This window comes from Marmota monax, unplaced genomic scaffold (genome assembly GCF_021218885.2).
Source record: "Marmota monax isolate L192 unplaced genomic scaffold, Marmota_monax_Labrador192_F-V1.1 WCK01_AAM20220418_F8-fsc00024, whole genome shotgun sequence".
Lineage (NCBI taxonomy): Eukaryota > Metazoa > Chordata > Mammalia > Rodentia > Sciuridae > Marmota > Marmota monax.
In genome coordinates this window covers 18,933,719-19,075,025 of record NW_026695224.1, presented here as the reverse complement: position 1 = coordinate 19,075,025, position 141,307 = coordinate 18,933,719, and the positions used below count along the sequence as shown (strand labels likewise).

The following is a 141,307-nucleotide window of genomic DNA, read 5'->3' as shown; positions in this document are numbered from 1 at the left end:
CTTCAGGGCCTGGCCCACAGCAGGCTGGAGGTCCAGTTGCAGGTACTGTTGGTCCTGGTTGAACAGTGGCCAGTGGGGTAGGCCCTCTCCGTTGGGGTTCCTGTGCACATGCCCTCCCAGCAGGGAAGGGTAAGGGTCAGTCTGAGCTCTGTTGAACTAAAATCTGACCTTCTACCCTAATTATGCAGCCAGGCGGGCAGGGGTGTTGAGAATGGGGAGAGGTATCCTGATGTAGGAAAGCAATGACCTCTCACTTGTGTCATTCCACACAGGGCAGAGCAACCTGGCCTGTTTTGCCCTTTCCTGTGAGAGGCTGGCTCTCATGGTAGCCCAGCACTATGGCTCACCCTCTGGACCACTGTACCCACAGAGACCAGTGACCTGTATCCAAAAAGTACCCTCTTTTAGTGTGGATCTACCAGTTGAGGAGGGAGCTAGGATGTGATTAAGGACACACATTGGGGCTAGGATGTGATTAAGGACACACATTTGCTAATGGGGTCACCTCAGATAAGGGGAGCAGTGGAGGGCCTGTGTCCCCTGGGAGGCTGAGATGTGCAGGTGTCCTCACCCATTTCGAGCAAAGTTGGCCCAGTACTTCATCATCCTCCTGTTCAGCAGCTCCTCCTCCTCAGTGAGCTCCACTGTGGGAGAAGGAAGGCAAGGGTCCAGGTCCTGGCCAATCCCATCCAGCTGTCCACTCCTGTGCCACACTCACCACCCCAGCCCCCCAGGCTTGTGTCCCTTCCCTATCACAACAGTCCCAGGGCCAGGCCCTCTGCTTGCCCAACCTGCCTTTACTCCTCCCAGCCTTTAACTGAATCAACACTGGGCTCCTCCTTGGCCTAGAAGTTTCCTTCTTTTGGACACTGTGAAGTCATTTAAGAAATGATTATGCCTTTAACCACCCCTTCTTCTCCTATGCTAGACACCATAGTTGGGTTGGGAACAGGTTGAAGGAGCATAGATTTGAGTGGGAAAGGTCTAACCCTGGAATAACCTGTTTTGTTGTAAATGGTAGACTCTGAATTCCATGCTCTCTCTTAGCCCCAGTTGCTCATTGTACCATGAGAGTGATTGCCACCATGTATGCAGGAGAATGCTCCTGTGGAACAAGGAGAATTCACCTCTGATGCCGTTGATGTAGGATCCAAACACAAACATGATTTCATCACCATGGTCAGCCTTCACATGTTGTGGCTTGATGTTCTTGAAGACGCTGGGACGATGCTGGAACTCATAGAAGTAGACAGGAGCATGGGAACCTGGAGGGTGGACAGGATGTGTCACTCTTGGTAGCAAGATTGCTAGGTCCAAAGCTGGCTTGAATGTTCACAGTGGCTTGGAAGCCCAGAATGGATCAGGGGCAGTAGGAAGATTTTTGTTAATTCATATCTTGGACTTTCTGTCTGTGTGGTCATGGGCAAGTCTTTGATTGCCACTACCTTAGTCCCCTCCTCTGTAAAATGAGTGTGATGTCTATGTCTTACTGTAGCCATAAGTATGTATGGAGATGAGGTCCTTCAGGTGCCTGGGACCAGAGTCTGGATAAAGACATGTGTTTGACACCAGACCTCACCTGGGACCCATAGCTCTGAGCTGTCTCTTAGGAAGCCAGAATTCAGCTATAGATACACTCACTCTGATCATGTGCTACTTGGAGTGCAGGCACCACAAAAAAGAAGTCTGCCATCATCTCCTGGAACTGGAGTCGGAGGGTGTGGGAGTCCTCGTTGTCTCCCATGTACTCCTCCATTAATAGGTCAGCACATTCGGCAGGCAACTTCATCTAATCCAGGTGATGAGGGAGAGTCATGTTAAGCAGTCTCTGGGGCAGGGAGATAGCTACTTGATTTGTGGATGGGGTCTGAGATGTGTCAGGGAATAGGGCAAAGCTGTCAAGCTGTGGGGTGACCCCACTCACAAATGCACATAGATCAATCTTTGTTCCTAGGGATTATTGAAAAGGAAGAGTGTCTGGCTGCACTCTTGCTTGGCAGAACCCCAGGGGCCTCACCATTTGTGCTGATGTTCTCTGTAGAACAGCTCGCATGGTCTCTCTGTCTATGTCTTTGTGGATTTCAGGGGGGCTCACAACCTGCGTGGTGAAGGGATAGTCTACAGTTGGGGGTGGGATAACCAGGAGCTATGACGTCTAAAGCCACTCCCACCTGACACTATCGTGGGGTTTTGAGAGGGGACTCACCATGGTAATGACCCAACCATACTCATCATTGTTGACACCAATGATGCTCGGAACAGGGTGAAAATCAGCAGAGGCCAGAAGTTCCTGGGGGTGCCTGGGTAGGAAGGCCCCATCCACCACAGCAGGAATGACACTGAAAGTCTAAGTGGGCATTCAAGGTACATGATGACAGGAAGGAAAGTCTCTGTTCTAATGACACTGAGTTACCTCCAACCCATCCCAACTCAACTAATGATGCTCCCACCAACATTCAGGGATTCTACACCTGGTGTAGCATATTTTCATCTCAATTTCCCATCCAGGGCTATGAGGATACAAGAAGACCAAGCCTTGGAAATGAGATCCTTGTTCCACAGTAGAAATCACTGTATTTTCCTTCCACCATAACCCCTGTCTCCTCACTAAAGTCCATTCAGCCTACCTTGGTAATAGCCAGCATTTCCTGTTCACTCTTGCCCCGCAGGCAGCTCACCAGGGCCTCTGACTCTACTTGCCCACAGGAAGAAAGACTGGCTACCATCTGTAAAGGCATGAAAAAAGAGTGGATCATTTCTCAAGGCAGGGAGGGAGGTGTTGCCTAAGGTCTCAGTGGTGTTTAAGTTACCCATAATTCTCAAAGTGTACCCTGTGTCTATTGCTGCAGGTGTGAAATTCTTCCACATTTCCTGAAGCTCATGTGTCAGCCAAAGGAGCCATCACACCTGCTTACATGGGTCTTCTGAAGATGAGGCCCCCAGGGTGCAGCTTTGCAGAACATAGAGCAAAATCAACCATTTGAGTCAGAGGTGTGTGGATTCTGACCTTTGAGTTCCTCAGAATCCCTGGGGTGTGGCCAGTTCCAGAGACACCTGCATGGTTTTTGTTCCCATAAAACAGACAGAGTGACAGAGGCTCTAAACTTGAAGGGCGAGGCACCAGATTTGGCTGTGGGTAGTAAAGAATACTCACTTTGGAGACATCTTTAGATGAGCTGGTGATAAGGCCAGGCAGTAGGGCCACCCCACTCTCCATAATGGCACCATGGAAGAGTCCTTGGGACATTGGAGACACCACATGTGAGGACACACTAGTGCCACCTGCAGACTCGCCAAAAATGGTGACTCGATCAGGGTTGCCTCCAAAGTGGGCGATATTCTGCTGGACCCAGTGTAGGGCAGCCACTTGGTCCAGGTAGCCCCAGTTGCCAGTGGCATGCTGGTCTCCAGTGCTGAGAAATGCAAGGATGATGATCATGGATGGTCCTCTGTCTACTCAGCCCCCATTGACCATCCCTGTCCCAGGCTCACCTGAAAAAGCCCAGAACTCCCAGGCGGTACTGGACAGTGACCACCAGGACATTTTCAATGGCTGTCAGAATAGAACCATCATACATGGAAGCTGAGCCCACCACCAAGGCACCACCATGGATCCAGACCATCACCTGGGAAATCAGGAGATATACCATGTGGTAGCTACCTTCCCCAAACACCTCCTGGCTGACCCCTACTCTGAAACCACTTTGGCCTGTGTAGCTACCCACACAGTACTCTAGTAGGACCTCATGAACTGGGACACTGGTAAGGGACACAAGTTTAATTTGGAAGATAAAGTCTCCCATACTTTGGGTCTACCCATGAATCAAAACCTGGATCTATTATTCTCAGAACTACTCTAAAGAGAAAAGTGATGTTTCTGTGATTATCCTACCCGAACATTAATTTAAATTGTCATCTAATCTCTGGTCCAAAAAATAATCCATGGTCATTGAATTCAATGATCTCAAAGTGCAGCTTTGAGCACCTGAATGGATCTCCTGGGTACAAGCTGTGAATGGATCAGTGAATCCCAACATTTGGCCTCTGAGAGCATCCAGGGCTCTTTTAGTCCATGCCTAGGTCAGCTACCTGCTGGCATAAGAGGCCTTCTTGAGGCTGATAGTGAGAAACTTTTCATGTTGGTTTACACCACACTGGTAGCCAGCTAACCTATGTCTTCCAGTATTGTTGTTGATATTATGTAGCACTTGGAGTCAATCCCAGGGCCTCACAACACTGTGCAAGCTATCTTTGAATCATGTCACAAGCTTCCTTCTAATTATCTTTCAAAACAAATGTTCTCCCACCCTTCAACTGACCATGGCTTAACACTCACAGGCAGGTTAGAGCCCTCACGGGCATGTGCAGGCGCGTAGATGCTGAGGTACAGGCAGTCCTCTGACATGGGGATGAGAGACAAGTTTTTATTCCCTAGGTTCAGAGCCTCTGTATTCATTGCATCTGCATTTTGCAGACACCTGGTGACAATGGAATACAGTTACTCCAGGGGCTGAGCAGTGGTCAATTCAGACCTCAGGTCCTGACTCTATCTAGACAACCTCACTCCCTGCCTTAACTGATGCCTTGCCTCACATGATCCTTCTTTCAAGTCATTCCCCCTGACTGTTCCGAGCCACAGTCTCAGGGTATGCTGGGATGGAGCCCAGACCTCCAGGGAGGCCTCAAGGTTGTTGAGCACTTGCGTCCTACTCCTCATGGCCTCACATGATCCTTCTTTCAAGTCATTTCCCACTGAGTTCCAGGCCACAGGCTCTGGGGAAGCAGGGATGGATTCCAGACCCCCAGGGAGGCCTCAAGATTGTGGAGCACTTGATTCCACCTCCTTCTGAGGCTGGGCAATCCTGACTCTAGGGCCCTTTCTGGGAAACACTGGCTGTCTGTGTTGTCACCACTTATCTCTGTCCACATTCAGGCCTGGAAAAGCATAAGTGTCTCCACATAGCTGGTGCCTGAGTAGATGGAGGTTAGTTCTCATAGAAGGGTAATGGGGCATCCCATAACCTAACTTGAGACTCTCAGAAAACCTTCGCCTGCAGAGAGTCTCGAGCTGTAAGCACATGCACCTTCCCTTGGCCCTGTGGGTTGGGTCCCCAAGGAGCCATCACTGTTCCCTCCTCAGGAATCTTCAGCATCAACTGCTGGAGTCAAGGTCTTTTATAGGTTTAGAGAGCCAAGCCGACCTTCTCCCAGACTCATCTCCCCTGGTGGGAGAGAACACCTGGAGTAAGCCAAATCTAGGGACATGTGTTTCTGCTCTTGTGTTCAACAACTGGAGCTAATGACTTTGGATTTCTAAACCCTGAGTCAGGGGCCTGGCAGTTACTCTTGCATTGGAAAAACAAGTGTGAGAATTGCCCCAATGCCGAGGGATGTATTTTTATATATTTGTTCATTTAGGGCCTGGGTTTCAAAGACGGTGCATTAGATGATTGCTAAAAACACATTAGTACTGGTCTACAGCCCCAGGCCTTGTAGTGCAGTTTAGATGAAGGAGCCACTGCAGCTTGGCCCAGGGCTCAGATTACCCACCCTCACCCCATCCCTGAGGTTTCCCAGACCCCAGGAGAACTTACATGGCCGGGTGGGAGGTCCCATCCCTCACACCACTCCAAGGTTCAGGGGGTTCAGGGGCTGCAAAGCGCAGTGGTCCTACAGGTGGCTTGGCAAAGGGAATTCCCAGGAAGGTGTGGACCCCCACATCGGTGCCCTTCACATGGAGAAGGCTGCCCCGCACCTGCCCGGTGTGAGTTGTCCGGATGGGGCTGACTGAGTCCTGGCCTGTGTGCAGAGAGATGCACTTCAGGCTCAGGTCTGCCCAATAAGCTGCTGACCTACAGCACTGTAGCCTGGTTGGCCCTCCTCAGCTCCACCTTGTGGAGGAACCCTGATCTGTCAACATTCGCTTCTGAAACTTCTGCCCAACCCTAGTCCCTATCCCCAACACCACTATCAATGGACCGGGTCACAGCCTATCCCTCCAGGCTCACCAGGCTCCTGTGACTTGCCACCATCCTTCAGCCCTATCAACTGCCAGCAGAATGTCTCTTGGGCTGATGGATCAAGAGTGTCCATTGCACTCACTGTGCCAGGTCATGTCACGCACTAGGAGGACTGTGGGAATTGATCTAAGTTTCTCATCCTCAAGGATCTCATGCTTGAGAAGACAAGAAATGACATAAAGAAGCATCATTCATATAATGAGAGATGGACTTGGGAGGAGAGTTATGAGTTCAAACATAAAACTCCTGTCCTGCCTGGGGTTGGGGATCAGGGCAAGAAAGCAATGCAAAGTCAAGCTAGATATACCTGGCTTGTCCTTGTCATGATATTTGTTAAATGTTGATGTTGTGCACTTTGGGTTTAACTCTTCTCTCTACCCCAGAATGGGCCCACTCTTGGGTGCTGTCCCAGTCCTCTCTGTGCTTCAGGGTGCAGAGAGTTGGGCAGTCAGGTCAACAGTTCTCCTGCTATTGTTGTCATCACCACAGCTCCCACATCACTGGGTCCTTCTCTCCCCCAGGCTCAAGATCTCACTCTAGAATGTGGTAGATCTGAGCTGGTTTCCATAAGAAAAATTAAAAACTCCAAACCTCCTCCTCTCTCTCACCAGGTCCTCTAGGATCTGCCTGTTTGCTGTGACCTGGTACAGGTCAGGCCAGGGTAGCAGCCACTCACAGGACCAGAGAAGGAAATTGGCCAGCATCCCTCCAAGTCCAAAGACACACTCCTGTCCCTACCAACATGCTGTCTACACACAGTGCCTTGCCAGATGGGATCTTGGTCCAAGTAACTCACATGGCCACTGGACACTAATGCCTGATATTTGTCACTACAAAGGACAAAGCCTGCTAAATATTCCTGCTCGCAGTCTGGTGACATTACGTAGCTGCTTCCTTGAGGAGAAGCCCTGCATGAAATAGCAGGAGGAATCTCACCCATGTATATATGTAGGGGTGTGAAGTGTCCTCGTGTCCAGATGTGGAAAATGTCACACCAGCAAAGATGGGTTTGTGACCATTTAGGTGAGAGACAAAGATGAGTAGTGTGTAAGACCTGGACCCTATTTAAGACCTAGATGGGCCTGTGGAGGAGCCAGGACTGGGTGGGTAGAAGACTGTGGGACACAAATATATACCCTTTCATGACTCAGTTTTTTTTTTTTTTATCCTTTGGATGTGAGTTCAAGAAAAAAGACTGTTGAAAATAGAATCTTTCAGTGAATCAATAAAAATCTTCCTGCTGAGAAAGTTCTGGTTCCCTAAGACCCCAGGTAAGGGAGGAAGCCTGTCAGTGTTGGTCTAAGGGGGACAGGTTAGCATGGATTTCTCTGTGCAGATTAGATTGGGAAAGCTGTGTCTATGTCCAACACCCACACTTGGAGCCTTTGGGGTGGGAGGGATCCAGGGCTGCTGACACTCCGTGGGCATGGTTCTCTCCCACCAACACCTTCTGTTAAGGGCCTAGAGACTTCTAGAAAGTATAGAGCACTTCACCTTTGCTCTAGAACACAATCCAAGGCATGTCAGCTCAGGTTCGCCATTGACAGGAACCCAGCAGTCATTCAGATCAGCGTTGAGAAGTGGTACCACGGGCTACTGTAACCCCCCAAGGCCAGTAATCTTGTCTGTGGACCCGACGGAAGGTGCCAGCACTTCTCTGGCCAAGGGGTCAACACACTCAGAGTCAAATATAACCAGCAAGCTCTTCTTATTGTTCTTGTTATTATCCAAGTGTGAGAAGTAGCTATAGCCACAGACTCACATAGGAGGAAACAGTCCCTCCTTTGCCAGGAGGCTTCTCCCTTGCCCATACTGTGCTCCTCAGAATCCCCTCACACTAGCTCACTCCTCCATGAGGGTGTCCTCAGGCAGCTCTGACCCTCTCTGGCTCGCCCTCCTGCCCCTGATCCCCTTCATCTGTCTCCTCTACCAACTCCCCCGCCCTGGTGCCTTCCCTCCAGGCTCAGGCTCTGTCTCTGTGCACTTTGGCAGATCCAACCTGGTCTCTACCACCCTCCCCATGGCAGCCTCACCCTGGCCCTGGATGAGGAGCATCAGGAGCCCATAGGCCACGATGAGGAGCCAGGCAGGAAGTCGATGCAGGCACATGGTCGGCTCCCAGGGATGCTTCTGTATTCCTGGGCTTCACCTGGAAATGCAGAGCAGCATTCTGCCAGGTGGAGTTTGGACCTGACAGTGAGGAGGCTGGGAAATGGGTGGTGCCCTGCAAGATGTGTGCTGCAGGAGAGTCACTCTGAACTCTCAGAGGTCACGGAGCCAGTGTGCAGCTGGCAGGGCCCTACCCCTCTTCTTCCCTTGGGCACCTCCCAAGGTGTTGCACAGCCTCTGCAGCCCCTCTGAGATCCCAGGACCCCTCTCCTCACACCTGGAGTCACTAATTCCCTGTCCTTGCTGTTACAGGCCCATGAGGGTGTCGGGAAGGAGAGGAGGGAGCAGAGAGCTCGAAGTAACTGGAGGAACCTGGGGGGCTTCTCTGGGGGGTGCAGAATGAAGATTTCCAGAGATGGAGAAATACATATGACCTTGCTGGAGTGAGGGGAACTGCTTGCACTGTGGCAGGGACATGTGACTGTGCTTGCTGTTCCAGGGAACTCCCAGAGCTTAGGTGCTTCTGGGAGATTCTGAAAGATCCTTAGCCCTGCATGGGCCAGGAATGGAAGCCAGTCTGGATTAAGAGTATCTGCTCAACCTGAATTTCCTGATGAAGGAGTGTGGGACTCAAGTTCCTGAGCCCTGCATTGGTGAATGGAAGCCAGTGTGGGTTAGGAGGACCTGCTCAACCTGACTTCCCTGATGAAGGGGTGTGGGGCTCAACTTCAGGCAGCCTACAGGTTCCCCTGCAAACTTTCCTACTCCCACGCCCCCCATAAGCTCTCACAGCCCAGTGTTATGTCCTTCTCAGTCCCTTTGGGGAGCAATCAGGTTTATTCAGATGTGAGTAGCCAGCATTCTGAGAGCACTGCTTCTCTTTGACCCCCACCCAATCAATAAGGCTGCTGTGGGTTCAATTCTTCTTGCAGTGCACTCTACTTCAAGCCATCACCCCAGCCCCTCCTGGTCAGATGCTTACTCTGCCCTGAGTCTCCTGATCTAATTCATAGATGGTCTTGGGCCTCCTCCCAGCTCAGTCCTATTATAAGCTCCTTTGTGACGACTGGACAACAAGTGCTTCTTCCTAATCTGGAGTCTGCTAGGGTGAAGGTCCCCATGGGCTCTGCCATTTATGGCACCATCTTACACAGGCCTTGGCTTTGACAATGACCAAGATAATAGTAATAATGTGAAATGAAGAAGAGTTTCATGAGTGTATCTGTGTATGTGTTTGTATGTATCATACCTTATACATATATAGAGATGAGAGAGAGAGAGAGAGAGAGAGAGAGAGAGAGAGAGAGAGAGAGAGAGAGAGAGAGAGAATGGAAGATGGAAGCAGAGTTTAAAAGTCAAAACAAATATATGCAATGAGATTTCCCAACACGTCCTTTAAATATAATTTAATCTAAGACCATCAGACCAAGAGTTGAAGAGGATATGGAGCAACTGATACCCTCATAAATGGCTGGTAGGGATGCAAAGTGACAGAGTCATTTTGGAGAATAGTTTTTTTATTTCCCTTAAATGTTCCACACACACTTGCCATATGACTCAGCAATTCTCTTCTCAGGTCTTTCCTCAAGAGAAATGACAGCATGGGTCCATATAAATAATTTCTGAAAATGTCTCTAAGAGCTTCATTAGAATTAGTCAAAAATGGAAGACACTCAGGTGTATATCAACTGGTCAATGGATAAAGCATTCTACAAGGAATGCCACTCCTCAGGAAAAGGAATCTGAGATCTGCTTGCATCTCAAAAATAGGATGTGAAGTGACAGAGCCATTCCTAAAAGTGTCCATTTGCATCATATTTGGGGCAAGGCCAACTAGAGGAACAAGCAATTAGGTGACTGCTTTAGAGCAGGATTCAGGGCAAGAAAGGACTACAAAGGGTATGAGGAAGTTTAGGAAGTGAAAGAAACTGGTAAAACTTGTGGTGGTGGTGTTTGCTTATCTTACATATTACCTCAGAGTGAGTAAATTGTATACTCAAGAGATTAATTTAATTGCATATAAGTTATTCCACACTGGGCTGTGAATTGTATGTAGCTCAGTGGTATAGTGCTTGCCTAGCAGGCCAAGGAGGTAGGTGTGGTCCCTAGCACTGTACACACACACACACACACACACGCACACACGCACACACTCCACACTAAAGCAATTTAAAAAGCTATTAAAATATACAAAATATAATGGAGCCCCTTTGGATAATACAGTGTGCTTCTGCGGAACTGAAACATAGAGGCATGCTTGCTGGAACACAGTAAATGCTATAAGGATGCACACATCAGTCTTCACCAAAAGGAAAGTCTTTCGTGTGCTGGGTCCTTGCAGGCTTAATGTTAACCTTGTCTGTCCCCTGGTGGCTCAAATGTCAAAATGGAATTGTCATCTTTTGCCCAAAATTCATAAAGGTCTTTTTTTGGGCTTAAATGTAGTCAATGGAAACAAGGGGGTCATCTCCCCTGGGAAAACTGGTGCCCCAGGAGGGCATGTCAGTCAGAGGTTGGGGAGTGAGGGACTCCCAAGGTCTTTGGGATGAGAAATCCAGCCTCTGAATGTCTGAGAGAAAAAGATTTGAGGGAACCCAGAGACACATTGAGCATTATTTGCTACCTTTGTACAATGAGAAAAGATGAGAGGGTTTTTATAGGAGGGGCCAGAGAAGCTTAGGGAGAGCAATGAGGGGAGAAGGAAAATCAATGATGTGGATGCCATAGTGAGTGGGGGATGGTCAGGAGGCTTCAGGGGGAATTCTGCAAGGCAGTGGGACACCTTACTAGATAGAGAGGTTCTCAGGGAACCAGGGACAAGAATCTCTTCTCTGGACCTCCTGAGTCTCCAAGGCCTCTTCCAGGACACACCATACAGAGAAACATCTTCTCAGATGTGTTATAATCTTGTCAGTGTGGGGCTCACAGTGTCTGCAGATTCACAGAGAATAAGAGCCAACTTCAGGAGACAGGACCCTGAGGACATACCTCAAGCTCTCCTGGACATACTCAGTTGGTCAAGGCTTTAGGGTCAATGGAAAAACCCAGTCCTGCTTCCCACAAGTGTGGGGATGGAAAAAGATGGGTGAGTGGGTTGTTTTAAATTGGAAGAGAAATTTTTCAATAGTTTGCATTCTTGGTGGTCGAGATCTTGGGCTATAGGTACTACAGTCTGAGAACTTGTGTCCACCCAATTCACACATTGAAACCTAATCTCCAATATGATGGTATTAAGATTTAGGGTCCTAGCTGGGCACGGTGGTGCATGCCTGTAATCCCAGTGGCTCTGGAGGCTCAGACAGGAGGATAGAGGAGGGGGAATTCAAAGCCAGCAATGTTGAGATGCTAAGCAACTCAGAGAGACTCTGTCTCTAAAAAATACAAAATAGGACTGGGGATGTAGCTCAGTGGTCGAGTGCCCCTGAGTTCAATCCCAGGTACCCAAAGAATTAGGGTCCTTAGGGAATGAATAGGAAACCACCGGTTATTGTGGTGGTTCTTCTTCCTCCAGTGTTTAAGTCTGAACATTAGAGAAGTGCCAAGGCAAGCTTATAAAGGAGGTTTTATTCAAAAAGTAGTAATATAGACTTCTCCTGGGAGAAAGAAGGGGGCCATAGCTGGTGGTATCCTGGTATCCCAAGAAGTGAGAGCATCCTGCACCTTTTAGACATTTTAGACTTTCTTTGTTTTCCTGCTCTCTTCCCCCTTATATCTTCCTTCCTGATGAGGTCCAGGAGATGCTGGTGGAATGACCAAAAGGTGAGATGGGCTGGGAGGGCCAAGGTGGAGTGATGGGGCAGGAAGGGAGCTGCATCCCAGGGGACCTTAATTAGCAGCTCCCTGTCTGTTCAGGGGTGCTTCATGAACCACCTTCTAGGAGGGGCAGTAAAGGCAGGGAATCCTGGTAGACAAAGTGCTCAGGAGGCATTACCATTCCAGTCTCCCAGGGGTGGTCTCCAACTTCCTGGACTCCAACTGGCCTCCATTTTCTCCATCAACCCTATTACCTATCTACATTGACTGCCTGTCCTTAATTCTTGCTTCAAAAGGGTCATGGGAGGCATTTTTTGTCCCTTATACCATGTAATGACTCAGTGAGAAGGTGCCGTCCATGAGTGAAAAAGCCAAAAGCAAGCTCTCCACAGACTCCCAATCTGCTGGCATCTTACTTTCTTTCTTTTTCTTTCCATACTGAGGATTGAACCCAGGGAAACTTTATTACTGAACTGCATCCCTGGTCCTATTCATTTTTAATTTCGAGACAGGATCTTGCTAAGTTGGTGATGTTGGTATCCTACTTGTGATCCTCCTTCCTCAGTCTCCTGAGTTGCTGAGTTTACAGGTGTGTGCCACCATGCTTGGCTGGCATTTGACCTTGGAAAAAACCTCACAAACTCTGAATAATTTTCTGTTGTTTTTAAGCTACCCACTTTGTGATGATATTTGTTACAGCAGTCTGAATGTACCAAGATTAGGGGTTTAGGTAAACAGATTTTCTGGTCTAGTCTGTCTAGTGGTCAATGTCAGAGATGAGAATACATGAGACTTGCTGAGAAGTAGATGTGGGATTTTGACACTCAGGTGTGGGCAACATTTTGAAAGCATAGCCCTCCTTTGAAGAGTGTCTAGGTGCTTGGAGGAGAGGAGACAGAAAGTACTGAAGGGGGAGGGGAAAAGGGAGGAATATACTTAGGCCTAGTGGGGAGTACATTCAGGCCCATTGGAGGAAGGTAGGCATCCATAGCTTCCTGGGGGGATTTACTGAGTGTATCTAACAAGAGAGAACCCACTGAACATCATGAGGTGAGTTCTTTATCAGTGTTAGCTGAATGGATAGATAAAGAGTGTATGAATGGCTCTGTGAATGAGAGGGTCAACCCTGGCTTCTGGAGGGCAAGAGAGGACAACACAGGCAGACCCCACTTGCACGCAGCCCATCCATCTCTTCCTGACAAGGGAGCGAGAGTTCTGTGTGCTTATCCTCAGCCCCTGTAGCTCCTGGATTTTCTTAGGCAGATTTTGGTCCAGAACTGCAGCCTGTGTGCCTTCAGGGCCTTGCCCACAGCAGGCTGGATGTCCAGATGCGGGTACTGCTGGTCCTGGTGGAACAATAGCCAGTGGGTTAGGCCCTCTCCTTTGGGGTTCTATCTAAGCTCCTGGTGAATGAGGAAGACTTACCTTCACTGTCCTTTAGGGATCAAAAGACAAAGATGATCTCATCATCACAGTCAGCCTTCATATGGGGCGGTTTGATGTCCTTGAAGATGTTGGGCCAATGCTAGAACTCGTAGATATAGACAGGGGCATGGGAACCTGGGTGAGTAGACAGGCTGTGATGTGATGGCCCCCTCACCTGGAGCTCCCCTGCTTTACCCATGTTTCAAGATATCTAGGTCCAAAGTTGGATACAATCTGGACAGTGGAAAGGGGAGCCCCAAGCTGGCCCAGGGGTAGTAGAAAAGGTTCTTGGTAAATCATAAACTTGGACTTCCTTGCTGTGTTCTCATGGGGAAATCACTAAGTGCCATTAAATCGGCCTCTTCATTTGTCAAATAGAGGTGATGTCTGTCTCTTACACTAACCATGAGGATTTTCTATATGAGGGCTACCAAGTATATTGCTTCCAGAGTTTGATAAAGACATATGTGGAAACCAGGACACCAGAGACCTCACCTGGGACCCACACTTGTGAGCTGCATTCCTTTGCATCCAAAATTCAGCAAAGATATGGCCATGCTGATAATGTGCTGCTTGGAGTGCAGGAATCACAAACATTAAGTCCACCATCACTTTGTGGAGCTAGAGTCTGAAGGTGTGGGTGTCCTCATTGTCTCCCATGTATTCCTCCATTAACAGGTCACCAAAGTTAGCAGGCAACATCTAGCACAGGGGATCATTGAAAGTCCTTTAAGCAAGCTCTGGGGAAGGAAGGCAAAGGTCTGTGGGTAGGTGGATGAACAAGGAATGGATGAAAGGACCCAGTTGTGGGGGGACCTCATATATTATTAAACACACAGGTCAGTCTTTTTTGCCAGGGTTTGTTGCATGAGCAGGATATCTGGTATGCCCTCTATTTCTTTTTTCTTTTGTCAATACTGGGAATTGAACCCAGGGGCACTCTATTACTGAGCTATATCCCCAGCCCTTTTGAGACAGGGCCTTGCTAAATTGCAGAGGACAGTGTTGAATTTGTGATCCTCTTGCCTCAGTCTGCTGAGTCACTGGGATTATAGGTATATACCACTGAGCCTGGTGTCCTCTTGATTTTTTTTCAGGACCCCAGGAACCTCACCAACTGTGCCAACATGCTTTGAAGAATAGACTGCACAATCGCTCTGTCCATTTCCTTCTGGGTGTCAGCAGTGTCTGAGCCCTGGGTGGCAGAAAGTCTTGATTTAGAGATGGAGGAACCTGGAGCAACAAATGTGTAAAAATCTCCCCAGGGCTTCCCAGACACAAGGGGTAGGAGGATGGACCTCACTGTGGCAAGAAGCCAACTCAGTTCTTCATTGTTGACACCAATGATGCTGGGGACATGTTGAAAACCAGCCAAAGCCAGAAGTTCCTCAAGCCTGGGCAGGAAGGTCCCATCTACCACATGAGAGATGATCTTGAGGGCCTGAGGCGACACTCAATGACAGGAAGCAAGGTCAAGGTTTGGAAAATTCCTGATATCCTCTGAGTGCTTTCCACCTTTACTGGCTCACTCCTAAATGTCCACCCTAAAATGTACCATGAGTAGTTCTTCAAGGCCTGTTCCACCAATTCAAAGGCAGACATTAGTATGGAAATGAGGTAACTGTCCCAAGAGTTTAAAGGGCACTTGAGCATTCTGCTCCACTTAGTCTCCATTCCATTCCTCAGTACCCATGATAATTCAGCCTGATCTTGGTAATAGCCAGCATTTCCTCTTTGCTCTTGCCCCACTAGGCAGCTCCCCACAGGCAGCTCACCAAGGCCCCTGACTCCACCTTCCCACAGGCAGATAGGTTGGCCACCATCTGTAAAGGGACCAGGCAGGGTCTGGATCATCCCTCCAGGCTGGAGGCGAGTGTTGTCTAAAGTCCCAGATGAGTGCAGGTGACACCTAATTCTCAAAGGGTGTTGTGTGTGGATTGCTGCAGATATGAAATTGTTCTATCCTCCCTGAAGCTCAGGTGTCAGCCAGAGGAGCCATCAAACCTGTTTAGATAGTTCTTCTTTGGATGAATCTCCCAGGGTGCAGCTTTCCAACCATAGAGCAAAATCAACCACTGTCAGGTAGATGTGTGTGGAAGGTGACCCTTGAACCCCTGAGCAATCTTTGGAGCAACATCAATTTTGAAGATACCCCAACTGTTGTTGTCCCCACTGAACAGACAGAGTAGAAGTGGCTATGATGGTGAGGGGCGAGGCTGTGGATCTTGGCTTTGGTGGTTGAGGACACTCACCATGGAAACCACCTCAGATGAGATGTAAGTGATTTTGGGTAAGAGTGCCACCCCACTCTCCATGATGGCACTATGGAAGAGTCCTTGGGACATTGGAGACACCCATTGAGGACACACTAGTGCCACCTGCAGACTAGCCAAAAATGGTGACCCAATCAGGTTGCCTCCAAAGTGGGCCAGAGTAGGGCAGCCACTTGGTCCAGGTAGTCCCAGTGGCATGCTGGTCTTCAGTGCTGAAAAGTGGCAGGGACAGGGATCACTGGACCATCATCTGTCTCTTCTGTCCCCATTGACTATCCCTGTCCCAGGCTCACCTGAAGAAGCCCAAAACACCCAGGCAGTACTGGATAGTGACCACCACCACATTTTCAATGGCTGTCAGAATACAATCATCGTCATATGGAAGCCATGCCCACCACCAAGACACCACCATGGATCCATACTATTATCTTGGAAATAAAGACAGACGCCACGTAGCCCTCACCCAGCTCAAATCCCCCCTGGGCTGCTCTCTAGACTATCCACCACTTTTTGATAGTCTTTGAGTAGTTACCCACATGGGCAGCACCCCAGCAGGTGACATGATATTTCTTATGGGCAAGTGACTCTGGTTCATTCAGAAATCCAAGACCACTTATGCCTTTGAGTCTTCCCATGTATCAAAGTCTGTCTGTATTATTACCAGAAGTCCTTTGAGATGGAAATAAAAGGGGTGTCTCCCTGAAAGTCTCACATAAACATTAACCAGTGTTCCCCATTTTTATTAGCTCAATAGATAATCAATGTTTAGGAATTTGGGTGACGTCAAAGTTCAGTCCTTGAGCTCCTGATTGTCTCTCCCTGGTATGAATGGGTTGTCTGTGTAGTGGATCTACCCTAGGGCCACAGCCTAAGACCTCTGAGGACATCCAGGTCTCTATAATCCCATGCCCAGGACTCAGTTACTCACCCCAAGTAAGAAGGTTTTCTTGAACCTATTAGTAAGAGTCTTTTTATCAGGGTCCACACTGCAGCGGGACTCAGGCTACTCTCATCTTTAAAAAATCTTCTTGCAAAACAGGTGTCCTCCCACTCAGCAGCTGACCAAGGTTTGACACTCACAGGCAGGTTAGAGCCCTCATGGGCATGGGCAGGTGAGTAGATGCTGAGGTACAGGCAGTCCTCTGACATGGGATGAGGGGGAGGGTCAGATTCAAGAGGTTCACAACCAGTGTATTCCTAGCCACATCCTGCAGACACCTGGTGATAATAGCACTTATTCCAGGAGCTGTGCCGTGGGCAAAACCAGACTGTGGGTCCAGAGTGAGTCTGGGTGCTCTCAGTCACCCTCAGTCCCCACTCCCCCTCAACCCTGCTCACACTTGATCCTTCTCCAGAGACTCTTCCCACCAAGTTCTAGGCCACAGGCTCCAGGGAAGCTGGAATGGAGCCCAGTCCTCAAGGAGGCCTCAAGGTTGTTGAGCACTTGCGTCCCACTCCCCCTGAGGCTGGGCAATCATGACTCTAGGGGCCTGTCTGGGAAACATTGGCTGCATGTGTTGACCAAATAATCCCTGTCATAGGTGTCACGTGAATGGGTAGAGGAGACTCTCAGGGAATCACATCCCTCCCACAGAGTCTCCAGCTATAAGCACCTGCACCTGTTCCTCTGAGGTTTCCCAGACCCCTGGAGAGCTTACATGGCCGGGTGGGAGGTCCCATCCCTCACACCACTCCAAGATTCAGGGGGCTCAGGGGCTGCAAAGCGCAGTGGTCCTAGAGGTGGCTTGGCAAAGGGAATTCCCAGGAAGTTGTGGACCCCCGCATCGAAACCCTTCACATGGACGAGGCTGCCCTGCACCTGCCCTGCCCGGTGTGGGTGGTCTGGATGGGGCTGACTGAGTCCTGGCCTGTAGGCAAAGAGATGCGCTTTAGGCTCAGGTCTGCCCATCAGCTGTTGGCCTGCAGCACTGTGGCCTGGTGGGCCCTCCTCAGCTCAGCCCTATGGAGGGACCCTGATCTGTCAACATTCACTTGAAACTTTCTGCCCATCCCACTGTGACTCTCCTCAACTGCCTCCTGATTCTATTCTGATGACACAGGCCAGAATTAGTCCATACATAGACACAGAGAGCAGACTAGAGGGTATGTATGGTGGGGTTAGGTTTACATGGAGGAAAAGAGGTGAATTTTGTGTGTAAACTAAAAAAGAAATGAGTGGAATATAATTATTTTTCAAAGTTGGTATTATGATCTAGTAATTGCAAATTATGAACCTATTTGAATCTGGATTTTTAGTAAAGACTGTATCAGTATCATTGTATAATAAATTAGAACATTTAAGTAGATATTTCATTATAGTGAAAACACAGAGTATTGCAGAAATACCTTTATCGGTCTACTTATGTGATATCCATATCAATATCTATATCAATCTTCCTCTTCTTTTTTTTTCAGTAGGAACTCATGAAAAATTTACCCATTATGTGAAAGCTGGGGTTGCTTTCGAACAATGGTGCAAAGTACAGGGTGCATTTCAGATAATCTAGGTTGCGACAGTCCTGATACTTGTTGAAAGTGGCTGATGGGCACATTGGGTTCATTACCTTTCCTCTCTGGCTCATATGAGGCTCATCCTCTGTGCTGTGCAGCTCTTGGGCAACCACATCTTGCTCTGTGCCTTAGGGTGCAGGGAGGTGTTCAGTAAGGCACTGTCTCCCTGATATTGTTGCCACCTGCAGTGGCTCCCACTTCTTGCAACTTCCCATCACAGTCTCACGTTCTGCCTCTGCAGAAATTGGTAGATCTGAGCCAGGTTCCACTATAAAAAACAAAAGACAAGGACAACCTCAGGGATCTCCTGCTGCCCTGCCCAGGGTGGATCCTAATGTATCAATATGTGTCAACTGCTGTGGTTGAGGCTAGGCGTGGCAGCCAGGTAAAGGCTCCAGAGAGGACAATCTAGTATCATCTTTCTGCCATGGTTTGGATGTGGTTTGTTCACCAGTGATTCATGTGCTGGAAGTTTAGTTCCCAGTGTGGCAGCATTGAGGAGGTGGGACTATAAAGGGGTGGGGTGTAACGGAAGGTGATTAGATCATGATTAGGGTTAGATCTCACAGGAGAGCATTAATTCTCTGGAAAGTGAGAATGGGTTGTTCTAACAGAGCAGCCTGGCCACTCTCGTCTCTTGCTTTGCTTCTGCCATATGATCTATCTCATAAAAACTCCTGCTACATCATGTCTGTGCCATTTTATGACATAGCTTCAAGGCTCTCTCCAGAGGTAGACCAGAGCCAGGCAAAGTGATGCACTCCAGTAATACCAGAGGCTTGGGAGGTTGAGGCAGGCGTTTTGTGTGTTTGAGACCAGGCTCAGTAACTTGGCATGAGCCTGTGTCAAAGTGAAAATCAAAAGGGCTATGGATGTTGCTCAGTGGCAGATCATCCTTGGGTCCATCCCCAGTAGTGTCAACCACAACAACAGACCAAAAACAAAAACAGAGGCAGACCAGAGAGGGCCACCTGATCTTGATTTTTAGTATCTAAAACTGTGTGCAAAATAACTATATTTTATTTATAATTACCTTGTGTTGGCTATTTTGTTATAGCAACACAAAGCAGTCTGAGACAGAAAATTACTACCAAGAGTGGGGTTGTTACTAAAACAATACCTGAAACTATGGAAGTGGCTTTGGAACTAGTTAACAGCCAGAGGTTGGAGGAGTTTGGAGGAGCAGTCAAGAAAAGTTTTGTGTTGCTGGGTGCAATAATGCACAGTTGTAATATCAGCAGTTCAGGAGGCTGCGGCAGGAGAATTGCAAGTTCAAAGCCAGCTTCAGAACCAGCAACTTAGTGAAGCCCTAAACAACTAAGTGAGATGCTATGTCAAAATAAAAAATAAAAAGGGCTAGGGATATGGCTCAGTGGTTAAGTGCCCCTGGGGTTATACCCCTTGAACAAAAAAGAAGAAGGAGAAGAGGAAAAAGGAGGAAGAGGAGGAGGATGAGAAAGAGAAGTCTTATACTGCTGTAAATGGAGAATTATCTGTAATCCTGGTGAAAGTTCAGATAACGAAGAGACTAGGAAGGAGCTAGAACCTCATAGAGATTGGTTAAGTGGTCATATTCAGAATGCTGATAGCAATGTGCTTAGTAAAGGCCATCCTAAGGAGGTTTCAGAAGGAAGTGGGAGCCATCTGTGGAAATTAGAAGAAAGGATCCCTTTGATCATTGTAAACACTTGGCTACATTGTATTCATGCATAAAGTTGTTACAGAAGGGCAAATATAACATTGATGACCTAGAAGATTCAGAGAACAACATTTATGAGCAAAATATAGAAGAAGCTGTGTGGTTATTTTTGGTCATTTTAAGTGAGATTTGCAATGATAGTTGGCAAATGAAAGCATACCTTAAATTATTGGAAATTTCATATCTGCCCACCTAAAGAGCAAAATGGGAGATTGGGTGAGAATACAGAGAATGCAAAAGAGATAACTATGGGTGGGAAGGAGCCAGACTCTCTGCTTCAAAACCATGGGAGAGAAGGCCTGAGGCCTACACATAATCTTCCAGGGTGTCCTTGCATCAAGAGCCCCAAAGACAATGGAAGAAGCCCTAGCATGGTCTCAGGATTCTGCTCCTTGTGTTCTAGCAAAATGCTCTGGGTCTGTCCAACCATGGTTCACGAAAGCCCAGGCATGACTCCTGATGCTGCTCCAAAGGGAGCAAGCAACAGACCTTGGTGATTCCCAAGTGGTGCTATTTTGCAGGTGCAGAGAATCCAAGGGCTCTGCTGTCACAACAGCCTCCCTTTGGGTTTCAAAGGACAGTTCTGGAGGCTCTGCTGTTGGAGTGGAGTCACTGCAAAGATTCTTCACCAGAATGCCTAGTGAGGCCATGAGAGTGGGACCATTGCTTTTGAGACCCCAGATGTGTAGAGTCACTGGCAGTGTCAATGCCAGCCTAGGAAAGTCACAGGCCATGGCAAGCAGCCCAGGAAAGCAGCCATGTGGACTGCAACCAGCATTACCCCAGGGGCGGGGCTGCCAAGGCCCTGGGGACCAATACACTGCCCTGTGTCTAGGAGGCTGGACTTGGAGTTTGGGGATCTAGTATCTTCTTTGGTTGTTTTCAGACTTGCTGGGGGTCTGGGAGCCCTTTCTACTTGCTATTCTTCCTTTTTGGAACAGGACTATCTGCCCTGTGCCTGTTTCAAGGCTGTTTCCTGAAACCATGTAACCTGTTGGAAGACATTTGCCTTGAGTCCCAGATGGGACTTGGGACTTTGCACTTTGGAGTCATGCTGGCAAGGCTTCAGCCTTTGAGGACTATAGGCATGGAATGACTGCATTTTTATATTAAAAGAAGAATGTGAACCTTGGGGGTGGGGGCAGAATGGTATGGTTTGGATATGGTTTGACCCCCAAAGGTTCCTATCGTGGATGACTCTCCCCAGTGAGGAGGTACCTTTCAGAAGTAGGACCTAGTGTTTGGCTCAGGACTGCCCTGTGAAGGGATTAATGTTAGTCTTTCAGAGTGGATTATTAGATCTCACAAGAGTGGATTAATTCCTTTGAGGTGAGTATAAGTTTTTATAACAGAGCAAGTTGGCCTCTTCCCTGTCTTAATGCTTCCTCTCTCGCCATGTGATCTCTCTCCTACAAAGTCCTACTATGTCATGCCATTGACACGCTATGACATAGCTGAAAGTCCCTCACGAAGATCTACTAGAGAAGGTCACCTGAGCAGAGATTTTCAGGCTTTAAAGCTGTGAGCTAAATAAATCTATTTCCTTTATACATCATCCAGTGTCAGGTCAGTTATACTGTTTTAGCACCCCAAATCGAACTAAGATATGTTCCAAGTCAAAAGGCACACTCCATACGCACTGCATGTCTATAATCCCAGCGACTCAGGAGGCTGAGGCCAACCACAGAAAATTAACAAAGCCCTAAGCAACTTAGTGAGATGCTGTATCAAAATATAATGAAAAGGGCTGGGGGACATGGCTCAGTGGTAAAGCAACCCTGGGTTTCACTCAGTACCCAAAAGGGGCATGGATGGTACGTACCTCTTCCCAATAACATGCTGCCTACACAGAATTCCTTACTGGGTGAAATTTCTTTTCATGTAATGTACACAGACAGCAGTCCCAGATTCCTCAGGTTTGTGTTGAGACAGCAATGGACAGAGTCTGCTAAAATATCCCTGATCAGAGACTTGTTAAGTCAGCAGCACATCATCCTTTCCACTCGATGGTGGAGGAAGCTGCACCATGTAAGAGTGTGAGGTGACTCCTGTGTTAGGCAGTGGGAAAGCATGGTGCCCCAGAGGGTGAGTTGTGGTCATGTAGATGGAAACCAGGCATGAGAAAAAAAAAAATCTCTCTCTCTCTCTCTGTCTCTCTCTGTCTCTCTCTCTCTCTCTCTCTCACACACACACACACACACACACACATAAAGTCCTGGGCATTGTATGTAAGACCCAGAGGCCTTGATGGCCCTGTGAAGGCATCATGATTGGTGGGGACAGAAGAGGGTGGAACCCAAATCTGTGCTCTCCTGTGATTTGTTAATGAATATTTCTGAATGGGTGAAGCCAAGACACTATTTATAATGGCAGCCATCAGTGAAATTGGGCAGCTCTCCTTGTCTAGAAAGTCCTAGTGACTTTTGAGAGGAGCCTGGTCAACAGCAGGGAAGTGGGAAAGACCCTCTGTGGGTGTGTCATGGGGGAGAGGAGAGTGTGGACTCCTCCTGGCAAAGTGGGGAGGAATAGCAGGAGATAAGGGTGGCTGCACATTAGAAGGCTTTTATGGAGAAGATCAAGCCAAGGACAGCCCAGGCATCCTGCCAACCTTACCTAACATCTGATGAGGGCCTGGATGCTACCTGTAGGCTCAGAGCCCCATCACCTTTGCCCTAGTGGCCAAACCATTCCCTTTTTCTAGGTCAGGTGTGTAAGGTGAGAGGAATCCAGTGACATCCCAGATCCCCTTTAGGACACAGTGCCTGGGACCTTCTGTATTTCCCCTAAGATAAGTAACCTTGCCTTGAACCCCTTTGAGATGGGCAGGTCACCCCTCTGGCCAAAGGCATGACCTAGAGCCAAATGGCAGCAGGAAGGTGTTCCTAAGTGGCTGTTTTTCCCATTGGCAGCTGGAGCTCCAGCACAGCCAGCACTCAGTGTCCTGAATGCCCGTCCAGAGACAGGGAAGTTGGCCCTGCTCTTCTGGGTTCCTCAGTCTCCCCTCATACCCTGCCTTCTCCTTGGTGTTGGTGATAGAATTCTGACCCTGTCATCACTTCAGGGGAGTCACTCTGGGCATTAGGTGGAGCTCAGGGTGGCTGCACATTCCTCTCTGTCCTGTCCTCTATCATTTCCACCAGCCTACCTTCCTGCAGCCTCAGTCTCTTCTTCTACACCATTTGGCTGATGGGAACACAGAGTCTGACACCCCAATCCCGATGTGAGCCTTACCCTGGCCTTGGAGGAGGAGCAGCAGGAGCCCACAGGCCACGATGCCCAGCTTCCCTTGAACTCTGTGCAGCCACACGGTCATTTCCCAGGGATGTTTCTGTGCTGCTGTGGTTGCTGTGCTTCAGAGGCCAGCACAGAGAAGGTCCTGGGCCCAGGTGGAGTTCGGACACTGCAGGGAGGAGGCAGAGCAATGAGTGGTGTCCTGCAAGCTGGGCACTGTGGGAGAGCCACTCTGAACTCGCAGAGGTTACAGAGGCATTGGGTACCAGGAAGGACAGGGCTGCACTCCTTTGTCCGCTCTCAAGGTGCTGCATGGCCACTATAACTGCTTTGAGATCCCAGGAACCTACTCCTCACCCCTGGAGTTACTAATTTATTGTCCTAGCAGCCTCTGGCTCTTTTAGTCTACTTTATTTTTCTTCTGTGCCCAAAAGACCTGACAAGAATAACATAGAGAAGGAAAAATTCATTTGAGGCTCATGGTTTCAAAGTTCTCAGTCCATAGAGAGCTGGATCCATTGCTTAGGTCTTAAGGAGAAGCTGAATTTCATGGAGGAAGGGTGTAGTGGAGGAGAGTTGCTCAAGACATCATACCAGGAAGCAGAGAGAGAGCAAGCTTCACTCAAAAAAGACAAAATACATACCCCCCAGGCCTGCCCCACCTCCTCCAGCTCCACCCTCCATGGCTACAGTTACCATCCAGTGAACCCTCATCAGGGGATTAATCAATGATTGGGTTAAGGCTCTCATAACCCAATCATGTCACCCCTAAACTTTCTGGTATTGTCTCACACATGAGCTTTGGGGGACACCCTCTCTCTAAACCGTAACACTGGCCCATGAGGGTGTTGGGGTGGAGAGGAGGGAGCAGTGGGCTGTAATTGAAGGAGCCAGGAGGGCTTCTCTGAGGGGACACAAAATGAAGATCCCCCACAGGTGAGAATGATGACCTTGGGGGAAGACGGGGACTGCCTGAGCAAACTGGGCAGTGTGACTGTGCCCGTGGTACTGGGAAGTCCTTCTTCCTCTCAGCATTCATAGTTTCCTGAGTTCCCTCCAAGGTCCTTGTAGTCCTGGTCTGAGGGTCTGTGTAAACCTGTCCCTATTCGGTCCTGCTTGCTCTGTTGAAATACACTGGTGACTGCAACTGTGACACTTCTTAAGAACCCACCCCCCTCCACTGTCCCTCCTCCTACCCTGTGGCTTCCCCTGAGGACAGCTCCCTCTGAGGTTGAGTTTACTGTTATTTATGCACCTGACAAACATTCTGAGTTCTTTCTGGTTCTAGCACTGTGGACCTGGAAGGGCTCTCTTGGGTGTCTGGTGCTGCTGGGGAGACAGGCCCATAACCTATCTCCCAAAACTTCTAGAATCCTGCAAGTACATAGCGAATATAGCAGGAGACACGAGTGCCTGTTCTGCCTGTGGGGCTCCACCTCAGATGACCTTCAGTACCTTCTCATAACAGGCCTTGGCTTCTTAATGCTAGCCTGGGTTCATTCCTACACACCAGGATAGCAAGTGTCCTTTACTGGTGTCTTTCTAGGAGTGCTAATGTTCCTAGGTGGCTGTGTCCTGGGCTTCTCCTTGACTTCTATCTAAAGAGCAAGGTCTGTTGTTAATTCAAACTTTTCCGTCCACTGCACTGTGGTCCAAGCCACTGTCCCAGCTCCTGTCCAGGCAGATGCTCTCTCTGTATTCTCCTGACCTAGTTCATAGCTGGGGTTGTGTAGGCTGAGATATTCTAGCTCCTCCCGGTTCATAGTCATAGTATAAGCTCCTTTATGTCAACTGAAAAACACAGTGCTCCTTCTTAACCTGGAAGTTGCTGTCTACCTCTTGGCGAAGGTCCCCAAACTAACAGTAAACTATGGAATGAAGAACAGTCTTCAGAGCATTAGGGCATGTGCGGGGTGAGGTGGGGTGAAAAACTTACGTATATGTAATGATCTAGAGAAAGTCTGAGAGAAGAGAAGAGAAGAGAAGAGGAGAGAGAGAGAGAGAGAGAGAGAGAGAGAGAGACAGGAGAGAGAGAGAGAGAGAGAGAGAGAGAGAGAGAGAGAGAGAGAGAGAGAGAGAGAGAGAGAAACAGAGAAGATTGAAGCAAAAGCTAAAAATCCAGGAAAAATATCTGCAATGATAAATCGCTGCTACAGGCCCATCTCATCTCAACAGGTTTAAGACCCCCTAAAAGCAAGTGTTGGTGAGAATATGGAGCATTTGTCACACTCAGATTTGGTTGATGAGATAAAAAATGATATTGTGATTTTGGGAGATAGCTAGACATTGTCCTTAAAAGTTAACCAGAGCTGGGAGCAGTGGCACATGCTTATAATCTCAGCAACTTGCGGTGCAGACACCAGAGGATTTTGAGTTAAAGGTGAGCTTTAGAAACTTAGTTAGTCCCTCAGCATCTTAGGGAGACCCAGTCTCAAAATAAAAAATAAATAAATAGAAAATGGATTTGGGCTGTAATCAGTAGTGAAGCACCCCTGAGTTAAATCCCCAGTACCCTCTCCACCAAAAAATAAAAAGGAAGAAAGAAAGAAAAAAAAACCAACTTTCACTCAATCTCAGTGTTTACCCAGAGGATTCTAATCTCAGGGCTTTTCCCAAAAACAAAACAAACAAGCAAACAAACAAACAAAAATGCAGAGCACATGTTCACAAAGTGATTTCTGAAAATGTCCACCACAAGTTTTATGTATAATAGCCTAAGCCAGGTGTGATGGTACACTAATTGCAATTCAGGTACTCAGGGGGTCAAAAGACGAGGATTGGAAGTTGGAGGCCAGCCTGGCCAAGTTAATGACACCCAACTCAAACTAAAATAAACAGGGATGGATATGTAGATCAGTTTTAGAGTGCCCATGGGTTAAGTCTCCACTAATAAGTGGGGAAAAAAGAAGAAGAAGGAGGAGGAGGAGGAAGAGGAGGAGGAGGAGTAGGAGGAGGAGAAAGAGGAGGAGGAGAAAGAGGAGGACAAATGGAAGTCATTCAGATGTGCATCAACTGGTAACTGGATAAAGTGTGGCAGATGTGTACATGCAAGGCCACTCCCCAAAAGAAGAAGAAATTGCAAGTTCAAAGCCAGCCTCAGCAATTTAGCAAAGCAAAAAACAACTCAGAGCTAGTTACCTTTCCTGTGGAACCTAAAGAAGGTGCCAGCACTTCTCTGTCCAAGGAGTCAAAACACTCAGAGCCAAATGTAACCATCAAGCTCTTATATTGCTGTTGTTATTATCCAAGGGTGAGTAGTAGCTACAGCCACAGCCACACACAGGAGGAGAAGGTCCTCTATCCCTGTTCCTTTGCAAGGAGGCTTCTGATTTGCCCATACTGTGCTCCTCAGAATCCCTTCACACTAGCTCACTCCTCCATGGGGGTGTCCTCAGGCAGCTCTGACCCTCTCTGGCTCACCCTGCTGCCCCTCATCCCCTTCATCTATCTCCTCTACCAACTCCCCCGCCCTGGTGCCTTCCCTCCAGGCTCAGGCTCTGTCTCTGTGCACTTTGGCAGATCCAACCTGGTCTCTACCACCCTCCCTATGGCAGCCTCACCCTGGCCCTGGATGAGGAGCATCAGGAGCCCATAGGCCACGATGAGGAGCCAGGCAGGAAGTCGATGCAGGCACATGGTCGGCTCCCAGGGCTGCTTCTGTATTCTCTGGGCTTCGCCTGGAAATGCAGAGCAGCATTCTGCCCAGATGGAATTTGGACCTGACAGTGAAAAGGCTGGGAAATGGGTGGTGTCCTGCAAGGTGTGTGCTGCAGGAGAGTCACTCTGAAATCTCAGAGGTCATGGAGCCAGTGTGCAGCGGGCAGGGCCCTACCCCTCTTCTTCCCTTGGCCACCACCCAAGGTGCCACACAGCCTCTGCAGTTCTTCTGAAATCCCAGGACCCCTCTCCTCACACCTGGAGTCACTAATTCCCTGTCTTTGCTGTTACAGGCCCATGAGGGTGTTGGGGAGGAGAGAAGGGAGCAGACAGCTGGATGTAACTGGAGGAACCTGGAGGGCTTCTCTGAGGCGGGGCAGAATGAAGATTTCCACAGATGGAGAAATACAGATGACCTTGCTGGAGTGAGGGGAACTGCTTGCACAGTGGCAGGGAGGTGTGACTGTGACCTTCATAGCTGACTGGGTGCCCTTCAATAGTTCCTAATTTCTTATAGACCATGTTCTGAGAGCCTCTGAGGGCCCCTCCCTTATCAATCTGATTCTTCTTTGTGAAGGCATTTCTGTAGATACCTCTTAAATATGACGTAGGTCCAGTTTACAGTCACTTATCCACTAGAAAGATGTGAAATGAGTGTCTGTTGGTCCAGGGAACTCCCAGGGATTAGGTGTCTCTAGAAGATTCTGAAACATCCTGAGCCCTGCATGGGTGAATGGAAGCCAGTGTGGGTTAGGAGGACCTGCTCAATCTGACATCCCTGATGAAGGTGTGTGGAGCTCAACTTCAGGCAGCCTAGAGGTTCCCCTCAAACCATCCTTTGCTAGCTTCCCCCTAGCCCCCATAGGCTCTCACAGCCCAGTGTTGTGTCCTTCTCAACCACTTTGGGGAGCAATCAGCTTTATCCATATATGAGTAGCCAGCATGCTGAGAGCACTACTTCTCCTTGACCTCCACCTAATCAGCAAGGCTGTTGTGGATTCAGTTCTCCTTCTAGGGCACTGTGCCATTGCCCTAGCTCCTGCCTGGGCAGCTGCTTACTCTGCCTTGAGTTTCCTGATCTAATTCATAGATGGGCTTGGACCTCCTCCCAGCTCAGTCCTATTATATTGGATATCTTCATAACAATGTGTCTTGGCGTTGGTCTACTGTGATTTTGTGTGCTCGGTGTCCTGTATGCATCTACAATTTGTATATCCGTTTCCTTTTTTATTTCTGGAAAGTTTTCTGTAATTATTTCTTTCAGCAGGTTACTCATTCCCTTGGTTTGAATCTCTGTACCTTCTTCTATCCCGATGACTCGTAGGTTTGGTTTCTTTATGTTATCCCATATCTCTTGGATGTTTTTCTCGTGGTTTTTAACCAGCCTTTCTGAGTTGGCTAGGCTCTTTTCAAGATGATATATTTTGTCTTCATTATCTGATGTTCTGGCTTCTACTTGCTCCACTCTGTTAGTGATACTCTCAATTGAGTTTTTAATTTGGTTTATCGTTTCCTTCATTTCTAGAATTATTGTTTGGTTTTTTTTTATAATCTCAATCTCCTGATAAAGATGCTTAACTTCTTCTTTTATCTGTCTATGTAATTCATTTTCAAAGTGTTCTTTCACTGTTTGGATTTGCTGTCTCGTATCTTTAAGGTTCCATTCCATCTGTCTAAGGTATTCCTTGAGTTCTTTATATGACCATTTTTCTGCTGACTCTAGGTCCTCCTGAATATTTAGGCTGTCCTTCATTGTTTGTACTCCTTTTCTTCCTTGCTTTTTTATGCTGCTCATGTTACTTCTTGTTCTGTTTGACTGCTGAGTTACTGTTTACTCTTATAGATTTATTTGATGCTTGAGAGGAAAGATATTAGAAGGGAAGGGAAGAAGTCACTAAAGAGAATGAGAGTAGGCAGGTAGAATTCAAGGAAGGGGGAATAAGAAAATTGAAAAGAAATGAAAAGACAAAAGAAACAAGAATAACAAAGATTAGATAATAAAGAAAGAAAGAAAAGACGAAAAAAAATTTTAACAAAAATAATAGTGATAATAAAAAATGAAAATTAAAATTAAAAAAATAATAATAATAATAAAATAAAAAAAATTAAAAAAAATAGAAACATTGAAAAAAAATTAAAGAACAACAACAAATAAAAATTGAAAATGAAAGAAAAAGAAGAAAAAAAAGGAAAAAAAAATGATAATAATAATAATAATAAATGCAGTCCTAGAGTTCTATTAACTTCTCTTCCAGTAGGTGGAGCTGTGCCCACTGGGCCAAGCTTCTCCTCTCAATAGGTGGGAACCATTCACTGTGCAGCAGCTCTTTCTCCTAGACTGGGCGGGTCTCCAATCCTGAGTGTCTAGGGCCTTGTCTTGTGTTTCCTCAAGCCAGGCCATGCTCACCTGTGGCGCTCACCACAATACTGGCTACACTCCAGGTCTGCTGCTCCTGGGAGCCCTGTTTTCATGAACACCTGGGCTTACTCTCCCTGTTTGCCTCCCTCAGACCCTAAGTTTGTAGAGCTTGGGGCTGAGATCCCCCAGCGAATTTGCTTGCCCTCCTGTAGCCACGCCCCCGGTAGCTGGTGCAAGAGACCTCAGTTGTCAGCACTGGTGGGAGCGGTAGCCGGGAGTTCCGCGCCGCGAGTCCCGCGCCACTCCTGATTCCCTCGGTCTGGTTATTGCGTTCACAGGAGAGCTGGGAGTGGCCCTTAAGGTTTCCCCGCTGTGTGGAGAGAGATGGCTAGGGGATTACACACCTGTCGCGCTGGTTTCAATGCAGTTATCTCCTCCTCCCATGACGCCATTTCTCTGCCATGGTGATATCCCATGCAAATGGTGACCGTTTGTTCCCTTTGCCGGGTGACCAGTGCAACGGATGGGTCCTGACTGTCTCTCCCAATCCCCGTTTCAGTCCTGTGGCCACTGCCTATGAAGGCTCGGTTGGCTTTTACCTCTGTAAGTTCCTAAGGGCCGGCCAATTATTTCAGCGGGATCGTTAGTGCTGAGTCACACGAAGCAGGCGAACCGGAGCTTAATTGCCTCCGATTCGGGCTCTGTGTGTGTGTTCTGAGGGGCCCAGCCTGTACACCCCAGATCCACGTCAGCTCAGCATTGCCTAGTGATCCTGAGCAAACAGCATTTAGACAGTTTACGGCTCCCTATGCCCGCGCAGTTGAAGATGTCAGAGACTTGATCTCTCTGCGCCTGCCACCATGTTACATCTCCTCAGTGATATTCATGTTGCCCTTACAGCTTCCTGGTATAAGCAAGTTCTTGGGATTATACAAACTGCTGCTTCTGTTTCCAGTCCAGATTTCTAGAAATGAAACCCTGCCGCCATCGCCTCTGTCTCTGGGCTGCGCTGACGAGCGTCGCGCTTGTCTGCGACCATAGCAGAGCCGCCCTGGCCTCCGCAGCTCTTCAGCCCGGTGCCAGGCCCCAGGGGCCCAAGCGGCTGCCGCTGCGGCTCTCCGTCCCCCTCCTCCGGAGCACGGGTCCCCTGGCAGGGGGGTGCAGAACGACCCCAGAGCAGGCTCTGCCTGAAGGTGCAGCGGCGAACAGGCCACAGAGACTCTCGAGGCTGCAGTCCAGCCTTCGGAGGACAGGGCTCGGCACGCAGCCCAGCTCCAACCTCTAGGTGCAGCTTTATCTGGTTGCACGGGCACCAACCGGCAGTGAAGTGAGTTGATATTCTTTCTGAAAATCACTAAGGACCATGCACGACCAGGAAACCTGCCTCCCTGAGCACAGCAAGCAGTGATGCTGACACCTTGGGAGAGGCTGGGGAACCTGTCAGTCAGTCCTATTATAAACTGCTTTTTGTCGACTGGACAACATAGTGCTTCTTCCTGATCTGGAGTCTGCTAGGGTGGAGGTCCCCAGGGGCTCTGCCATTTATGGCACCATCTTACAGAGGCCTTGGCTTTGACAATGACCAAGATAATAGTAATAATGTGAAATGTAGAAGAGTCTCAGCAGCCTATCTGTGTATGTGTTTGTATGTATTATACCTTATACATATATAAAGATGAGAGAGAGAGAGAGAGAGAGAGAGAGAGAGAGAGAGAGAGAGAGATTGAATGAAAGATGGAGGCAGAGTCTAAAAGTCAAAACAACATCTGCAATGAGATCCCCAACATGTCCTTTAAATATAATTTAATCTAAGATCCATAAGACCAGTGTTGAAGAGGATATGGAGCAACTGATACCCTCATAAATAGCTAGTAGGGATGCAGAGTGACAGAGTCATTTTGGAGAAGAGTTTGGTATTTCCCTTAAAAGTTCCACACACACTTGCTATGTGACTGAACAATTCTACTCTCAGGTCTTTCCTCAACAGAAATAACAGCATGGGTCCATATAAATAATTTCTGAAAATGTCTCTAAGAGCTTCATTAGAATTGGTCAAAAAATGGAAGACACTCAGATGTATATCAACTGGTCAATGAATAAAGTGTGGTGTGTGCCTACCAGGAATGCCACTCCCCAGGAAAAGGAATCTGAGATCTGCTTGCATCTCAAAAGTAGTATGTGAAGTGACAGAGCCATTCCTAAAAGTGTCCATTTGCATTATATTTGGAGCAAGGCAAGTAGAGGAACCCAAGCAATTAGGTGACTGCCTTAGAGCAGGATTCAGGGCAAGGAAGGACCACAAAGGGGCATGAGGAAGTTTAGGAAGTGAAAGAAACTGGTAAAACTTGTGGTGGTGGTGTTTGCTTATTTTACATGTTACCTCAGAGTGAGTAAATTGTACACTCAAGGGATTAATCCTTCAGGGTAGAGTAAGGAATTCCAATGCCTAACCGAAACACAAGATCTCACTGTCCATGATCCTATCTAACTGTCTCCTACCCTAGGAAGGCAGGGGAGTCTAGGAGCAGCATTAGGGAACAGCAGTTTTACCAGGCTCCTTCCAACCTAAGTCAGGCCTTACACTGAAATGTAAGTGGAAGAAGCTGCAGTAGGAGAATGATCTGAGGCCCTAGGAAGAAAAAAAAGTAAAAATTGTCTTTTACCTGAACTCATACTATACTATGGTACTTTATTAATACTATGGTACTTTATTAATTACAAGCTGGTCATTTTTTCTAGGACTCTGTTTTTTTTTCTCTTAAATTCCATATTTTTTTAGTTCATGTTTTGATCCTACACACACAGGTTAATGTTTCTCTGCTCAGTCCTATTTTTATTCAACTTTTCAAACATCTGTAACATTGCAATGAAGATTTGCCTACAAAAAGCTACAAGGCCTTTGTTATTGTGTTATGTGTGCACGTTTGTGTTATGTGTTGTATGTGTATATGTGTGTATATCTATATATCATGTACATGATATCCAAATTGGCATATATATAATGAGTGCTCATAAATTAATAGAAATGGATCCTTTAATTCACTTGAGTTAAGAAGGTTCAATCTACATTGATAAATAGATGAAAATAAAGATGTTTTTAGAATTATTTACCTCACACGTCTCTCCAGGTGGTCAAAGAACTCATAAAATATTGATGTCCATAAAATATCTAATATCCATTGTTTCTAGGACTTTTCTTCAACAAGGGAGAAATGGCTAATACTGTTCAATATGCTTGTCTGATATCTTGGTAAAATAAGTAAGTTAGATTTGACATGGGATTACTAATAAATGTGTTTATTAGACATCTGATTTATTTACAAGGTTAAAATGTTAACTATTAAATATAACATAAAGTACTCTTAAGTCCTTAAATTTCATTATGTCACCTTATTGTTGTTTTCATAAACTGATAAATTAAAAAAGGGTTTAAAATTGCTTTGTTACCTCTGAAAACAAGGTTATTAAAAATTTAAAGTCCCAACAGACATAATTCTATATACTTGAACACTGTATTTTCATGAAATGGTAAACAAATGTGATTCTCTATTCAAAGAGGTCCAAATATTTTAACTGTGTTTCAATTAAAGTACTTTAAATAACATAGTATTTCTTCTCATTAAAATGGAATAATTTGTCTAAATTCAGAAATTTAGAAAGGTTGTTTCAAAAAGTGAATATAACAGGGGTTAACAGATGGGAAAGAGAAATTGGAAGGTTCTAGGCATGGAACCATATTTAATAGAAGGAAAAGAAAATGTTTATGGATAAGAAAGTCTTTATGTGATGAAGAAAATAAGAGGGTTTAAATAAGAGAGAGAGAGAGAGAGAGAGAGAGAGAGAGAGAGAGAGAGAGAGAGAGAGAGAGAATATCAGTCAAAGCTAATGAAGGTTTTTTTCCTAAGGCCAAATATTAATGTACTGATATAAACCAAAGTTTAATCTATGTGTTAAAATGACAAGGATTTCTTAAAACATTAATTTACCTATAACATTGTGTTTATCATGTTTTACTCTTTAGAACAAATAATCTTGAAGGAATTTAGGTTAATACAACTGTTAAACAACAACTGTTACAAAGTCGAAGTTTTCTTTAAAAGCTAAACTTGATTCATATAAAAACATCAATGGAATTATGATGCTATTCCTTTTCTTTGTATATGAAATGTGTTCATATCTTCCAGGTATGCAAGTTTTTAAGGCAGAAGGTTTAAAAGAATATTATATCAAGCTGGTGTTCACCAAACTAAATTTTTATGGTAATTTTAGAATTATAAGGATAACAAATTTTATTGGGGATTTACTTATATCATTTAATGTTCTACAACTGATCCTGTTATCAATAAGATATATAAGTTTTATGTTACTTTTTACAGTGGGATACAATTTAAATATATTTTTAAATTAATGAGAGACTAATCTATTTAAAGGTTAATATTGTAAAACACAAAAGCATTTTGCTACTTTTCCATGAAAAAGTTAAAATCTCTTAGCCTTTTTTTAAATCCATGTTTTAATTGTAATGCTATACTGTGTTAGCTAACATTCATATGTGTTAGGTCTGATACCTCTCTCAGACTTACGATCTTACCTGGCATGACTTCTATGTCATTGTCTCCTCTACCCTTACCCCAGATGAGTGAGCCCGCATCCAGCAGGCTGCACAAGATCATGCTGATCAGATTCGTCTAACAGATATGACTGTCTCCACAGGTAAAGCAGCTGCTGCCCTAACTGAAACCAACTGGTACTATCAAGATGGCCAACAAGGTCGCACTCACTGCACTCCCATGGCCCAATATCTTATAGCAGGCATGCAGGTGGTTTCTAATAAGGTGGATAACTTTGAAAAGTTGAGAGAAATCGCCCAGGATCCAGATGACAATCCAGCCTTATTTCTCAACCACCTTACAGAAGTCCTCACCAAATATACTAAGCTGGATCCTGAGTCTCCCTCCGGGGCTACAGTGTTAGCAACCCATTTCATTACTCAATCAGCCCATGATACTAGAAAAGAGCTCAAAGGAGCTGAGGAGGGCCCTCAGACTTCTATCTGAGATCTGGTGAAAATGGCCTCTGAAATCTGTAATGCCCAGGAAGAGGTGGCTGAAGTAGCCAGGCAGGCTCAAATGCAGAAAAGGTAACAATCCAAACCCAGACCTTGGTGGTGGCCCTGAGGCCTATGGCTCCAGTGAGAGCTTCACAGGGGAACCAGGATTCCTCTCCACCAGAGCCTTGCTTCAAATGTGGATTAATGGTCCCTGGGCTTGCCAATGCCCAAACCCACGTTGCCCTACTCCAGACCTGGCCCCCCCAGTAAGCAGACAGGACACTGGAAGAGCAACTGCCCCATGGCTGGCACTTCTTTGGCGACTCCACGCATGGGTATGACCAGCCAGGCTGCCCCTTTTCTTGAACTATTGGTGTTCGCAGAAGACTGAAGAAACCCAGACTCGAGGACCCCCATCACCCTCCCTGAGCCCAGGGTAACACTGCAGATAGTGGTTAAGTCCATAACCTTCATTGTGGACACGGGAACTCCCTATTCTGTCTTGCCTGCCCACACTGTTTCCTTCCCAGGTCTCAGTTATGGGGATTGACGACATACCCTAATTCCCAAATAGAACTGCTAAGCTGATCTGTGCCCTGGAGGGACACCCTTTCACACACTCTTCTCTGGTCACTCCAGCCTGTCCAGGTTCTCTCCTAGACAGAGATGTTCTCCAACTTCTAGGAGCCACCCTCCAACTACACTCCTAGAGTACTACCACCCATCTTCTTCTGCCTTTAATCCTTACTCTAATAACCCAACATTACCTACTGTGCCATTTCCCACTGACCTAGTGGATCCCCAGGTCTGGGTCACCTCCATGCCAGTCATAGCCTCCCACCACAAACCAGTCCATATCTAGCTGAAACCCCAAACTAAATTTCCTTTGTGTCCCCAAATTCCCATCTCCAAAACCCACAGGAAACCCATTATAGACTTGCCCAGGGACTCCTCATCCCTTCTGACTCCCCCTGCAACACTCCCATATTGCCAGTAAGCAGATCCTCAGGAGCCTATCACTTAGTCCAGGACCTCTGCCTGGACTAATTAATGAGGCAGTTATTCCCATTCACCTGGTGGTTCCCAACCCTCACACTCTTCTTTCACATATTCCCTCTTCGACCACTCACTATATTGTCCTGGATCTTAAAGATGCCTTCTTTACAGTGCCTCTCCATCCTAACTCATATTACCTCTTTGACTTCATATGGGAAAACCCAACATCCTTTAGGTCTCAATAGCTGACATGGACAATCCTACCTCAAGGCTTCAGGGACAGTCCTCACTTCTTTGTGAAAGGCATGGCACAGGATCTAACTGCTTGTGACTTGGGGGATAGCACTCTCTTACAGTTGGATAGAAGCCTTCCCTACCTCCAGGGAAACTGCTGACACCATCTCCTCCATCCTCATTGAGCAGATCAATCCCAGGTTCAGACTTCCCGCCTCCATCCAGTCAGACAACAGTCCAGCCTTCACTTCTCAGGTGGTTCAACTAGTCTCCAAAGGCCTCAACATCACTTGGAGGCTCCACATCTCTTATGGACCCCAATCCTTGGGTAAGGTTGAGAGGGCTAAAGGCATTCTCAAAGATCATCTTACTAAACTTGCTATTGAACTCAGGCTGTTTTGGCCCAATCTCCTGCCATTGGCCCTCACCCAAATTCAGGTAGCCCTAGAGCCCCCTCAGGTCTGAGCCCCTTTGAGCTACACTGTGGGTGCCCTTTCTTAATCAACCAAAGCTTTCCACTCATTCCTTCTCCCCTTGTGTCCTTCCTGCCCTATTTCATACTTCTACACAAACTCCTAAGGGAACACACAGACTGTTGCCTTCCTGGGCCATCCATTGCCTCAATCCCAGTACAGCCACAAACTGAATCAAACCCTCTTCTACAGGATGACACACAGTCTTACTTTGGTAACTGCGTCCTCAATCATTGGAACTTCACTGGACGGGACCCCATACAGTCATACTCACTACCCCAGTGGTTGCCAAGGTTTTGAGTCACTCCCCCTGGTACCACGTCTCCTGCCTTAAAAAAAGTGCCTGTTCCAATTGTTCACTCCTGGACTTCTAGCACGTTGGGGCCCACCAAACTCAAGATTTCTTGCCAACCCTCTTTTTCTTTTAGTAATCATTACTCCTCTCAAGCTGCTATAACCCAACCCACAGATGGTTCTTCTACATCCAAGAGACATGGCACCAGGATGGCACCACCTGCTCTCAGTTTATGGGTCAAGGTGATTATCCTTCCATTGGCTGTAATAGGGCAGTCACCCTTAACATTACTGAATATAACTGAGCCCCCTTGTCCCACCTATGTGCAGCAATGCTATGCTTTATATCAGACCAAACTGAGGAATCTGGTAAGTGTTGACCTAACACATATGGCGGGTGTCTTTATAATTCATGCAAGAAACATTTCCTAGATCAGCCTTGCTATGAGAAACAAGCATACATCAAATTAACTCTTTGGGAACCATGGGACCCAAATTGGGCTTCTAGTGTTGATGGTAAATTTTATTCTTGGGGTTTTCCAAACACCCCTCAGCCTCTATTAGAATATGCAGAACTTATATACAAGTGTTTCTTCACATTCACAAAAACATCCAGGAGCAAGAGAAGGAACTCCAGCACCAGCTGGATCAGTTGCCCATCCTAAAGCTGACCCTTTCTCAGGGATGGCCCTAATATGTCAGGGCCTTCAGCTTCTCAATTTATCCAAAGTTAATAACATTTCAGACTGCTTCCTCTGCACAGGTTTGCATCGTATTCCATTAATTGTGATCCCCATTCATCTTCCTCTCAATACCTCAACCATACCCCAAGGGCCCCCTCTTCAGCCTTTGAGGAAGTCCCTCTTTTTCATAACTCATCAGGGAATTTCCCCAACTGCTACACTGCCTCTGGTTCAGCACCCTGTGACCAGATCATTCGAATCTCTTTTTCAATATTTGCTCTGATGGGATTCTTTTTCTGGTGCAATGATACCCTAACAAAAAAATCTAATCTTCAACATGCCCTTTGCTTTTTAATGTTGGTTCCATCTTGGTCCCTCAATTAACTCTGTACAGTGAGGCTGAATTAATAAGACTTGTTACTATCTCCCTTTCCAGGACAAGATGGGCTGTCTTTCTAACAGTAATTGTTGGACTCTCTCTGGCCTCCTCACTCACTGCCTCCAGACTGGGGGCAGGAGGACTTGATTATGCAGTAACCACTACTCAGAAGCTTAAACAACAACTTTGGGAGGTAGTAGAGGTATCGTTCGCCTCACTTGCTTCCCTACAAAGGCAAATCATATCTATTGCTCAAGTTTCATTACAGAATCTTCGAGCCCTAGATCTCCTGATGGCAGACAAAGGAGAAACCTGTCTATTCCTCAAAGCAGAATGCTCGTATGATATTAGTGAAACTGGATTGATCAAAAAGAATGTCGACACCCTCCTTTTGTTTGGGTGAAAGGCTTAGCAGCAACAATCAAACGACCCTTGTCCAGGCTGGCTAAACTCAACCCTCATTATGTGGCTGACTCCTATTCTCACTCCTATATTAGTAATAGGACTTATATTAATGATTGCTCCCTTCCTCCTCAGGTTTGCCCCAAAGCACATGGGTGAAATTGCCAGAGTAACCTACAACCTGATGCCCCTATACCGCTATAGTAGCCTCTTTACTGAACCAACACCTGAACCACCCCCTTCCCCCCAGTGACCCTAATCAGCAGTAAGTAGCTAGTTGGATGTTGACGCCCTATATTATCAAAAAGGCTAGGATGTTAGGTCAGTTTGAGGTGATTAAGCAACCCTCATGCACCAAAGAACCACCAATCAGGCACTGACAGAACCACCTGTCAATAAGCAGGGTTTCCAGACCAATCCTGGATCTTTGCAAGCTTCCTCAGCCAACCCCAGCATGACAAGAGCTTCTAAAAAACCCCCTTTTCTGTCCCAAGTCCTCCCTTCCTGCCCTAAGCCCAATAAAAATTTCAGTCTGGTCCAGCCCCGCTCACTTCTCCTTGGACCTGTGCAGTTGATCTGAGGGTCTTGCCCAGGAGCAAAATCTCAAAAAAATCCTCCTTCAGCAGCCTTTTAAATTTACCTCCTATTGGTCGCTGCTGTCTGACCTTACAAAATGGACTTTAAAAAGAGACAATATATGCTGACTTTGTAAAATGATATTTAAGAAAGAGGCAGAGATCAGCTTAAGAGCTAGAACACTTCACCTAAGATATACACATCTGTTAGCCCCCAAGAACTTATAAGACTGCAGGCTGAAAAAGAGAGATGATTAGCAAGAATGCCCAATAAAAATCTAGAGAAACTTCCAAAGCCCGAAGTTTTTAGTTTTAAAGCCTACAGATATTCCTAATCTAATTATGTAGGCTTGAAATTCACTAGTATGATTATCCAGCCCTAAGTAACAAAAATAGATATTTTACAGAATCAGATGACATTAAATAGCTTAACTACATCTTGAGAGGATGGACATCTGTAATATTAAAGTTAAATGTTGGGTTGGGGCTGGGGCTCAGTGGTAGAGAGCTTGCCTAGCATGTGCGATGATCTGAGTTCGATTCTCAGCATCACATATAAAAATGAATAAAATAAAGGTATTGTGTCTAATTACAACTAAAAAAAGTTTTTTTAAAAACTTAAATGTTGTGTTTACATTTCTGATAACTCTGGCTATGTTAAAGATTTATATTCCCAAATAAAAGCCTTTTCCTCTCCAACCTTGTTATGGGGACAACTTCTCAGCCCTCACACTTCCTGGAGAGAGATTTTTGGCTTCTCTCATTTAATATCAGGTCTTCTAGGCCCAAAGAGCTCCTTGGTAAGTCTATACTCGTATGAGCCCTTGACATAAATGGGCTATTCCATTTGTTTCCCTACAAGCCAGCCTGGGGTTATAGCAGGCCTAGCCACAGGAAGGGCAGGAATAACCACATCCATTTCCCACTTTCATCAGCTCTCCAATCAGCTGATAAGGGATATTCAAAAGGTAGCTGAGTCTATAGTAACTCTTCAGAATCAACTGGACTCCTTAGCCTCTGTGGTTTTACAAAACCGCTGTGGACTAGACATATTAAGTGCAGAGAAAGGAGGCCTCTGCCTATACCTACAGGAGCAGTGCTGTTTTATGTCCATCAGTCACGGGTAGGAAGAACAAGAGAAAAACTACTACAAGAGCAGCTAGAAAAGAGGAAACAGCAAGTAGGCCAACAGTCCCCTTGGGGAATGTGCAGTCTAGTGTGGCCTTGGCTTCTCTACCCCGAAGGACCACTATTAGTCCCCTTTATGTTCCTTTCTGACCATGTCTGTTAAGTTGCCTACAGAAGTTCCTGCAAGATCAGATCCACAAATTCACCAATAGTTGGTCAATCAACATCTTCTCCTTCAAGACTACCAGCCCCTGACTCCCAAGACAGGGCCCTATGACTCATGGTCAATTGCTCCAACTACAGAGACTCTGGTCGCACCTAAAACCCTCCCTGACCCCCTTCATAGGAATGATATTCTGTGCCCTTAACCAGCAGGAAGAAACTACAGAAGAAACCCCATTGTGTCCCCCCACAACCCCACATCTATGAAAATAACAATGGAAGAATATTGGCATGATATATTGACACCAAATCTGCCATTTTAGATCAGGAGTCATTTTAAATAGTCATTTTATTTAAAATCCCAAGTTTTGATTTAGGAGCCATTTTATCTAAGTACTCCCAGGCTTTGATTCTGAATGTGCCTGCTCAAAGCTAACCCCACCCCAGCCCAGACACAACCCCTAAGCATGCTTGCTGCTGCTATCCCAGGAAGGACAGCCTTGTCAGTTTGCTCCATACTATGACAATAAATCTCTCATGTGGGATTCCGATGTGTGGTGTTGTCCTTAGATGTTGCAAGTGTCCTTTCAGAGAGGGTCTCACTTCGTTGCTGAAGCTGTCCTTGTACTCCTGATCCTTCTGCCTCGACTCCTGAGTTGCTGGGATTGCAAATGTGTACCACCATGCCAGGCTGGGCATCTTAAGTTGGAAATAACTTTGCAAACTCTGAATAATTTTCTGTGGTTTATAAGCTACCCACTTTGTGATGTTATTTGTTACAGCAATCTGAATGTACGAAGATACTAGGGCTTTAGGTAAACAGATTTTCTAGTCTAGTCTGTCTAGTGGTCAATGTCAGAGATGAGAATACCTGAGACTTGCTGAGAAGTAGATGTGGGATTTTGACACTCAGGTGTGGGTAACATTCTCAAAGCATAGCCCTCCTTTGAAGAGTGTCTAGGTGATTGGAGGAGAGGAGACAGAAAGTACTGGGGAGGTGAGGTGAGGTGAGGAAGGGAAGAGTATACTCAGGCCCAGTTGGGAGTACATTCAGGCCCAGTGGAGGAAGGTGGGCATCCACTGGGCTTACTCATCCACAGCTTTCTGGGGGGATTGACTGAGTGAGTCTAATGAGAGAGGACCCATGGCAGCCTGGGCAATGAACATCATGAGGTGAGTTCTTCATCATTGTTGGCAGAATGGACAAATGTAGATTAATGGCTCTGGGAACGAGAGGGCCAACCCTGGCTCCTGGGTGAGCAACAGAGGACAACACAGGCAGACCCCACCTGCACGTAGCCCATCCATTCCTACCTGAATAGGGAGCTAGAGCTCTGTGTGCTTGTCCTCATCCTCCTTTAGCTCCTGGATCTTCTGTGGCAGGGTCTTCGTCCAGAACTGCAATCTCTAGGCCTTCAGGGCCAGGCCCACAGCAGTCTGGATGGCCAGCTGCAGATACAGCTGGACAGTGGCCAGTGGGGCAGGCCTTCACCATTGAGGTTCCTATGCACACACCTTTTTAGCAGTGTGTGACGAGGGTCACTCTGAACCCTGCTATGTTCAGACTTACCATCACCCTTACCCTAACCTACCCATTTGGTTAGGCCAGGTGGCCAGGCTGGCAGAAGCATTGAGCATCAGTAAAATTTCCTGATTAGGAAAGCAATGTGTGACTCTACCTTGTATATAACCAGAGATAGGAAATATTGTGCTCTATATGTGTCATATGAATTGCAATGCATTCTGTGGTCATACATAACAAACATATTATTTTTAGAAAAAGTATAAATAAATAAAAAAATAAAATAAACATTAAAAGGATTGGGGATATGGCTCAATGTTTCAGTTCCCTGGGGTTAAATCCTCTGTACAACAACAACAAAAGAATTTGGAGAATGAAAAAGAAGGAAAAGTCTTGTTCTGCTGTACATGGAGAATTGTCAGAAATCCTGGTGAGAGTTCAAACGACAAAGAGACTAGGAAGGAGCCAGAACCTCCTAGGGACTGGTTAAGTGGTCATATTCAGAACGCTCATAGCAATGTGCTTAGTAAAGGCCATCCTAAGGAGGCTTCAGAAGGAAGTGAGAGCCATCTGTGGAAATTAGAAGAAAGGCTGCCTTTGATCATTGTAAACTCTTGGCTACACTGTATTCATGCCTAAAGATGTCAGGGAAGGCCAAATATAAGATTGACGACCTAGAGGATTCAGAGAACATTTCTAAGCAAAATATGAAAGGAGTTGTGTGGTTATTTTTAGTCATTTTCAGTGAGATTTACAATGATACTTGACAAAGGAAAGCATACCCTAAAACACTGGGAATGCACAGTCTGCCCACCTAAAGAGCAAAATGGGAGATTGGGTGAGAATATAGGGGATGGGAAAGAGATTACTATGGGTGGGAAGGAGCCAGGCTCTCTGCTTCAAAACCATGGGAGAGAAGGCCTGAGGCCTACATATAATCTTCCAGGGTGCCCTTCCATCAGGAGCCCCGAAGGCCATGGAAAGGGCCTCAGCATTGTCTCAGGATTCTGCTCCTTGTGTTCTAGCAAAATGCTCTGGGTATGTCCAGGCATGGTTCACGAAAGCCCAGCCATGACTCCTGATGCTGCTCCAAAGGGAGAAAGCCACAGACCTTGGTGATGGCCAAGTGGAGCTATTTTGCAGGTGCAGAGAATCCAAGGGCTCTGCTGTCACAACAGCTTCTCCTGGAGTTTCAAAGGAAAGTTCTGGAGGCCCTGCTGTTGGAGTGGAGTATCTGCAAAGATTCTTCACCAGAATGCCTAGTGAGGCCATGAGAGTGGGACCACTGCTCCTGAGACCCCAGAAGTACAGAAGCACTGGTATTGTCAATGCCAGCCTAGGAAAGCCACAGGCCATGGCATGCAGCCCAAGAGAGAAGCCATGTGGGCTGCAACCAGCATCACCACAGGGGCAGGGCTGCCCAAGGCCATGGGGAGTACTCTGCCCTGTGTCTAAGAGGCTGGACTTGGAGTTTGGAGATCTAGTGTCTTCTTTGGTTGTTTTCAGACTTGCTGGGGGGTCTGGGAGCCCTTTCTACTTGCTATTCCTTCTTTTTGGAACAGGAATATTTGCCCTGTGCCTGTTTCAAGGCTGTATCCTGAAACCATATAACTTGTTGGAAGTCATTTGCCTTAAGTTTCAGATGGGACTTGGGACTTTGCACTTTGGAGTCATGCTTGCAAGGTTTCAGACTTTGAGGACTACAGGCATGGAATGACTGCATTTTGCATTGAAAGAAGGTCCTGATCCTTGTGAGGTGGGCCAGAAAGGTACGTTTTGGGTATGATTTGCCCTCCAATGGTTCCTATCATGAAATACTGGTCCCTAGTGAGGTGGTACCTTTCAGAAGTAGGATCTAGTGATTGGCTCAGGACTGCCCTATGAAGAGATAATGCTAATCTTTCGAGTGGATTAATTCCTTTGAGGTGAGTGTGTATTTTCTAAAAGAGCAAGTCTGGGGCTGGGGTTGTGGCTCAGTGGTAGAGTGCTTGCCTAGTGTGTTTGAGGCATTGGGTTTGATTCTCAGCAACACATATAAACAAACAAACAAATAAGAGTCCATCAATAACTAATATATTTTTTTAAAAAACAAGTCTTCCTCTTCACTTTCTATTTCTTCCTCTCTCATCATGAGAACTATCTTCCACAAAGTCCCATGATGTCATGCCATTACCAAGTTATGACAGAGCCAAAAGTCATTAACTAAGACCGAACCAGAGAGGGTCACCTGGGCAGAGGTAAATAAATCTATTTTCTTTATACATCAGCCAGTGTCAGGTCAGTTCTATTGTTTTAGCACCCCAAATTGAACTGATATGTTCCAAGTCAAAAGGCACACACACACACACACAGACAGACAGACAGACACAGACACACACATACTCCACACTAAAGCAATTTTAAAAGCTATTAAAAATCTGCAACATATTGTGGGAGCCCCTTTGGATAATACAGTGTGCTTCTGCAGAAATGAAACATAGAGGCATGTTCGCTGGAACTCAGTAAATGCTATAAGGATACACCCATCAGTCTTCACCAAAAGGAAAGTCTTTCATGTGCTGGGTCCTTGCAGGCTTAATGTTAACCTTGTCTGTGCCCTGGTGATCCAAATGTCAAAATGGAATTGTCATCTTTTGCCCAAAATTCATAAAGGTCTTTGTTTGGGCTTAAATGTAGTCAATGGAAACAAGGGGGTCATCTCCCCTGGGAAAACTGGTGCCCCAGGAGGGCATGTCAGTCAGAGGTTGGGGAGTGGGGGGCTCCCAAGGTCTTTGGGATGAGAAATCCAGCCTCTGAATGTCTGAGAGAAAAAGATTTGAGGGAACCCAGAGACACATTGAGTATTATTTGCTACCTTTGTACAATGAGAAAAGATGAGAGGGGTTTTATAGGAGGGGCCAGAGAAGCTTAGGGAGAGCAATGAGGGGAGAAGGAAAATCAATGATGTGGTTGCCATAGTGGGTGGGGGATGGTCAGGAGGTTGCAGGGGGAATTCTGCAAGGCAGAGGGTCACCTTAATGGATGGAGAGGTTCTCAGGGAACCAGGGACTAGGATCTCTTCTCTGGACCTCCTGAGTCTCCAAGGCCTCTTCCAGGACACACCATACAGAGAAGCATCTTCTCAGATGTGTTATAATCTTGTCAGTGTGGGGCTCACAGTGTCTGCATATTCACAGAGAATAAGAGCCAACTTCAGGAGACAGGACCCTGAGGACATACCTCAAGCTCTCCTGGACATACTCAGTTGGTCAAGGCTTTAGGGTCAATGGAAAAACCCAGTCATGCTTCCCACAAGTGGGGGATGGAAATAGATGTGTGAGTGGGTTGTTTTAAATTGGCAGAGAAATTTTCCAGTAGTTTGCATTCTTGGTGGCCGAGATCTTGGGCTGTAGGTACTACAGTCTGAGAACTTGTGTCCACCCAATTCACACATTGAAACCTAATCTCCAATATGATGGTATTAAGATTTAGGGTCCTAGCTGGGCATGGTGGTGCATGCCTGTAATCCCAGTGGCTCTGGAGGCTCAGACAGGAGGATAGAGGAGGGGGAATTCAAAGCCAGCAATGTTGAGATGCTAAGCAACTCAGAGAGACTCTGTCTCTAAAAAATACAAAATAGGTCTGGGGATGTAGCTCAGTGGTCGAGTGCCCCTGAGTTCAATCCCAGGTACCAGAAGAGTTAGGGTCCTTAGGGAATGAATAGGAAACCACCGGTTATTGTGATACGTTCTTCTTCTACCAATGTTTAAGTCTGAACACTAGAGAAGTGCCAAGGCAAGCCTATAATGGAGGTTTTATTCAAAAAGTAGTAATATAGACTTCTCCTGGGAGGAAGAAGGGGGCCATAGCTGGTGGTATCCTGGTATCCCAAGAAGTGAGAGCATCCTGCACCTTTTAGACATTTTAGACTTTCTTTGTTTTCCTGCTCTCTTCCCCCTTATCTCTTCCTTCCTGACTAGGCACAGGAAATACTGGTGGAATGGTCAAAAGGTGAGAAGCAGGAGGGCTGGAAGGGCCAAGGTGGAGTGATGGGGAAAGAAGGGAGCTGCATCCCAGGAGACCTTAATTAGCAGCTCCCTGTCTGTTCAGGGGGTGCTTCATGAACCACCTTCTAGGAGGGGCAGTATAGGCAAGGAATCCTGGTATTCAAAGTGCTCAGGAGGCATTACCATTCCAGTCTCCTAGGGTGGTCTCCAACTTCATGAACTTCACCTGGCCTCCATTTTCTCCATGGACCATATTACTATCTACATTGACTGCCTGTCTTTAATTCTTGCTTCAAAAGGGTCATGGGAGGTATTATTTGTCCCTTATACCATGTAATGACTCAGTGAGAAGGTGCCGTCCATGAGTGAAAAAGCCAAAAGCAAGCTCTTGACAGACTCCCAATCTGCTGGCATCCTACTTTCTTTCTTTTTCTTTCAGTACTGAGTGAGGATTGAACCCTGGGAAACTTTGTGACTGAACTACATCCCTGGTCCTATTCATTTTTAATTTTGAGACAGGATCTTGCTAAGTTGGTGATGTTGGTATCCTGCTTGTGATCCTCCTTCCTCAGTCTCCTGAGTTGCTGAGATTACAGGTGTGTGCCACCATGCCAGGCTGGCATTTGACCTTGGAAAAAACCTCACAAACTCTGAATAATTTTCTGTTGATTATAAGCTACCCACTTTGTGATGATATTTGTTACAGCAGTCTGAATGTACCAAGATTAGGGGTTTAGGTAAACAGATTTTCTGGTCTAGTCTGTCTAGTGGTCAATGTCAGAGATGAGAATACATGAGACTTGCTGAGAAGTAGATGTGGGATTTTGACACTCAGGTGTGGGCAACATTTTGAAAGCATAGCCCTCCTTTGAAGAGTGTCTAGGTGCTTGGAGGAGAGGAGACAGAAAGTACTGAAGGGGGAGGGGAAAAGGGAGGAATATACTTAGGCCTAGTGGGGAGTATATTCAGGCCCATTGGAGGAAGGTGGGCATCCACAGCTTCCTGGGGGGATTTACTGAGTGTATCTAACAAGAGAGAACCCACTGAACATCATGAGGTGAGTTCTTTATCAGTGTTAGCTGAATGGATAGATAAAGAGTGTATGAATGGCTCTGTGAATGAGAGGGTCAACCCTGGCTTCTGGAGAGCAAGAGAGGACAACACAGGCAGACCCCACTTGCCCGCAGCCCATCCATCTCTTCCTGACAAGGGAGCGAGATTTCTGTGTGCTTATCCTCAGCCCCTGTAGCTCCTGGATCTTCTGAGGCAGGATCTTGGTCCAGAACTGCAGCCTGTGTGCCTTCAGGGCCTGGCCCACAGCAGGCTGGATGTCCAGATGCGGGTACTGCTGGTCCTGGTGGAACAATAGCCAGTAGGTTAGGCCCTCTCCTTTGGGGTTCCTGTGTATATGCCCTCCCAGGAGGGCAGGGTGAGCTTCAATCTGAACTCTGCTAAGCTCAGACTTACCCTTACCCTTACCAACCCATTTTGGCGGGCCAGGTGGTCAGGCTGGCAGGAGCATTGAGAATGGTAAAAGTTTCCTGATATAGGAGAGCAATGACCTCTCACTAGTGTCATTCCCCACAGGGCATGGAAGCCTGGCCTGTGTCGCCCTTCCTTGTGAGATGCTGGCTCTCATGGTAGCCCAGCACTATGGCTCAACCTCTAGACCACTGTGAGAAGAGACCAGTGACCTGCTCCCACAAAGCACCCTCTTGCAGTGTGTGTCTTCAAGTTGGGGAGGGTGCTAGGATGTGATTAAGGACACATATGTTCTGATGAGGTCACCTCAGACAAGGGGAGCAATGAAAGGCCCATGCCCCCGGGAGGCTGAGTTGTGCAGGTGTCCTCACCCATTTCGAGCAAAGTTGGCCCAGTATTTTATCATCCTCCAGCTCAGCACTCTCCTCCTCAGTGAGCCCAACTGTAGGGGAGGAGGACAAGGGTCCAGGTCCTGGCCAACCTCTTCCAGCTGTCCACTCCTGTGCCACACTCACCACCCCAGCTGTAGCCTGTCCCTGGGTCCCAAGGCTGAGTCCCTTTCCTACACTAACCATCCTGGGTCTGGGCCCTGTGCTTACCTAACCTTCCCTTACTCATCCCAGTCTCTAGTTGAAGCCACTCTTGGCTCACCCCTGGCCCAGTAGGTCCTTTGTACCTTTGGACCTTGGGGTGTCATTTTACAAATGATTATGCCTCTAACCAACCTTGTCTCCTCCTATGCTAGATACCATGATTAAGGTGGGGACAGGTAGATGGATCCCAGATTGGAGTGGAAAGGACTTACATTCTAATCCTAAAGCAGCTTTATGAACTGTAATATGGTGGATCCCTCATCCTATTCTCTCTCTGAGCTACAGTTTCCTCATCTTTACAGCGACATCCCTTGGGGACCCAGCTAGGGCTCCATCTAAGCTCCTGGTGAATGAGGAAGACTTACCTTCACTGTCCTTTAGGGATCAAAAGACAAAAGTGATCTCATCATCACAGTCAGCCTTCACATGGGGCATTTTGATGTCCTTGAAGATGTTGGGCCAATGCTAGAACTCGTAGATGTAGACAGGGGCATGGGAACCTGGGTGCATAAACAGGCTGTGATGTGATGGCCCCCTCACCTGGAGCTCCCCTGCTTTACCCATGTTTCAAGACATCTAGGTCCAAAGTTGGATACAATCTGGACAGTGGAAAGGGGAGCCCCAAGCTGGCCCAGGGGTAGTAGAAAAGGTTCTTGGTAAATCATAAACTTGGACTTCCTTGCTGTGTTCTCATGGGGAAATCACTAAGTGCCATTAAATCGGCCTCTTCATTTGTCAAATAGAGGTGATGTCTGTCTCTTACACTAACCATGAGGATTTTCTATATGAGGGCTACCAAGTATATTGCTTCCAGAGTTTGATAAAGACACATGTGGAAACCAGGACACCAGAGACCTCACCTGGGACCCACACTTGTGAGCTGCATTCCTATGCATCCAGAATTCAGCAAAGATATGGCCACGCTGATAAGGGCTGCTTGGAGTGCAGGAATCAGAAACATTAAGTCCACCATCACTTTGTGAGGTAGAGTCTGAAGGTGTGGGGGTCCTCATTGTCTCCCATGTACTCCTCCATTAACAGGTCACCAAAGTTAGCAGGCAACATCTAGCACAGGGGATCATTGAAAGTCCTTTAAGCAAGCTCTGGGGAAGGAAGGCAAAGGCCTGTGGGTAGGCGGATGAACAGGGAATGGATGAAAGGACCAAGTTGTGGGGGGACCTCATATATTATCAAACACACAGGTCAGTCTTTTTTGCTGGGGTTTGTTGAGTGAACAGGATATCTAGTGTGCCCTGTATTTTTTTTCATTTTTTCAGTACTGGGAATTAAACCAAGAGGCACTCTCTATCTAGCATATCCCCAGCCCTTTTGAGATAGGGCCTTGCTAAATTGCAGAGGACAGCGTTGAACTTGTGATCCTCTTGCCCCAGTCTGCTGAGTCACTGGGATTACAGGTGTGTACCACTGAGCCAGGTGTCCTCTAGATTTTTTTCAGGACCCCAGGAACCTCACCAACTGTGCCAACATGCTTTGAAGAATAGACTGCACAATCGCTCTGTCCATTTCCTTCTGGGTGTCAGCAGTGTCTGAGCCCTGGGTGGCAGAAAGTCTTGATTTAGAGATGGAGGAACCTGGAGCAACAAATGTGTAAAAATCTCCCCAGGGCTTCCCAGACACAAGGGGTAGGAGGATGGACCTCACTGTGGCAAGAAGCCAACTCAATTCTTCATTGTTGACACCAATGATGCTGGGGACATGTTGAAAACCAGCCAAAGCCAGAAGTTCCTCAAGCCTGGGCAGGAAGGTCCCATCTACCACATGAGAGATGGTCTTGAGGGCCTGAGGGGACACTCAATGACAGGAAGCAAGGTCAAGGTTTGGAAAATTCCTGATATCCTCTGAGTGCTTTCCACCTTTGCTGGCTCACTCCTAAATGTCCATCCTAAAATGTACCATGAGTAGTTCCTCAAGGCCTGTTCCACCAATTCAAAGGCAGACATTAGTATGGAAATGAGGTAACTGTCCCAAGAGTTTAAAGGGCACTTGAGCATTCTGCTCCACTTAGTCTCCATTCCATTCCTCAATACCCATGACCATTCAGCCTGATCTTGGTAATAGCCAGCATTTCCTCTTTGCTCTTGCCCCACTAGGCAGCTCCCCACAGGCAGCTCACCAAGGCCCCTGACTCCACCTTCCCACAGGCAGATAGGTTGGCCACCATCAGTAAAGGGACCAGGCAGGGTCTAGATCATCCCTCCAGGCTGGAGGCGAGTGTTGTCTAAAGTCCCAGATGAGTGCAGGTGACACCTAATTCTCAAAGGGTGTTGTGTGTGGATTGCTGCAGGTATGAAATTGTTCTACCCTCCCTGAAGCTCAGGTGTCAGCTAGAGGAGCCATCAAACCTGTTTAGATAGTTCTTCTTAGGATGAAGCTCCCAGGGTGCAGCTTTGCAACCATAGAGCAAAATCAACCACTGTCAGGTATATTTGTGTGGAAGGTGACCCTTGAACCCCTGAGCAATCTTTGGAGCAACATTAATTTCGAAGATACCCCAACTGTTGTTGTCCCCACTGAACAGACAGAGTAGAAGTGGCTATGATGGTGAGGGGCAAGGCTGTGGATCTTGGCTTTGGTGGTTGAGGACACTCACCATGGAAACCACCTCACATGAGATGAGGTGGCACCATGGAAGAGTTCTTGGGACATTGGAGACACCACATGTGAGGACACACTAGTGCCACCTGCAGACTCACCAAAAATGGTGACCTGATCAGGGTTGCCTCCAAAGTGGGTGATATTCTGCTGGGCCCAGAGTAGGGCGGCCACTTGGTCCAGGTAGCCCCAGTGGCATGCTGGTCTTCAGTGCTGAAAAGTGGCAGGGACAATGATCACTGGACTATCATCTGTCTCTTCTGTCCCCATTGACTATCCCTGTCCCAGGCTCACCTGAAGAAGCCCAAAACACCCAGGCAGTACTGGATAGTGACCACCACCATATTTTCAATGGCTGCCAGAATAGAACCATCATATACGGAAGCCATGCTCACCACCAAGGCACCACCATGGATCCATACTATTACCTTGGAAATCAAGACAGATGCCATGTAGCCCTCACCCAGCCCAAATCCCCCCTAGGCTTATCTCTATTCTATCCCCCACTTTTTGATAGTCTTTGAGTAGTTACCCACATGGACAGCACCCCAGCAGGTGACAAGATATTTCTTATGTGCAAGTGACTCTGGTTCATTCAGAAATCCAAAATTGCTTATGCCTTTGAGTCTTCCCATATATCAAAGTCTGTCTGTATTATTACCAGAAGTCCTTTGAGATGGAAATAAAAGGGTGTCTCCCTGAAAGTCCCACATAAACATTAACCAGTGTTCCCCATTTTATTAGCTCAATAGATAATCAGTGTTTAGGAATTTGGGTGACGTCAAAGTTCAGTCCTTGAGCTCCTGATTGTCTCTCCCTGGTATGAATGGGTTGTCTGTGTAGTGGATCTACCCTAGGGCTACAGCCTAAGACCTCTGAGGACATCCAGGTCTCTATAATCCCATGCCCAGGACTCAGTTACTCACCCCAAGTAAGAAGGTTTTCTTGAACCTATTAGTAAGAGTCTTTTTATCAGGGTCCACACTGCAGCGGGACTCAGGCTACTCTCATCTTTAAAAAATCTTCTTGCAAAACAGGTGTCCTCCCACTCAGCAGCTGACCAAGGTTTGGCACTCACAGGCAGGTTAGAGCCCTCATGGGCATGGGCAGGTGAGTAGATGCTGAGGTACAGGCAGTCCTCTGACATGGGATGAGAGGGGGAGGGTCAGATTCAAGAGGTTCACAACCAGTGTATTCCTAGCCACATCCTGCAGACACCTGGTGATAATAGCAGTTATTCCAGGAGCTGTGCCGTGGGCAAAACCAGACTTTGGGTCCAGAGTGAGTCTGGGTGCTGTCAGTCACCCCCGGTCCCCACTCCCCCTCAACCCTGCTCACACTTGATCCTTCTCCAGAGACTCTTCCCACCAAGTTCCAAGCCACAGGCTCGGGGGAAGCTGGGATGGAGCCCAGACCTCCAGGAGGTCTCAAGGTTGTTGAGCACTTGCGTCCCACTCCCCCTGAGGCTGGACAATCATGACTCTAGGGGCCTGTCTGGGAAACATTGGCTGCATGTGTTGACCAAATAATTCCTGTCATAGGTGTCCCCACACAGGTGGTACATGAATGGGTAGAGGAGACTCTCAGGGAATCACATCCCTCCCACAGAGTCTCCAGCTATAAGCACCTGCACCTGTTCCTTGGTCTCTGGCCCCTGGCCCTGTGGGCTTGCATAGTGAATGTAGAGGGGACATCCCAAAGGAGTCACTATTGCTCCCTCCTCAGGAATCTAGAGTATGTACTGCTGGGTCTTTTATAGGTTCTTTTCTTTTTAAAGGTTTATTTATTTTTTCTATCAAAGAACAGAATTATGACAGTGTAATTTAACAATCCTAATTGGCTTCATTTTTAATTTTAAAATCAGGTAACACTTCATTCCATAAAACAGAATCAGTTTTCCTATGAGCCAAGCACTCATCAAAAATAATTTGATGAGTTAACATCAGATTATTTATTTTGCTTACAGAAAATAAGGACAAGGGAACTTCAGTATTTTGCCAGTTGAGAATGGCTGTTTTCCCTCCAAACCAGATTTCTCTTGGAGGACCAGATGTGTCAGCTTGGTTTGATTGACTCCATGTTGTTGTTTTTTTTCCCCCTGGAATATTGTCTCTGTTAAAAAACTGGCTTCACAAAGAAGGTGGCAGCGGGAAAATTTCAGAATCCAAAGCTTAAAAATAAGTCTTGGGCAGTGTGGGGTTATTTTCTGTCTTTGGGAGGGATCATCCAGTGTCTGAGGCCAGGAGATAGAGGCTAAGTCCCCAGCCGCCCATCTAGGAGATGTCACTCTCAGTAGCATCTAGTGTCCTGACCTTTGCTTGCCCAGGATGACAGTGTGTAAGGAGCAGCAGGTCACATGTGCCCCCTGACCCTCTGGGAGACAGAGCTCTCCCTGGGCAGACCCCGGGGCTGAGGGTCAATGGCCAGGGGAGAATCATATCAAGCACTCCCTGCCTGTGGTCCCTGAGGTCCTGGGTCAGGGATATAGGAGGCAGCTAGTGTCATAAGACGTCCCCATCCCCAGCCAGGCTGGGCGCCTGGCTAAGCGAGGAGAAAGACGGTGGCCTGGCCCCTGCGCCTGGTCTCACTTCCTCCCCGGCACCGCCTGGAAGGGGAGGAAGTGACACCCAGGGGAAGGCAACCGTCACATTCAAGTTCAGGGTGCCACAGCTCAGTCTGCCCCCCAACAGGCCCCATACTCAGCTCCCCTTCATGGGCCACGTCCCTTCTGAGAGTCACGCCCTGCCCTTTATAGGCACAAGGACCCAGAAGTTCCAGGACACGTCCATGTTTAGGCCCTCGGAATCGGAAGTGCCTCAAGCGTCCATGTTTAGGCCCCTGGGTCCGGATCCAGAAGTTTCAAAGGTGCACGTCCATGTTTAGGTGCCCAGATCTGGAAGTTCCTTGAGCGCACATCCATGTTTAGGCCATAGCATCCAGAAGTGCCTCAGGTGCACATCCACATTTAGGCTCTAGGATCCTGAAGTTCCTCAGGTGTCCATGTTTAGGCCTCCAGATCCAGAAGTTCCTCAGGCGTTCATACTGAGGCCCACGGATCCAGAGGTTCCTCAGGTGCACATCCATGTTTAAGCCCCTGGGTCTGGAAGTTCCTCAGCATCCATGTTTAGGCTCTAGGATCCGGAAGTGCCTCCGGCGTCCATGTTTAGGCCTCAGGATCTGGAATGCCTCAGGCATCCATGTTTAGGCCCCCGGATCCAGAAGTTCCTCAGGTGCACGTCCATCTTTGGGCCCTTGGATCCGGAAGTGCCTCAGGCATCCATGTTTAGGCCACAGCATCCAGAAGTTCCTCAGGCGCACGTCCATGTTTAAGCCCCCGGGTCCGGAAGTTCCTCAGACCTTTTATAGGTTCTTAAAGCCAATCTCACACTCTCCCAGACACACATCCGCTGGCTGCAGAGAACTTCTGTCAAAACGTGAGCTGGGACAAATGTGTCTTTGCAACTAATGCTCTCTGGGTGCCAAGGCCTGAGATGGGAGCCTGCGGAAGTTAGCAGCTGCTACACTCTGATCCTCTCTCATTGGAAACATGCATATGAGAATCTTCTCAATGCAGAGGAAAACTGCCTGAGCAGTTTAGATGAAGGGACCACAGAAGTACCTTTCCCTACCCTAGCCTTAAGGTTTCCTGGACCCCAGGAGAGCTTACATGGCCGGGTGGGAGGTCCCATCCCTCACACCACTCCAAGATTCAGGGGGCTCAGGGGCTGCAAAGCGCAGTGGTCCTACAGGTGTCTTGGCAAAGGGAATTCCCAGGAAGGTGTGGACCCCCACATTGGTGCTCTTCACGTGGACAAGGCTGCCCCGCACCTGCCCGGTGTGAGTGGTCTGGATGGGGCTGACTGAGTCCTGGCCTGTGGGCAGAGAGATGCACTTCAGGCTCAGGCCTGCCCATCAGCTGCTGGCCTACAGCACTGTGGCCTGGTGGGCCCTCCTCAGCTCCGCCTGTGGAAAGACCCTGATCTGTCAACATTTGCTTCAGAAACTTTCTGCCCATCCCACTGTGACTCTCCACAACTGCCTCCTGATTGTATTCTGATGACACAGGCCAGAATTAGTCCATACATAGACACAGAGAGCAGACTGGAGGGTATGTATGGTGGGGTTAGGTTTACATGGAGGAAAAGAGGTGAATTTTGTGTGTAAACTAAAAAAGAAATGGGTGGAATATAATTATTTTTCAAAGTTGGTATTATGATCTACTATTTGCAAATTATGAACCTTATTTGAATCTGGGTTTTTTAGTAAAGACTATTATCAGTATCATTGTATAATAAATTAGAACATTTGAGTAGATATTTCATTATAATGAAAACACACAGTATTGCAGAAATACCTTTATTGATCTACTTATGTGTATATCCATAATAATATCTATATCAATCTTCCTCTTCTTTTTTTTTCAGTAGGAACTCATGAAAAATTTACCCATGATGTGATAGCTGGGGTTGCTTTCGAACAATGGTGCAAAGGACAGGGTGCATTTCAGATAATCTAGGTTGTGACAGTCCAGATACTTGTTGAAAGTGGCTGATGGGCACATTGGGTTCATTAACTTTCCTCTCTGGCTCATATGAGGCTCATCCCTTTGTGCTGTGCAGCTCTTGGGCAATTACATCTCGCTCTGTGCAGGGAGGTGTTCAGTAAGGCCACTGTCCTCCTGATGTTTTTGCCACCTGCAGTGGCTCCCACCTCTTGTACCTTCCCTTCACAGTCTCAAGTTCTGCCTCTGCAGAAATTGGCAGATCTGAGCCAGGTTCCATTAGAAAAAACAAAAGACAAGGACAACCTCAGGGATCTCCTTCTGCCCTGCCCAGGGTGGATCCTAATGTATCAATATGTGTCAACTGCTGTGGTTGAGGCTAGGCGTGGCAGCCAGGTAAAGGCTCCAGAGAGGACAATCTAGTATCATCTTTCTGCCATGGTTTGGATGTGGTTTGTTCACCAGTGATTCATGTGCTGGAAGTTTAGTTCCCAGTGTGGCAGCATTGAGGAGGTGGGACTATAAAGGGGTGGGGTGTAACGGAAGGTGATTGGACCATGACTAAGGTTTTTGGAGTGGATTGGATCTCATAGGAGTATATTAATATCCTGGAAAGCGAGAATGTTCTAACAGGGCAGCCTAGCCACTCTCCAGTCTCTTGCTTTGCTCCTGCCGTATGATCTATCTCATAAACTCCTGCTATATCATTTCTTTGCCACTTTATGACATAGCTACAAGGCCCTCTCCAGAGGTAGACCAGAGCCAGGCAAAGTGATGCACTCCAGTAATATCAGAGGCTTGGGAGGTTGAGGCAGGAGTTTTGTGCATTTGAGACCAGGCTCAGTAACTTGGCATGAGCCTATGTCAAAGTGAAAAACAAAAAGGTTTAGGGATGTTGCTCAGTGGCAGATCATCCTTGGGTCCATCCCTAGTAGTGTCAACCACAACAACAGACCAAAAACAAAAACAGAGGCAGACCAGAGAGGGCCACCTGATCTTGATTTTCAATATCTAAAACTGTGTGCAAAATAATTACTTTATTTATAGTTACCCTGTGTTGGCTATTTTGTTACAGAAACACAAAGCAAACTGAGACAGAAAATTGGTACTAAGTGTGGTGTTGTTTCTCAAACAATACCTGAAACTGTGGAAGTGGCTTTGGAACTAGTTAACAACCAGAGGTTGGAGGAGTTTGAGGGAGTAGTTAAGAAAAGTCTTGGGTTTTTGGGCTTGAAAGTGCATGTCTGTAATTCTAGTACTTCAGAATTCCAAGGCAGTAGGATTGCAAATTCAAAGCCAGCCTCAGTATCAGCAACTTAATGAAGCCCTACAAACTTTACAAGATGCTATCTCAAAAAAAAAAAATTGGGGATATGGCTCAGTGGTTAAGTCCCCTGGGGTTAAATCCCCTGAACACAACAACAAAAGAAGTTGAAGAATGAAAAAGAAAGAAAAGTATTGTACTGCTGTAAATGGAGAATTATCAGTATTCCTGGTGAGAGTTCAGACGATAAAGAGACTAGAAGGAGCTAGAACATCATAGAGATTGGTTAAGTGGTATTATTCAGAATGCTGATAGCAATGTGCTTAGTAAAGGCCATCCTAAGGAGGCTTCAGAAGGAAGTGGGAGCCATCTGTGGAAATTAGAAGAAAGGCTGCCTTTGATCACTGCAAACAGTTGACTACACTTTATTCAAGCTTAAAGACGTCATGGAAGGCCATATATAAGATTGAAGACCTACAGGATTCAGGGAACAACATTTCTAAGCAAAATGTAGAAGGAGTTGTGTGGTTATTTTTGGTCATTTTCAGTGAGATTTACAATGATACTTGGCAAAGGCAAGCACACCCTAAAACACTGGGAATGCACAGTCTGCCCACCTAAAGAGCAAAATGGGAGATTGGGTGAGAATATAGAGGATGGGAAAGAGATTACTACGGTTGGGAAGAAGCCAGGCTCTCTGCTTCAAAACCATGGGAGAGAAGGCCTGAGGCCTACACATAATCTTCCAGGTGCCCTTCCATCAAGAGCCCAGAAGACCATGGAAGGGGCCCCAGCATTGTCTCAGGATTCTGCTCCTTGTGTTCTAGCAAAATGCTCTGGGTCTGTCCAACCATGGTTCACGAAAGCCCAGGCATGACTCCTGATGCTGCTCCAAAGGGAGCAAGCAACAGACCTTGGTGATGCCCAAGTGGAGCTATTTTGTAGGTCCAAGGGCTCTGCTGTCACAACAGCTTCCCCTGGGTTTCAAAGGAAAGTTCTGGAGGCCCTGCTGTTGGAGTGCAGTCACTGCAAAGATTCTTCACCAGAATGCCTAGTGAGGCCATGAGAGTGGGACCACTGCTCTTGAGACCCCAGAATGTAGAGCCATTGGCAGTGTGCAATGCCAGCCTAGGAAAGCCACAGGCCATGGCATGCAGCCCAAGAGAGCAGCCATGTGGGCTGCAAGCAGCATCACCCCACGAGTGGGGCTGCCCAAGGCCCTGGGACCAGTACCCTGCCCTGTGTCTAGGAGGCTGGACTTGGAGTTTGGGGATCTAGTGTCTTCTTTGGTTATTTTCAGACTTGCTGGGGGTCTGGGAGTCCTTTCTACTGGTTTTTCTTCCTTTTTGAAACAGGACTATCTATCTGCCCTGTGCCTGTTTCAAGGCTGTATCCTGAAACCATGTAACTTGTTGGAAGTCATTTGCCTTGAGTTTCAGATGGTACTTGGGACTTTGCTCTTTGGAGCCATGCTGGCAAGGTTTCAGGCTTTGAGGACTATAGGCATGGAATGACTGCATTTTGCATTGAAAGAAGGATGTGAACCTTGGAGGGCAGGGGCAGAATGGTATGGTTTGGATGGGTTTGCCCCCCAATGGATCCTATCATGGATGACAGGTCCCCAGTGAGGTGGTACCTTTCATAAGTAGGACCTAGTGATTGGCTCAGGACTGCCCCGTGTGAAAGGATTAATGCTAGTCTTTCAGAGTGGATTAGCTCTCATAGGAGTGGGTTAATTCCTTTGAGGTGAGTGTGAGATTTCATAAATAGAGCAAGTCGGCCTCTTCCCTGTCTATTGCTTCCATTCTTACTAAGTGATCTCTCTCCCACAAAATCCTAGGATGTCATGCCATTATCATGTTATGACATAGTTGAAAGTCCCTCACCAAGACCAAACCAGAAACCGTCAGCTGATCAGAGATTTTCAGGCTCTAAAACTGTGAGCTAAATAAATCTATTTCCTTTACAAATCATCCAGTGTCAGGTCAGTCATACTGGTTTAGCACCCCAAATCGAACTAAGATATGTTCCAAGTCAAAAGGCACACTCCATACGCACTGCATGTCTATAATCCCAGCGACTCAGGAGGCTGAAGCTAGCCTCAGCAAATTAGCAAAGCCCTAAACAATTTAGTGATATTCTGCATCAAAATACAATGGAAAGGGCTGGGGGACATGGCTCAGTGGTAAAGCAACCCTGTTATCCAGGGTTGTACCAAAAAGTACACACTGTACCAAAAAGGGGGCATGGGTGGTACGTACCTCTTCCCAGTAACATGTTGCCTACAGAATTCTTTACTGGGTGAAATTTCTTTTCATTTAATGTACACAGACAGCAGTCCCAGATGCCTCAGGTTTGTATTGTGACAGTCATGGACAAAGTCTGCTAAAATGTCCCTGAACTTGTTAAGTCAACAGTACATCATCCTTTCCACTCCATGGTGGAGGAAGCTGCAACATGTAAGAGTATGAGGTGACTCCAGAGGGTGAGTTGTGGTCATGTAGATGGAAACCAGGAAAGAAAGAAAGAAAGCCAGTCTGAAAGTGATGAATCATTGGGAGGGGACTGTGTTTAGGAACTGCCAAAGAGGCCCAAGAGAACTTGTTTGCCCCTTCTTCCAAGTGAGGACATAGTGGGAAGGTGCCATCTAGAAACCAAAGCAAGACCTCCCCAGACAACAAATCTGCTAACCCTTGATTCTGGACTTGTTACCTCCTCCACAGAAGTCAACACGTTTGCATATTTCATCAGCTACACAGTTTATTGTGTTTATTTGTTTATATTTTGTTGGTAACACTGTGATCAAACCCAGGACATTGTGTCTGCTTGGCAAGTACTCCACCACTGAGCTACTCTCCCAGGATTTGTTGTTTTATTTTGAGCTCAGGTCTCTACAAGTGGCCAGCCTGGGATGCATATGTAATTCTTCTCCCACACCCTCTTGAGTTACTTGGATTATAGGCATGTGCCACCGTGCTTCACTAGATTATTGTGGTTGTTGTTGCTGTTGCTGTTGTTGTTACAGCAGCCTGATGGAGTAAAACCTTGGGGCTTCTGGTGTACAGCTTTTCTATAGAGGTCTCACTGGTATGAGAACATGGGGTACTTGCTGAGAGGTGGGCAAGGGGTTCAGAAAAGTACCAGCTCTGCTTCCTAAAACTTCTCTGCCAGCATGGGAGGGTGTGGCAACTAGGAGGAGGGGGAGGGGATTGTAGGGAAGGAGAGGGGAGGAAGGGAGGGAGGGACTCAGGCACAGTGGGGTGAGGAGGAAGGTGGGCATGCACTGGATTACCCATCCACAGCCTCCTTGGGAATTACTGAGTGTGTCTAACAACAGAGGACCCATGGCAAAGTGTATGGACGAAGAGCTATATGAATGAGTGGGTCAACCATGTTTCTTTGGTGGGCATGTGTGGGCACCACGGGAAGACCCTATCACACCTAGCACACCCCTGTCTTCCTGACAAGGAATCTAGAACTCTGTGTGCTTGTCCTCAGCCCTCTTTAGCTCCTGGATCTTCTGAGGCAGGGTCTTGGTCCAGAACTGCAGCCTGTGTGACTTCAGGGCCTGGCCCACAGCAGGCTGGATGTCCAGCTGCAGGTACTGCTGGTCCTGGTCGAACAGTGGCCAGTGGGGTAGGCCCTCTCCGTTGGGGTTCCTATGTACATGCCCTCCCAGCAGGGCAGGGTGAGGGTCAGTCTGAGTTCTGTTGAAGTGAGATCTGACTACCCACCCCAATTTTGGACAGGGAAGCCAGTCAGGCAGATGGGGGTGTTGAGAATGGGGAGAGGTGTCCTGATATAGGAAAACAATAACCTCTCACTAGTGTCATTCCACAAATGGTAGAGCAACCTGGCCTGTGTTGTCCTTCCCTGTGAGAGGCTGGCTCTCATGGTAGCCCAGCACTATGGCTCACCCTCTGGACCACTGTGAGAAGAGACCAGTGATCTGCACCCACAAAGCACCCTTTTTTAGTGTGGGTCTTCCCATTGGGGAGGGGGCTAGGATGTGATTAAGGACACACATTTGCTAATGGGGTCACCTCAGACAAGGGGAGCACTGGAGGGCCCGTGTGCCATGGGAGGCTGAGAGGTGCAGGTGTCCTCACCCATTTCGAGCAAAGTTGGCCCAGTACTTCATCATCCTCCTTTTCAGCAGCTCCTCCTCCTCAGTGAGCTTCACTGTGGGGGAGGAAAGCAAGGGTCCAGGTCCTGGCCAACCCCATCCAGCTGTCCACTCCTGGGCCACATCACCACCCCAGCCCCAGGCTTATGACCCTTCCCTATCACAACAGTCTTGGGGCCAGGCCCTCAGCTTGCCCAACCTGCCTTTACTACTCCCAGCCTTTAACTGAATCAACACTGGGCTCCTCCTTGGCCTACCAGTCTCCCTCTTTTGGATACTGTGAAATCATTTAAGAAATAATTTGGCTTTAAACCAACCTCGTCTTCTCCCATGCTAGACACCATGTTTAGGGTGGGAACAGGGGTAAGGAGCATAGATTGGACTGGAAAGGTTTAACCCTGGAATGACCTGTTAAGTTGTAAGATGGTAGACACTGGATCCCATGTTCTCTCTTAGCCCCAGTTTCTCATTGTACAATGAGAGCAATTGTCACCTTGTAGTCATGAGAATTCTCCTGTGGAACAAGGTGTGCTCACCTCTTATGCCATTGATGAAGGATCCAAAGACAAAGAGGATCTCGTCAGCATGGTCAGCCTTCACATGTGGTGGCCTCATGTCCTTAAACATACTGGGCGGATGCTGGAACTCATAGAAGTAGACAGGAGCATGGGAACCTGGAGGGTGGACAGGATGTGTCACTCTTGGTGACACGATTGCTGGGTCCAAGCTGGCTTGAATCTTCACAGTGGCTTGGAAGCCCAGAATGGATCAGAGGCAGTTGCAAGGCTCTTTGTTAAGTCATGTCTTGGACTTCCTGGCTGTGTGGTGACAGGCAAGTCCTTCAGTGACACTACCTTAGTTCCCTCCTCTGTAAAATGTGTGTGATGTCTATGTCTTACTCTACCTATAAAGATTTACTGAGATGAGGGCCTTCAGGTGCCTGGGACAAGGGTCTGGATAAAGACATGTGTCAGGACCTGACACCAGACCTCACCTGGGACCCACAGCTCTGAGCTGTCTCCTAGGAAGCCAGGATTCAGGTTCAGACACACTCACTCTGATAATGTGCTACTTGGAGTGCAGGCATCACAAACATGAAGTCTGCCATCATCTCCTGGAACTGTAGTCGGAGGGTGTGGGGGTCCTCGTTGTCTCCCATGTACTCCTTCATCAATAGGTCAGCACATTCGGCAGGCAACATCATCTAGTCCAGGTGACCAGGGAGAGTCATGTTAAGCAGTCTCTGGGGCAGGGAGGCAGGAGCTTGAGGGTAGGGGTTGGGGTTTGGGATGTCTCAGGGAAGAGGGCAATGCTTTCAAGCTGTGTGGTGACCCCACTCACAAATGCACATAGATCAATCTTTGCTCCTGGGGATTACTGAAAAGGAAGAGTGTCTGGCTGCACTCTTGCCTGGTGCAGGACCCAAGGAGTCTCACCGTCTGTGCTGATATTCTCTGCAGAACAGCTCGCATGGTCTCTCTGTCTAGGTCTTTCTGGATTTCAGGGGGGCCCATGAGCTGTGTGGTGAAAAGATAATCTAGAGTTGGGGGTGAGATGACCAGGACCTATGAAGTCTGAAGCTACTCCCACCTGACATTATCAAGGAGATTTGGAGATGGGATTTACCATGGGAATGATCCAGCCATACTCATCATTGTTGACACCAATGATGCTTGGAACAGGTTCAAAATCAGCAGAGGCCAGAAGCTCCTGGGGGTGCCTGGGTAGGAAGGCCCCATCCACCACAGCAGGAATGATCTTGAAGGCCTAAGGGGGCATTCAAAGTCCAGGATTACAGGAAAGAAAGTCTCTTTTCTAATGATACCTGAGTTAACTCCAACCCATCCTAACTAATCCCTTGAGTCTCAGACCAACATTCAGAGATTCTATACCTGGTTCGGCATATTGTTGTCTCAATTCCCATCCAAGGCTATGAGGATAGAAGAAAATCAGGCCTTGGAAATGAGATCATTTTTCCACAGCGGAAAGCACTGTGTTTTTCTTATACCATAGCCCCTGTCTCCTCACTAATGTCCATTCATCCTTACCTTGGTAATAGCTAGAATTTCCTGTTCACTCTTGCCCCGCAGGCAGCTCACCAGGGCCTCTGACTCTACTTGCCCACAGGCAGACAGGTTGGCCACCATCTGTAAAGAAAGGGCAGTGTTGCCAAAATCTCAGCTGTGTGCAGGTTGCCCTTAATTATCAAATTGTATCCTGTGTATAATGCTGCAAGTGTGAAATCCTTCCACATTTCCTGAAGCTCAGGTATCAGCCAGAGGAGCCATCACACCTTCTTCCATGGGTCTTCTGAGGATAAGGCCCCCAGGGTGCAACTTTGCAGATCATAGAGAAAAATCAACACTTGAGGCAGAGGTGTGTGGATTCAGACCTTTGAGCTCCTCTGAAACCCTGGGATGGTGGCCAGTTCTGGAGACACCTGGATGGTCTTTATTCCCATGGAACAGACAGAGTGGTAGAGACTCGGAAGTTGAAGTGTGAGGCAGCAGATTTGGCTGTGGGTAGTAAAGGATACTCACTGTGGAGACAACTTTAGATGAGCTGGTGATGAGGTCAGGCAGCAGGGCCACCCCACTCTCCATGATGGCACCATGGAAGAGTCCTTGGGACATTGGAGACACCACAAGTGAGGACACACTAGTGCCACCTGCAGACTCGCCAAATATGGTGACCTGATCAGGGTTGCCTCCAAAGTGTGCGATATTCTGCTGGACCCAGCGTAGGGCAGCCACTTGGTCTAGGTAGCCCCAGTTGCCAGTGGCATGTTGGTCTCCAGTGCTAAGAAATGCAAGGATGATGATCAATGGATGGTCCTCTGTCTACTCAGCCCTCATTGACCATCCCTGTCCCAGGCTTACCTGAAGAAGCCCAGAACTCCCAGGCGGTACTGGACAGTGACCACCAGTACATTTTCAATGGCTGTCAGAATAGAACCATCATACATGGAAGCTGAGCCCACCACCAAGCCACCACCATGGATCCAGACCATCACCTGGGAAATCAGGAGATATACCATGTGGTAGCCACAGTGCCCAACTCCATCCAGGCTGAACCTCTCATCTGAAAACCACTTTGGCTTGTGTAGCTACCCACACAGAATGCTAGTAGGACCTCATGACCTAGGATACTGGTGACAGAGTAAGTTCAATTTGGAAGATCAGGCCTCCCATACTTTGGAGTCAAACCCGGAAGCAGAACATGGATCTATTCCTCTCAGAACTACTCGGAAAGGAAAAGAAAACTGATGTTTCTGTGATTATCCCACTTGAACATTAATTTAAAGAGTCATCTAATCTCTGGCCCCCAAAATAATCGATGATCATGGAATTTAGTGATCTCAAAGTGCACCTTTGGGCACCTGAATGGATCTCGTACAAGCTGGTGAGTTGATCAGTGGGTCAGAATATTTGGCCTCTGAGAGCATCCAGGGCTCTTTGACTCCATGCCTAGGTCAGCTACCTGCCTGCATAAGAGGCCTTCTTGGAGTTGATAGTGAGAAACTTTTCATGGTAGTTCACACCACAGTGGTGGCCAGCTGAACCTGTGTCTTCCAGTGTCATTGGTATTGTTATGTAGTACTTGGGGTCAATCCCAGGCCTTCACAGCATTGTGCTAGCTCTCTACCTTGAACCATGTCCCAAGCCCACTTTAATGCTCTCCCCAAAAAAGTTCTCCCACCCTTCAACTGACCATGACTTAACACTCACAGGCAGGTTAGAGCCCTCACGGGCATGTGCAGGCGCGTAGATGCTGAGGTACAGGCAGTCCTCTGACATGGGGATGGGAGGCAAGTTTGTACTCCCTAGGTTCAGAGCCTCTAGATTCATTGCATCTGCATTTTGCAGACACCTGGTGACAATGGAATACAGTTACTCCAGGGGCTGAGCAGTGGTCATTCCAGACCTCAGGTCCTGACTCCATCCCAGACAACCTCACTCCTTGCCTTAACTGATGCCTTGCCTCTCATGATCCTTCTTTCAAGTCATTTCCTACTGGTTTCCAGGCCACAGGCTCGGGGAAGCAGAGATGGATTCCAGACCCCCAGGGAGGCCTCAAAATTGTTGAACACTTGATTCCAACTCCTTCTGCGGCTGGGCAATCCTGACTCTAGGGCCCTGTCTGGGAAACACTGGCTGCCTCTGTTGACAGTCACCACTTATCCCTGTCCCCATTCAGGCCTGGAAGAGCATAGGTGTCCCCACACAGCTGGTGCCTGAGTGGATGGAGGTTAGTTTCTCACAGAAGGGTAATGGGGCATCCCATAGCCCAACTCGAGATTCTCAGAAAACCTCACCCCTGCACAGAGTTTCAAGCAGGGGCACATGCCCCTTTCCCTTGGCTCTGTGGGTGGGGTCCCCAAGGAGCCACCACTTGCTCTCCTCAGGGATCTGCAGCATCGATTGCTGGAGTCAAGGTCTTTTATAGATTCAGAGAGCCTAGCCGCCCTCTCCCAGACATATCTCCCCTGCTGGGAGAGAACCCCTGGAATAAGCCAAATCCAGGGACATTATTTTCTGCTCTGTGTTCAGTACTTGGAGCTAATAATGCCTCCACTCTCTGAGGCAGGGGCCTGGCAAAGTTACTCCTGCATTGGAAAAATGAATGTGGGAATTGCCCCAATGCAGAGAGATATATTTCTCTATATTTGTTCATTTAGGGCCTGGGTTTCAAAGCCGGTGCATCAGGTTGCTAAAAACACATTACCACTGACCTACAGCCCCAGGCCTTGCAGTTCAGTTTAGTTAGATGAAGGAGCCACTGCAGCCTGGCTCAGGGATTGTAGTACCCAACCCCACCCCCTGAGGTTTCCCAGGAGAACTTACATGGCCGGGTGGGAGGTCCCATCCCTCACACCACTCCAAGGTTCAGGGGGTTCAGGGGCTGCAAAGCGCAGTGGTCCTACAGGTGGCTTGGCAAAGGGAATTCCCAGGAAGGTGTGGACCCCTGCATCGAAGCCCTTCACATGGAGAAGCCTGCCCCGCACCTGCCCGGTGTGAGTCGTCCGGATGGGGCTGACTGAGTCCTGGCCTGTGGGCAGAGAGATGCACTTCAGGCTCAGGTCTCATCAATCAGCTGCTGACCTACATCACTGTGGCCTGGTTGGCCCTCCTCAGCTCAGCCTTGTGGAGGGACCCTGATCTGTCAACATTCACTTCAGAATCTATATGCCCATCCCTGTCCCTATCCCCACCAGCACTATCACTCGACTGGGTCACAGCCTATCCCTCCAGGCTCACCAGGCCCCTGTGACTTGCCACCATCCTTCAGCCCTAGCAACTTCTAGCAGAATGTCTCTTGGGCTGATGGGTAAAGAGTGTCCGTTGCACTGACTGTGTCAGGTCATGTCAGACACTTAGAATTGTGGGAATAGAACTAAAATTTCCCATTCTCAAGGATCTCATGGTTGAGAAGACAAGAAATGACATAAAGAAGCATCATTCATGTATTCAGAAAGAGACATTAGGAGGGGAGCGATGAGTTCAGACCATACAAATCTTGTCCTGCCTGAGGTTGGGGATCACCACAAGGAGGCAGTGGAAAGTTAAGCTAGATATACCTGGTTTGTCCAAGTCATGATATTTGCTAAAAGTTGATGTTGGGCATATTGGGTTTAACTCGTCTCTCTACCCCTAGAATGGGCCTGATCAGGGTGTTATGCAGCTCTCTGGCTGTCTCAGTCCTCTCTGTGCTTCAGGGTGCAGAGAGTTGGCAGTCAGGTCCACAGTTCTCCTGCTATTGTTGACATCTCCACAGCTCCCACATCACTGGAGCCTTCCCTCCCCCAGGCTCAAGTTCTCACTCTAGAATGTGGTAGATCTGAGCTGGTTTCCATAAGAAAAATTAAAAACTCCAAACTGCCTCCTCTCTCCCACAAAGTACACTAGCATCTGATGTTTGAAGCTACCTGGTACAGGACAGGCCAGGGCAGCATGCACTCACAGGATCAGAGAAGGAAATTGGCCAGCATCTCTCCAAGTCTAAAGACACACTGTTGTCCTACCAACATGCTGTCTCCACACAATGCCTTGCCAGATGGGTTCTTGGTTCATGTAATTCACGTGGCCACTCGCCACTAATGCCTGATATTCGTTACTACAAAGGACAAAGCCTGCTAAATATTCCTACTTGGAGTCTGTTGACATTATCTCCCTTTAAGAGAAGCCCTGCAAGAAACAGCAGGAGGAATCTCTACCATGTATGTAGTTGTGTGAAGTTTCCTCGTTTCAAGATGTGGAAAAGGTCACACCAGAAAATATGTGACCATTTAGATGAGAGACAAAGAAGAGTAGTGTGTAAGACCTGGACCCTATTTAAGACCTACATGGGCCTGTGGAGGAGCCAGGACTTGGTGGTCAGAAGACTGTGGGACTCAATTCTATACCCTCTCATACTCAGTTTTTTTTTTTTTTTGTTTTTTTTTTGGACGTGATTTCAAGAAAAAAAAGACTCTTCTAAATAGAATCTTTCAGTGAAGCTAGAAAAATCTTCCTGCTGAGATAATTCTGGTTCTCCAAGACCCCGGGTAAGGGAGGAAGCCTATCAGTGGTGGTCTAAGTGGGACAAGTGAGCATGGATTCCTCTGTGCAGATTAGAGTGGGAAAATTGGGTCTATGTCCAATGCTCACACTAGAAGCCTTTGCCATGGGAGGGATCCAGAGCTGCTGACACTCCCTGGGCATGGTACTCTCCTGCCAACACTTTATGATAGGGGCCTCGAGAATTCTAGAAGGTACAGAGCACTTCACCTTTGTTCTAGAACACAATCCAAGCCATGCCAGCTTGGGTTCGCAAGGAAAGGGAACTTACCAGTCATTCTGATCAGCTTTGAGAAGTGGTACTTCTGTAACCCCCAGCGCTGATTACCTTTCCTTTGGATCCTACAGAAGGTGCCAGCACTTCTCTGGCCAAGGGGTCAAAACACTCAGAGCCAAATGTAACCAGCAAGCTCTTATATTGCTGTTGTTATTATCCAAGGGTGAGTAGTAGCTACAGCCACAACCACACACAGGAGAGGAAGGTCCTCTATCCCTGTTCCTTTGCAAGGAGGCTTCTCACTTGCCCATTCTGTGCTCCTCACAATCCCCTCACACTTGCTCACTCCTCCATGGGGGTGTCCTCAGGCAGCTGTGACCCTCTCTGGCTCACCCTCCTGCCCCTCATCCCCTTCATCTGTCTTCTCTACCAACTCCCCCGCCCTGGTGCCTTCCCTCCAGGCTCAGGCTCTGTCTCTGTGCACTTTGGCAGATCCAACCTGGTCTCTACCACCCTCCCCATGGCAGCCTCACCCTGGCCCTGGATGAGGAGCATCAAGAGCCCATAGGCCACAATGATGAGCCAGGCAGGAAGACGATGCAGGCACATGGTCGGCTCCCAGGGCTGCTTCTGTATTCCTGGGCTTCACCTGGAAATGCAGAGCAGCATTCTGCCAGGTGGAGTTTGGACCTGACAGTGAGGAGGCGGGGAAATGGGTGGTGCCCTGCAAGATGTGTGCTGCAGGAGAGTCACTCTGAACTCTCAGAGGTCATGGAGCCAGTGTGCAGCGGGCAGGGCCCTACCCCTCTTCTTCCCTTGGGCACCTCCCAAGGTGCCGCACAGCCTCTGCAGCCCCTCTGAGATCCCAGAGGGGGATCCCAGGACCCCTCTCCTCACACCTGGAGTCACTAATTCCCTGTCCTTGCTGACCCAAGCCCATGAGGGTGTTGTGGAGGAGAGGAGGGAACAGAGAGCTCGAAGTAACTGGAGGAACCTGGAGGGCTTCTCTGGGGGGTGCAGAATGAAGATTTCCAGAGATGGAGAAATATAGATGACCTTGCTGGAGTGAGGGGAATTGCTTGCACCGTGGCAGGGACATGTGACTGTGATTTTCATAGCTGACTTGGTACCCTTCAATCATTCCTAATCTCTTATAGAGGATGTTCTAAGAACCTCTGAGGGCCCCTTCCTTATCCATCTGATTCTTCTTTGTGAAGACATTTCTGTAGTTACCTCTCAACATTTGACCTAGGTCCAGTTTACAGTAACTTATCCACTGGAAAGATGTGAAATGAGTGTCTGTTGGTCCAGGGAACTCCCAGGGATTAGGTGCCTCTGGGAGATTCTGAAACATTCTGAGCCCTGCATGGGTGAATAGAAGCCAGTCTGGGTTAGGAGGATCTCCTCAACCTGACTTCCCTGATGAAGGGGTGTGGGGTCAACTTCAGGCAGCCTAGAGGTTCCCCTGCAAACTGACTTTTGCTAGCTTCCCCCTAGCCCCCATAGGCTCTCACAGCCCAGTGTTGTGTCCTTTTCATGCACTTTGGGGAGCAATCAGCTTTATCCAGATATGAGTAGCCATCATGCTGAGAGCACTGCTTCTCCTTAACCTCCACCCAATCAGCAAGGCTGTTGTGGATTCAGTTCCCCTTCCAGTGCACTCTGCTCCAAGCCATCGCCCCAGCTCCAGCCTGGGCAGATCCTTTCTCTGCCCTGAATCTCCTGATCTAATTCATAGATGGTCTTGGGCCTCCTCCCAGCTCAGTCCTATTATAAGCTCCTTTGTGATGACTGGACAACAAGTGCTTCTTCCTGATCTGGAGTCTGCTAGGGTGAAGGTCCCCATGGGCTCTGCCATTTATGGCACCATCTTACAGAGGCCTTGGTTTTGACAATGACCAAGATAATAGTAATAATGAGAAATGATGAAGAGTTTCAGGAGCGTACCTGTGTATGCGTTTGTATATATTTTACTTTATACATCTGTAGAGATGAGAGAGAGAGAGAGAGAGAATGAAAGATGGAGGCAGAGTCTAAAAGTCAAAACAAACATGAGATTTCCCAACATGTCCTTTAAATGTAATTTAATCTAAGACCCATAAGACCAAGTGTTGAAGAGGATATGGAGCAAATGATACCCTCATAAATGGCTGGTAGGGATGCAAAGTGACAGAGTCTTTTTGGAGAAGAGTTTGTTATTTCCCTTAAAAGTTCCACACACACTTGCCATGTGACTCAGCAATTCTATTCTCAGGTCTTTTCTCAACAGAAATGACAGCATGGGTCCATATAAATAATTTCTGAAAATGTCCCTAAGAGCTTCATTAGAATTGGTCAAAAAATGGAAGTCACTCAGATGTATATCAATTGGGATAAAGTGTGGTGTGTGCCTACAAGGAATTCCCCAGGAAAAGGAATCTGAGATCTGCTTTTGTCTCAAAAAATAGGATGTGAAGTGACAGAGCCATTCCTAAAAGTGTCCATTTGCATCATATTTGGGGCAAGGCCAACTAGAGGAACAAGCAATTAGGTGACTGCCTTAGAGCAGGATTCAGGGCAAGAAAGGACTACAAAGGGGCATGAGGAAGTTTAGGAAGCGAAAGAAACTGGTAAAACTTGTGGTGGTGGTGTTTGCTTATCTTACATATTACCTCAGAGTGAGTAAATTGTACACTCAAGAGATTAATTTAATTGTATATAAGTTATTCCACACTGGGCTGTGAATGGATGTAGCTCAGTGGTATAGTGCTTGCCTAGCAGGCCAAGGCTGTAGGTGTGGTCCCTAACATTGTACGCACTCATACACACACACACACACACACACACACACACACACACTTAGACTCAACACTAAGGCTGTTTAAAATCAATTAAAAATCTACAAAACATCATGGGAGCCCCTTTGGGTATTACTGTATGCATCTGTAGTGGGCTGGAGTTGTGGCTCAGTGGTAGAGTGCTCGCCTAGCACAGGTGAAACACTGGTTTTGATCCTCAGCACCACATAAAAATAATAAATAACTAAAAATAAAGTCATTAAAAAACAGTACTTCATCCTTTCCACTCGATGGTGCAGGAAGCTGTACCATGTAAGAGTGTGAGGTGACTCCTGTGTTAGGAAGTGGGAAAGCATGGTGCCCCAGAGGGTAAGCTGTGGTCATGTAGATGGAAAGCAGGAAATAAAGAAAGAAATCCAGGCTGAAAGTGATGAATCATTGGGAGGGGACTGTGTTTAGGAACTGTCAAATAGGCTTAAGAGAACTTGTTTGCCCCTTCTGCCAAGTGAGGACATGGTGGGAAGGTGCCATCTAGAAACCAAAGTAAGACCTCCCCAGACAACAAATCTGCTAACACTTGATTCTGGACTTGTCACCTCCTCTACAGAAGACAACACATTTCATTGTTTATAAGCTACCAAGTTTTTATTTGTTGATGTTTTGGTAGTAGCACTGTGATCAAACCCAGGACCTTGTGCATACTTGGCAGGTACTCCACCACTGAGCTACTCTCCCAGACTTGTTAGTTTATATTGCACTCAGGTCTCCACAAGTGGCCAGCCTGGGATGCACATATAATTCTTTTTCCCTCAGCCTCCTGAGTGGCTTAGATTATGGGCATGTGCCACCGTGCCGAGCTAGGTCATTATTGGAGTTGTTGTTTTGTTGCTGTTGCTGTTGCTGTTGTTGTCACAGCAGCCTGATGGGGTAAAACACTGGAGCTTTTCTTAAGAGGACCCACTGGTATGAGAACATGGGGTACTTGCTGACAGGTGGGCAAGTGGTTTGGAAAAGTACCAGCTCTGCTTCATAAAACTTCTCTGTCAGCATGGGAGGGTGTGGCAACTGGGAGGAGGGGATAGGAGGGGTTGTAGGGAAGGAGAGGGGAGGAAGGGAGGGAAGGACTCAGTCACAGTGGGGTGAGGAGGAAGGTGGGCATGCATTGGGAATTACTGAGTGTGTCTAACAAGAGAGGATCCATGGAGGAGTGTATGGACGAATAGCTATGTGAATGAGTGGGTCAACCCATGTTCTTGGGTGGGCATGTGTGGGCACCACAGGAAGACCCCATCACACCTAGCAAACCCCTCTCTTCCTGACAAGGAAGCTAGAGCTCTGTGTGCTTGTCCTCAGCCCCCTTTAGCTCCTGAATCTTCTGAGGCAGGGTCTTGGTCCAAAACTGCAGCCTGTGTGCCTTCAGGGCCTGGCCCACAGCAGGCTGGATGTCCAGTTGCAGGTACTGCTGGTCCTGGTCGAACAGTGGCCAGTGGGGTAGGCCCTCTCCGTTGGGGTTCCTATGCACATGCCTTCCCATCAGGGCAGGGCAAGGGTCAGTCTGAGCTCTGTTGAACTCAGACCTGACCACATACCCCAATTTTGGACAGGATAGGGATCCAGACAGACAGGGTTGTTGAGAATGGGGGGAGGTGTCCTGATGTAGGAAAGCAATGACTTCTCACTTGTGTCATTCCACACAGGGCAGGGAAACCTGGCCTGTGTTGCCCTTCCCTGTGAGAGGCTGGCTCTCATGGTAGCCCACCACTATGGCTTACCCTCTAGACCACTAAGAGAAAAGTCCAATGACCTGTACCCACAAAGCACCCTTTTTTAGTGTGGGTCTTCTGGTTGTGGAGGGGCTAGGATGTGATGAAGGACACACAATTGCTAATGGGGTCACCTCAGATAAGGGGAGCAGTGGAGGGCCAGTGTCCCCTGGGAGGCTGAGTGTTCAGGTTTTCTCACCCATTTCGAGCAAAGTTGGCCCAATACTTCATCATCCTTCTGTTCAGCAGCTCCTCCTCCTCAGTGAGCTCAACTGTGGGAGGAGGAAGGCAAGGGTCCGGGTCCTGGCCAACCCCATCCAGCTGTCCACTCCTGTGCCAAGTCACCACCCCAGCCCCAGGCTTGTGTCCCTTCCCTATCACAACAGTCCCAGGGCCAGGTCCTCTGCTTGCCCAACCTGCCTTTATTACTCCCAGCCTTTAACTGAATCAACACTGGGCTCCTCCTTGGCCTAGCAGTTTCCTTCTTTTGGATACCTTGAAGTCATTTAAAAAATGATTAGGCTTTTACCCAACCCTCTCTTCTCCTATGCAACACACCATTTTTGGGGTGGGAACACATAGAAGGTGCATAGATTAGAGTGGGAAAGGTCTAACCCTGGAATGACCCATTGAGTTGTAAGATGGTAGACACTGGATCCCATGTTCTCTCTAAGCCACAGTTTCTCATTGACAATGAGAGCAATTGCCTCCCTGTAGTCATGAGAATGCTCCTGTGGAACAAGGAGTGCTCACTTCTAATGCCATTGATGTAGGATCCAAACACAAAGATGATTTCATCACCATGGTCAGCCTTCACATGTGGTGGCTTGATATTCTTGAAGATGCTGGGCCGATGCTGGAACTCATAGAAGTAGACAGGAGCATGGGAACCTGGAGGGTGGACAGGATGTGTCACTTTTGGTGGCAAGATTGCTAGGTCCAAAGCTGGCTTGAATGTTCACAGTGGCTTGGAAGCCCAGAATGGTACAGAGGCAGTTGGAAGGCTCTTTGTTAAGTCATGTCTTAAAGTTCCTGGCGGTGTGGTCACGGGAAGTCCTTGAGTGCCACTACCTTAGTTTCCTGCTCTGTTAAATGAATGTGATGTCTATCTTTTACTCTACTCATAAGGATTTACTGAGATAACAGCCTTCAGGTGCCTGGGACCAAGGTCTGGATAAAGACATGTGTCAGGACCTGACATCAGACCTCACTGGGACCCATAGCTCTGAGCGGTCTCCTAGGAAGCCAGGATTCAGGTTCAGATACACTCACTCTGATAATGTGCTACTTGGAGTGCTGGCATCACAAACATGAAGTCTGCCATCATCTCCTGGAACTGTAGTCGGAGGGTGTGGGGGTCCTCGTTGTCTCCCATGTACTCCTTCATCAATAGGTCAGCACATTCGGCAGGCAACTTCATCTAGTCCAGGTGATTAGGGAGAGTCAGGTTAGGCAATCTCTGGGGCAGGGAGGCAGGAGCTAGAGGGTAGGTATTGGGGTTTGTAATGTCGGGGAATAGGGCAATGGTGTCAAGCTGTGCGGTAACCCCACCCACAAATGCACATAGATCAATCTTTGTTCCTGGGGATTACTGAAAAGGAAGAGTGTCTGACTGCACTCTACCTGGTGCAGGACCCCAGAAGTCTTACCATCTGTGTTGACATTTTCTGCAGAACAGCTCGCGTGGACTCTCTATCTAGATCTTTCTGGATTTCAGGGGGGCCCAAGAGCTGTGTGGTGAAGGAATAGTCTAGAATTAGGAGTGGGATGACCAGGATATACGAGGTCTAAAGCTGCTCACACTTGACACTATTGTAGGGGTTTTGAGAGGGGACTCACCATGGGAAGGAGCCAACCATACTCATCATTGTTGACACCAATGATGCTCGGAACAGGTTCAAAATCAGCAGAGGCCAGAAGCTCCTGGGGGTGCCTGGGTAGGAAGGCCCCATCCACCACAGCAGGAATGACACTGAAAGTCTAAGTGGGCATTCAAGTTACATGATGACAGGAAGGAAAGTCTCTTTTCTAATGATACCTGAGTTAACTCCAACCCATCCTAACTAATCCCTTGAGTCTCAGACCAACATTCAGAGATTGTATACCTGGTTCGGCATATTGTTGTCTCAATTCCCATCCAAGGCTATGAGGATACAAGAAAATCAGGCCTTGGAAATGAGATCATTTTTCCACAGTGGAAAGCACTGTGTTTTTCTTATACCATAGCCCCTGTCTCCTCACTAATGTCCATTCATCCTTACCTTGGTAATAGCTAGCATTTCCTGTTCACTCTTGCCCCGCAGGCAGCTCACCAGGGCCTCTGACTCTACTTGCCCACAGGCAGACAGGTGGGCCACCATCTGTAAAGAAAGGGCGGTATTGCCTATATCTCAGCTTTGTGCGTGTTGCCCTTTATTCTCAAAGTGTACCCTATTATACTGCTGCAGATGTGAAATTCTTCCATCTTCCCTGAAGCTCAGGTATCATCCAGAGGAGACATCACATCTGCTTCCATGTGTCTTCTGAGGATGAGGACCCCTGGATGCAGCTTTGCACACCATAGAGCAAAATCAACCACTTGAGGCAGGGGTGTGTGGATTCTGACCTTTGAGCTCCTCAAAACACCCAGGGGTGGTGGGCAGTTTGGGCAGTTCCAGAGAACACCTGCATAGTCTTTGTTCCCATGGAACAGACAGAGTGGCAAAGGCTCTGAAGTTGAAGGGTGAGGCACCAGATTTGGCCTTGGGCAGTAAAGGATACTCACTGTGGAGACATCTTTAGATGAGCTGGTGATGAGGCCAGGCAGTAGGGCCACCCCACTCTCCATGATGGCACCATGGAAGAGTCCTTGGGACATTGGAGACACCACATGTGAGGACACACTAGTGCCACCTGCAGACTCGCCAAAAATGGTGACCTGATCAGGGTTGCCTCCAAAGTGGGCGATATTCTGCTGGACCCAGCGTAGGGCGGCCACTTGGTCCAGGTAGCCCCAGTTGCCAGTGGCATGCTGGTCTCCAGTGCTGAGAAATGGAAGGATGATGATCATGGATGGTCCTCTGTCTACTCAGTGCCCATTGACCATCCCTGTCCCAGGCTCACCTGAAGAAGCCCAGAACTCCCAGGCGGTACTGGATAGTGACCACCAGGACATTTTCAATGGCTGCCAGAATAGAACCATCACACATGGAAGCTGAGCCCATCACCAAGGCACCACCATGGATCCAGACCATCACCTGGGAAATCAGGAGATATACCGTGTGGTGGCCACCCTGCCCAACTGCATCCTGGCTGAAACCCTAATTTGAACACCACTTTGGCTTGTGTAGCTACCCACACAGAACACTAATAGGACCTCATGACCTAGGGCACTGGTGACAGAGTAAGTTCAATTTGGAAGAAAAGGCCTCCCATACTTTGGAGTCTAACCAGGAAGCAGAATGTGGATCTATTCTTCTCAGAACTACTCTGAAAGGAAAAGAAAATTGATGTTTCTATGATTACCCCACTTGAACATTAATTTAAAGTTTCATCTAATCTCTGGCCCAAAAAAATAAACCATGGTCATGGAATTTAGTGATCTTAAGGTGCACCTTTGGGCACCTGCATGGATCTCCTGGGTACAAGCTGGTGAGTTGGTTTGTGGGTCAGAACATTTGGCCTCTGAGAGCATCCAGGGCTCTTTGACTCCATGCCTAGGTCAGCTTTCTTCCTGCATAAGAGGCATTCTTGGAGCTGATAGTGAGAAACTTTTCATGGTAGTTCACACCACAGTGGTGGCCAGCTGAACCTGTGTCTTCCAGTGTTGTTGGTATTGTTATGTAGTACTTGGTGTCAGTCCCAGGCCTTCACAACATTGTGCTAGCTCTCTACCTTGAACCATGTCCCAAGCCCACTTCTAATGTTCTCCCAAAAATGTTCTCCCACCCTTCAACTGACCATGACTTAACACTCACAGGCAGGTTAGAGCCCTCACGGGCATGTGCAGGCGCGTAGATGCTGAGGTACAGGCAGTCCTCTGACATGGGGATGGGAGGCAAGTTTGTACTCCCTAGGTTCAGAGCCTCTATATTCAATGCATCTGCATTTTGCAGACACCTGGTGACAATGGAATACAGTTACTCCAGGGGCTGAGCAGTGGTCAATTCAGACCTCAGGTCCTGACTCCATCCCAGACAACCTCACTCCCTGCCTTAACTGATGCCTGGCCTCACATGATCCTTCTTTCAAGTCATTTCCTACTGGTTTCCAGGCCACAGGCTCGGGGAAGCAGGGATGGATTCCCGACCCCCAGGGAGGCCTCAAGATTGTTGAGCACTTGATTCCAACTCCTTCTGCGGCTGGGCAATCCTGATTCTAGGGCCCTGTGTGGGAAACACTGGCTGCCTTGTTGACAATCACCACTTATCCCTGTCCCCATTCAGGCCTGGAAGAGCATAGGTGTCCCCACACAGGTGGTGCCTGAGTGGATGGAGGTTAGTTCTCACAGAAGGGTAATGGGGCATCCCACAGCCCAATTTGAGACTCTCAGAAAACCTCACCCCTCCACTGACTCTCGAGCTGTAAGCACATGCCCCTTTCCCTTGGCCCTGTGGATGGGGTCCCCAAGGAGCCACCACTGTTGCCTTCCTCAGGGATCTGCAGCATCAACTGCTGGAGTCAAGGTCTTTTATATGTTCAGAGAGCCACGCCGACCCTCTCCCAGAATCATCTCCCCTGGTGGGAGAGAACCCCTGAAATAAGCTAAATCCAGGGACATTATTTTCTGCTCTGTGTTCAGCACCTGGAGCTAATGCCTTTTGGGTTCCACACTCTGAGGCAGGGGCCTGGCAAAGTTACTTCTGCATTGGAAGAATGAGTGTGGGAATTACCCCAATGTAGAGGCATACGTTTTTGTATATTTGTTCATTTCGTACCTGGGTTTCAAAGATGGTGCATTAGTTTGCAAAAAACACATTAGCACTGACCTACAGCCCCAGGCCTTGCAGTATAGTGTAGATGAAGGAGCCACTGCAGCCTGGCCCAGGGCTCAGATTACCCACCCTCACTCCATCCCTGAGGTTTCCCAGACCCCAGGAGAACTTACATGGCCGGGTGGGAGGTCCCATCCCTCACACCACTCCAAGCTTCAGGGGGTTCAGGGGCTGCAAAGCGCAGTGGTCCTAGAGGTGGCTTGGCAAAGGGAATTCCCAGGAAGGTGTGGACCCCCACATCGGTGCCCTTCACACGGACGAGGCTGCCCCTCACCTGCCCGGTGTGTGTGGTCCGGATGGGGCTGACTGAGTCCTGGCCTGTGGGCAGAGATGCACTTCAGGCTCAGGTCTCATCAATCAGCTGCTGACCTACAGCACTGGGCCTGGTTGGCCCTCCTCAGCTCAGCCTTGTGGAGGGAGCCTGATCTGTCAACATTCACTTCTAAATTTTTCTGCCCCTACTGTGCCTATCCCCACCACCACTATCACTCGACCAGCTCACAGTATCCCTCCAGGCTCACCAAACCCCTGTGCCTTGCCACCATCCTTCAGCCCTAGCAACTGCCAGCAGAATGTCTTTTGGGCTGATGGGGCAAGAGTGTCCACTGCACTCACTGTGCCAGGTCATGTCATGCACTAGGAGGACTGTGGGAATGGAACTAAAGTTTCCCATCCTCAAGGGTCTCATGCTAGAGAAGACAAGAAATGACATAAAGAAGCATCATTCATGTAAGGAAAAACAGACGTGTGGAAACATGGACCAATGGGAGCTATGAGTTCAGACCATACAAATCTTGTCCTGCCTGGGCTTGGAGATCAAGGCAAGGAGCCATTGAAAAGTCAAGCTAGATATATCTGGCTTGTCCAAGTCATGATATTTGGTAAAGGTTGTTGTTCGGCATGCTGGGTTTAAATCTTCTCTCTATCCAAGAATGGCCTGCTCTTGGGTGCTGTGCAGCTCTCTGGCTGTCCCAGTCCTCTCTGTGCTTCAGGGTGTAGGAAGTTGGCAGTCAGGTCCACAGTTCTCCTGCTATTGTTGTCATCTCCACAGCTCCCACATCACTGGAGCCTTCCTTCCCCTAGGCTCAAGATTTCACTCCAGAATGTGGTAGATCTGAGCTGATTTCCATAAGAAAAAGTTAAAAACTCCAAACCTCCTCCTCTCTCCCACCAGATCCCCTAGGATCTGCATGTTTGATACTCCCTGGTATAGGACAGGCCAGGGCAGCAGCCACTCACAGGAACAGAGAAGGAAATTGGGCAGCATCCCTCCAAGTCCAAAGACACTCCTCTCCCTACCAACATGCTGTCTCCACACAATGCCTTGCCAGAGGGATCTTGGTCCATGTAACTCTTTGTGGTGACTGGCCACTAATGCCTGATATTTGTAATTACAAAGGGCAAAGCCTGCTAATTAATCCTGATGACATAATGTCGCAGCTTCCTTGAGAAGAAGCCCTGCATGAATCTCATCCATGTATGTATGTAGGGGTGTGAAGTTTCCTTGTGTCCTGATGAGGAAATGGTCACACCAGAAAAGATGGTTTTGTGACAATTTAGGTGAGAGACAAAGATGAGTAGTGCGTAACACCTGGACCCTATTTAAGACCTAGATGGGCCTGTGGAGGAGCCAGGACTTGGTGGGTAGAAGACTGTAGGACACAAATCTATACCCTCTCAGGACTCAGGTGTTTTTTTTTTTTTTGTATGTGAGTTCAAGAAAAAGATTGTTGAAAATAGAATATTTCAGGGGAGGGGCTGGGGTTGTGGCTCAGAGGTAGAGTGCTCGCCTGACATGCCTGAGGCAATGGGTTCTATCCTCAGAACAACATAAATATAAAATAAAGACATTGTGTATGCTTATAACTAAAAAAATAAATATTAAAAAATACAATCTTTCAGTGAAGCTAGAAAAATCTTTCTGCTGAAAAAATTCTCGTTCTCTCAGCCCCAGGTAAGAGAGGAAGCCTATCAGTGGTGATCCAAAGGGGACAAGGGACCATGGATTCCTCTGTGCAGATTAGACTGGGAAAGTTGGGACTATGTACAACACCCACAATAGGAGCCTTTTGCGTGGGAGGGATCAGGGCTGCTGACACTCCCTGGGCATGGTACTCTCTTACCAGCACCTTCTGATAAGGGCCTAGAGACTTCTAGCAGGTACAGGGCACTTCACCTTTGTTCCAGAACACAATCCAAGGCATGCCAACTTGGGTTTGCCAGTGAAGGGAACCCAGCAGGCACTCAGATCAGCATTAAGAAGTGGTACCACGGGCTACTGTAATGCCCAGGGCCAGTATCCTTGCCTGTGGAGCCTAGGGAAGGTGCCAGCACTTCTCTGGCCAAGGGATCAAAACACTCGGAGCCAAATGTAACCATCAAGCTCTTATATTGCTGTTGTTATTATCCAAGGGTGAGTAGTAGCTACAGCCACAGACACACACAGGAGGGGAAGGTCCTCTATCCCTGTTCCTTTGCCAAGAGGCTTATCACTTGCCCATACTGTGCTCCTCAGAACCCCTCACACTAGCTCACTCCTCCATGGGGGTGTCCTCAGGCAGCTCTGACCCTCTCTGGCTCACCCTCCAGCCCCTCATCCCCTTCATCTGTCTTCTCTACCAACTCCCCCGCCCTGGTGCCTTCCCTCCAGGCTCAGGCTCTGTCTCTGTGCACTTTGGCAGATCCAACCTGGTCTCTACCACCCTCCCCATGGCAGCCTCACCTTGGCCCTGGATGAGGAGCATCAGGAGCCCATAGGCCACGATGAGGAGCCAGACAGGAAGTCGATGCAGGCACATGGTCGGCTCCCAGGGATGCTTCTGTATTCCTGGGCTTCACCTGGAAATGCAGAGCAGCATTCTGCCAGGTGGAATTTGGATCTGACAGTGAGGAGGCGGGGAAATGGGTGGTGCCCTGCAAGGGGTGTGCTGCAGGAGAGTCACTCTGAACTCTCAGAGGTTATGGAGCCAGTGTGCTGTGGGCAGGGCCCTACCCCTCTTCTTCCCTTGGCCACCTCCGAAGGTACTGCACAGCCTCTGCAGCCTTCTGAGATCCCAGGACCCCTCTCCTCACACCTGGAGTCACTAATTCCCTGTCCTTGCTGACCCAGGCCTATGAGGGTGTCGGGGAGGAGAGCAGGAAGCAGAGAGCTGGATGTAACTTGAGGAACCTGGAGGGCTTCTCTGGGGGTTGCAGAATGAAGATTTCCAGAGATGGAGAAATACAGGTGACCTTGCTGGAGTGTGGGGAACTGCTTACACAGTGGCAGGGAGATGTGACTGTGACCTTCATAGTTGATTGGGTGCCCTTCAATAGTTCCTAATCTCTTATAGACCATGTTCTGAGATCCTAGGAGGGCTCCACCCTTCTTAGTCTGACCCTTCTTGTGAAGGCATTTCTGTAGATACCCCATCCACATAAAACCAAGGTCCAATTTACAGTCATTATCCACTGGAAAGGTGCGAAATAAGTGCCTGCCTGTCCAGGGAACTCCTAGGGATTAGATGCCTCTGGGAGATTCTGAAAGATCCTGAGCCCTGCATGGGTGAATGGAAGCCCGTCTGGTTAGGAGGATCTGCTCAACCTGACTTCCCTGATGAAGGGGTGTGGGGCTCAACTTCAGACAGCCTAGAGATTCCCCTGCAAACCATCCTTGGCTAGCCTACCCCCACCCCACCATAGGCTCTCACACCTCAATATTGTTTCCTTCTCAGCCACATTGGGGAATAATCAGCTTTATCCACAAGTGAGTAGCCATCATGCTGAGAGCACTGCTTCTCCTTGACCTCCACCCAATCAGCAAGGCTGCTGTGGATTCAGTTCCCCTTCCAGTGTACTCTGCTCCAAGCCATCGCCCAGCTCCAGCCTGGGCAGATGCTTTCTCTGCTCTGATTCTCCTCACTTAGCTCTCAGCTGGGCTCTGGGCTCCTCCCAGCTCAGTCCTATTATGAGCTCCTTTGTGTCAACTGGACAACAAGTGCTTCTTCCTAATCTGGAGTCTGCTAGGGTGAAGGTCCCCAGGGGCTCTGCCATTTATGGCACCATCTTACACAGGCCTTGGCTTTGACAATGACCAAGGTAATAGTAATAATGAGAAATGATGAAGAGTGTCAGGAGCGTATCTGTGTATGTGTTTGTATATATTATACCTTATACATATATAGAGATGAGAGAGAGAGAGAGAGAGAGAGAGAGAGAGAGGATGGAAGATGGAGGCAGAGTCTAAAAGTCAAAACAAACATCTGCAGTGAGATCCCCCAACACATGGTTTAAATACAATTTGATCTAAGACCATCAGACCAAGTGTTGAAGAGGATGGAGCAACTGATACCCTTGTAAATGGCTGGTAGAGATGCAAAGTGACAGAGTCTTTGTGGAGTAAATTTGTTATTTCCCTTAAACATTCCACACACACTTGCCATGTGATTCAGCAATTCTCCTCTCCCATCTTTCCTCAAGAGAAATGACAGCTTGGGTCCATATAAATAATTTATGACAATGTTCCTAAGAGCTTTATTAGAATTGGTCAAAAAATGGAAGACACTCAGATGTATATTAATTGGTCAGTGGATAAAGTGTGGTGTGTCCCTACAAGGAATGCCACTCCCCAGGAAAAGGAATCTGAGATCTGCTTGCATCTCAAAAGTAGTATGTGAAATGACAGAGCCATTCCTAAAAGTGTCCATGTGCATCATATTTGGGGCAAGGCCAACTAGAGGAACCCAAGCAATTAGGTGACTGCCTTAGAGCAGGATTCAGGGCAAAGAAGGACTACAAAGGGGCATGAGGAAGTTTAGGAAGTGAAAGAAACTGGTAAAGCTTGTGGTGGTGGTGTTTGCTTATCTTACATATTACCTCAGAGTGAGTAAATTGTACACTCAGTAGATTAATTTAATTGCATATAAGTTATTCCACACTGGGTTGTGAATGGATGTAGCTCAGTGGTATAGTGCTTGCCTAGCAGGCCAAGGAGGTAGGTGTGGTCCCTAACACTGTACACACACACACACACACACACACACATGCTCCACACTGAAGAATTTTAAAAATCTATTAAGTATCTAAAAAATATTGTGGGAAACACTTTGGGTAATACAGTGTGCTTCTGCAGAATTGAAAGATGGAAGCTTCCTTGCAGGAACTCATTAAATGCTATAAGGTTGCACCTATCATTCTTCACCAAAAGGAAAGTCCTTTATGTGCTGGGTCCCTTCTGGCTTAATGTTAACCTTGTCTGTGCACTGGTGGCCCAAATGGCCAAATGGAATTGTCATTTTTGCCCCAAATTCATGAAGTCTTTGATTGGGCTTAAATATAATGAATGGAAACGAGGGGGTCATCTCCCCTTGGGTAACTTGTACCCAAGGAGGGCATGTCAGTCAGAGGTTTGGAATTGGGGGACTCCCAAGGTCTTTGGGATGAGAAATCAGCCTCTTAATGTCTAATAGAAAAAGATTTGAGGGGACCCAGAGGCACAATGATCATTATTTGCTAACTTTGTACAATGAGAAAAGATGAGAGGGTTTTCATATGAGGGGCCAGAGAAATTTAGGGACAGCAATGAAGGGAGAAGAAAAATCACTGATGTGGATGTTATAGTGAGTGGGGGATGGTCAGGAGACTGTAGGGGGAATTCTGCAAGGCAGAAGGACACCTTACTAGATAGAGAGGTTCTCAGGGATGAGGGACAAGAATCTCTTCTCAGGACCTCCTGAGCCTCCAAGGCCTCTTCCAGGACACACCACACAGAGAAACATCTTCTCAGGTGTGTTATAATCATGTCAGTGTGGGGATCACAGTGTCTGCAGATTCACAGAGAATAAGAGCCACCTTCAGGAGACAGGATCCTGAGGACCCCACCTGGCTCTCCTGGACATACCCAGCTGGCCCAGGCTTTAGAATCAATGGAGAAAGCCAGTCCTGCTCCTCACAAGTGTGGGGATGGAAATAGATTGGTGAGTGGGTTGTTTTAAATAAGCAGAGACATTTTCTAGTAGTTTGCAGTCTTGGTGGCTGAGATTTGGGTGGTAGGTTTAGGGTCTGGGAACTTATGTCCACCGAATTCACACATTGAAACCTAGTCTCCAGTGTGATGATATTAAGGGTTAAGGTCCTAGCTGGGAGTGGTGGTGCATGCCTGTAATCCCAGGGACTCTGGGGGCTGAGACAGGAGAATGGAGAATGAGGAATTCAAAGCCATCCTTAGCAATTTTGAGGTGCTAAGCAACTCAGGTAGACACTGTATCTAAAATACATACATACATACATACAAAATGGACTGTGGATGTGGCTCAGTGGTTGAGTGTTCCTGATTTGAACTCCAGGTACCAAAAGAAAAAGAGTTATGGTCCTAAGGGTATGAATAAGATATCACTGGGTTGTCTTGATGAGTTCTTCTTCCTCACTTGTTCAACTCTGAACATTATAGAAGTTCCAAGGCAAGAATTTAAAAGAGTTTTTTTAATAAAGGCTTTTCCTGGAGAAAGAAAGGGGCCATAGCTGTGTAAAGGTTAAATTTAAGTTTTGCTCTCCTGTTAAGTTTAAGTTTTGCTTTTCTGTAAGTTTAAGTTCTGTTTTCCTGGAACCCGAAACTTATGTTAAAAACAGTTATTTATGTCAAAATGTACCCTGACCCAACACCCCCTGACAAAAGGCATGATTATTCTGTAATGGTTATTTTGTAACAATCCCACCCTCGCATCCTAACCGCCATATGAACTTCCCTGTTTAAACACTGCATTAAAAACTCTGCTTAAGCTGTGCTCAGGGCTCCAGCTTCTCTCAGGAGAACTCTGAGCCCCAGCATGCTGGTCCAATAAACCCCTTTGCTTTTGCATGAGACAGTCTCTTGGTGGTCCTTTCCTCCGACGTTTGCCCGACCCTAACATTTGGGGGCTCGTCCGGGATTCGTCAGTGGCAGACGAAAGACCCCAACAGACATTTCTCGGGGTAAGTAAGGCACCTCCTTTTTGTTTTCTTCGTTGTGATCGCTCAGGACTTTTAATTTTAGGGCTTGGCAAGGTGGCTGTTGGCGGAGAGCGTAAGTTCTCCCCGACGGTGGTGGACAGACGTGTCCAGAAGCCACAGGCTACATCCCCAGGGGACGCCTTGGTGGACTCGGGAAATCGAGGGACGGAAGTGCCCCCGATGCGAGGGACAGAAAAGCCCTCAGCTCAGGTGTATTTTGCCAATGATTCAGACTCAGTGACTCTGTTGCCAGCCCGTCAGGTTCTGCCAGCTACTCAGTTTTGGTTTCTATTTCAAACTTGTGGTGGACGTCTATTGTTTGTCTTTGTTGTCTGTGTCATTACTTTCACTGTTTGCATATCCCTCATTATGGGACAAGGTAACTCAACTCCCCTGTCTTTGACCCTTGATCATTGGCCTAAAGTCCACTCAAGGGCCCAGAATCTCTCTTTTTCAGTGAAACGCCGGACCTGGCAGACTCTCTGTACATCAGAATGGCCCACTCTTGGAGTCGGATGGCCCCCAGAAGGATCCTTCCACCTCCCTCTAATCCGAAAAGTCAGAAATATTGTTTTCCAGCTGGGGCCACATGGTCATCCAGATCAACAGCCATATATTCTCACTTGGCAGAACCTCTGTGAATCTCCCCCTTCATGGGTGAAACCTTTTCTTGTACCTGCCTCCACCTCTACCCCCACCATTCTGTCCCTCAAACCCTCCGCTCCTTCTCCTCTTCCTCCCCCTCTTCCCTCCATCCTCCCTGAATTACTAGATTCCCCTCCTCCACCCCCATATCCCTTGCCCCTCAGCTCCCAACGTCCTATAGACAATTCCCCTGAAGCAGATCCGATCCCTTCGGTAGAGGAAACTGCTCCAGATGGCTCCCTTGCTGTAAGCCCAACTCCTCCTCCATTGGAGGAAATTGGGCCAGCAGGGGGAACCCGCTGACAGCGAATAATTAAGAATCTTGATGCTCCAGTAATGCTCCCCCTCCGCCCCTACGGGCCAATGATTGATGATGGACAAGGGGGAGAAATACAAGTTTACCAATATTGGCCCTTTTCCTCTTCTGATCTATATAACTGGAAAAATATTAATCCCCCTTTTTCTAAAGATCCCACCCGACTCACAGGTTTAATAGAGTCACTGATGTTTTCACACCAGCCTACTTGGGATGATTGCCAACAGCTTCTAGGGACCCTCTTCACAACTGAGGAACGAGAGAGGATCCTCCTGGAAGCCAGGAAAAATATTCTTGGACCAGATGGACGACCAACCCAACTTCCCAATCTAATTGAAGCTGCCTTTCCCCTGAACAGACCCAACTGGGATCCCAACACCCTCGAAGGTAGGGAGCATCTGTCCACTTATCGCCAGACTCTAATAGCGGGTCTCCGAGCGGCCGCCAGATGGCCAACTAATCTGGCCAAGGTAAGAGAGATTATCCAAGGGCCTAATGAGTCACCCTCAATGTTTCTAGAGAAAATCATGGAAGCATATAGGAGATATACTCCTTTTGATCCTCAGGCAGAGGACCAAAAGGCATCTGTTGCAATGGCCTTCATCGGGCAAGCTGCCCTAGATATTAAAAAAAAAGCTACAACGTTTAGATGGACTACAAGATATGACTTTAAGAGATTTAGTCAGAGAGGCTGAGAAAGTGTATTATAAAAGGGAGACAGAGGAAGAAAAAGAACAAAGAAGGGAGAAAGAAAGGGAAAAGAAGGAAGATGAAAGGAATAAAAGACAGACTAAGATGTTGGCAAAGGTCCTGGTCACAGCAGCAGACAGACTAGAAGTTAAAAAGCAAGGAGACAGAAAAGGGTACCTGGGCCCACGCCAAAAATTGCCCTTGGCTTCAGACCAATGTGCTTACTGTAAGGAAAAGGGACACTAGACCAGAGAATGCCCTAAAAGGAAACAGTCACGCCAGCCAGCCATCCTAACCCTGGAAGATGATTAGGGGAGTCAGGGCTCGGACCCCCTCCCCGAGCTCAGGGTAACTTTTGAAGTGGAGGGGACCCCAGTAAACTTCGAACTGGACACAGGAGCAATATACTCAGCCCTTAAAACTCCATTGGGCCCCTTATCAAACAAGAGGTCACTAGTTCAAGGGGCTAATGGCAGTAAATATCGGGCTTAGACAACTAAGAGGACTATGGACTTGGGGAAGGGTAAAATTCATCACTCTTTCTTGGTAATCCCAGAATGTCCAACCCCATTGATGGGCAGAGATCTGCTCACCAAACTCCGGGCCAAAATAACCTTTAACCCTGATGGTCCCCAAGTGGAGTTTCTGAACCCTTCAGTAAAGACTCCCATAGTCACAGCTTTAACTATGTCAGTAGATGATGAACATCAACTCTTCGTGCCCTCTAAGACTGATAAAATGGGCAAGCTACCCCCAAAATGGATAATAAATTACCCCGATGCCTGGGAAGAAACTGCTGGACTAGGTTTAGCAGTCAAACAGCCTCCGATAGTAGTGAAATTAAAAACCTCTGCCTCCCCAATCAATATTAAACAATATCCTCTAAACAAAAAAGCTAAAAATGGAATAAGGCCTCATATTCAAAAATACTTGGCTCTAGGGGTCCTAAGGCCCTGCCAATTGGCCTAGAACACTCCCCTACTGCCAGTAAAGAAACCTAGAGGAGACTATCATCCTGTGCAGGACTTAAGGGAAGTCAACAACAGAGTACAGGACATTCACCCCACAGTACCTAATCCATATAATCTGCTTAGTACTCTAAATTCTGAACGAAAATGGTATACTGTCCTGGACTTAAAAGATGCCTTCTTTTGTTTGCCTTTACATAAAGATAGCCAGCTACTGTTTGCTTTCGAGTGGGTGGATCCAGAAACAGGAACATCTGGCCAACTAACCTGGACTAGACTCCCACAGGGGTTCAAAAACTCCCCCACTCTCTTTGATGAAGCCCTCCACAGGGACCTCAATAACTTCAGGACTACACACCCAGGAGTCACCCTGCTTCAATATGTGGATGACCTGCTGCTGGCAGCTGACACCAAGGAAAACTGTGAGTCTGAAACACGAGCACTATTATCCGAGCTTGCTCGGCTTGGATATAGAGCTTCTGCCAAAAAGGCTAAAATCTGCCAGCAAGAAGTTATTTTCCTGGGCTATTCCCTTAGAGATGGCAAAAGATGGCTCACAGGGCCCAGAAAACAGACTGTTGTGCAGATACCGCCCCCATCTAATAGGAGGCAACTTAGAGAGTCTCTCGGGACTGCTGGCTTTTGTAGATTATGGATTCCTGGGTTTGCATCCCTAGCCGCTCCTTTGTACCCACTGTTGAAGGCAAACACCCAATTCCAATGGACCCCCAAACATCAGCAAGCTTTTAATGATATTAAAAAGGCACTGCTATCTGCTCCAGCTCTAGCACTTCTGGATGTAGAAAAGCCCTTTACTCTTTACATTGAAAAAAAAAAAAGAAATAGCCCAAGGAGTGATCACTCAGACTTTAGGGCCCTGGAAGAGACCTGTAGCCTACCTGTCCAAAAGGCTAGATCCAGTGGCTAGCGGGTGGCCCCATTGCCTAAAAGCTATAGCAGCAGCGGCCCTTCTAATAAAAGATGCTGATAAATTAACGCTGGGACAGAAGCTAACCATTATAGCCCCTCATGCCCTGGAGAACATCATTCGTCAGCCTCCAGACAGATGGCTATCAAACTCTAGAATAACTCACTATCAGAGCCTGTTGCTTGACAAAGACAGAATAACACTAGGACCCCCAGCCCCACTTAACCCAGCCACACTCCTACCTGAAGAATCATCAGAGCCTGTCATCCATGGCTGTCAACATATACTGGCAGAAGAGACCAGTATACGACAGGATCTAAAGGATCAGCCACTGCCCCATCCTGAGGTCGTGTGGTTTACGGACGGCAGCAGCTTCCTCCAGGACGGTAAGCGGCGAGCTGGGGCAGCAGTAGTTAGCAGGACAAAAGTCATCTGGTCCTCTAGTCTCCCGGAAGGGACATCTGCACAAAAGGCAGAGATGATCGCTCTTACGAAGGCATTAGAACTAGCAGCAGGCAAAAAGGCCACCATATATACTGATAGCCGATATGCGTTTGCTACCGCCCATATACATGGGGCTATTTATCAGCAAAGGGGGCTATTAACCTCAGCCAAAAAAGAAATAAAAAACAAAGATGAGATTCTCAGCCTTCTCTCAGCAGTGCAAAACCCCAAAGAACTAGCTATAGTGCACTGCCCAGGGCACCAAAAGGGAAATGATCCAGTGGTGGTCGGAAACAGAAGGGCAGATGAGGAAGCTAAGTTGGCAGCTCTGACCAGAGTAACCATGTTAACACTTTCCTCACCAGGGGAACAACAGTCAGGAGATTTAACTGTGTTGGAGTACCCAGGCAATTTAACACCTGAGGACACTGAAACTGAACTCCTTGACTCCACCGGGCCTAGCCTGCAATTTCAAAAAGCCCTACACTATGTTAAAGATGTGCATCAACTCACTCACCTTGGTTCAAAAAAACTACAGGCATTCCTGAAGGACCAAGAGCAGAAATTTCCGCTGACCAGCACACAACGAAAAGAAATAGCCAAACGGGTAATAAGAGCCTGCTGGGTCTGTCAATTGGTTAATGCTTACCCTTCCAAGCTTCCTACAGGGAAGTGCCTACAAGGGACCAGACCAGGACAATTCTGGGAAATAGACTTTACTGAAATTAAACCAGCAAGGTATGGACTTAAGTATCTTCTAGTTTTTTGTAGATACTTTTTCAGGGTGGGTTGAAGCCTTCCCCACGAAAAAAGAAACAGCTCAAGTGGTAATCAAAAAGATCCTGGAGGACATCTTCCCGAGATTTGGCCTGCCTAAGGTAATAGGGTCCAATAATGGACCGGCGTTCGTGGCCCAGGTAAGTCAGGGATTGGCCAGGACCCTGGGGATTAATTGGAAGTTACATTGTGCTTATAGACCCCAGAGCTCAGGACAGGTAGAAAGGATGAATAGGACTATTAAAGAGACCTTAACAAAATTGAGCTTAGAGACCGGCATAAAAGATTGGACTATGCTCCTACCTTATACACTGTTTCGTGCAAGAAATACTCCCTCAGTCTCTTTATGTAATCTTACCCCCTATGAAGTTCTCTATGGTACCCCTCCTCCAATAAGAGACCTAACCCCAACTTTGAGACTTAATGATTCCTTCCATACTCCCTTGCTTGACAGACTTAAAGCTCTTGAAAAAACCCAGCAGTACCTGTGGAAACAGCTGGCTGCTTCCTGCCAACCTGGAGACGAAGGGACCCCACACCAATACCAAGTGGGAGACTTCGTCTATATAAGACGACATCAGGTGTCATCCCTGGAGCCTCACTGGAAAGGAACCTGGTGGGCATGTGACTCAGGGTTAACTCCTTGCATTTCAGCCCAGATATTTAACAACTCTGTAAATTATTGTGTAATGGTACAAATATTTCCCAGAGTGCTCTATCATGACGCAAATACATTTGAAGATCAAATAAGGGGATATACCACCCGATTCCGCCGGGAACCTGTGTCCCTCACTTTAGCCATATTATTAGAAATAGGAGTTGCTACAGGAGTGGGTACAGGAACTGCTGCCCTGGTCCATGGGTCTCAACAAATGGCCCAATTACAAGCAGCAATAAATCAGGACTTAAAAACATTAGAAACCTCCATCACAGCCTTACAAGAGTCCCTAACCTCTCTCTCTAAAGTTGTTTTACAAAATAGACGAGGGTTAGACCTCCTCTTCATGAGGGAAGGGGGACTCTGTGCTGCCCTAAGGGAGAAATGTTGCTTCTATGCTGACCATAGTGGGGTAGTCAAAGAATCAATGACTAAATTAAGAAAACGCCTTGAGGAGCGACAACGAGAGAGAGAGAGAGGCTCAAAAAGGATGGTTTGAGTCTTGGTTCACACAATCCCCCTGGCTAACTACACTCTTATCAGCCCTAGCTGGTCCTTTAATAATCCTCATGTTATTGTTAACTGTGGGACCCTGTTTACTCAACCGTGTGGTCTCCTTTCTTCAAGCTCAAATTGGACAAGTTAAACTTATGGTAATAAGACAACAGTATGTCCCTTTAGCAGACACAGAGTGTGATACCCCTCAATAATCTTGTCACTTCTAAGATTAGAAGTACTCAGAAAAAGAAGTGGGGAATGTAAAGGTTAAATTTAAGTTTTGCTCTCCTGTTAAGTTTAAGTTTTGCTTTTCTGTAAGTTTAAGTTCTGTTTTCCTGGAACCCGAAACTTATGTTAAAAACAGTTACTTATGTCAAAATGTACCCTGACCCAACACCCCCTGACAAAAGGCATGATTATTCTGTAATGGTTATTTTGTAACAATCCCACCCTCGCACCCTAACTGCCATATGAACTTCCCTGTTTAAACACTGCATAAAAACTCTGCTTAAGCTGTGCTCAGGGCTCCAGCTTCTCTCAGGAGAACTCTGAGCCCCAGCATGCTGGTCCTATAAACCCCTTTGCTTTTGCATGAGATAGTCTCTTGGTGGTCCTTTCCTCTGACGTTTGCCCGACCCTAACAGCTGGTGGTATCCTGGTATCCCAAGAAGTGAGAGCATCCTGCACCTTTTAGACATTTTAGACTTTCTTTGTTTTCCTGATCTCTTCCCCCTTATCTCTTCCTTCCTGATGAGGCCCAGGAGATGCTGGTGGAATGACCAAAAGGTGAGAAGCAGGTGGGCTGGAAAGGCCAAGGTGGAGTGTTGGGGCCGGAAGGGAGCTGCATCCCAGGAGACCTTAATTAGCAGCTCCCTGTCTGTTCAGGGGGTGCTTCATGAACCACCTTCTAGGAGGGGCAGTATATGTAGGGAATCCTGGTGGTCAAAGTGCTCAGGAGGCAATTACCATTCTAGTCTCCCAGGGGTGGTCTCCAACTTCCTGGACTCCAACTGGCCTCCATCTTCTCCATCGACCCTATTACCTATCTACATTGACTGCCTGTCTTTAATTCTGGCTTCAATATGGTCATGGGAGGCATTATTTGCCCCTTATACCATGTAATGACTCAGTGAGAAGGTGCCGTCCATGAGTGAAAAAGCCGAAAGCAAGCTCTCCTCATACTCCCAATCTGCTCGCATCTTACTTTCTTTCTTCTTCTTCTTCTTCTTTTTTTTTTTTAATTTTTTTTTCAGACTGAGATTTGAACCCAGGAGAACTTTACTAGTGAACTACATCTCTAGTTCTATTCATTTTTACTTTTGAGAAGTATTGGCATGAGATCACTATTGGCATCAGATCTGCCATTTTAGGTCGGGAGCCATTTTATTCAGGGCCTCCCAGGCTTCGATATAGGAGCCATTTTATCTAGGGACTCCAGGCTTCCATTCCGAATGTGCCTGCTAGAAGGTTCACCCCACCCCAGCCCAGGACACAACCCCTAAGCATGCTTGTTGCTGCTGTCCCAGGAAGGACAGCCTTGTCAGTTTGCTCCATGCTACTGCCAACAAATCTCTTGTGAGGGATTCAGGACCCTCCTCAAACCCCAGACTTTGACCCCCTTGATGGACCCCCTTCCCACCGTTCTCCACCTTCTGCTCTGACCCCTCTGGGACCTCCCTCACCTACTTTCTGTCCACCTGCTACTCCTTCTTGCTTGGCGCCCTCTACCCAGCCTGCACCCTTGCTTCCCTTTTGATAAGTAGCAGGGTCAGAGGGAGTTGTCCAGGTACATGTCCCTTTCTCCCTTAGTGACCTCTCCCCAGTGGAAAGGAGGCTAGGGTCCTTCCCCTCCAATCCCTCAGGGTACAGTAAGGAATTCCAATACCTAACTCAATCATAGGATCCAACTTTCCATGATTCTATCCAACTGACTTCTACCTGAGGAAGGCAGGAGAGTTTGGGAGGCGGGTTAGGAAACAGCAGTTTTACCCAGCTTCTTCCAGATTTATGTCAAGACTTACATTGAAATGTAAATGGAAGAGGCCTGCAGACTCAGTAGGAGACTGATCTGAGGCCCTAGGAAAAAGAAAACAAATGTAAAAGTGTGTTTTACCTGAATTCTTAGTATACTAAACCCAAAAGCAAATTGTAAGGCACCTTACTAATTACCAGGTAGTCATGATTTCTAGGACCCTTTGGTTTTTTTTTTTTTCCCTCAGGTTCCATATTTTGGGAGCTCATGATTTGGATCCTATACACCCAGGTTAATGTTTTTCTGATCAGTCCTATTTTTATTCAACTTTTTAAACTTCTGTAACATTGCAATGAAGATTTACCTACAGCAAGCTACAAGGCCTTTGCAATTGTGTCCTGTGTGCACACCTGTGTTATATTTTGTATGTCTATATGTGTGCACATCGATATATCATGTACATGATATCCAAATTGGCAGATATACAATGAGTGCTCATAAATTAATAGAAATGGATCCTTTAATTCACATGATTTAAGAAGGTTCAATCTCAATTGCGTAAACAGATGAAAGTAAAGATGTCTTTAGGATTATTTACCTCACAAGTCTCTCCAGGTGGTCAAAGAACTATTAACTCTTGATGTCTATAGAATGTCTAATATCCATTGTTTCTAGGACTTTTCTTCAACAAGGGAGAAATGGCTAAGACTGTTCAATACGCTTGTCTGATATCTTCATAAAAATAAGTGTATTAGATTTGACATGGGATTACTCATAAATGTGGTTATTAGACATCTGATTAATTTATAAGATTAAGATGCTAACTGTTAAATATAACATAAAGTGCTCTTAAGTCCTTAAATTCCACTAGGTAAAATTTTTGTTGTTTTCTTCCATTGATAAATAAAAAAAGGGGCTAAGATTGCTTTGTTATCACTGAAAACAAGTTTACTGAAAATGTAAAGTCCCAACAGGTATAATACTTGAACATTATAATTTCATGAAATGGTAAACAAATGTGATTCTCTATACAAAGAGTTCCAAAAGTTTTAACTGTGTTTCAATTAGAGTACTTTAAATTACGTAGAGTATTTCTTCTCATTAAAATGGAATAATCTGTCTAAATTTAGAAATTAACAAGGATTGTTTCAAACAGTGAATAAAAAAGAGAATAACAGATGGGAAAGGGAAATTAGAAGGTTTTAGGCATGGAACCATATTTAGTAGAAGGAAAAGAAAATGATTCTGGATAAAAAAGACTTTGTTTGATGAAATAAATAAGAGGATCAAAATAAGTGATAAAAAAGTCTGTATAGATTGGAGATATATATATATATATATATATATATATATATATATATATATATATATATATATATATATATATCAAAGAATCAGTGAAAGGTGTCAGATCAGGCTGGGCAGGCAGCAACCAAAGTCGGCAGATTTAAAAGGGCCACTGAACAGGCTTTACTGAGATATCACTCCCAGGCGGAACTCAATCAGACCCACAGAGGGGACAGGGGAAGGGTCTGAGGAGAAACCGAGTGGAAGCTGGACCGGACTGGACTTTTATGGGGCTTACAGCAGGAAGGGAAGGGCTTGGGACAGGAAAAGGTGTCTCTAGGATCCCTTGCCCCCTTGGAGTTGGTCAGGGGAGTTGGCTGAACTCCAGGATTGGCCAGGGGGTCCTGTTGATTGACAGGCGTTAGTCAGGAGATCTGGCTGATTGACAGGCATTTCCACTGGCATCTGATTGATGTTCAAAGCAGCGCGGGCTGCTTTGTTCTAAGTTGCCACTAAGTCGCCACCAAGTCGCTGCCACGGACCTAACATAAGGTATTGAAGGTTTTTCCTAAGGTCAAATATTAATGTAATGATATAAAAGAAAGTTTAATCTACTTGTTAAAATGACAATGATTTCTTAAATTGTTAATTTACCAATAACATTGTTTTTATTAAGTTTTACTTTTTAGAACAAATAATCGTGAGGGAATTTAGGATTATACAACTGTTAAACAACAACTGTTCCAAGGTTTAAATTTTGTTTAAAAGCTAAACTTGGTTAATATAAAAACATCAATGGAATTATGGTGCTATTTCTCTTCTTTGTATATTAAGTGTGTACATATCTTCCAGGTATACAAGTCTTTAAGATAGAGGGTATAAAAGAACATTATATCAAACTGGTGTTCTCCAAACTAAAGTTGTATGGTAATTTTAGATTCATAAGGATAAAAAACTTGAATTGGGTATTTATTTATATCATTTAATTCTTTACAACCGGACCTGTTATCAGTAAGATGTGTAAAGCATTTTGTTCCTTTTTACAGTGGGATACAATTTAAATGTATTTTTAAGTTAATGAGTGCCTAATCTATTTAGAGGTCATTATTGTAAAACACAAAAGCATTTTGCTACTTTTCTACAAAAAAAGCTAAAACCTCTCACCTTTCTTCTCATGTTTTAAATGTAATATTTTGTGTTAGCTAACTTTCATATGGGTTAGGTGGGTTTGAGGTGATTAAGAACCTGTGTGCATGTAAGAACCACCAATCAGGCACCAACAGAACCACCTGTCTGTCAGCGGGGTCTCCTCACCAATCCTGGTTCTTAGCAAGCTTCCCTGACCAACCCCAGGAGGACAATGGACCCCAAAACCCCCTTTTCCTGTCCCAAGCCTTCTTCCTGCCCTAAGCCCCATAAAAATTTCAGACAGGTCCAGCCCCACTCACTTCTCTACCCGGCCTTCGGTCTGGGGGTCTCACTTGGGAGCAAAATCTCAATAAAGCCTCCTTCAGCAGCCTTTTCAATCTGCCTCCTTTGGTCACTGCTGTCTGAACTTACATCTGGTGCCGAAATCCAGGAGGGATTTTCTGGCCTCTCCCTTAAGGGATTGAGATCCACTCTCCCTACTTCAAAGGAACCAGGAAATTCCTAAGCTGCTCCTTTCCCTCTCCCTTCATCCAGGCCTACAGGATTGGGGTAAGTTCCCATGTTTCCCCTGATCTACCAGTCCCTTTGTCTCGGGGTATGGGGGGGGGGTCTATCAGTAAGTCCTGTATGTGCCATAGACCTCCACCCATTCCATTCAAGGCCCAGGAACTGTGGAGACTTCCCAGTCCTTGCGTGACCTCTTCCGATTCTTTTGGGCCCCTGGTGGGTTGCAGGGTCACCTCAACCTTATCTGTTCCTTGGATGAGTGCAATCAGAATTTGGGACACCTTCTTCTGTTCCTACACACCCCAGGGTTTCAGAAGGTCATGGGAAACAGCGAGTCCCCCTTAGACCCCAAATCTCCTTTGGGTTGCTTTTACCAAATTTGGACTCACTCAAGACCTAAGCCGAAAACCCCTCGTCTTTACTCCACTGTGGCCTGGCCCCAGTGTGACTTAGACAGTGGGTCACAATGGCCCCCAGAAGGAACTTTTGCTTTTAAATACTCACTAAACTGGACAATTTCCATCACTGGACAGGAAAGTGGGCAGAAGCACCTTATATCTGGAGGCACATTCAGGCATTTTGAGGCTCACTCCTGTCCCCCCTTCTGCTCTGCCTGCTCTACTGCTCAAGCTTTCCTTGCTAGGGAAAATCCCAAACGCCTTTCCCATAGTTCTACATCTCCTTCCTCATTCTCAGATCCACAGGAGCTGCTCTCAGCCCCACCTTCCTGTCTTCCCCCTCCCCTCCCACACCTGCACCCCTCCACCTCCTGCTGCTACCACAGTTCCTCCTCCCCGACTCCAGGACCTCTCCCTTCGTCCCTCTTCCCCTCCTGTCCCTCCTACTCTCCTGCAGCCATGGCTCCTCCACCAAATTCTACTACTCATACAACCCTTCCTTCTCTTCCCACTCACTCCTCTCTTCTTCTGCCAGTACCAATACCTAGTCTCAACAGGCCCTCTCAACAGTAACCCAAAGCTCCTTTGCCCTCTCAGGGAAGTGGCAGGTGCAAAGGGATTGTCCGAGTACATGTCCCATTCTCACTTCAAGATCTTTCCCAGATTCAAAAGCGCCTTGGGTCCTTTTTTGCTGACTCTTCTAATTATATTAATGGACTCTGATAACTCTCTCAGACTTATGATTTTACGTGCATGACTTTATGTCACTCTTTCCTCCACCCTGGATGACCCTGGATGACTGAGCCAGCATCCAGAAGGCCAAATGAGATCATGCTGATCAAATTCATCTAAAAGATATGACCCTCCCCACAGGTAAAGCAGCCACTCCCCTAACTGAAACCAAGTGGGACTATCAAGATGACAAACGAGGTCACCGTTACTGCACTCATATGGTTCAATATCCTATACAGGCATGCATATAGTTTCAATATGTTGGTTAAATTTGATAAGCTGAGACAAATCACCCAAGATTCAGATGAGAATCCAGCCTTATTTCTCAAGTGCCTTACAGAGGCCCTCACCAAATATACTAAGCTGGATTCTGAGTCTCCCTCCAGGGCTAAAGTGTTAGCAACCCATTTCATTACTCAATCAGACAATGATACTAAAAAAAGGCTCAAAGGAGCTGAGGAGGGCCTTCAGACCCCTATCTGAGATCTGGTGAAAATGGCCTCTAAAGTCTATAATGCCCAGGAAGAGTTGGCTGAAGTAGCCAAGAAGGATCAATTGCAAAAAAAGGGAACACTCCAAACCCAGGTCTTGGTGGTGGCCCTGAGGCCTATGGCTCCAGCGAGAGCTTCACAGGGGAACCAGGATTCCTCTCCACCAGAGCCTTGCTTCAAATGTGGATGCAATGGTCCCTGGGCTTGCCAATGCCCAAACCCATGGCCCCCCACTTCAGGCTGTGTCCCACCAGTAAGCACACAGGAGATTGGAAGAGCAACTGCCCCATGGCTGGCCCTTCCTTGGTACCTCCATGTGTAAGTATGACTAGTCAGGCTGTCCCTTCTCTTGAACTATTGGGGTTCACAGAAGACTGAAGATGCCTGGACTCGAGGATCCCTATCACCCTCCCCAAGCCCAGGGTAACACTGCAGGTAGTGTGTAAGTCCACAACCTTTGTTGTGGACAAGGGAGCAACCTATTCTGTCTTGCCTGCCCACACTGGGCCTCTGTTTCCTTCCCAGGTCTTGGTGATGGGGATTGACGGCCAACCCTCCTTCCCAAACAGAACTGCTAAACTGACCTGTGCCCTGGAGGGACACCCTTTCACATACTCTTCTCTGGTCATTCCAGCCTGTCCGGTTCCTTTCCAGAAAGAGATATTCTCCAACTACTAGGAGCCACACTCCAACTACATCCCTAGAGTACTACCACCCATCTTCTTTTACCTTTAATCCTCAACCTCTCTAATAACCCAACAGTACCTACTAAACTAGTGGATCCCCAGGTCTGGGTCACCTCCAAGTCAGTCGTAGCCTCCCACCACAAGCCAGTCTGTATCTAGCTGAAACTTCAAACTAAATTTCTTTTGCATCCCCAACTTTCCATCTCCAAAACCCACAGGAAAGGACTTAAACCCATCATAGACTGATTACTTGCCCAGGGACTCCCCATCCCTTCTCACTCCCCCTCCCATACTGCCCATACGCAAACCCTCCGGAGCCTATCACTTAGTCCAGGACCTCTGCCTAATTAATGAGGCGGTTATTCCCATCCTTCCATTGGTTCCCAACCCTCACACTCTTCTTTTGCATATTCCCCCTTTGACCACTCACTATATTGTCCTGGATCTTAAAGGTGCCTTCTTTACAGTGCCTCTCCATCCTGACTCTTATTACCCCTTTGCCTTCATATGGGAAGAAGCTACATCCTTTTGGCCTCAGTAGCTGACATGAACAGTCCTACCCCAAGGCCTCAGGGACAGTCCCCACCTCTTTGGGTAAGTCTTGGCACAGGATCTAACTGCTTGTGACTTGGGGGAGAGCACTCTCTTACAGTTGGATAGAAGCCTTCCCTACCTCCAGGGAAACTGCTGACACCATCTCCTCCATCCTCATCATGCAGATCATTCCCAGGTTCAGACTTCCCGCCTCCATCTGGTCAGATAACCATCTGACCTTCATTTCTCAGGTGGTTCAACTAGTCTCCAAAGACCTCAACATAAGTTGGAGGCTCCACATCCCTTACTGACCCCAATCCTTGGGTAAGGTTGAGAGGGCTAACGGCATTCTCAAGGACCATCTCACCAGACTTGCTATTGAACTCAGGCTGTCTTGGCCCAATCTCCTGCTTTCCAATCATTCCTTGTCCCCTTGTGTCCTTCCTGTCCTATCTCATACTTCTACACAAAATTCTAAAGGAACACACAGACTGTTGCCTTCCTGGGCCATCCATTGACTCAATCCCAGTACAGCCACAAACTGAATCAGACCCCCTTCTACAGGGCGACACTTCTTACTTCAGGAATTGCATCCTCAATCATTGGAACCTCGATGGATGGGAACCCGAAAAGACATACTTACAACCCCAATGGCGGACAAGCTTTTGGGCCTCTCCCCCTGATACTGTGTCTCCTGCCTTAAAAAAAATTTCCTCTTCCAAATGTTCACTCCTGGACTTCCAGCACTCTGGGGTCCACCAAACTCAAGATTTCTTGCCGACCCTCTTTTTCTTTTAGTAATCGTTACTCCTCTCAAGCTTCTATCCCAACCCACAGATGGTTCTTCTACATCCAAGAGACATGGCACCCGGATGGCACCACCTGCTCTCAGTTTATGGGTCAGGGTGATTGTCCTTCCATTGGCTGTAATAGGGCAGTCACCCTTAACATTACTGGATTCAACTGAGCCCCCTTGTCCCACCTATGTGCAGCAATGCTATGCTTCATATCAGACCAAACTGAGGAATCTGGTAAGGGCTGACCTGACACCTATGGTGGGTGCCCTTATAATTCATGCAAGAAATGCTTCCTAGATCAGCCTTGGTATGAGAAACAAGCATATACCAAATTAATTCTTTGGAAACCATGGGACCCAAAATGGGCTTCTGGTGTTTTGGTAAATTTTATTCTTGGGGTTCTCCAAGCACCACTCAGCTTCTATCAGAATATGCAGAACTTATATACAAGTGTTCCCTCAAATTCACAAAACCATCCAGGAGCAAGAGAAGGAACTCCAACACCAGCTGGATGCAGCTGCTCATCCTAAAGCTGACCCTTTCTCAGGGATGGCCCTAATATGTCAGGGCCTTCAGCTTCTCAGTTTATCCAAAGTTAATGACATTTCAGACTGCTTCCTCTGCACAGGTTTGCATCGTACTCCGTTAACTGGGATCTCCATTGATCTTCCTCTCAATACCTCAACCATACCCTAAGAGCCCCCTCTCCAGCCTTTGAGGAAGTCACTCTTTTTGATAACTCATCAAGGAATTTCCCCTGCTGCTACATTGCCTCTGGTTCAGCACCCTGTGACCAAATCATTCAAATCACTTTCCCAACATTTGTTCTGCTGGGGTTCTTTTTCTGTGGCAATGTTACCCTCACAAAAATTCTAAGCCTAACATGCCCTTTGCTTTTTATATTCCTTCCATCTTGGGCACTCAATAAACTCTGTACAGTGAGGCTGAATTAATATGACTTGTTACTATCTCTCTTTCCAGGACAGATGGACCGTCTTTCTAACAGTAGTTGTTGGACTCTCTCTTGCCTCCTCACTCACTGCCTCTGAACTGGGGACAGGAGGACTTGGTTATGCAGTAACCACTACTCAGAAGCTTGAACAACAACTTCGGGAAGTGGTAGAGGCATTGGCCAACCCTAACTTCCCTACAAAGGCAAATCACATCTATTGTTCAAGTTTCATTACAGAATCTTCGAGCCCTGGGTCTTCTGATGGCAGACAAAGGAGAAACTTGTCTATTCCTGAAAGCAGAATGCTGCTATTATATCAGTGAAACTGGATTGATCAAAAAGAATGTCAACACCCTCCTTTCATTTGGGTGAAAGGCTTAAACAGCAACAATCAAATGACCCTTGACCCTTGTCCAGGCTGGCTAAACTCAACCCTCATTACAATGGCTGACTCCCATTCTCACTCCTATATTAGTAATAGGACTTCTATTAATGATTGCTCCCTGCCTCCTCAGGTTTGCCCAAAAGCACATGGGTGAAATTGCCAGAGTGACCTACAACCTGATGCCCCTACACCCCTACGGTCGCCTCTCTACCGAGCCAACACCTGAACCGTCCCCTTCCCCCACTGCCCCTAGCCAGCAGGAAGTATCCAGATGTATGTCACCGCCATATATCATCAAAAAGGCCAGGATGTTAGGTCGGTTTGAGGTCATTAAGAAACCCGAATGCACGAAAGAACCACCAATCAAACACTGACAGAACCACTTGCCAATAAGCGGGGTTTCCAGATCAATCCTGGATCTTAGCAAGCTCCCCCAGCCAACCCCACCAGGACAAGAGACCCCATTTTCTATCCCAAGCCCTCCCTTCCTGCCCTAAGCCCAATAAGAATTTCAGTCTGGTCCGGCCCCCCTCACTTCTCCTCGGACCTGCCCAGTTGATCTGAGGGTCTTGCCCAGGAGCAAAATCTCAATAAAGCCTCATTCAGCAGCCTTTTGAATCTGCCTCCTATTGGTCGCTGCTTTCTGACCTTACAAAATGGACTTCAAAAAGAGACAATATATTGTGACTTTGTAAAATGATATTTAAGAAAGAGGCAAAGATCAGCTTAAGAGCTAGAACACGTCACCTAAGATATACACGTCTTTTCTCCCCAAGAACACATAAGACCGCAGGCTACAAAAGAGAGATGATTAGTAAAGAATGCCCAATAATAATCTAGAAAACTACCAAAGCTAGAAGTTTTTAGTTTTAAGGCCTACAGATATTCCTAACCTAAACATGTAGGCTTGATGTTCACTAGTATGACTATCCAGCTCTAAGTAACAAAAATAGATGTTTTACAGAATCAGATGACTTTAAATAGCTTTACTACACCTTGAGAAGATGGACATCTGTGACATTAAAGTTAAATGTTGGGCTGGGGCTGGGGCTCAACTGTAGAGCACTCGCCTAGCATGTGAGATGATCTGAGTACCATCCTCAGCATCACATTAAAAAAAAAATAAATGAATAAAATAAAAGTATTGTGTCTAATTACAACTAAATTTTTTTTAAAAAAGTTAAATATTGTGTTTATATTCCTGATAACTCTGGCTATGTTAAAGATTTATATTCCCAAATAAAGGCCTTGTCCTCTCCACCCTTGTTATGGGGACAACTTCTCAGCCCTCACACATCCTGGAAAGAGATTTTTGGCTTCTCTCATTTAATAGCAGGTTTTCTAGGCCTAAAGAGCTCCTTGGTAAGTCTGTGCTCATATGAGCCCTTGACACAAATGGGCTATTCCATTGATTTCCCAGCGAGCCTGAGGTTACAGCAGGCCTAGCCACAGGAAGCACAGGAATAACTTTCATCAGCTCTCTAATCAGCTGATAGGGGACAAACCAGCAGGTAGCCAAGTCTATACTAACCCTGCAGAATCAACTGGACTCCTTAGCCTCTGTGATCCTACAAAACCACTGTGGATTGGACCTATTAACAGCAGAGAAAGGAGGCCTCTGCCTATACCTACAGGAGCAGTGCTGTTTTATGTCCACCAGTCAGGGGTAGGAAGAACAAGAAAAAAAAAAAAACTACAAGAGCAGCTAGAAAAGAGGAAGCAGCAATTGGCCACCTTGGGGAGTATGCAATCTAGTGTGACCTTGGATTCTCTTCCCAGCAGGACCCTTATTAGTCCTCTTTATGTTTCTCCTACTAGGACCATGTCTGTTAAGTTGCCTCCAGAAGTTCATGCAAGATAAGATACACAAATTCACCAACAGTTGGTCACTCAACATCTTCTCCTTCAAGACTACCAGCCCCTGACTCCCAAGACAGAGCCCTATGACTCATGGTCAATTGCTCCAACTCCAGAGATTCTGGCCCCACCTAATATCCTCCCTGACCCCCTTTATAGGAACGAGATTCTGTGCCCCTAAGCAGCAGAAAGAAACAACTGAAGAAAGACTCGTGCTCCCCCACAACCCCACATCTATGAAAATTACAATGGAGGAATATTGGCATGAGATATTGGCACCAAATCTGCCATTTTAGGTTGGGATCTATTTTTATATAGGGACTCCCAGGTTTAGATTTAAGAGCCATTTTATTCAGGGACTCCCAGGCTTCAATTCTGAATGTGCCTGATAAAAGGTTCACCCCACCCCAGCACATAACGCAACTCCTAAGCACGCGTGTAGCTGCTGTCCCAGGAAGGACAGCCTTGTCAGTTTGCTCCATGCTACTGACAATAAATATCTCAAGTGGGATTCTGGTGGACTTTGCGAGGGTCCTTTCAGAGAGGGTCTCGCTACGTTGCTGAGGCTGGCCTTGTGCTTGTGATCCCCCTTCTTTAGACTACTGAGTTGCTGGGATTACAGATGTGTGCCACCATACCAGGCTGGGCATCTTGACTTGGAAATAACTTTGCAGACTCTGAATAATTTTCTGTGGTTTATAAGGTACCCACTTTGTGATGATGTTTGTTACAGCAGTCTGAATGTACCAAGATACTAGGAGTTTAGATAAACAGATTTTCTAGTCTAGTCTGTCTAGTGGTAAATGTCAGAGATGAGAATACATGGGACTTACTGAGAAGTAGATGTGGGATTTTGACACTCAGGTGTGGGCAATATTCTCACAGCATAGCCCTCCTTTGAAGAGTGTCTAGATGGTTGGAGGAGAGGAGACAGAAAGTACTGGAGAGGGGAGGGGAGGAAGGAAGGAATATACTCAGGCCCAGTGGGGACTATAGTCAGACTCAGTGGAGGAAGGTGGCCATCCACTGGGCTTACCCACCCACAGCTTCCTGGGGGGATTGACTGAGTGAGTCTAATGAGAGAGGACCCATGGCAGCCTGGGCAATGACCATCATGATGTGAGTTCTTCATCAGTGTTGCCTGAAGGACAATTGAAGAGTGAATGAATGGCTCTGTGAATGAGAGGGCCAACCCAGGCTCCAGGGTGAGCAACAGAGGACAACACAGGCAGACTCCACCTGCATGTAGCCCTTCCCTCCCTCCCTGAACAGGGAGCTAGAGCTTTGTGGATTTGTCCTCAGCCCTTTTTAGCTCCTGGATCTTATGAGACAGGGTCTTGGTCCAGAACTGCAATCTGTAGGCCTTCAGGGTCAGGCCCACAGCAGGCTGGATGTCCAGGTGCAGATACAGCTGGACAGTGGCCAGTGGGGCAGGCCCTCACCATTGGGATACCTGTGCACATGCCCTTCCAGCAGTGTGGGGTAAGGGTCACTCTGAATTCTGCTAAGTTCAAACTTACCCTTACCCTTACCCTTACCTACCCCATTTGGGCAGGCCAGGTGGCCAGGTGGGCAGGGGCATCGAGAATGCGTAAAATTTCCTGATATAGGAAAGCAAAGTGTGACTGTACTTTGTGTAGAACCCGAGATATGAAATATTGTGCTCTATATGTGTCCTATGAATTGTAATGCCACTCTGCTGCCATATGTAACAAATTAGAAAAAAGTAAATAAATTTTTAAAAAATAAAATAAAAATAAAAAGGATTGGGGATATGGCTCAGTGGTTCAGTGCCCTGGGGTTAAATCCCCTGTACAACAAGTACAAAAGAAGTTGAAGAATGAAAAAGAAAGGAAAGTGTTGTACTGTTGTGAATGGAGAATTGTCAGTAATCCTGGTGAGAGTTTAGACAACAAAGAGACTAGGAAGGAGCTAGAACCTCCTAGGGATTGGTTAAGTGGTCATATTCAGAATGCTGATAGCAATGTGCTTAGTAAAGGCCATCCTAAGGAGGTTTCAGAAGGAAGTGGGAGTCATCTGTGGAAATAAGGAAAAGGCGGCCTTTGATGATTGCAAACACTTGGCTACATTGTATTTATGCCTAAAGACATCATGGAGGGTCAAATATAAGATCCAAGACCTAGAGGATTCAGAGAACAACATTTCTAAGCAAAATATAGAAGGAGTTGTGTGGTTATTTTTGGTCATTTTCAGTGAGATTTACAATGATACTTGACAAAGGCAAGCCTACCCTAAAACACTGGAAATGTCACAGTCTGCCCACCTAAAGAGCAAAATGGGAAATGAGTGATAATATAGGGGATGGGAAAGAGATTACTATGGGTGGGAAGGAGCCAGGCCCTCTGCTTCAAAACCATGGGAGAGAAGGCCTGAGGCCTACACATAATCTTCCAGGGTGCCCTTCCATCAGGAGCACCAAAGGCCATGGAAGGGGCCCCAGCATTGTCTCAGGATTCTGCTCCTTGTGTTCTAGCAAAATGCTCTGGGTCTGTCCAACCATGGTTCACGAAAGCCCAGGCATGACTCCTGATGCTTCAAAGGGAGCAAGCAACACACTTTGGTGATGCCCAGTTGGTTCTCTTTTGCAGGTACAGAGAACCCAAGGGCTCTGCTGTTACAACAGCTTCCCCTGGGGTTTCAAAGGACAGTTCTGGAGGCCCTGCTGTTGGAGTGCAGTCACTGCCAAAGATTCTTCACCAGAATGCCTAGTGAGGCCATGAGAGTGGGACCAGTGCTCTTGAGACCCCAGAATGTAGAGCCACTGACAGTGTCAATGCCAGCCTAGGAAAGCCACAGGCCATGGCATGCAACCCAGGAAAGCAGCCATGTGGGCTGCAAGCACCCAAGGCCCTGGGACCAGTACCCTGCCCTGTGTCTAGGAGACTGGACTTGGAGTTTGGGGATCAAGTGTCCTCTTTGGTTGTTTTCAGACTTGCTTGGAGTCTGGGAACCCTTTCTACTCTCTATTCTTCCTTTTTGGAACAGGACTATTTGCCCTGTGCCTGTTTCAAGGCTGTATCCTGAAACCATGTAACTTGTTGGAAGTCATTTGCCTTGAGTTTCAGATGAGACTTGAGACTTTGCACTTTGGAGTCATGCTGGCAAGGTTTCAGCCTTTGACGACTACAGGCATGGAATGACTGAATGTTGCATTGAAAGAAGGACGTGAACCTTGAGGGGGGCAGGATGGTATGGTTTGGATATGGCTTGCTCCCCCAAAGGTTTCTATCATGGATAATAGATCCCCAGTGAGGTGGTACCTTTCAGAAGTAGTACCTAGTGATTGGCTCAGGAATTGCCCTGTGAAGGGATTAATATTAGTCTTTTGGAGTGGATTAGATCTCACAGAAGTGGGTTAATTCCTTTGAGGGGAGTGTAAGTTTTTCAAAAAGAGCCAGTCTAGGAATGGGGTTGTAACTCAGTGGTAGAGCACTTGACCAGCATGTGTGAGGCACTGGGTTTGACTCTCAGCACCACATATGAACAAACAAATAAATAAAGTCCATCAATAACTAACAAAAGCATTTTAAACAAAACAAAACAAAACAAACAAACAAACAAACAAAAAAAACGAGTTTGCCTCTTCCCTGACTATTGCTTCCTCTCTCACCCTTTGATCTCTCTCCCAAAAAGGCCTGCAATGTTATGCCATTGCTATGTTACAACAGAGCTGAAAGTCCCTCTTCAAGACTGAACCAGAGACAATCACTTGAGCTGAGCTAAATATATCTATTTCCTTTATACCTCATCCAGTGTCAGGTCAGTTATACTGGTTTAGCACCCCAAATCAAACTAAGATATGTTCCAAGTCAAAAGGCACACTCCCCACGCACTGCATGACTGTAATCCCAGTGACTCAGGAGGCTGAGGCCAGCCTCACCAAATTAGCAAACCCTAAGCAACTTAGTGAGATGCTGTATCAAAATACAATGAAAAGGGCTGGGCAACATGGCTCAGTGGTAAAGCAACCCTGGGTTTCACTCAGTACCAAAAAGAGGACATGGGTGGTACGTACCTCTTCCCAGTAACAGGCTGCCTACACAGAATTCCATACTGGGTGAAATTTCTTTTCATGTAATGTACACAGATAGCATCCCAGATGCCTCAGGTGTGTGTTGTGACAGCAATGGACAAAGTCTGCTAAAATGTCCCTGATCAGAGACTTGCTAAGTCAACAGCACATCATCCTTTCCACTCGATGGTGGAGGAAGCTGCACCATGTAAGAGTGTGAGGTGACTCCTGTGTTAGGAAGAGGAAAGCATGGTGCCCCAGAGGGTGAGTTGTGGTCATGTAGATGAAAACCAGGCATGAGAAAGATCTCTCTCTCTTCTCTCTCTCTCTCTCTCTCTCTCTCTCTCTCTCTCTCTCTCACACACACACACACACACACACACATAACATCCTGGGCATTGTGTGTAAGACCCTGAGTCCTTGATGGTTCCTGTGAAGGAGCCAGGACTGGTGGGGGACAGAAGAGGGTGGAACCCAAATCTGTGCTCTCCTGTGACTTGTTAATGAATTTTTCTGATGGGTGAAGCCAAGACAATATTTATAATGGAAGCCATCAGTGATGTTGGGCAGCTCTCCTTATCTAGAAAGTCCTATTGACTTTTGAGAGGACCCTGGTCAACAGCAGGGAAGAGGGAAAGTCCCTCTGTGGATGGGCCATGGGGGAGAAGTGAGTGTGGACTCCTCCTGGGCACAGTGGGGAGGAGTAGCAGGAGATAAGGGGGCCCCACAGTAGAAGCCTATAAGGGAGAGGATCAAGGGCCAAGGACAGCCCAGGCATCCTGCCAACCTTGCCTAACTTCTGATTAGGGCCTGGATGCTGCCAGTAGGCTCAGAGTCCTTTCACTTTTGCCCCAATGGCCAAGCCATACCCTTCTTTAGTTCAGGTGCATAAGGTGAGAGGAACCCAGTAACATACCAGATCCCCTTTAGGACCCAGTGCCTGGGGCCTTCTGTATTTCCCCCAAAGGCAGGTAAACTTGCCTGGAGTCCCTTTGAGAAGGTCAGGTCACCCCTCTGGCCAAAGGCATGACCTAGAGCCAAATGGCAGCAGGAAGGTGTTCCTAAGTGGCTGTTTTTTCCCATTGGCAGCTGGAGCTCCAGCACAGCCAGCACTCAGTGTCCTGAATGCCCGTCCAGAGACAGGGAAGGTGGCCCTGCTCTTCTGGGTTCCTCAGTCTCCCCTCATACCCTGCCTTCTCCTTAGTGTTGGTGACATCAGGCTGACTGACCCTGTCTGCACTTAAGGGGATCCACCCTGGGAATTAGGTGGGGCCAAGTGTGGCTGCACATTCTTCTCTGTCCTCTATCATTTCCACCAACCTCCCCCCTTCCTGGTGCCTACCCTCCTGCAGCCTTGGTCTCTTCCTCTTCACCCTTTGGCTGATGGGCCTCCAGACTCGGCCCTCCCCAAACCCAAACTGGAGCCTCACCCTGGCCTTGGAGGAGGAGTAGCAGGAACCCACAGGCCATGATGTCCAGGTACCCATAAAGTCTGTGCAGCCACATGGTCAGCTCCCAGGGCTGTTTCTCTGCTGCTGTGGTTGCTGTGCTTCAGAGGTCAGCACAGAGAAGGATCTGGGCCCAGGTGGAGTTTGGACCCTGCAGGGAGGAGGCAGAGCAATAAGTGGGGTCCTGTAAGCTGGGCACTGTGGGGGAGCGACTCTGAACCCACAAAGGTCACAGAGCTAGTAGGTACTGAGCAGGACAGGACTCCGCGCCTCTTAGCTGCTCTGAGATCCCAGAAACCCACTCCTGACCCCTGGAGTCACTAATTTACTGTCTTAGCAGCCACTGGCTCTTTTATTCTATTTTTTTTTTGCTGCTGTGACCAAAAGACCTGACAAGAAAAATAAGAAATGGAAAATTTCATTTGGGGCTCATGGTTTCAGAGGGCTCAGTCCATAGACAGCAGGTCCATTGCTTAGGTCTCGAGGAGAGGCTGAATATCATGGTGGAAGGGTGTAGTGGAGGAGAGCTGCACAAGACATCATACCAGGAAGCAGAGAGAGAGCGAGCTCCACTCAACAGAGACAAAATACTTATACCAGAGGCCCGCCCCAGTGACCCACCTCCTCCAGCTCCACCCTCCATGGCTACAGTTACCATCCAGTGAACCCTCATCAGGGGATTAATCAATGATTGGGTTAAGGCTCTCATAACCCAATCATGTCACCCCTAAACTTTCTGGTATTGTCTCACACATGAGCTTTGGGGGACACCCTCTCTCTAAACCATAACACTGGCCCATGAGGGTGTTGGGGTGGAGAGGAGGGAGCAGTGGGCTGTAATTGGAGGAGCCAGGAGGGCTTCTCTGAGGGGACACAAAATGAAGATCCCCACAGGTGAGAATGATGACCTTGGGGGATGACGGGGACTGCCTGAGCAAACTGGGCAGTGTGACTGTGCCCGTGGTACTGGGAAGTCCTTCTTCCTCTCAGCATTCATAGTTTCCTGAGTTCCCTCCAAGCTCCTTGTAGTCCTGGTCTGAGGGTCTGTGTAAGCCTGTCCCTATTCTGTCCTGGCTGCTCCGTTGAAAATACACTGGTGACTTCAACTGTGACACTTCTTAAGAACCCACCCCTTCCACTTGGTCTCCCCCTACCCTGTGGCTTCCCCTGAGGACAGCTCCCTCTGAGGTTGAGTTTACTGTTATTTATGCACCTGATAAATGCTCTGAGGACTTTCTAGTTCTAGCACTGTGGACCTGGAAGGGCTCTCTTGGGCATCTCGTGCCGCTGGGGAGACAGGCCCATAACCAGGAGTTGTCAAATCTTCTCGAATCCTGCAAGGACATAGGGAGTACAGCAGGAGACAGGAGTGCCTGCTCTGCCTGACTTCCTGGAGGAAGGGGTGTGGGCTCCACCTCAGATGACCTTCAGTACCTTCTCCTAACAGGTCTTGGCTTCTTCATTCTAGCCTGGGTTCATTCCTAAATGCCAGGATAGCATGTGTCTTTATTGGTGTCTTTCTAGGAGTGACAATATTCCCAGCTGGCTGTGCCCTGGGCTTCTCCTTGACTTCTACCTAAAGAGCAAGGTCTGTTGTTAATTCAAAGTTTTCCATCCAATGTACTATGGTCCAAGCCACTGTCCCAGCTCCTGTCCAGGCAGATGCTCTCTCTGTCTGTGTTCTCTTGACAAAATTTATAGCTAGGGCTGTGGAGGTTGAGATATTCCAGTTCCTCCCAGTTCATAGCCGTGTTATAAGCTCCTTTATGTCAACTGAAAAACACAGTGCTCCTTCCTAACCTGGAAGTTGTTGTGTAACTCTTGGTGAGGGTCCCCTAACTGATAGTAAAACTGTGGAATGAAGAAGAGTCTTCAGAGAATTAGGGCATGTGGGGGGTGGGGTGAAGTGGAAGACTTACATATATGGAGAGAGAGAGAGAGAGAGAGAGAGAGAGAGAGAGAGAGAGAGAGAGAGAGAGAGAGAAACACAGAGAAGAAGATTGAAGCAGAAGCTAAAAATCCAGGAAAATATCTGCGGTGACAAATTCCTGTACAGGCCCATTCCATATCATCAGGTTTAAGACCCCCTAAAAGCAAGTTTTGGTGAGAATATGGAGCATCTGTTACCCTCATATTTGGTTGATGATATAAAAAATGATGTAGTCATTTTGGGTGATACCTAGGCATTGTCCTTAAAAGTTTCACCCAGAACTGGGAGAAGTGGCACATGCCTATAATCTCAGCAACTTGCGGGGCAGACACAGGAGGATTCTGAGTTCAAGGTAAGCTTTACAAACATAGCAAGTCCCACAGTATTTTAGGGACACCCAGTCTCAAAAGATAAATAAATACAAAATGGATTGGAGCTATAGTCAGTAGTGAAACAACCCTGGGTTAAATTCCTAGTACCCTCCTCATCAAAAAGAAAAAAAAATGAAAGAAAAAAACAAGTTTCACTCAATCTCAGTGATTTGACACAGAGGATTCTAATCTCAGGGCTTTACCTAAAAAAAAAAAAAAAGAAGAAGAAGAAGAAGAGCATATGTCAACAGTGATTTCTGAAAATATACATCTCAAGTTTTATGTAAAATAGCCTAAGTCAGGCGTGACTGTACCCTTATTGCAATTCAGGTACTCAGAAGGTCAAAGGAGGAGGATTGGAAGTTGGAGGCCAGCCTGGGCAAGTTAGTGAGACCCAACTCAAAATAAAATAAAAGGTATGGATAAGAAGATCAGTTTTACAGTGCCCATGGGTTAAGTCTCCACTAATAAGAAAAAAAAAAGAATAAGAGGGAGGAGGACAAATGGAAGTCAATCAGGTGTGCATCAAGTGGTAACTGGATAAAGTGTGGCAGATGCGTACATGCAAGGCCACTCCTGAAAAAGAGAAGAAATTGCAAGTTCAAAGCCAGCCTCAGCATTTTAACGAGGCGCTAAGAAACTCAGTGAGATCTGTCTCTAGTAAAATAAAAAAGAGGGCTAGGGGTGTGGCTCAGTGGTCGAGTGCCCCTGAGTTCAATCCCTAGTACCCCCAACCACCAAAAGAAGCTCTTCAAAAGAGCTACTGAAACTACTGAAAGTCTGAAAAATACTCTGAGGTCCCACTCTGGGAAGCATCCTGTGCATGCTCAGAACTGAAAAAAAAACATACAGGGGCATGTTTGCAGCAGGAGCACAAGGAATGTTTTCAGCACAGAGTGGAAGGATTATGCATCAGTCCCTGTACACTAAAAGGAACTAAAAGGTCTTTTCACCTCTGCAGAGATCCAGTCAGCCCAGGTTTACCGCTATCCTCGTCTGTCCCCTGGTGTCCAGGATGGGAAACACAGCAATCTTCATCTTCCACCCTAAAGGCCTTGGTGCCCTGTGGTGGGGCTTAAATGCATTGGGTGAATGAGGGGACTTTCTTTGTGGTGCCCCATGGAGGCAAGTTGGTGAGAGGGAGGGTATAAGGGGAGTCCCAGGGTCCATGGAGTAAGGGACACAGCCTTTCCATGACAGAGAGAAAATGCTTTGGAGGAACAAAAGGGAATATTGAGCTTCATTTGGCACTTTTGGTTACTGAGATAAAATATGAGAGGGTTTCTATTGGAGGGGCCAGAAAAGTTTAGGGAAAACAATGAGGTGAGAGGAAAGGTCAATCATGTGGATGCCATAGGGAGTCGGGGATGGTCAGGAGGCTGCAGAGGGAATTCTGAAAGATTCTGGATGGAGAGGTCCTCAGGGAGCCAGGGACAAGAATCTCTTCTGCTATGTGTCTGGACCTCCTGACATGTCAAGGCCTCTTCCTGGACACACCCACAGAGAAACATCTTCACAGCTGTGTTGTGATTGTGTCAGTGTGGGGCTCTTTCAGTGTCTGCAGATCCACAGAGAATAAGAGGCAACTTCAGGAGACAGCACCCTGAGGACCCCACCTGGCTCTCCAGGATGCACCCAGCTGGCCCAGGCTCCAGAAGCCAATGGAAAAGGCCAGTCCTGCTTCTCATAAGGATGGGTCCACTCACCTTCTTGGGACAGAAATAGATGAGTATGTCCATAGATTGAAATGTTAATAATGGATGACATTTAATCTACAGGTGGACTCAGGGATATGGAACTTTGGTTTTGTTTGTATCCTGGGTGTGTTAGATGTTGGAACTCTAAGTGTTTGGCCTGAAAGTTTGTGTGCTGCAAATTCATACAGTAAAAGCCAGTCTCCATGGGCTGGGGATAGAACTCAATTGGTAGAGTGCTTGCCTAGCCTGCACTAGTGCATTAAGTTCTAATGCACTAAGTACACTAAGTTCTAATGCACTAAGCTCATCCCCAACAGCACACACACACACACACACACACACACACATGCATAACTAATAAAATCAGTCTACTACCTGGGCTTTGGTTGGAAAAAAAAAAAGAAGAAGAAGAAAGCAAGCCAGTCTAAAAGTGAAAATCTAAAAAAAAAAATAAAAAATAAAAATAAAAGTGAAAATCTTTGGGAGGGGACTGGGTTTAGGAAATATCAATAGTTTTTGATATTTAGTTCCAAGAGAACTGTTTACCCCTTCTTCCAAGTAGGACATAATGGGAAGGTGCCATCTAGAAACCAAAGCAAGACCTCCCGAGACAACAAAACTGCTAACACCTAGATTCTGGACTTGTCACCTCCTACACAGAAGACAACACATTTGCAAAACAAAGCCATCCAGTTTATTGTGTTTATTTGTTTATATTTTGATAGTAGCTTTGAGATCAAATACAGGACCTTGTACATGCTTGGCAAGTACTCCACCACTGAGCTACTCTCCCAGGACTTGTTGTTTTACTTTGAGCTTGTGTCTCCTGGAGTGGACAACCTGGGCTGCATATGGAATTCTTCTCCCTCAGCCTCCTGAGTGGCTTGGATTATGGGCATGTGCCACCGTGCCTCACTACATTATTATTGTAGTTGTTGTTGCTGTTGCTGTTGTTGTCACAGCAGCCTGATGGAGTAAAACACTGGGGCTTCTGGTGTACAGGTTTTCTACAGAGATCCCACTGCTATGAGAACATGGGGTACTTGCTGAGAGGTGGGCAAGGGGTTCAGAAAAGCACCAGCTCCACTTCCTAAAACTTCTCTGTCAGCATGGGAGGGTGTGGCAACTGGGAGGAGGGGATAGGAGGGGTTGTAGGGAAGGAGAGGGGAGGAAGGGAGGGAGGGATCAGGCACACTGGGGTGAGGAGGAAGGTGGGCATGAACTGGCTTACCCATCCACAGCCTCCTTGGGAATTACTGAGTGTGTCTAACAAGAGAGGACCCATGGCGGAGTGTATGGACGAATAGCTATGTGAATGAGTGGGTTAACCCTGGTTCATGGGTGGGTATGTGTGGGCACCACAGGGAGACCCCATCACACCTAGCACACCCCTCTCTTCCTGACAAGGAAGCTAGAGCTCTGTGTGCTTGTCCTTAGCTCCCTTTAGCTCCTGGATCTTCTGAGGCAGGGTCTTGGTCCAGAACTGCAGCCTGTGGGCCTTCAGGGCCTTGCCCACAGCAGGCTGGATGTCCAGCTGCAGGTACTTCTGGTCCTTGTCGAACAGTGGCCAGTGGGGTAGGCCCTCTCCGTTGGGGTTCCTGTGCACATACCCTCCCAGCAAGGCAGGGCGAGGGTCAGTCTGAGCTCTGTTGAACTCAGACCTGACCTTCCACCCCAACTATGGACAGGGCAGCCAGCCAGGCAGAGAAAGGATTTGAGAATGGGGAGAGGTGTCCTGATGTAGGAAAGTAATGACCTCTCACTAGTGTCATTCCACACAGGGCACAGCAACCTGGCCTGTGTTGCCCTTCCTGTGAGAAGCTGGCTCCCATGGTAGCCCAGCACTATGGCTCACTTTCTGGACCACTGTGAAAATAGACCAGTGACCTGTACCCAAAAAGAACCCTCTTTTAGTGTGGGTCTTTCTATTGGGTACAGGGCTAGAATGTAATGAAGCACACACAATTGCTAATGGGGTCACATCTGACAAGAGGAACAGTGGAGGGCCCGTGTCCCCTGGGAGGATGAAAGGCTTAGGTGTCCTCACCCATTTCGAGCAAAGTTGGCCCAGTACTTCATCATCCTCCTTTTCAGCAGCTCCTCCTCCTCAGTGAGCTCAACTGTGGGAGGAGGAAGGAAAAGGTCCAGGTCCCGGCCAACCCCTTCCAGATGTTCACTCCTGTGCCACACTCACCACCCCAGCCCCAGGCTTGTGTCCCTTTCCTATCACAGAGTCCTGGGGCCAGGCAGACCCTCTGCTTGCCCAACCTACCTTTACTACTCCCAGCCTTTAACTGAATCAACACTGGGCTCCTCCTTGGCCTAGATGTTTCCTTCTTTTGGACACTGTGAAGTCATTTAAGAAATGATTTGGCTTTTACCCAACCCCTTCTCCTCCTATAATAGACACCAAGTTTGGGTGGGAACAGGTGGAAGGAGCATAGATTGGAGTCAGAAAGTTCTAACCCTGGAATGACCTGTTGAGTTGTAAGATGGTAGACACTGATTCCCTTGCTCTCTCTAAGCCCCAGTTTCTCATTTTACAATGAGAGCAATTGTCACCCTGTAGTCATGAGAATGCTCCTGTGGAACAAGGAGTGCTCACCGCTCATGCCACTGATGAAGGATCCAAAGACAAAGAGAAGCTCGTCACCATGGTCAGCCTTCACATGTGGTGGCTTCATGTCCGTGAATATGCTGGGCCGATGCTGGAACTCATAGAAGTAGACAGGAGCATGGGAACCTGGAGGGTGGACAGGATGTGTCCCTCTTGGTGACAAGATTGCTCGGTCCAAAGCTGGCTTGAATCTTCACAGTGGCTTGGAAGCTCAGATGGATCAGGGGCAGTTGGAAGGCTCTTTGTTAAGTCATATCTTGGACTTCCTGGCTGTGTGGTCACAGGCAAGTCCTTGAGTGCCACTACCTTAGTCCCCTACTCTGTTAAATGAGTGTGATGTCTATCTCTTACCCTAGCCATAAGGATTTACTGAGATGATGGCCTTCAGTGCTTGGGACCAGGGTCTGGATAAAGACATGTGTCAGGACCTGACACCAGACCTCACCTGGGACCCACAGCTCTGAGCTGTCTCCTAGGAAGCCAGGATTCAGGTTCAGATACACTCACTCTGATAATGTGCTACTTGGAGTGCAGGCATCACAAACATGGAGTCCGCCATCATCTCATGGAACTGGAGTCGGAGGGTGTGGGGGTCCTCGTTGTCTCCCATGTACTCATCCATCAATAGGTCAGCACATTCGGCAGGCAACTTCATCTAGTCCAGGGAATCAGGGAGAGTCAGGCTAGGCAATCTCTGGGAGAGGGAGACAGGAGTTGAGGGTAGGGATTGGGGTTTGCAATGTGTTGGGGAATAGGACATTGGTGTCAAGCTGTGCGGTGGCCCCACCCACAAATGCACATATCTCAATCTTTGTTCCTGGGGATTACTGAAGAGGAAGAGTGTCTGGCTGACCTCTTGCCTGGCACAGGACCCCAGGAGTCTCACCGTCTGTACTGATATTCTCTGCAGAACAGCTCGCATGGTCTCTCTGTCTACGTCTTTCTGGATTTCAGGGGGGCCCAAGATCTGTGTGGTGAATGGATAGTCTAGAGTTGAGGGTGGGATGTCCAGGAGGTATGAAGTCTAAACCTGCTCCCACCTCACACTATGATGGGGATTTGGAGAGGGTTCTCACCATGGGAATGCCCCAGCCATACTCATCATTGGTGACACCAATGATGCTCGGAATCAGCTGAAAATCAGCAGAGGCCAGAAGCTCCTGGGGGTGCCTGGGTAGGAAGGCCCCATCCACCACAGCAGGAATGATCTTGAAGGGCTAAGGGGACATCCAAAGTCCATGATTATGGGAAGCAAAGTCTCTTTTCTAATGACACACCTCCAACCCATCCTAATTCATCTTATGATTCTCAGACCAACATTCAGAGATTCTACACCTGGTTAAGCATATTTTTGTCTCAATTCCCATCCAGAACTATGAGGATATAGAAGACCAAGCCTTGGAAATGACATCATTGTTCCACAGTAGAAATCACTGTACTTTCCTTACACCATGAACCCTGTCTCCTCACTAACGTCCATTCAGCCTACCTTGGTAATAGCCAGCATTTCCTGTTCACTCTTGCCCCGCAGGCAGCTCACCAGGGCCTCTGACTCTACTTGCCCACAGGCAGACAGGTTGGCCACCATCTGTAAAGGCACCAAATAGAAGCTGAAACATCCCTCCAGACAGGGAGGGGGTTGCTGCCTAAGGTCTCAGCTGTGTGAGGTTACCCATAATTCTCAAAGTGTGTCGCGTGTGTATTGCTACAGGTGTGAAATCCTTTCACTTTCCCTGAAGCTCAGATGTCAGCCAGAGGAGCCATCACACCTGCTTACATGGGTCTTCTGAGGATGAGGCCCCCAGGGTGCAGCTTTGCAGAACACAGAGCAAAATCAACAACTTGATGCAGAAGTGTGTGGATTCTGACCTTTGAGCTCCTCAGAATCCCTGTTGTGGTGGCCAGATCTGGAGACACCTGCATGGTCTTGGTTCCCATGGAACAGACAGAGTGGCAGAGGCTCTGAAGTTGAAGTGTGAGACAGCAGATTTGGCCTCGGGTAGTAAAGGATACTCACTGTGGAGACATCTTTAGATGAGCTGGTGATGAGATCAGGCAGCAGAGCCACCCCACTCTCCATGATGGCACCATGGAAGAGTCCTTGGGACATTGGAGACACCACATGTGAGGACACACTAGTGCCACCTGCAGACTCGCCAAAAATGGTGACCTGATCAGGGTTGCCTCCAAAGTGGGCGATATTCTGCTGGACCCAGTGTAGGGCGGCCACTTGGTCCAGGTAGCCCCAGTTGCCAGTGGCATGCTGGTCTCCAGTGCTGAGAAATGCAAGGATGATGATCAATGGATGGTCCTCTGTCTACTCAGTCCCCATTGACCATCCCTGTCCCAGGCTCACCTGAAGAAGCCCAGAACTCCCAGGCGGTACTGGATAGTGACCACCAGTACATTTTCAATGGCTGACAGACTAGAACCATCAAACATGGAAGCCGAGCCCATCACCAAGGCACCACCATGGATCCAGACCATCACCTGGGAAATCAGGAGATATACCATGTGGTAGCCACCTTGCCCAATCCCGTCCTGGCTGAACCCCTAGTCTGTACACCACTTTGGTTGTGTAGCTACCCACACAGAGCTCTAGTAGTACTTCATGACCTGGGGCACTGGTGACTGAGTAAGTTCAGCTTGGATGATCAGGCCTCCCATACTTTGGATTCTATCCATGAATCAGAACCTGGAACGATTCCCCTCAGAACTATTCTGGAGGGAAGGAAAGTGATGTTTCTGTGATTACCCCACTTGAACATTAATTTAAAGTGTCACCCAATTTCTGGTCCCCAAATTAATCTACGATCATTGAATGTAGTGATCTCAAAGTGCAGCTTTGGGCACCTGCATGGATCTGCTGGGTACAAGCTAGTAAGTTGATCAGTGGGACAGAACATTTGGCCTTGAGAGCATCCAGGGCTCTCTGACTCCATTCCTAGGTTAGCTACCTGCCTGCCTAAGAGACCTTCTTGGACATGATGAGAAACTTTTCATGGTAGTTCATACCACAGTAGTGGCCAGCTGAACCTGTGTCTTCCAGTGTCATTGGTATTCTTATGTAATACTTGGGGTCAATCCCAGGCCTCCACAGCATTGTGCCAGCTCTCTACCTTGAACCATGTCCCAAGCCTGCTTCTAAACATCTTCCAAAAGAAATGTTCTCCCACCCTTCAACTGACCATGCCTTAACACTCACAGGCAGGTTAGTGCCCTCACGGGCATGTGCAGGCGCGTAGATGCTGAGGTACAGGCAGTCCTCTGACATGGGGATGGGAGGCCAGTTTATACCTTGTAGGTTCAGATCCTCTGTGTTCATTATATCTGCATTTTGCAGACACCTGGTGACAATGGAATACAGTTACTCCAGGGGCTGAGCAGTGGTCAATTCAGACCTCAGGTCCTGACTCCATCCCAGACAACCTCACTCCCTGCCTTAACTGATGCCTTGCCTCACATGATCCTTCTTTCAAGTCATTTCCCACTGAGTTCCAGGCCACAGGCTCGGGGGAAACTGGGATGGAGCCCAGACCCCCAGGGAGGCCTCAAGATTGTTGAGAGCTTGTGTCCCACTCCCCCTGAGGCTGGGCAATCCTGACTCTAGGGCCCTGTGTGGGAAACACTGGCTGCCTTGTTGACAATCACCACTTATCCCTGTCCCCATTCAGGCCTGGAACAGCATAGGTGTCCCCACACAGCTGGTGCCTGAGTGGATGGAAGTTAGTTTCTCATAGAAGGGTAACGGGGCATCCCACAGCCCAACTCGAGACTCTCAGAAAACCTCACCCCTCCACTGAGTCTCAAGCTGTAAGCACATGCCCCTTTCCCTTGGCCCTGTGAGTGGGGTCCCCAGGGAGCCACCACTGTTGCCCTCCTAGGGATCTGCACCATCGACTGCTGGAGTCAAGGTCTTATATAAGTTCATAGAGCCAAGCCAACCTTCTCCCAGACACATCTCCCCTGGTGGGAGAGAACACCTGGAGTAAGCCAAATCCAGGGACATGTGTTCTGCCCTTGGGTTCAGCACCTGGAGTTAATGCCTGTTGGGTTCCACGCCCTGAGACAGGGGCTTGGCAAAGTTACTCCTGCATTTGAAAAATGAATGTGGGAATTGCCCCAATGCAGAGGGATATATTTTTATGTATCTGTTTATTTAGGGCCTGGGTTTCAAAGCTGGTACATTAGGTTGCAAAAAATACAGTACGACTGGTCTATAGCCCTAGGCCTTGCAGTGCAGTGTAGATGAAGGAGCCAATGCAGCCTGGCCCAGAGATTGGAATACCCACCCTAACCAGAGCCCTAGGTTTCCCAGACCCCAGGAGAACTTACATGGCCGGGTGGGAGGTCCCATCCCTCACACCACTCCAAGGTTCAGGGGGCTCAGGGGCTGCAAAGCGCAGTGGTCCTACAGGTGGCTTGGCAAAGGGAATTCCCAGGAAGGTGTGGACCCCCACATCGGTTTCCTTCACGTGGACGAGGCTGCCCCGCACCTGCCCGGTGTGGGTGGTTCGAATAGGGCTGACTGAGTCCTGGCCTGTGGGCAGAGAGATGCACTTCAGGCTCAGGTCTGCCCACTCAGCTGCTGACCTACAGCACTAGGCCTGGTTGGCCCTCCTCAGCTCAGCCTTGTGGATGGAGCCTGATCTTTCAACATTCACTTCTGAATTTTTCTGCCCCTACTGTGCCTATCCCCACCACCACTATCACTCGACCAGCTCACAGCCTATCCCTCCAGTCACACCAGGCTCCTGTGACTTGCCACCATCCTTCAAACCTAGCAACTTCTAGCAGAATGTCTTTTAGGTTGATGGGTAAAGAGTGTCCATTGAACTAACTTATCCAGGTCATGTCATGCACTAGGAGGACTGTGGGAATGGAACTAAAGTTTCCCATCCTCAAGGATCTCATGCTTGAGAAGACAAGATGACATAAAGAAGCATCATTCATGTTGTGAGAACCGGACGTTAGGAGGGGAGCTATGAGTTCAGACCATACAAATCTTGTACTGCCTGGGCTTGGGGATCAAGGCAAGGAGCCAATGGAAAGTCAAGCTAGATATATGTGGCTTGTCCAAGTCATGATATTTATTAAAAGTTGATGTTGGGCATATTGGGTTTAACTCTTCTCTCTACCCCAGAATGGGCCCACTCTTGGGTGCTGTGCAGCCCCCAGGCTGTCCCAGTCGTCTCTGTGCTTCAGGGTGCAGAGAGTTGGCAGTCAGGTCCACAGTTCTCCTGCTATTGTTGTCATCTCCACATCTCCCACATCACTGGGGCCTTCCCTACACCAGGCTCAAGTACTCACTCTAGAGTTTGGCAGATCTGAGCTGGTTTCCATAAGAAAAAGTTAAAAACTCCAAACCTCCTCCTCTCTCCCACAAGATCTGATATTTGAAGCTACCTGGTACAGGTCAGGCCAGGGCAGCAGCCACTCACAGGACCAGAGAAGGAAATTGGCCAGTATCCCTCCGAGTCCAAAGGCACACTCTTGTCCCTACCAACATGCTGTCTCCACACAATGCCTTGCCAGATGGGATCTTGGTCCATGTAATTCACATGGCCACTGGCCACTAATGCCTGATATTTGTCACTATAAAGGACAAAGCCTGCTAAATATTCCTGCTTGGAGTCTGTTGACATTATGGAGCTGCTCCCTTTAGGAGAAGCCCTGCATGAAACAGCAGGAGGAATCTCTACCATGTATGTAGTTGTGTGAAGTTTCCTCATGTCAAGATGTGGAAAAGGTCACACCAGAAAAGATGGGTTTGTGACCATTTAGGTGAGAGACAAAGATGAGTAGTATGTAAGACCTGGACTTTATTCAAGACCTAGATGGGCCTGTGGAGGAGCCAGGACTGGGTGGGCAGAAGACTGTGGGACTCAATTCTATACCCTCTCATACTCAGTTTTTTTTTTTTTTGGATGTGAGTTCAAGAAAAAAGACTGTTGAAAATAGAATTTTTCAGTGAAGATAGAGAAATCTTCCTGCTGAAATAATTCTGGTTCTCTAAGACCGCAGTAAGGGAGGAAGCCTATCAGTGGTGGTCTAAGTGGGACAGGTAACATGGATTCCTCTGTGCAGATTAGAGTGGGAAAATTGGGTCTATGTCCAACACCCCACACTAGGAGCCTTTGCCCTGGGAGGGATCAGGGCTGCTGACACTCCCTGGGCATGGTACTCTCCTGCCAACACTTTATGATAGGGACCTACAGAATTCTAGAAGGTACAGAGCACTTCGCTTTTGTTCTAGAACACAATCCAAGCCATGCCAGCTTGAATTCACAAGTAAAGGGAACATACCAGTCATTCTGATAAGCTTTGAGAAGTGGAACCATGGGCTACTCTAACCCCCAGTGCCATTTACCTTTCCTGTGGATCCTACAAAAGCTGCCAGCACTTCTCTGGCCAAGGAGTCAAAACACTCAGAGCCAAATGTAACCAGCAAGCTCTTATTGCTGTTATTATCCAAGGGTGAGTAATAGCTACAGCCACAGCCACAAACAGGAGGGGAAGGACCCCTATCCCTGTTCCTTTGCAAGGAGGCTTCTCACTTGCCCATACTGTGCTCCTCACAATCCCCTCACACTAGCTCACTCCTCCATGAGGGTGTCCTCAGGCAGCTCTGACCCTCTCTGGCTCACCCTCCTGCCCCTCATCCCCTTCATCTGTCTCCTCCACCAACTCCCCCGCCCTGGTGCCTTCCCTCCAGGCTCAGGCTCTGTCTCTGTGCACTTTGGCAGATCCAACCTGGTCTCTACCATCCTCCCCATGGCAGCCTCACCCTGGCCCTGGATGAGGAGCATCAGGAGCCCATAGGCCACGAGGATGAGCCAGGCAGGAAGTCGATGCAGGCACATGGTCGGCTCCCAGGGCTGCTTCTGTATTCCTGGGCTTCACCTGGAAATGCAGAGCAGCATTCTGCCAGGTGGAATTTGGACCTGACAGTGAGGAGGCTGGGAAATGGGTGGTGCCCTGCAAGGTGTGTGCTGCAGGAGAGTCACTCTGAACTCTCAGAGGTCATGGAGCCAGTGTGCAGCGGGCAGGGCCCTACCCCTCTTCTTCCCTTGGGCACCTCCCAAGGTGCCACACAGCCTTGGCAGCCCCTCTGAGATGCCAGGACCCCTCTCCTCACACCTGGAGTCACTAATTCCCTGTCCTTGCAGTCACAGGCCCATGAGGGTGAGGGAAGGAGAGGAGGGAGCAGAGAACTGGATGTAACTGGAGGAACCTGGGGGGCTTCTCTGTGGGGGGGGGGCAGAATGAAGATTTCTAGAGATGGAGAAATACAGATGACCTTGCTGGAATGAGGGGAACTGCTTGCACAGTGGCAGGGAGGTGTGACTGTGACCTTCATAGCTGACTGGGTGCCCTTCAATAGTTCCTAATCTCTTATAGACCATGATCTGAGATCCTCTGAGGGCCCCTCCCTTCTCAGCCCTTCTTTGTGAAGGCATTTCTGTAGATACCCCATCCACACAAAACCAAGGTCCAGCTTACAGTCACTTATCCACTGGAAAGATGTGAAATGAGTGCCTGCAGGTCCAGGGAACTCCCAGGGGTTAGATACCTCTGGGAGATTCTGAAACATCCTGAACCCTGCAGGGGTGAATGGAAGCCAGTGTGGGTTAGGAGAACCTGCTCAACCTGACTTCCCTGATGAAGGGGTGTGGGGCTCAACTTCAGGCAGCCTAGAGGATCCCCTGCAAACCATCCTTGGCTAGCCTACCCCACCCCCCAAAGGCTCTCACAGCCCAGTGTGGTGTCCTTATCAGCCCCTTTGGGGAGCAATTGGCTTTATCCAGATGAGTAGCCATCATGCTGAGAGCACTGCTTCTCCTTGACCTCCACCCAATCAGCAAGGATACTGTGGATTCAGTTCCCCTTCCAGTGCACTCTGCTCCAAGCCATTGCCCCAGCTCCAGCCTGGGCAGATGCTTTCTCTGCCCTGAGTCTCCTGACCTAATTCATAGATGGTCTTGGGCCTCCTCCCAGCTCAGTCCTATTATAAGCTCCTTTGTGACGACTGGACAACAAGTGCTTCTTCCTGATCTGGAGTCTGCTAGGGTGAAGGTCCCCATGGGCTCTGCCATTTATGGCACCATCTTACAGAGGCCTTGGCTTTGACAATGACCAAGATAATAGTAATAATGTGAAATGATGAAGAGTTTCAGGAGTATCTGTGTATGTGTTTGTATATATTATACCTTATACATATATAGAGATGAGAGAGACAGAGAGACAGAAAGACAGAGAGACAGAATGGAAGATGGAAGCAGACTCTAAAAGTCAAAACAAATATATGCAATGAGATTTCCCAACACGTCCTTTAAATATAGTTTAATCTAAGACCCATCAGACCAGTGTTGAAGAGGATATGGAGCAACTGCTACCCTCATAAATGGCTGGTAGGGATGCAAAGTGACAAAGTCTTTTTGGAGAAGAGTTTGGTATTTCCCTTAAAGGTTCCAAACACACTTGCCATATGACTCAGCAATTCTACTCTCAGGTCTTTCCTCAACAGAAATGACAGCATTGGTCTATATACATAATTTATGACAATGTTCCTAAGAGCTTCATTAGAATTGGTCCAAAAATGGAAGTCACTCAGATGTATATCAACTGGTCAATGGATAAAGTGTGGTGTGTGCCTATAAGGAATGCCACTCCCCAGGAAAAGGAATTTGAGATCTGCTGCATCTCAAAAATTGGATGTGAAGTGACAGAGCCATTCCTAAAAGTGTCCATTTGCATCATATTTGGAGCAAGGCAAACTAGAGGAACCCAAGCAATTAGGTGACTGCCTTAGAGCAGGATTCAGGGCAAGGAAGGACTACAAAGGGGCATGAGGAAGTTTAGGAAGAAAAAGAAACTGGTAAAACTTGTGGTGGTGGTGTTTGCTTATCTTACATATTACCTCAGAGTGAGTAAATTGTATACTCATGAGATTTATTTAATTGTATATAAGTTATTCCACACTGGGCTGTGAATGGATATAGCTCAGTGGTATAATGCTTGCCTAGCAGGCCAAGGAGGTAGGTGTGGTCCCTAGCACTGTACACACTCACACACACACACACACACACACACACACATATTCTACACTAAAGCAATTTAAAAAGCTATTAAAAATCTACAAAATATCACGGAAACACTTTGTATAATACGGTGTGTTTCTGCAGAAATGAAACAGAGAGGCATGTTCACAAGAACTCTGTAAATGCTATAAGGTTGCACCCATCAGTCTTCACCAAAAGGAAAGTCTTTCCTGTGCTGAGTCCCACAGGCTTAATGTTAACCTTGTCTGTGCCCTGGTGGCCCAGTTGACAAAATGGAATTTTCATCTTTTGCCCGAAATTCATGAAGGTCTTTGGGCTTAAATGTAGTGAATGAAAACGAGGGGTATCTCCCTCTGGGAAAACTGGTGCCCTAGGAGGGCATGTCAGTCAGAGGTTGTGGAGTGGGAGGCTCCCAAGGTCTTCATAATGAGAAATCCAGCATCTTAATATCTGAGAGAAAAATATTTGAGGGAACTAAGAGGCACATTGAGTATTATTTGCTACCTTTGTACAATGAGAAAAGATGAGAGGGTTTTTATAGGAGGAGTCAGAAGAGTTTAGAGACAGCAAAGAAGGGAGAAGGAAAATCAGTGATGTGGATGCCATAGTGAGTGAGGGATGGTCAGGAGGCTGCAGGGGGAATTCTGCAAGACATTAAGCCTAAGGACACCTTACTGGATAGAGTTGTTCTCAGGGAACCAGGGACAAGAATCTCTTCTCTGGGCCTCCTGAGCCTCCAAGGCCTCTTCCAGGACACACCACACAGAGAAACATCTTCTCAGGTGTGTTATAATCATGTCAGTGTGAGGCTCACAGTGTCTACAGATTCACAGAGAATAAGAGTCAACTTAGGGCTGGGGATGTGGCTCAAGCGGTAGCGCGCTCGCCTGGCATGCGTGCGGCCCTGGTTCGATCCTCAGCACCACATACAAACAAAGATGTTGTGTCCGCCGAAAACTAAAAAAAAATAAATATTAAAAAAAATTCTCTCTCTCTCTCTCTCTCTCTCTCTCTCTCTTTAAAAAAAAAAAAAAGAGTCAACTTAAAGAGACAGGACCCTGAGGACCCCACCTGGCTCTCCTGGACATACTCAGCTGATCCAGGCTTTAGAATCAATGGAGAAACCCAGTCCTGCTCCTCACAAGTGTGGGGATGGAAATAGATTGGTGAATGGGTTGTTTTAAATAAGCAGAGACATTTTCTAGTAGTGTGCAGTCTTGATTGCTGAGATCTTAGGCGGTAGGTGCTAGGGTCTGAGAACTTGTGTCCACCCAATTCACACATTGAAACCTAATCTCCAGTGGGATGATATTGAGGGTTAGGGTCCTAGCTGGGCATGGTGGTGCATGTCTGTAATCCTTGTGGCTCTGGAGGCTGAGATAGGAGGATGAGAATGGGGAATTCAAAGCTATCCTCAGCAATTTGGAGGTGGTAAGCTACTCAGGGAGACTCTGTCTCTAAAATACATACATACATACATACAAAATAAGACTGGGGATGTGGCTCAGTGTTGAGTGCAGCTGAGTTCAATCCCAGGTACCAAAAGAAAAAAGAGTTATGGTCCTTAGGGCATGAATAGGATATCACCAGGTTATCTTGATGAGTTCTTCTTCCTCAAATGTTCAAGTCTGAACATTAGAGAAGTGCCAAGGCAAGAATATAAAGGACGATTATTAATAAAGACTTCTCCTGGGAGAAGGAATGGGGCCATAGGTGGTGGTATCCTGGTATCCCAAGAAGTGAGAGCATCCTGCATCTTTTAGACATTTTAGACTTTCTTTGTTTTCCTGATTGATCTCTTCCCCCTTATCTCTTCCTTCCTGATGAGGCCCAGGAGATGCTGGTGGAATGACCAAAAGGTGAGAAGCAGGTGGGCTGGAAGGGCCAAGGTAGAATGATGGGGAAGGAAGGAAGCTGCATCCCAGGGGACCTTAATTAGCAGCTCTCTGTCTGTTCAGGGAGTGCTTCATGAACCACCTTCTAGGAGTGGCAGTATAGGCAGGGAATCCTGGTAGTCCAAGTGCTCAGGAGGCATTACCATTCCAGTCTCCCAGGGGTGGTCTCCAACTTCCTGGACTCCAACTGGCCTCCATTTTCTCCATCAACCCTATTACCTATCTACATTGACTGCCTGTCTTTAATTCTGGCTTCAATACGGTCATGGGAGGCATTATTTGTCCCTTATACCATGTAATGACTCAGTGAGAAGGTGCCGTCCATGAGTGAAAAAGGCAAAAGCAAGCTCTCCAAGACCCCCAATCTGGTGACATCTTTCTTTCTTTCCTTCCTTCCTTCCTTCCTTCTTTCTTTCTTTCATTCTTTCTTTCTTTCAATTTTTTCTGGGCTGAGGTTTGAACCCAGGAGAACTTTACTAGTGAATTGCATCTCTAGTTCTATTCATTTTTACTTTTGAGAAGTATTGGCATGAGATCACTATTGGCATCAGATCTGCCATTTTAGGTCTGGAGCCATTTTATTCAGGGCCTCCCAGGCTTCGATTTAGGAGCCATTTTATCTAGGGACTCCAGGCTTCCATTCTGAATGTGCCTGCTAGAAGGTTCACCCCAATCCAGCCCATAACACAACCCCTAAGCATGCTTGTTGCTGCTGTCCCAGGAAGGACAGCCTTGTCAGTTTGCTCCATGCTACTGACAACAAATCTCTTGTGAGGGATTCAGGACCCTCCCCAAACCCCAGACTTTGACCCCCTTGATGGACCCCCTTCCCACCATTCTCCACCTTCTGCTCTGACCCCACTGGGACCTCCCTCACCTACTTTCTGTCCACCTGCTACTCCTTCTTGCTCGGTGTCCTCTACCCAGCCTGCACTTTTGCTTCCCTTTTGAGAAGTAGCAGGGTCAGAGGGAGTTGTCCAGGTACATGTCCCTTTCTCCCTTAGTGACCTCTCCCCAATGAAAAGGAGTCTAGGGTCCTTTAACTCCAATCCTTGAGGGTACATTAAGGAATTGTAATACCTAACCCAGTCATAAGATCCAACATTCCATGATCCTATCCAACTGTCTCCTACCTGTCTTTTACCTGAACTCATACTATAATGAACACAAAAGCAAATTATATGGTACCTTAATAACCACCAGGCAGTCATGTTTTCTAGGACCCTTTGGTTTTTTTTTTTTTCTTAAGTTCCATATTTCGGGAGCTCATGATTTTGATCCTACACACCCAGGTTAATGTTTTTCTGATCAGTCCTATTTTTATTAAACTTTTTAAACTTCTCTAACATTGCAATGAAAATTTGCCTACAGGGGCTGGGGATGTGGCTCAAGAGGTAGCGCGCTCGCCTGGCATGTGTGCGGCCCGGGTTCGATCCTCAGCACCACATACAAACAAAGATGTTGTGTCCGCCGAAAAAAAACACTAAGAAATAAATATTAAAAAAAAAAATTTGCCTACAACAAGCTACAAGACCTTTGCTATTGTGTTCTGTGTGCACACTTGCGTTATGTGTTGTATGTCTATACGTGTGTACGTCCGTATATCATGTACATGATATCCAAATTGGCAGATATACAATGAGCACTCATAAATTAATAGAAATGGATCCTTTAATTCATATGATTTAAGAAGGTTCAATCTCAATTGCGTAAACAGATGAAAGTAAGGATGTCTTTAGGATTATTTACCTCACAAGTCTCTCTAGGTGGTCAAAGAACTATTAACTCTTGATGTCTATAGAATGTCTAATATCCATTGTTTCTAGGACTTTTCTTCAACAAGGGAGAAATGGCTAAGACTGTTCAATACGCTTGTCTGATACCTTGGTAAAAATAAGTGTATTAGATTTGACATGGGATTACTCATAAATGTGTTTATTAGACAACTGATTAGTTTATAAGGTTATAACACTAACTATTAAATATAACATTGTACTCTTAAGTCCTTAAATTCCACTAGGTGAAATTATTATGGTTTTCATCAATTGATAAATTTAAAAAAAGAGAGACGAAGATTGCTTTGTTATCACTGAAAACAAGGTTACTAAAAATTTAAAGTCCCAACAGGTATAATTCTATATACTTGAACATTATAATTTCATGAAGTGGTAAACAAATGTGATTCTCTATACAAAGAGTTCCAAAAGTTTTAACTGTGTTTCAATTAGATTACTTTAAATTATATAGAGTATTTCTTCTCATTAAAATGGAATAATCTGTCTAAATTTAGAAATTTACAAGGATTGTTTCAAACAGTGAATAAAAAGAGGGATAACAGATGGGAAAGATATATATGAAAGAATCAGTGAAAGTCGGGGCTGGGGATGTGGCTCAAGCGGTAGCGCGCTCGCCTGGCATGCGTGCGGCCCGGGTTCGATCCTCAGCACCACATACAAACAAAGATGTTGTGTCCACCGAGAACTAAAAAATAAATAAATTTAAAAAAAAAAAAAAGAATCAGTGAAAGATATTGAAGGTTTTTCCTAAGGTCAAATATTAATGTAATGAAAGTTTAATCTATGTGTTAAAATGACAAGGATTTATAAATTGTTAAATTACCAATAACATTGTGTTTATTAAGTTTTACTTTTTAGAACAAATAATCGTGAGGGAATTTAGGATTATACAACTGTTAAACAACAAGTGTTCCAATGTCTAAATTTTGTTTATTTATTTCAGATAGACCTCTCCAGATTTTCAGGGGAAAACAAGAGAACTTACCCCAATCCTGTTGGCCTGGATGAAGGGAGAGGAAAAGGAGCAGCTTAGGAATTTTTTATATTAACCAAGCTAAACTTGGTTAATATAAAAAATCAATGGAATTATGGTGCTATTTCTCTTCTTTGTATATTAAATGTGTTCATATCTTCCAGATATAAGTCTTTAAGGTAGAGGGTGTAAAAGAACATTATATCAAGCTGGTGTTCTCCAAACTAATTGTTTGTATGGTAATTTTAGATTCATAAGGATAACAAGTTGAATTGGGTATTTGTTTATATCATTTAATGCTTTACAATTGGACCTGTTATCAGTAAGATATGTAAAGTATTTTGTTCCTTTTTACAGTGGATACAATTTAAATGTATTTTTAAGTTAATGAGTGCCTAATCTATTTAGAGGTCATTATTGTAAAACACAAAAGCATTTTGCTACTTTTCCACAAAAAAAGCTAAAATCTCTCAGCCTTTCTTTAACTCATGTTTTAAATGTAATATCATTTTGTGTTAGCTAACATTCATATGGGTTAGGTGGGTTTGAGGTGATTAAGAACCTGTGTGCATGTAGGAATCAACAATCAGGCACCAACAGAACCACCCGTCTATCAGCGGGGTCTCCTCACCAATCCTGGTTCTTAGCAAGCTTCCCTGACCAACCCCAGGAGGACAATGGACCCCAAAACCCCCTTTTCCTATCCCGAGCCTTGCCTTACTGCCCTAAGCCCCATAAAAATTTCAGGCTGGTCCAGCCCCACTTGATTCTTCTTGACCTACCCTGTTGGTCTGAGGGTCTCACTTGGAAGCAAAATCTCAATAAAGCCTCCTCGTTCAGCAGCCTTTTCAGTCTGCCTCCTTTGGTAGCTGCTGTCTGAACTTATATTTGGTGCTGAAATCCAGGAGGGATTTTCTGGCCTCTCCCTTAAGGGATTGAGGTCCACTCTCCCCACTTCAAAGGAACCAGGAAATTCCTAAGCTGCTCCTTTCCCTCTCCCTTCATCCAGGCCAACAGGATTTGGTAAGTTCCCTTGTTTTCCCCTGATCTTCCAGCCCCTTTCTATCTGGAGAGGTCTATCCGAAAGTCACGGGCAGGCCATAGACCTCCACCCATTCCATTCAAGGCCCCAGGAACTGTGGAGACTTCCTAGTTTTGTAAGGCCTTCCGAGTCATTTGGGCCCCCGGTGGGTTGCAGGGACACCTCAAACTTATCTGTTCCTTGGGTGAGTGCGATCACTATTTGGGACACCTTTTTCTGTTCCCACCCACCCCCGAGGGTTTCAGAAGGTCAAGGGAAACACCGAGTCCTCCTTAGACCCCAAATCTCCTTTGGGTTGCTTTTGCCAAATTTGGACTCACTCAAGACCTATGCCAAAGAAACCTCATCTTTACTCCACTGTGGCATGGCCCCAGGGTGACTTAGACAGTGGGTCACAATGGCCCCCAGAAGGTATTTTTGCTTTTAAATTGTCACTGAATTGGAAAATTTCTGTCACTGGACAAGAAAGTGGACAGAAGCCCCTAACATGTGGAGGCACATTCAGGCTTTCTGACTCGCTCCTGTCCTCCCTTCTGCTCTACCTGTTCTACTGCTCAAGTTTTCCTTGCTAGAGAAAATCCCAAACGCCGTTCCCATTGTTCTACATTTCCTTCCTCAATCTCAGATCCACAGGAGCTGCTCTCAGCCCCACCTTCCTGTCTTCCCCCTCCCTATCCAGGCCAAACATCTGCCTCCTCCCCTCCCACACCTGCACCTTTCCCCCTCCTGCTGCTACCACTGTTCCTCCTCCCCCACTCCAGGTCCTCCCCTTCCATCCCTCTCCCCCTCCTGACCCTCCTCCTCTCCTGCAGCCATGGATCCTCCACCCAACTCTTCTACTGATACAACCCTTCCTTCTCTTCCCACTCACTCCTCTCTTCTCCTGTCAGTACCCACACCTGGTCTCAACAGGCCCTCTCACCAGATAACCCAAAGCTCCTTTGTCCTCTAAGGGAAGTGGCAGGTACCAAATGGATTGTCCGAATACATGTCCCACTCTCACTTCAAGATCTTTCCCAGATTCAAAAGCGCCTTGGGTCCTTTTTTGCTGGCTCTTCTACTTATATTAAGGAACTCTGATAACTCTCTCAGACTTACGATTTTACCTGGCATGACTTTATGTCACTCTTTCCTCCACCCTTACCCTGGATGACAGAGCCAGCATCCAGAAGGACACATGAGATCATGCTGATCAAATTCACCTAACAGACATGACTCTCCCCACGGGTAAAGCTGCCACTCCCCTAACTGAAACCAAGATGACCAACGAGGTCACCGTTACTGCACTCACATGGTCCAATATCTTATACAGGCATACATGCAGTTTCAATAAGATGGTTAACTTTGATAAGCTGAGAGAAATCATCCAGGATTCAGATGAGAATCCAGCCTTATTTCTCAAATGCCTTACAGAGGCCCTCACCAAATATACTTAGCTGGATCCTGAGTCTCCCTCTGGGGCTACAGTGTTAGCAACCCATTTCATTACTCAATCAGCCCATGATACTAGAAAAAAGCTCAAAGGAGCTGAGGAGGGCCCTCAGACCCCTACCTGAGATCTGGTGAAAATGGCCTCTAAAGTCTACAATGCCCAGGAAGAGTTGGCTGAAGTAGCCAGGCAGGCTCAATTACAAACAAAAAAAAAGGGAACACTCCAAATCCAAGGCCTTGATGGTGGCCCTGAGGCCTATGGCTCCAGCGAGAGCTTCACAGGGGAACCAGGATTCCTCTCCACCAGAGCCTTGCTTCAAATGTGGATGCAATGGTTCTTGGGCTTGCCAATGCCCAAACACACGGCCCCACAATCCAGGCCGTACCCCACCAGTAAGAGACAGAACATTGGAAGAGCAACTGCCCCATGGCTGTCCCTTCTCTTGAACTATTGGGGTTCACAGAAGACTGAAGAAGCCCATACTCGAGGAACCCCAGCACCCTCCCTGAGCCCAGAGTAACGCTGCAGGTAGTGGGTAATTCCATAACTTTGTTGTGGACACAGGAGCTACCTATTCTGTCTTGCCTGCCCACACTGGGCCTCTGTTTCCTTCCCCAGTCTTGGTTATGGGGATTGACGGCAAACCCTCCTTCCCAAACCAAACTGCTAAGCTAACCTGTGCCCTGGAGGGACACCCTTTCACACACTCTTCTCTGGTCATTCCAGCCTGTCTGGTTCCTCTCCTAGACAGAGATGTTCCCCAACTACTAGGAGCCACCCTCCAACTACACCCCTAGAGTACTACCACGCATCTTCTTCTAACTTTAATTCTTATCCTCTGTAATAACCAAACAGTACCTACTGTGCCATTTCCCCCTGACCTATGGATCCCCATGTCTGGGACACCTCCAAGCCAGTCATAGCCTCCCACCACAATCCAGTCCATATCTAGCTGAAACCCCAAACTAAATTTCCTTTGCATCCCCAACTTTCCATCTCCAAAACCACAGGAAATAACTTAAACCCATCATACACTGGTTACTTGCCCAGGGACTCCTCATCCCTTGTCACTTCCCCCTGCAACACTCCCATATTGCTGTTATGCAGACCCTCAGGAGCCTATTGCTTAGTCCAGGATGTCCACCTTATTAATAAGGCAGTTATTCCCATCCACCTGGTGGTTCCCAACCCTCACACTCTTCTTTCACATATTCCCCCTTTGACCACTCAATATATTGTCCTGGATCTTAAAGAAGCCTTCTTTACAGTGCCTCTCCATCCTGACTCTTATTACCTCTTTGCCTTCATATGGGAAGACCCTATATCTATTATGTCTCAACAGCTGACATGGATAGTCCTACCACAAGGCTTCAGGGACAGTTCCCACCTCTTTGGGCAAGCCTTGGCACAGGATCTAACTGCATGTGACTTGGGGGACAGCACTCTCTTGCAGTTGGATAGAAGCCTTCCCTACCTCCAAGGAAACTGCTGACACCATCTCCTCCATCCTCATCATGCAGATCATTCCCAGGTTCAGATTTCCCACCTCCATCCAGTCAGACAACAGTCTGGTCTTCACTTCTCAGGTGGTTCAACTAGTCTCCAAAGGCCTCCAACATAAGTTGGAGGCTCCACATCCCTTACCAACCCCAATTCTTGGGTAAGGTTGAGAGGGCTAACAGCATTCTCAAGGATCATCTCACTAAACTTACTATTGAACTCAGGCTGTCTTTGCCCAATCTCCTGCCGTTGGCCCTCACCCAAATTCAGGCAGCCCTAGAGCCCCCTCAGGCCTGAGCCCCTTTGAGCTACTCTATGGGCTCCATTTCTTAATCAACCAAAGCTTTCCACTCATTCCTTGTCCCCTTGTGTCCTTCCTGCCCTAAATCATACTTCTACGCAAAGTCCTAAAGGAACATACAGACTGTTGCCTTCTTGGGCCACCCATTGCCTCAATCCCAGTACAGCCACAAACTGAATCGGACCCTCTTCTACAGGATGACACAGTCTTACTTTGGGAACTGCATCCTCTATCGCTGGAACCTCGCTGGATGGGATCCAGTGCAGTTATATTTACTATCCCCATGGCAGCCAACCTTTGGGGCCACTCCCCCTGGTACCATGTCTCCTGCCTTAAAAACAAAACAAAAAAACGCCTGTTCCAAATATTCACTCCTGGACTTCCAGCACACGGGGGCCCACCAAACTCAAGATTTCTTGCTAGCCCTCTTTTTCTTTTAGTAATCATTACTCCTCTCAAGCTTCTATTCCAACCCACAGATGGTTTGTCTATATCCAAGAGACATGGCACCAGGATGGCACCACCTGCTCTCAGTTTATGGGTCAAGATGATTGTCCTTCCATTGGCTGCAATAGGGCAGACACCCTTAACATTACTGGATTCAACTGAGCCACCTTGTCCCACCTATGTTCAGCAATGCTATGCTTCATATCAGACCAAACTGAGGAATCTGGTTATAGCTGAACTAACACTTATGTCTGGTGCACTTATAATACATGCAAGAAACACCAAATTAACTCTTTGGGAACCATGGGACCCAAATTGGGCTTCCAGTGTTGATGGTAAATTTTATTCTTGGGGTTTCCTAAGCACCCCTCAGCCTTTATCAGAATATGCAGAACTTATATACAAGTGTTTCCTCAAATTCACAAAACCATCCAGGAACAAGAGAAAGAACTCCAGCACCAGCTGGATGTAGATGCCCATCCTAAAGCTGACCCTTTCTCATGGATGGCCCTAATATGTCAGGGCCTTCATCTTCTCAATTTATCCAAAGTTAATGACGTTTCAGACTGTTTCCTCTGTGCAGGTTTGCATCGGACTCCGTTAACTGGGGTTCCCATTCATCTTTCTCTCAATACCTCAACCATACCACAAGGGCCCCCTCTCCAGCCTTTGAGGAAGTCCCTCTTTTTCATAACTCATGAGGGAATTTCCCTTGCTGCTACACTGCCTCTGGTTCAGCACCTTGTGACCAGATCATTTGAATATCTTTCCCAAACTTTGCTCTACTGGGTTTCTTTTTCTGGTGCAATGGTACCCTAACAAAAAAATCTAAGCTCAACATACCCTTTGCTTTTTATGTTCCTCCCATCTTGGTCCCTCAATTAACTCTGTACAGTGAGGCTGAATTAAAATGACTTGATACTATCTCCCTTTCCAGGACAAGATGGGCCATCTTTCTAACAGTAGTTGTTGGACTCTCTCTTGCCTCCTCACTCACTTCCTCCAGACTGCGGGCAGGAGGACTTGATTATGCAGTAACCACTACTCAGAAGCTTGAACAACAACTTTGGGAAGTAGTAGAGGCATCGGCCACCTCTCTCACTTCCCTATAAAGGCAAATCACATCTTTTGCTCAAATTTCATTACAGAACCTTCAAGCCCTAGATCTCCTAATGGCAGACAAAGGAGAAACCTGGCTATTCCTGAAAGCAGAATGCTGCTACTATTTCAGAGAAACTGGATTGATCAAAAAGAATGTCAACACCCTCCTTTCATTTGGGTGAAAGGCTTAAACAGCAACAATCAAATGATCCTTGACCCTTGGCCAGGTGGTTAAACTCAACCCTCATTACGTGGCTGACTCCCATTCTCACTCCTATATTAGTAATAGGACTTCTATTAATGATTGCTCCCTGCCTCCTCAGGTTTGCCCCAAAGCACATGGGTGAAATTGCCAGAGTGACCTACAACCTGATGCCCCTACACCCCTACAGTCACCTCCCTACCAAACCAACACCTGAACCATCCCTTTTCCCCCAGTGCCCCTAGCCAGCAGGAAGTAGCCAGATTTAGGTTGCCGCCATATATCATCAAAAAGGCCACAACATTAGGTCGGTCTGAGGTGATTAAACAACCTGAATGCACGAAAGAACTACCAATCAAGTACTGACAGAACCACCTGTCAATAAGTGGGGTTTCCAGACCAACCCTGGATGTTAGCAAGCTCCCCCTGCCAACCCCACCAGGACAAGAGACCCCAGTAGGACAAGAGAGCCCTTTTCCTGTCCCAAGCCCTCCCTTCCTGCCCTAAGCCTAATAAAATTTCAGTCTGGTCCAGACCCGCTCACTTCTCCTCGGACCTGCCCAGTTGATCTGAGGGTCTTGCCCAGGAGCAAAATCTCAATAAAGCCTCATTCAGCAGCCTTTTGAATCTGCCTCCTATTGGTCGCTGCTTTCTGACCTTACAAAATGGACTTCAAAAAGAAACAATATATTATGACTTTGTAAAATGATATTTAAGAAAGAGGCAAAGATCAGCTTAAGAGCTAGAACACTTCACCTAAGATATATACGTCTGTTAGCCCCCAAGAACATATAAGACTGCAGGCTACAAAAGAGAGATGATTAGGAAAGAATGCCCAATAAAAATCGAGAGAAACTAACAAAGCTAGAAGTTTTAGTTTTAAGGCCTACAAATATTCCTAACCGAAACATGTAGGCTTGATGTTTGCTAGTATGATTATCCAGTCCTAATTAACAAAAATAGATGTTTTACAGAGTCAGATGACATTAAATAGCTTAATTACATCTTGAGAGGATGGACATCTGTGACATTAAAATTAAATATTGGGCTGGGACAGGGGCTCAGCAGTAGAGCACTTGCCTAGCATGTGCAATGATGTGAGTTCGATCCTCAGCACCACATAAAAAAATTAATGAATAAAATAAAGGTATTGTGTCCAATTACAACTAAAAAATTTTTTAAAAAGAGTTAAATTTGTGTTTATAGTCCTGCTAACTCTGGTTATGTTAAAGATTTATATTCCCAAATAAAGGCCTTGTCCTCTCCAACCTTGTTATGGTGACGACTTCTCAGTCCTCACATTTCCTAGAGAGAGATTTTTGGCTTCTCTCATTTAATAGCAGGTCTTCAGGTCCTAAAGAACTCCTTGGTAAGTCTGTGCTCATATGAGCCCTTGACACAAATGGGCTATTCCATTTGTTTCCCTACCAGCCAGCCTGGAGTTACAGCAGGCCTAGCCACAGGAAGGGCAGGAATAACCACATCCATCTCCCACTTTCATCAGCTCTCCAATCAGCTGATAGGGGATAACCAGCAGGTAGCCGAGTCTATAATAACTCTTCAGTATCAACAGGACTCCTTAGCCTCTGTGGTTCTATAAAATCGCTGTGGACTGGACCTATTAACAGCAGAGAAAGGAGGCCTCTGCCTATACCGACAGGAGCAGTGTTGTTTTATGTCCACCAGTCAAGGGTAGGAAGAACAAGAAAAAAAAATACTATAAGAGCAGCTAGGAAAGAGGAAAAAGCGAGTAGGCCAATAGTGCCCTTGGGGAGTATGCAATCTAGTGTGGCCTTGGCTTCTTTCCCCCTTGCAGGACCCCTATTAGTCCTCTTTATGTTTCTCCTACTAGGACTATGTCTGTTAAGTTGCCTACAGAAGTTCCTGCAAGATCAGATACACAAATTCACCAACAGTTGGTCATTCAACATCTTCTCCTTTAAGACTGCCAGCCCCTGACTCCAAGACAGAGCTCTATGACTCGTGGTCAATTGCTCCAACTCCAGAGACTCTGGCCCCACCTAACATCCTCCCTGACCCCCTTTATAAGAATGAGATTCTGTGCCCCTAAGCAGCAAAAAGAAACAACTGAAGAAAGACCATCGTGTTCCCCCACAACCCCACATCTATAAAAATAACAATGGAGGAATATTGGCATGAGATATTGGCACCAAATCTGCCATTTTAGGTCTGGAGCCATTTGTATATAGAGACTCCCAGGTTTAGATTTAAGAGCCATTTTATCTAGGGAATCCAGGCTTTGATTCTGAATGTGCCTGCTAGAAAGTTCACCCCACCCCAGCCCATGATGAAACCCCTAAGCACACTTGTTGCTGCTGTCCCAGGAAGGACAGCCTTGCCAGTTTGCTACATGCTACTGACAACAAATCTCTTACATGGGATTCCAGTGGACTTTTTGAGTGTCCTTTCAGAGAGGGTCTTGCTAAGTTGCTGAGGCTGGCCTTGTACTCGTGATCCTCCTTCCTCAGACTCCTGAGTTGCTGGATTTACAGGTGTGTACCACCATTCCAGGCTGGGCATCTTGACTTGGAAGTAACCTTGCAAACTCTCAATAATTTTCTGTGGTTTATAAGCTACCCACTTTGTGATAATATTTGTCACAGCAGTCTGAATGTACCAAGATACTAGGACTTTAGGTAAACAGATTTTCTAGTCTAGTCTGTCTAGTGGTCAATGTCAGAGATGAGAATACATGGGACTTGCTGAGAAGTAGATATGGGATTTTGACACTCAGGTGTGGGCAACATTCTCACAGCATAGCCCTCCTTTGAAGAGTATCTAAGTGCTTGGAGGAGAGGAGACAGAAAGTACTTGAGAGGGAAGGGGAGGAAGAAAAGAATATACTCAGGCCCAGTGGGGACTATATTCACACTCAGTGAAGGAAGGTGGCCATCCACTGGGCTTACCCATCCACAGCTTCCTGGGGGGATTTACTGAGTGTGTCTAATGAGAGAGGACACATTTCAGCCTGGGCAATGAACTCCATGAGGTGAGTTCTTCATCAGTGTTGGCTGAATGGACAAATGAAGTGTAGATTAATGGCTCTGTGAATGAGAGGGCCAACCCTGGCTCCTGGGTGAGAAACAGAGGACAACACAGGCAGACCCCACTGCACGTAGCCCTTCCCTCCCTCCCTGAACAGGGAGCTAGAGCTCTGTGGGTTTGTCCTCAGCTCCTTTTAGCTCCTGGATCTTCTGAGGCAGGGTTTTGGTCCAGAACTGCAATCTGTAGGCCTTCAGGCCAGGCCCACAGCAGGCTGGATGTCCAGCTGCAGATACAACTAGTCAGTGGCCAGTGGGGCAGGCCCTCACCTTAGGGATTCCTGTGCACATGCCCTTCCAGCAGTGTGGGGCGAGGGTCACTCTGAATCCTGCTAAGCTCAGACTTACCCTTACCCTTAACTTTACCTACCCCATTTGGGCAGGCCTGTGGCCAGGTGGGCAGGGGCTTTGAGAATGGTAAAATTTCCTGATATAGGAAAGCAATATGTGACTTTACTTTGTGTAGAACCAGAGATATGAAAGACTGTGCTCTATATGTGTCATATGAATTGTAATGCATTCTGCTGCCATATGTAACAAATTAGGAAAATACATAAATAAATAAATTTTTAAAATAAAATAAAAATAAAAAGGATTGGGGATATGGCTCAGTGGTTCAGTGCCCTGGGGTTAAATCCCCTATCCAACAACTACAAAAGAAGTTGAAGAATGTTGTACTGTTGAAAATGGAGAATTGTCAGAAATCCTGGTGAGAGTTCAAACACCAAAGAGACTAGGAAGAAGCTAGAACATCCTAGAGATTGGATAAGTGGTCATGTTCAGAATGCTGATAGCAATGTGCTTAGTAAAGGAAGTGGGAGCCATCTGTGGAAACTAGAAGAAAGGCTGCCTTTGATGATTGCAAACACTTGGCTACATTGTATTTATGCCTAAAGAGTTATGGAAGGCCAAATACAAGATCGAAGACCTAAAGGATTCAGAGAACAACATTTCTAAGCAAAATATAGAAGGAGTTGTATGGTTATTTTTGGTCATTTTCAGTGAGATTTACAATGATACTTGACAAAGGCAAGCATACCCTAAAACACTGGGAATGTCACAGTCTGCCCACCTAAAGAGCAAAATGGGAGATTGAGTGAGAATATAGAGGATGGGAAAGAAGGAGCCAGGCTCTCTGCTTCAAAACCATGGGAGAGAAGGCCTGAGGCCTACACATAATCTTCCAGGTGCCCTTCCATCAGGAGCCCCGAAGGCCATGGAAGGGGCCCCAGCATTGTCTCAGGATTCTGCTCCTTGTGTTCTAGCAAAATGCTCTGGGTCTGTCCAGGCATGGTTCAAGAAAGCCCAGGCATGACTCCTGATGCTGCTTCAAAGGGAGCAAGCAACAGACCTTGGTGATGCCCAAGTGGTGCTATTTTGCAGGTACAGAGAATCCAAGGGCTCTGCTGTCACAACAGCTTCCCCTGGGGTTTCAAAGGAATGTTCTGAAGGCCAAGCTGTTGGTGTGGAGCCACGGGAAAGATTTTTCACCAGAATGCCTAGTGAGGCCGTGACACTGGGACCAGTGCTCTTGAGACCCCAGAATGCAGAGCCACTGGCAGTGTCAATGCCAGCCTAGGAAAGCCACAGGCCATGGCATGCAGCCCAAGAGAGTAGCCATGTGGGCTGCAACCAGCATCACGCCAGGGGCAGGGCTGCCCAAGGCCCTGGGGACCAGTACCCTGCCCTGTGTCTAGGAGACTGGACTTGGAGTTTGGGGATCTAGTGTCTTCTTTTCTTATTTTCAGACTTGCTGGGGGTCTGGGAGCCCTTTCTACTGGCTTTTCCTCCTTTTTGCCACAGGACTATCTATCTGCCCTGTTCCTGTTTCAAGGCTGTATCCTGAAATCATGTAACTTGTTGGAAGTCATTTGCCTTGAGTTTCAGATGGTACTTGGGACTTTGCACTTTGGAATCGTGCTGGCAAGGTTTCAGGCTTTGAGGACTATAGGCATGGAATGACTGCATTGTGCATTGAAAGCAGGATGTGAACCTTGGGGGAGCAAGGGCAGAATGATATGGTTTGGATGTGGTTTGCCCCCCAAAGGTTCCTATCATGGATGACAGGTCCTCAGTGAGGTGGTACCTTTCAGAAGTAGGATGTAGTGATTGGCTCATGAATTGCCCTGTGAAGGGATTAATATTAGTCTTTTGGAGTGGATTAGATCTCACAGGAGTGGATTAATTCCTTTGAGGGGAGTGTAAGTTTTTCAAAAAGAGCAAGTCTAGGGATGGGCTTGGGGCTCAGAGGTAGAGGGCTTGACCAGCATGTGTGAGGCACTGGGTTCAATTCTGAGCACCACATATGAACAAACAAATAAAGGCATCAATAACTAAAAAATTTTAAACTAAATTTTAAAATTTAAAAAATTTTAAACAAAACAAAACAAAAAAACAAGTCTGCATCTTCCGTGTCTATTGCTTCCTCTCTCACCCTTTGATCTCTCTCCCAAAAAGGCCTGCAATGTTATGCCATTGCTATGTTACAACAGAGCTGAAAGTCCCTCATCAAGACTGAAATGAGAAGGTCACCTGAGCTGAGCTAAATATATCTATTTCCTTTATACCTCATCCAGTGTCGGGTCAGTTATACTGTTTAGCACCCCAAATCAAACTAAGATATGTTCCAAGTCAAAAGGCACACTCCTCACCCACCACATGTCTGTAATCCCAGCAACTCAGGAGGCTGAGGCCAACCTCAGAAAATTAGCAAAACCCTAAGCAACTTAGTGAGATGCTGTATCAAATTGCAATGAAAAGGGCTGGGGGACATGGCTCAGTAGTAAAGCAACCTGGGGTTTCACTCAGTACCAAAAAGGGGGCATGGGTGGTATGCATCTCTTCCCAGTAACAGGCTGCCTACACACCCTGTAATAATAATTTCCTTATTGCGTGAAATTTCTTTTCTTTGTTTTTAAGAGAGAGAGAGAGAATATTAATATTTATTTTTTAGTTTTTCGGCGGACACAACATCTTTGTTTGTATGTGGTGCTGAGGATCGAATCCGGGCCTCACGCATGCCAGGCGAGAGCGCTACTGCTTCAGCCACATCCCTAGCCCGAAATTTCTTTTCATGTAATGTACACAGACAGCATCCCAGATGCCTCACGTGTGTGTTGTGACAGCAATGGACAAAGTCTGCTAAAATGTCCCTGATCAGAGACTTGCGAAGTCAACAGCACATCATCCTTTCCACTCGATGGTGGAGGAAGCTGCACCATGTAAGAGTGTGAGGTGACTCCTGTGTTAGGAAGGGGAAAGCATGGTGCCCCAGAGGGTGAGTTGTGGTCATGTAGATGGAAACCAGGCATGAGAAAAAAATCTCTCTCTCTCTCTCTCTCTCTCTCTCTCTCTCTCTCTCTCTCTCTCTCTCTCAAACACACACACACACACACACACACACAGAAAGTCCTGGGCATTGAGTGCAAGACCCTGAGGCCTTGATGGTTCCTGTGAAGGAACCAGGACGGGTGGGGACAGAAGAGGGTGGAACCCAAATCTGTGCTCTCCTGTGACTTGATAATTAATTGTTCTGATGGGAGAAGCCAAGACAATATTTATAATGGCAGCCAACAGTGAAATTGGGCAGCACTCCTTGTCTAGAAAGTCCTAGTGACTTTTGAGAGGAGCCTGGTCAACCGCAGGGAGATGGGAAAGACCCTCTGTGGGTGTGCCATGGGGAGAGGTGAGTGTGGACTCCTCCTGGGCACAGTGGGGAGGAGTAGCAGGAGATAAGGGGCCCCACAGTAGAAGCCTATAAGGGAGAGGATCAAGGGCCAAGGACAGCCCAGGCATCCTGCCAACCTTGCCTAACTTCTGATGAGGGCCTGGATGCTGCCTGTAGGCTCAGAGCCCCATCACCTTTGCCCTAATGGCCAAGCCATACCCTTTTTTAGTTCAGGTGCATAAAGTGACAGGAATCCAGTGACATCCCACATCCCCTTTAGGACACAGTGCCTGGGAACTTCTGTAGTTCCCCCAAAGACAAGTAACCTTGCCTGGAGTCCCTGTGAGAGGGCCAGGTCACCCCTCTGGCCAAAGGCATGACCTAGAGCCAAATGGCAGCAGGAAGGTGTTCCTAAGTGACTGTTTTTCCCATTGGCAGCTGGAGCTCCAGCACAGCCAGCACTCAGTGTCCTGAATGCCCCGTCCAGAGACAGGGAAGCTGGCCCTGCTCTTCGGGGTTCCCCAGTCTCCCCTCATACCCAGCCTTCTCCTTGGTGTTGCTGACATCAGGCTGACTGACCCTGTCTGCACTTCAGAGGAGTCACCCTGGGCATTAGGTGGACCCCTGGGTGGCTGCACATTCCCTTCTGTCCTCTATCATTTCCACCATCCTCCCACTCCCTGTCACCTACCCTCCTGCAGCCTCGGTCTTTTCCTCTACACCATTTGGCTGATGGGAACACAGAGTCTGACATCCCAAACCCCTATGTGAGCCTTACCCTGGCCTTGGAGGAGGAGCAGCAGGACCCCACAGGCCATGATGCCCAGCTACCCATGAAGTCTGTGCAACCACATGGTCATTTCCCAGGGCTGTTTCTGTGCTGCTGGGGTTGCTGTGCTTCAGAGGTCAGCACAGAGAAGGACCTGGGCCCAGGTGGATTTTGGACCCTGCAGGGAGGAGGCAGAGCAATGAGTGGTGTCCTGCAAACTGGGCACTGTGGGAGAGCCACTCTGTACCCGCCCAGGTTACAGAGCCAGTGGGTACTCAGCGGGACAGGACTCCCTGCCTCTTAGCTGCTCTGAGATCCCAGGAACACATTCCTCACCCCTGGAGTCAATAACTTACTATCCTAGCAGTCACTGGCTCTTTTATTCTACTTTTTTTGCTGCTGTGACCAAAAGACCTGACAAGAACAATGTAGAGAAGGAAAAGTTCATTTGGGGCTCATTGTGTTCAAAGGGATCAGTCCATAGAGAGTGGATCCATTCCTTAGGTCTCCAGGAGAGGCTGAATATCATGGTGGAAGGGTGTAGTGGAGGAGAGCTGCACAAGACATCATACCAGGAGGCAGAGAGAGAGCCAGCTCCACTCAACAAAGACTAAATACATACCCCAGAGGCACGCCCCAGTGACCCACCTCCTCCAGCTCCACCCTCCATGGCTACAGTTACCATCCAGTGAACCCTCATCAGGGGATTAATCAATGATTGGGTTAAGGCTCTCATAACCCAATCATGTCACCCCTAAACTTTCTGGTATTGTCTCACACATGAGCTTTGGGGTCACCTCCTCTCTAAACCATAACACTGGCCCATGAGGGTGTTGGGGTGGAGAGGAGGGAGCAGTGGGCTGTAATTAGAGGTGCCAGGAGGGCTTCTCTGAGGGGACACAAAATGAAGATCCCCACAGGTGAGAATGATGACCTTGGGGGATGACGGGGACTGCCTGAGCAAACTGGGCAGTGTGACTGTGCCCGTGGTACTGGGAAGTCCTTCTTCCTCTCAGCATTCATAGTTTCCTGAGTTCCCGCCAAGGTCCTTGTAGTCCTGGTCTGAGGGTCTGTGTAATCCTGTCCCTATTCTGTCCTGGCTGCTCTGTTGAAAATACACTGGTGACTGCAACTGCAAATACACTGGTGATACTTCTTAAGAACCCACCCCCTTGGGCTGGGGATATAGCTCAGTGGGTAGAGTGCTTGCCTTGCATGCACAAGACCCTGGGTTCAATCCTCAGCACCACCAAAAAAAAGAAAAAGAGAAAAAAAAGAAAGAACCCACCCCCCTCCACTTGCTCTGTCCCCCCGCTGTGGCTTCCCCTGAGGACAGCTCCTTCTGAGGTTGAGTTTACTGTCATTTATGCACCTGATAAACTTTCTGAGGTCTTTCTGGTTCTAGCACTGTGGATCTGGAGGGCTCTCTTGGGCATCTGGTGCCACTGGGGAGACAGGCCCATAACCAGGAGATGTCAAATCTTCTCGAATCCTGCAAGGACATAGGGAATACAGCAGGGGACAGGAGTGCCTGCTCT

The 141,307-nt window shown here is 47.3% G+C and overlaps 5 protein-coding genes and 1 pseudogene across 11 annotated transcripts in view; 1 reads left to right on the top strand and 5 right to left on the bottom strand.

Annotated features, from left to right (window-relative positions):
• LOC124086516 (acylcarnitine hydrolase-like) overlaps window positions 1-17,379 on the bottom strand; it is an 18,184-nt gene extending 805 nt beyond the window's left edge. The window contains exons 1-12 of one of the 2 annotated variants that reach the window (XM_046434813.2): window positions 8,054-8,189; window positions 5,595-5,799; window positions 4,337-4,478; window positions 3,493-3,626; window positions 3,155-3,413; window positions 2,628-2,726; window positions 2,207-2,347; window positions 2,018-2,098; window positions 1,642-1,789; window positions 1,128-1,265; window positions 572-644; window positions 1-100 (exon numbers count right to left, since the gene is read on the bottom strand). The exon at window positions 1-100 is cut by the window's left edge and continues 805 nt beyond it. In XM_046434813.2, coding sequence (XP_046290769.1) covers window positions 1-100; window positions 572-644; window positions 1,128-1,265; window positions 1,642-1,789; window positions 2,018-2,098; window positions 2,207-2,347; window positions 2,628-2,726; window positions 3,155-3,413; window positions 3,493-3,626; window positions 4,337-4,478; window positions 5,595-5,799; window positions 8,054-8,129 — 1,596 coding nt within the window. In that variant the 5' untranslated portion in view covers window positions 8,130-8,189. Of the gene's footprint in view, window positions 101-571; window positions 645-1,127; window positions 1,266-1,641; window positions 1,790-2,017; window positions 2,099-2,206; window positions 2,348-2,627; window positions 2,727-3,154; window positions 3,414-3,492; window positions 3,627-4,336; window positions 4,479-5,594; window positions 5,800-8,053; window positions 8,190-16,660; window positions 16,799-17,238 lie in introns of those variants that run through there. The other variant, XM_058576052.1, reaches the window with a different exon arrangement.
• LOC124086395 (pyrethroid hydrolase Ces2e-like) lies at window positions 17,235-57,651 on the bottom strand (annotated as a pseudogene).
• Window positions 57,652-58,116: 465 nt separating this feature from the next.
• Window positions 58,117-66,964, bottom strand: LOC124086514 (cocaine esterase). The gene is made up of 12 exons (XM_046434811.2): window positions 66,808-66,964; window positions 64,345-64,549; window positions 63,229-63,370; window positions 62,380-62,513; window positions 62,041-62,299; window positions 61,549-61,647; window positions 61,127-61,267; window positions 60,937-61,017; window positions 60,557-60,704; window positions 60,037-60,174; window positions 59,484-59,556; window positions 58,117-59,033 (listed from the first exon to the last, which is right to left on the bottom strand). Exons 1-12 carry the CDS (start codon window positions 66,881-66,883, stop codon window positions 58,847-58,849), a joined length of 1,683 nt encoding a protein of 560 aa, XP_046290767.1. The 5' UTR covers window positions 66,884-66,964; the 3' UTR covers window positions 58,117-58,846.
• Window positions 66,965-69,669: 2,705 nt separating this feature from the next.
• On the bottom strand, window positions 69,670-88,143 carry LOC124086511 (cocaine esterase). Of its 5 annotated transcripts, none has more exons than XM_058576050.1 (13): window positions 88,007-88,143; window positions 78,510-78,646; window positions 75,901-76,105; window positions 74,771-74,912; window positions 73,917-74,050; window positions 73,579-73,837; window positions 73,076-73,174; window positions 72,654-72,794; window positions 72,464-72,544; window positions 72,087-72,234; window positions 71,568-71,705; window positions 71,014-71,086; window positions 69,670-70,577 (listed from the first exon to the last, which is right to left on the bottom strand). In XM_058576050.1, exons 2-13 carry the CDS (start codon window positions 78,583-78,585, stop codon window positions 70,379-70,381), a joined length of 1,695 nt encoding a protein of 564 aa, XP_058432033.1. In that variant the 5' UTR covers window positions 78,586-78,646; window positions 88,007-88,143; the 3' UTR covers window positions 69,670-70,378. The 5 variants fall into 5 exon arrangements, with proteins under 5 accessions (XP_058432033.1, XP_046290758.1, XP_046290759.1 ...); XM_046434802.2 differs by having other exon boundaries at window positions 78,510-78,625; window positions 88,007-88,140; XM_046434803.2 differs by lacking the exon at window positions 88,007-88,143 and adding an exon at window positions 86,543-86,682.
• LOC124086518 (uncharacterized) lies at window positions 84,978-98,639 on the top strand. Its single transcript, XM_058575911.1, has 5 exons — window positions 84,978-85,061; window positions 86,176-86,686; window positions 87,110-87,351; window positions 87,506-87,661; window positions 87,976-98,639. Exons 1-5 carry the CDS (start codon window positions 84,978-84,980, stop codon window positions 87,979-87,981), a joined length of 999 nt encoding a protein of 332 aa, XP_058431894.1. The 3' UTR covers window positions 87,982-98,639.
• An 11,935-nt stretch (window positions 98,640-110,574) lies between these two features.
• LOC124086515 (cocaine esterase-like) lies at window positions 110,575-139,875 on the bottom strand. 2 transcript variants are annotated; one of them, XM_046434812.2, is made up of 13 exons: window positions 139,779-139,875; window positions 119,308-119,423; window positions 116,856-117,060; window positions 115,726-115,867; window positions 114,877-115,010; window positions 114,538-114,796; window positions 114,010-114,108; window positions 113,597-113,737; window positions 113,407-113,487; window positions 113,028-113,175; window positions 112,509-112,646; window positions 111,951-112,023; window positions 110,575-111,501 (listed from the first exon to the last, which is right to left on the bottom strand). In XM_046434812.2, the coding sequence occupies exons 2-13, from the start codon at window positions 119,381-119,383 to the stop codon at window positions 111,315-111,317; spliced, it is 1,683 nt and encodes a 560-aa protein (XP_046290768.1). In that variant the 5' UTR covers window positions 119,384-119,423; window positions 139,779-139,875; the 3' UTR covers window positions 110,575-111,314. The 2 variants fall into 2 exon arrangements, with proteins under 2 accessions (XP_046290768.1, XP_058432034.1); XM_058576051.1 differs by lacking the exons at window positions 114,877-115,010; window positions 115,726-115,867 and having other exon boundaries at window positions 139,779-139,874.
• Window positions 139,876-141,307: the final 1,432 nt, after the last annotated feature.

Excerpts from the sequence above, each read along its gene's own strand:
- LOC124086514 (XM_046434811.2), bottom strand. The coding sequence starts at position 66,883 with ATGTGCCTGCATCGTCTTCCTGCCTGGCTCATCATTGTGGCCTATGGG. Across the intron at positions 62,514-63,228 it reads GTGAGGGCTCTAACCTGCCT|GTGATGGTCTGGATCCATGG; the intron begins GTGAGTGTTAAG and ends CTGATTTCCCAG. Across the intron at positions 61,268-61,548 it reads AAATTCTAGCTATTACCAAG|GCCTTCAAGATCATTCCTGC; the intron begins GTAAGGATGAAT and ends ATGCCCCCTTAG.
- LOC124086511 (XM_058576050.1), bottom strand. The coding sequence starts at position 78,585 with ATGTGCCTGCATCGACTTCCTGTCTGGCTCCTCATCGTGGCCTATGGG. Across the intron at positions 74,051-74,770 it reads GTGAGGGCTCTAACCTGCCT|GTGATGGTCTGGATCCATGG; the intron begins GTGAGTGTTAAG and ends CTGATTTCCCAG. Across the intron at positions 71,087-71,567 it reads CTACATCAATGGCATTAGAA|TTGAGCTCACTGAGGAGGAG; the intron begins GTGAGCACTCCT and ends CTCCTCCCACAG.
- LOC124086518 (XM_058575911.1), top strand. The coding sequence starts at position 84,978 with ATGGGCAGAGATCTGCTCACCAAACTCCGGGCCAAAATAACCTTTAAC. Across the intron at positions 85,062-86,175 it reads TGGAGTTTCTGAACCCTTCA|AAAAGCCCTTTACTCTTTAC; the intron begins GTAAAGACTCCC and ends TTCTGGATGTAG. Across the intron at positions 86,687-87,109 it reads CAGCAGCTTCCTCCAGGACG|GGGAACAACAGTCAGGAGAT; the intron begins GTAAGCGGCGAG and ends TTTCCTCACCAG.
- LOC124086515 (XM_046434812.2), bottom strand. The coding sequence starts at position 119,383 with ATGTGCCTGCATCGACTTCCTGCCTGGCTCATCCTCGTGGCCTATGGG. Across the intron at positions 115,868-116,855 it reads GGGACCTCCCACCCGGCCAT|GTGTCTGCAAAATGCAGATA; the intron begins GTAAGTTCTCCT and ends CATTGTCACCAG. Across the intron at positions 114,109-114,537 it reads CATCTAAAGATGTCTCCACA|ATGGTGGCCAACCTGTCTGC; the intron begins GTGAGTATCCTT and ends GTGCCTTTACAG.